At 40.6% G+C, this 118,108-nt stretch overlaps 1 long non-coding RNA gene across 2 annotated transcripts; it reads right to left on the reverse strand.

Annotated features, from left to right (window-relative positions):
• Positions 1-2,815: 2,815 nt before the first annotated feature.
• Positions 2,816-98,309, reverse strand: LOC133552409 (uncharacterized). Of its 2 annotated transcripts, none has more exons than XR_009806711.1 (3): positions 98,257-98,309; positions 20,126-20,203; positions 2,816-2,974 (listed from the first exon to the last, which is right to left on the reverse strand). It is a non-coding gene; the product is annotated as an uncharacterized LOC133552409 (long non-coding RNA). The 2 variants fall into 2 exon arrangements; XR_009806710.1 differs by lacking the exon at positions 98,257-98,309 and adding an exon at positions 49,394-49,500.
• Positions 98,310-118,108: the final 19,799 nt, after the last annotated feature.

Below are 118,108 nucleotides of genomic sequence, written 5' to 3' on the forward strand. Positions count from 1 at the left end.
AGCCGACCGGAATGAGAATCAGCACCTTCAAGTCCGAGTCCCTGGTTCTCGCCCGGAAAAGGGTGGAATGCCATTTCCGGGTTGGGGAGGACACCCTGCCCCAAGTGGAGGAGTTCAAGTACCTAGGAGTCTTGTTCACGAGTGAGAGAAGAGTGGATCGTGAGATCGACAGGCGGATCGGTGCGGCGTCTTCAGTAATGCGGACGTTGTACCGATCCGTTGTGGTGAAGAAGGAGCTGAGCCGGAAGTCGAAGCTCTCAATTTACCGGTCGATCTACGTTCCCATCCTCACCTATGGTCATGAGCTTTGGGTCATGACCGAAAGGATAAGATCACGGGTACAAGCGGCCGAAATGAGTTTCCTCCGCCGTGTGGCGGGGCTCTCCCTTAGAGATAGGGTGAGAAGCTCTGCCATCCGGGAGGAACTCAAAGTAAAGCCGCTGCTCCTTCACATCAAGAGGAGCCAGATGAGGTTGTTCGGGCATCATGTCAGGAACGCCTCCCTAGGGAGGTGTTTAGGGCACGTCCAACCGGTAGGAAGCCACGGGGAAGACCCAGGACACGTTGGGAAGAATATGTCTCCCGGCTGGCCTGGGAACGTCTCGGGATCCCCCGGGAAGAGTTAGACGAAGTGGCTGGGAAGAGGGAAGTCTGGGTTTCCCTGCTTAGGCTGTTGCCCCCGCAACCCGACCTAGGATAAGCGGATGAAGATGGATGGATGGATGGATTATTAATGTGCTTGTTACTACATTTTTTTTGTTCTGTCCAGCCACTCAGGGAAATCATATTGTTGATGTAAATGCCCACATTTCCTGTACTTTACAAAAGAGAAGTGTGGGATACTTCTCTTGTTGCTTTTTTTTTGTATTTGAGTTTATTAAATAGATGTATATTCATATTTGGCTCAACCAGACCAGAGAAGGAGGGCATATAAAGATGAAGACAAAGGGAGAAATTGCAGGGACAAAAGAGACGACAACAACAACAGAAAAACAAAAAAACAATGAGGACAGAACAATGTCAGCAAATATGATATGTACGAATATGATACAAGAAACACTAGTAAGATAGACGTGACAATGAACATTATTTAACTACAAATGTAGCAATAACAATAACAATATAAATAGCACTATTGACATTGAATAATAATAATTATGACCTCTGTTATCAACAATACATGTGTTTCAAATGCAACGATACATATATCTCATGATAACTTGATTTACAAAAGAAAGCAGATAAATGGAGGGGAAGAAAGAGAAGTGACTATATTAACCTTTTAGATTGTTATAGTAACAATAAATTCATCTTTATCAATGTGCAATCTTTTTACACAGTTTCCCTTAGGGGAGCTAAATCACTAGTGTCTCAAAGGGCTGCACAGACCACTACGACATCCTCGGTAGGCCCACATAAGGGCAAGGAAAACTCACACCCAGTGGGACGTCGGTGACAATGATGACTATGAGAACCTTGGAGAGGAGGAAAGCAATGGATGTCGAGCGGGTCTAACATGATACTGTGAAAGTTCAATCCATAATGGATCCAACACAGTCGCGAGAGTCCAGTCCAAAGCGGATCCAACACAGCAGCGAGAGTCCCGTTCACAGCGGAGCCAGCAGGAAACCATCCCAAGCGGAGGCGGATCAGCAGCGCAGAGATGTCCCCAGCCGATACACAGGCAAGCAGTACATGGCCACCGGATCGGACCGGACCCCCTCCACAAGGGAGAGTGGGATATAGAAGAAAAAGAAAAGAAACGGCAGATCAACTGGTCTAAAAAGGGAGTCTATTTAAAGGCTAGAGTATACAAATGAGTTTTAAGGTGAGACTTAAATGCTTCTACTGAGGTGGCATCTCGAACTGTTACCGGGAGGGCATTCCAGAGTACTGGAGCCCGAACGGAAAACGCTCTATACCCCGCAGACTTTTTTTGGGCTTTGGGAATCACTAATAAGCCGGAGTCCTTTGAACGCAGATTTCTTGCCGGGACATATGGTACAATACAATCGGCAAGATAGGATGGAGCTAGACCGTGTAGTATTTTATACGTAAGTAGTAAAACCTTAAAGTCACATCTTAAGTGCACAGGAAGCCAGTGCAGGTGAGCCAGGATAGGCGTAATGTGATCAAACTTTCCTGTTCTTGTCAAAAGTCTAGCGGGCATGTGGATGTATTTACTGTGAGTGTGTATTATATATGTGGGATGTACCTATGAATGTGGATAAGTACCAATGTGTGCCAGTATAAATGAATGTACATATGCATGTATGTATGTATGAATAACTGTGTGTATGCGAGTATAAATGGGTATTTGTATGTACAATATATTTGTCTCCCAGTATGTGCGGGAGCCAAAGTACAGCGGCAGGCCTTAGACCAGTGGTTCGATCTAGGGGTCGATCGAACCCTAGGGGTTCGATGAGTCGGTCTCAGGGGTTCGGCAGAGCCTGCGCCACTGAAGTCAAGACACACCCAACTCATCGTGCAAATAAAAACTTCTCCCCATCGGCATATTACGGATACGGCAACAGCAGAAATCACACTGATTTGCAGGTGTGTAATTTGTTGCGAGTTCATACACTGTGTTGTTTTTGTTCTTTGAACAATGTGATGTTAATGCACGGTTCATTTTGTGGACCAGTAAAAAAACATATAACTTTGTCTTAAATTTGAAAAAAACAAAGAACATTTTATTTTTCTAAAGAAGGGTTCGGTGAAAGCGTATATGAAACTGGTGGGGTTAAGAACCACTGCCTCAGACAGAGGTCAAGGCACGGAAGAAGCTGGGGACTGTCATCCCCCAAGCCAGCGAGAGACCACACCCCGTGCGGGCAGAAAGACGGAAAGGCTGCCCCGCTAGGGTCGTCCGCCACAGGACCGTCCAGCAAGTGGCCACGGGAGCCACCCACCCCACCTGCAAGGACCCTAACGATGGAGATGGAACACCCAGCAACTGCCCTGGTGGATCCTACCCCAGAGAAAAAGAGGATCAGAAAAAAAAAAAAAAGGAGATAACAGACACGCTGACATACAAGGTCACTACCCCAGCAGCCGGCCGCCTTGCAACACTGCAGAATACCAAGCAGTGCACCGAGATACCACGATAGACGCTGGGATGAGACCCAACCAATCCCGAAAGGGTCGTTGGGGCCCTATAAAGTATAATATATGTATTCTTATATACACATATACTTATAAAGTTCAAATACCACTGATAAGTCACACACACACTAGGTGTGGTGAAATTACTTTCTGCATTTGACCCATCCCCGTGTTCCACCCCTTGGGAGGCGAGGGGAGCAGTGAGCAGCAGCTGTGGCTACACTCGGGAAGCATTTTGATGATTTAACCACAAATCCCAACCCTAGATTCTGAGTGCCAAGCAGGGAGGTAATGGCTGCCATTTTTTATAGTCTTTGGTATGATTCGGTTTGAACTCAGGACATACCGATGTCTCGGCGAATCGGTATCGATCCGTTGTGGTGAAGAAGGAGCTGACCCGGAAGGCAAAGCTCTCAATTTACGGGTTGATCTACGTTCCCATCCTCACCTATGGTCATGAGCTTTGGGTTATGACCGAAAGGACGAAATGAGTTTCCTACACCGGGTGGCGGGTCTCTCCCTTAGAGATAGGGTGAGAAGCTCCGCCATCTGGGAGGAGCTCAAAGTAAAGCAGCTCTCGACCACTGAGCAGGATAAACACACACGTGCATACATACACATAGAGATATGTACATACAGTACCTACATTCATACATATGTATACCATGGAAAACATTCAAATTCCACAATAGATGTTTACTTAATATAAACCTAGAACCAACTGGCTGCGAGGCAGACGTGCTAACCCCTTGCTGCCAAATTCTCATTTCCTAGGATTATAATATGATTTTGAGAAACCCACATTTTTTAATTGATTGCAGTTTAACGAAATAAGAACGATGACTTCCACAGCACCAAACGACCTGGAGGACAAGTAGAAATGATGGGGGCATAAATCTTTCCCCTGCGAAGAACACTGTCTTTCAAAATATTCAAACATGTCCGGGAGCTAGGTGTGTCCTTGCCAAAGCCCACAAGACAAGAGATGCTTTCATTACTACACACATAGTCAGAAGAAACATTCATGGAGACAAATGCTTAACTGGATCAGAAAATATACGTTGGAATATGAAGGTACAACGTTTACAAGAAGGATGGGGAAAATTATGAAGACAGAAGAGTGACGATCTTAACGGAGATTAGGTTAAAGTCAAAGTTAAAGTACCAATGATTGTCACACACACACTAGATGTGGTGAAATGTGTCCTCTAGTGACCCATCCCCTTGATCACTCCCTGGGAAGTGAGGGGAGCAGTGGGCAGAAGGGGTGTCGCTCTTGCCCACTGCCCAGTGCCCACCCAGACCGGTAAGTCGTGAGTTCAGACCTCGGCCGAGTCATACCAAAGACTATAAAAATGGCAGCCATTACCTCCATGAGAATCAGCACCAAGTCCAAGTCCATGATTCTCGCCCGGAAAAGGGTGGAGTGCCATCTCCGGGTTGGAGAGGAGACCCTGCCCCAAGTGGAGGAGTTCAAGTACCTCGGAATCATTTATGGTGATTTAACCCCCAATTCCAACCCTTGATGCTGAGTGCCAAGCAGGGGGGTAATGGGTCCCATTTTTTATAGTCTTTGGTATGACTCGGCCGGGGTTTGAACTCCCAACCTTCCGATCCCAGGGAGGACACTCTAACCACTAGGCAATAACATGGCTGGTTTTTGGAGTTCATGCAAAAATATGTTCTTATTATTCCTATTCAATTCAAAAGGGGTCATAACGCCCTTTTTTTGCCCTTCGGCACAGTTCTTGTGTATAGTCGTGCCTTGTTTATTGAGATTACTTGGCACCGGACAATTTCCAAGAAGTAGGATCATTATTGCCTGCTCAGTAGCCTAGTGGTTAGAGTATCCGCCCTAAGACCAGTAAGTCGTGAGTTCAGACCCCGGCCGACTCATATCAAAGACTATAAAAATGGCACCCATTACCTCCATGAGAATCAGCACCTCCAAGTCCGAGTCCATGGTTCTCGCCTGGAAAAGGGTGGAGTGCCATCTCCGGGTTGGAGAGAAGACCCTGCCCCAAGTGGAGGACTTCAAGTACCTCGGAATCATTTATGGTGATTAAAACCCCAATTCCAACCCTTGATGCTGAGTGCCAAACAGAGAGGCAATGGGTCCCATTTTTTATAGTCTTTAGTATGACTCGGCCGGGGTTTGAACTCCCAACCTTCCGATCCCAGGGCAGACACTCTAACCACTAGGCAATAACATGGCTGGTTTTTGGAGTTCATGCAAAAATATGCTTTTATTATTCCTATTCAATTCAAAAGGGGTCATAACTCCCTTTTTTTGCCCTTCGGCACAGTTTTTGTGTATAGTCGTGCCTTGTTTATTGAGATTACTTGGCACCAGACAATTTCCAAGAAGTAGGATCATTATTGCCTGCTCAGTAGCCTAGTGGTTAGAGTATCCGCCCTAAGACCAGTAAGTCGTGAGTTCAGACCCCGGCCGACTCATATCAAAGACTATAAAAATGGCACCCATTACCTCCATGAGAATCAGCACCTCCAAGTCCGAGTCCATGGTTCTCGCCTGGAAAAGGGTGGAGTGCCATCTCCGGGTTGGGGAGGAGACCCTGCCCCACGTGGAGGACTTCAAGTACCTCGGAATCATTTATGGTTATTTAACCCCCAATTCCAACCGTTGATGCCTAGTGCCAAGCAGGGAGGTAATGGGTCCCATTTTTTATAGTCTTTGGTATGACTCGGCCGGGGTTTGAACTCCCAACCTTCCGATCCCAGGGAGGACACTCTAACCACTAGGCAATAACATGGCTGGTTTTTGGAGTTCATGCAAAAATATGTTCTTATTATTCCTATTCAATTCAAAAGGGGTCATAACTCCCTTTTTTTGCCCTTCGGCACAGTTCTTGTGTATAGTCGTGCCTTGTTTATTGAGATTACTTGGCACCAGACAATTTCCAAGAAGTAGGATCATTATTGCCTGCTCAGTAGCCTAATGGTTAGAGTGTCCGCCCTAAGACCAGTAAGTCGTGAGTTCAGACTCCGGCCGAGTCATACCAAAGACAATAAAAATGGCACCCATTACCTACATGAAAATCAGCACCTCCAAGTCCGAGTCCACGGTTCTCGCCCGGAAAAGTTTGGAGTGCCATCTCCGGGTTGGAGAGAAAACCCTGCCGCAAGTGGAGGACTTCAAGTACCTCGGAATCATTTATGATGATTTAACCCCCAATTCCAACCCTTGATGCTGAGTGCCAAGCAGGGAGGCAATGGGTCCCATTTTTTATAGTCTTTGGTATGACTCAGCCGGGGTTTGAACTCCCAACCTTCCGATCCCAGGGCGGACACTCTAACCACTAGGCAATAACATGGCTGTTTTTTGGAGTTCATGCAAAAATATGTTCTTATTATTCCTATTCAATTCAAAAGGGGTCATAACTCCCTTTTTTTGCCCTTCGGTACAGTTCTTGTGTATAGTCGTGCCTTGTTTATTAAGATTACTTGGCACCAGACAATTTCCAAGAAGTAGGATCATTATTGCCTGCTCAATAGCCTAATGGTTAGAGTGTCCGCCCTAAGACCGGTAAGTCGTGAATTCAGACCCCGGCCGACTCATATCAAAGACTATAAAAATGGCACCCATTACCTCCATGAGAATCAGCACCTCCAAGTCCGAGTCCATGGTTCTCGCCTGGAAAAGGGTGGAGTGCCATCTCCGGGTTGGGGAGGAGACCCTGCCGCAAGTGGAGGACTTCAAGTACCTCGGAATCATTTATGGTGATTAAAACCCCAATTCCAACCCTTGATGCTGAGTGCCAAACAGAGAGGCAATGGGTCCCATTTTTTATAGTCTTTAGTATGACTCGGCCGGGGTTTGAACTCCCAACCTTCCGATCCCAGGGCAGACACTCTAACCACTAGGCAATTACATGGCTGGTTTTTGGAGTTCATGCAAAAATATGCTTTTATTAATCCTATTCAATTCAAAAGGGGTCATAACTCCCTTTTTTTGCCCTTCGGCACAGTTTTTGTGTATAGTCGTGCCTTGTTTATTGAGATTACTTGGCACCAGACAATTTCCAAGAAGTAAAATCATTATTGCCTGCTCAGTAGCCTAGTGGTTAGAGTGTCCGCCCTAAGGCCGGTAAGTCGTGAGTTCAGACCCCGGCCAACTCATATCAAAGACTATAAAAATGGCACCCATTACCTACATGAGAATCAGCACCTCCAAGTTCGAGTCCTTGGTTCTCGCCCGGAAAAGGGTGGGGTGCCATCTCCGGGTTGGAGAGAAGACCCTGCCGCAAATGGAGGACTTCAAGTACCTCGGAATCATTTATGGTGATTTAACCCCCAATTCCAACCCTTGATGCTGAGTGCCAAGCAGGGAGGTAATGGGTCCCATTTTTTATAGTCTTTGGTATGACTCGGCCGGGGTTTGAACTCCCAACCTTCCGATCCCAGGGCGGACACTCTAACCACTAGGCAATAACATGGCTGGTTTTTGGAGTTCATGCAAAAATATGTTGTTATTAATCCTATTCAATTCAAAAGGGGTCATAACTCCCTTTTTTTGCCCTTCGGCACAGTTCTTGTGTATAGTCGTGCCTTGTTTATTGAGATTACTTGGCACCAGACAATTTCCTGGAAGTAGGATCATTATTGCCTGCTCAGTAGCCTAGTGGTTGGAGTATCCGCCCTAAGACCAGTAAGTCGTGAGTTCAGACCCCGGCCGACTCGTATCAAAGACTATAAAAATGGCACCCATTACCTCCATGAAAATCAGCACCTCCAAGTCCGAGTCCACGGTTCTCGCCCGGAAAAGGGTGGAGTGCCATCTCCGGGTTGGAGAGAAGACCCTGCCGCAAGTGGAGGAGTTCAAGTAGCTCGGAATCCATTTATCGTGATTTAACCCCCAATTCCAACCCTTGATGCTCAGTGCCAAGCAGGGAGGCAATGGGTCCCATTTTTATAGTCTTTGGTATGACTCAGCCGGGGTTTGAACTCCCAACCTACCGATCCCAGGGCGGACACTCTAACCACTAGGCAATAACATGGCTAGTTGTTTGAGTTCATGCAAAAATATGTTCTTATTAATCTTATTCAATTCAAAAGGGGTCATAACTCCCTTTTTTTGCCCTTCGGCACAGTTCTTGTGTATAGTCGTGCCTTGTTTATTGAGAGTACTTGGCACCGGACAATTTTCAAGAAGTAGGATCATTATTGCCTTCTCAGTAGCTAAGTGGTTAGAGTGTCCAACCTAAGACCGGTAAGTCTCGAGTTCAGACTCCGGCCGAGTCATACCAAAGACTATAAAAATGACACCCATTACCTCCATGAGAATCAGCACCTCCAAGTCCGAGTCCATGGTTCTCGCCCGGAAAAGGGTGGAGTGCCATCTCCGGGTTGGAGAGAAGACCCTGCCCCAAGTGGAGGACTTCAAGTACCTCGGAATCATTTATGGTGATTTAACCCCCAATTCCAACCCTTGATGCTGAGTGCCAAGCAGGGAGGTAATGGGTCCCATTTTTTATAGTCTTTGGTCTGACTCTGCCGGGGTTTGAACTCCCAACCTTCCGATCCCAGGGCGGACACTCTAACCACTAGGCAATAACATGGCTAGTTGTTCGAGTTCATGCAAAAATATGTTCTTATTAATCTTATTCAATTCAAAAGGGGTCATAACTCCCTTATTTTGCCCTTCGGCACAGTTCTTGTGTATAGTCGTGCCTTATTTATTGAGAGTACTTGGCACCGGACAATTTCCAAGAAGTAGGATCATTATTGCCTTCTCAGTAGCTAAGTGGTTAGAGTGTCTGCCCTAAGGCCGGTAAGTCGTGAGTTCAGACCACGGCCGAGTCATACCAAAAACTATAAAAATGGCACCCATTACCTCCTTTAGAATCAGCACCTCCAAGTCCGAGTCCATGGTTCTCGCCCGGAAAAGGGTGGAGGGCCATCTCCGGGTTGGGGAGGAGACCCTGCCCCAAGTGGAGGAGTTCAAGTACCTACGAGTCTTGTTCACGAGTGAGGGAAGAGTGGATCGTGAGATCGACAGGCGGATCGGTGCGGCGTCTTCAGTAATGCGGACACTGTATCGATCCGTTGTGGTGAAGAAGGAGCTGAGCCGGAAGGCAAAGCTCTCAATTTACAGGTTGATTTACGTTCCCATCCTCACCTATGGTCATGAGCTTTGGGTCATGACCGAAAGGACAAAATGAGTTTCCTACACCGGGTGGCGGGTCTCTCCCTTAGAGATAGGGTGAGAAGCTCTGCCATCTGGGAGGAACTCAAAATAAAGCTGCTGCTCCTCCACTTCGAGAGGAGCCAGATGAGGTGGTTCAGGCATCTGGTCAGGATGCCACCCCAACGCTTCCCCAGGGATGTGTTTAGGACACGTCCAGCTGGTAGGAGGCCACGGGGAAGACCCAGGACACGTTGGGAAAATTATGTCTCCCGGCTGGCCTGGGAACGTATCGGGATCCCCCGGGAAGAGCTAGACGAAGTGGCTGGGGAGAGGAAAGTCTGGGCTTCCCTGCTTAGGCTGCTGCCCCCGCGACCCAACCTTGGATAAGCGGAAGAAGTTGGATGAATGGATGGATGGATGGATACCTCCCTGCTTGGCACTCAGCATCAAGGCTTGCAATTGAAAATTTCAATCACCAAAAATGATACCTGGGTGGAGCCACCGCTTCTGCTCACAGCTCCCCTCACCTTCCCGGTGATGGGTCAAATGCAGAGAATAATTTTGACACCCCTCATGTGTGCGTGACAATCATTGGCACTTTAACTTTTAACTTTATTAATACATCAACTATCAATCAATCAATCAATCAATGTTTATTTATATAGCCCCAAATCACAAATGTCTCAAAGGACTGCACAAATCATTATGACTACAACATCCTCGGAAGAACCCACAAAAGGGCAAGGAAAACTCACACCCAGTGGGCAGGGAGAATTCACATCCAGTGGGACGCCAGTGACAATGCTGACTATGAGAAACCTTGGAGAGGACCTCAGATGTGGGCAACCCCCCCCCTCTAGGGGACCGAAAGCAATAGATGTCGAGCGGGTCTAACATGATACTGTGAAAGTTCAATCCATAGTGGCTCCAACACAGCCGCCAGAGTTCAGTTCAAGCAGATCCAAGACAGCAGCGAGAGTCCCGTCCACAGGAGACCATCTCAAGCGGAGGCGGATCAGCAGCGTAGAGATGTCCCCAACGGATACAGGCGAGCGGTCCATCCTGGGTCTCGACTCGGGACAGCCGGTACTTCATCCATGGTCATCGGACCGGACCCCCTCCACAAGGGAGAAAGAAAAGAAGCGGCAGATCAACTGGTCTAAAAAGGAGGTCTATTTAAAGGCTAGAGTATACAGATGAGTTTTAAGGTGAGACTTATATGCTTCTACTGAGGTGGTATCTCGAACTGTTACCGGGAGGGCATTCCAGAGTACTGGAGCCCGAACGGAAAACGCTCTATAGCCCGCAGACTTTTTTGGGGCTCTAGGAATCACTAATAAGCCGGAGTCTTTTGAACGCAGATTTCTTGCCAGGACATATGGTACAATACAAACGGCAAGATAGGATGGAGCTAGACCGTGTAGTATTTTATACGTAATTAGTAAAACCTTAAAGTCACATCTTAAGTGCACAGGAAGCCAGTGCTGGTGAGCCAGTACAGGCGTAATGTGATCAAACTACATGTATGTAGTTGATGTATTAACATACTTACTTGTGATATTCTAATAACGTATAACACGATTTGAGTCCTGTAAACATGAAATAACACCCATGTAGTCACTGTTTTAGCCAATATAGTAGTCCAGAGCAGTGGTTCTCAACCTTTTTTCAGTGATGTAGCCCCTGTGAACATTTTTTTTAAATTCAAGTACCCCCTAATCAGAGCAAAGCATTTTTGGTTGAAAAAAAAGATAAAGAAGTAAAATACAGCACTATGTCATCAGTTTCTGATTCATTAAATTGTATAACTATAACTATAAATATTGCTCATTTGTAGTGGTCTTTCTTGAACTATTTGGAAAAAAAAAGATATAGAAATAACTAAAAACTTGTGGAAAAATAAACAAGTGATTCAATTATAAATAAATATTTCTACACATAGAAGTAACTATCAACCTATTATTATTTTCTATTTTTTTTGTAGACCATCAACTTAAAGTGCCCTCTTTGGGGATTGTAATAGAGATCCATCTGGATTCATCAACTTAATTCTAAACATTTCTTCACAAAAAAAAATAAATCTTTAACATCAATATTTATGGAATATGTCCACAAAATCTAGCTGTCAACACTGAATATTGCATTGTTGCATTTCTTTTCACAGTTTATGAACTTACATTCATATTTTGATGAAGTATTATACAATAAATATATGTATAAAGGATTTTTTAAATGTTCCTATTTTTAGAATATTTTAAAAAAAATCTCACATACCCCTTGGCATACCTTCAAGTACCCCCAGGGGTGCTCGTACCCCCGTTTGAGAACCACTGGTCCAGAGGATCTTCTAAGTGTCATTACTATGACCATCGTTCGGCCATACTTGCCAACCTTGAGACCTCCGAATTCGGGACATGGGGAGATGGGTTGTTTGGTGGTAGCGGGGGTGGTAGCATCCCGGAAGAATTATTGCTGCAAGGGGTTTTGGGCATTTGTTCTGTTGTGTTTATGTTGTGCTACGGTGCGGGTGTTTTGTCATTCTTGTTTGGTGTGGGTTCACAGTGTGGTGCATATTTGTAACAGTCTTAAAGGCGATCCCAACGTGGAAATACTTCAACTAGAACTGGACTTCTAAGTGCCGAAGCTATGCCGGTTTGCAAAAAAATATGTGAACTCGACAATCGCAGAATTCGGTTTTGTTAGCATTACGCGTCTGCATTGTCATTCCTCATCGCTGGAGCCCAAGCTGTGTTATTGATGTCGAAGATGAAATTGCATCAAAAGAGTTCATCTCCACTCTGGTAGGACAGCAGTTGGTATTTTGTAGCTGTCATGTTAGCGTCCAATGCCATGTCCCGCTCTTGTATTTTGATATCGCTCACATAACATGTCTCACTGATGCGGGGATGTGTGATTGATGAAGCAGCCTTTGAAGCTGAAGTCCATCAAAAAGATGTGCCGTCAAAAGTCAGTCATCCCTGTTTTTGCGGAGAGGATACAGCAGCACCGAGATTAGTTGCTTGTGTCGTTTTAGAAGAAAAATAATGTTTACATATATTAGCCCCACTGGACTAAAAAAACGCCGATATATACTGGAAGGAGAGATTATGTAAATATATATTTACCTACCGTAATTGTCTCCAAACGGTGCCTGTCACACGGCATTAAAACGGCTGATTAAACAAAACAGAAGTCATTGTCATGGACTCACTGGCTGTTCTGTTTGAGTTTACTTTGAAGCTTGGTTTTGTCCTTAGCTTTGCTATGCTTTTGTGCACATCTTAGCTGCACGGGCCCTACTTTTTTTGGGGGTATATTTACTACCATTTTACCTGCAAGATGTCTCCTGCTAACCGCTGCATTCTGGGATCAAAACCACTATCGCCATACTTGCCAACCTTGAGACTTCCGAATTCAGGAGATGGGGAGGGGGGTTGTTTGGTGGAAGCAGGGGTGTATATTGTAGCATCCCGGAAGAGTTAGTGCTGCAAGGGGTTCTGAGTATTTGTTCTGTTGTGTTTATGTTGTGCTACGGTGCGGGTGTTTTGTCATTCTTGTTTGGTGTGGGTTCACAGTGTGGTGCATATTTGTAACAGTCTGAAAGTGGTTCATACGGCCTCCCTCAGTTTGACCTGTATGGCTGTTGACCAAGTGTAACCGGTTATCTTTTCCTCTGCGTTATGTGGATTTTATGGAACACGACCAAAACCATGGGTTGCTGCTCAAATGCACTTTACTGATAATACACAGAACAAAATTGTCGTCAATAACATTTTGCCATCGTCGAGCCCCTCTCCCGTTATCGTGGACAAAAGGGCGGAGTTACGTACAACAGTGAAATAAAAACATACCATTCTGTCTCCCTTTAATGATTGTCTGCTCTTGAATAGGGCTGAGCTTTAAAATCTTAATTTCCCCTCTGGGATTTATTGCCATGATCCGTTGTGCGGATCATGTTTTTGTTATTTTCTGTTAGTTTTGGACTAACAGAAACATGGTTTTTGGCGCTTCTTGCCCCCCTTTGTTTACTTTGTTGTAGCTAGGAGCACTGAGTATACACACCAGACTCAAGCCACCTGCTGCCGTCTCTAATCACACCCTCTTTAATTAGTATCCCTCTTGCCATTCTTTCACGGTTCAATGTCCGCTCTACACAACCATTTCAGTTCATGGTATTAGCTGCATGCTAAAAAAAATGTTCTTGTGTTTCTATGCTGTAAGAGTTAAAGGGGAACATTATCACAATTTCAGAAGGGTTAAAACCAATAAAAATCAGTTCCCAGTGGCTTATTTTATTTTTCAAAGTTTTTTTCAAAATTTTACCCATCAAGGAATATCCCGAAAAAAGGTTTTAAAGTGCCTGATTTTTCGCTATCTGTACATCCACCCATCCATTTTCCTGTGACGTCACAAAGTGATTCCAATACAAACAAACATGGCGGATAGAACAGCAAGATATAGCGACATTAGCTCGGATTCAGACTCTGATTTCAGCGGCTTAAGCGATTCAACAGATTACGCATGTATTGAAACGGATGGTCGGAGTGTGGAGGCAGATAGCGAAAACGAAATTGAAGAAGAAACTGAAGTTTTTGAGCGAATAGCTATTAAAGCTATTCGGCGATCGCCTTCTAACCAACGATTGCATCTTTTGACCACTAGAGCAACTTAAATCCGTCGATTGGTAAGTGTTTGTTTGGCATTAAATGTGGGTGGAGGGAAAGGCTGGATGCAAATATAGCTACAAACGTACATACAGCTAGCCTAAATAGCATGTTAGCATCGATTAGCTGGCAGTCATTCCATGACCAAATATGTCTGATTAGCACATAAGTCAATAACATCAACAAAACTCACCTTTGTGATTTCGTTGACTTTATCGTTGAAAATGCATCTGCTTTGAGTGTCGCAGGATATCCACCCATCTCTGTGCCATGTGTGTCTTAGCATCGCCGGTAAAATGTGCAGAACAAACGAGGGACTTTCGCATCTTTTGACATTGGAGCAACTTAAATCCGTCGATTGGTAAGTGTTTGTTTGGCATTAAATGTGGGTGGAGGGAAAGGCTGGATGCAAATATAGCTACAAATGTACATACAGCTTGCCTAAATAGCATGTTAGCACCGATTAGCATGCTGTTGTAGCATCGCTATCGTCTGTAAAATGTGCAGAACAAACGAGGGACTTTCGCATCTTTTGACACTGGTGCAACTTGAATCCGTCGATTTGTATCTGTTTGTTTGGCATTAAATGTGGGTGGAGGGAAAGGCTGGATGCAAATATAGCTACAAATGAGGCATAACGATGCAATATGTACATACAGCTAGTTTAAATAGCATGTAAGTCAACTTGAATCCGTCCCTGATCGTGTTGTTACACCCTCCGACAACACACCGACGAGGCATGATGTCTCCAAAGTACGGAAAACAGTCGAAAAAACGGTAAATAACAGAGCTGATTTGACTTGGTGTGTAATGTGTTTGAGAAAATGGCGGATTGCTTCCCATTGTAACGTCACGGGTGAAAGGTCATGGCACCGACAGCGAACAATCGAAAGGCGTTTAAATCGCCAAGTTCACCCTTTTAGAGTTCGGAAATCCGTTAAAACGTCTGGCAGAGTCTCCTGTCAGAGAGAGTTTCAATTCACACCTCCGGGAAAACTTTGAACATGTCATGAGGGAGGTGCGGGACATTGAGTCCGAGTGGACCATGTTCCGAACCTCTATTGTCGAGGCGGCTGATTGGAGCTGCGGCCGCAAGGTTGTTGGTGCCTGTCGTGGCGGTAATCCCAGAACCCGTTGGTGGACACCAGCAGTGAGGGATGCCGTCAAGCTGAAGAAGGAGTCCTATCGGGTTCTTTTGGCTCATAGGACTCCGGAGGCAGTGGACGGGTACCGACGGGCCAAGCGGTGAGCAGCTTTAGCGGTTGCGGAGGCAAAAACTCGGACATGGGAAGAGTTCGGGGAAGCCATGGAAAACGACTTCCGGACGGCTTCAAAGCCATTCTGGACCACCATACGCCGCCTCAGGAAGGGGAAGCAGTGCACTATCAACACCGTGTATGGTGCGGATGGTGTTCTGCTGACTTCGACTGCGGATGTTGTGGATAGGTGGAAGGAATACTTCGAAGACCTCCTCGATCCCACCAACACATCTTCCTTTGAGGAAGCGGTGCCTGGGGAATCTGTGTTGGACTCTCCTATTTCTGGGGCTGAGGTCGCTGAGGTAGTTAAAAAGCTCCTCGGCGCCAAGGCCCCGGGGGTGGATGAGATCCGCCCGGAGTTCCTTAAGGCTCTGGATGCTGTGGGGCTGTCTTTGTATGACAAGACTCTGCAGCATCGCGTAGACATCGGAGGCGGTACCTCTGGATTGGTGGCGGGGCTCTCCCTTAGAGATAGGGTGAGAAGCTCTGCCATCCGGCAGGAGCTCAACGTAAAGCCGCTGCTCCTCCACATTGAGAGAAGCCAGATGAGGTGGTTCGGGCATCTGGTCAGGATGCCACCCGAACGCCTCCCTAGGGAGGTGTTTAGGGCACGTCCAGCTGGTAGGAGGCCACGGGGAAGACCCAGGACACGTTGGGAAGACTATGTCTCCCGGCTGGCCTGGGAACGCATCGGGATCCCCCGGGAAGAGCTAGACGAAGTGGCTGGAGGGAGGGAAGTCTGGGCTTCCCTGCTTAGGCTGCTGCCCCCGCGACCCGACCTCGGATAAGCGGAAGATGATGGATGGATGGATGGAAATCCGTTAAAAATACATGGTCTTTTTTCTGCAACATCAAGGTATATATTGACGCTTACATAGGTCTGGTGATAATGTTCCCCTTTAAATTTTCGCCTTAGGCTATGTGTGTGTAGTCCATTGTGTCTTGCTTATGGATTTAAATACTAATTTTACCTCCCTGCTGTCATCTTTGGAATCCCAAACGTAACAATGTATGCAGACTATTTATCTATGCTACATATATCACTCATGCTATACCAACATGTCTGATGACAACCTCGTAAGTCCAGTTTTTTTACGACTTTGGTGTTTTGATGTCAATAGGTATTGAAAGTCATTAAGTACGTTCACACGTGTGGAGACACTTATACAAAATACGATGATGGGAGACAAGATTTATATTTCTGGTGCTAAAGCCGTCTAATAGCCGTTGTTTGTGTGTTTTTACGAGACTTTGTTGTAAAACTGTTTTATGTGGCAGCTGATGTGACATGCATGATTGTCATCAGACCACGACAATATTTTTGCTGTTGTTCAGCGATGTTGTTATCTGCCCGTGATTGTCATTCAGCATTGTCTGCACACTTTATGGAGGAGGACGTTACAGGTGCTGCATAATAATCAATGCCTTTCAAGCGAGGCTAAAGTGTGAAAAACCCTCTAATGTATAATCTATAAAATCCAACTGCATTGATGATTAAGCACCGCTTAATCATTTTATTTATTTTTTTAAACAATGACTGCATTACTTTTTTTTAATTCATCAAAGTTCCATTCATTTAGTTTGAATTGAAGGTACTATTATTGCACTCATTATGTGTTAGAAACGAGAACAAAAGCAGGTTTCGAGTTGATTGGTGTCACATTGAGTTGGTGACGAAGCCCAAGATGCAGAGAAGGCGGCAGGCATTGTGCGGTAAAACATGACTGAATTTAACACTAGTGAAGTGAAGTATATTTATATAGCGCTTTTCTCTAGTGACCCAAAGCGCTTTACATAGTGAAACCCAATATCTAAGTTACATTTAAACCAGTGTGGGTGGCACTGGGAGCAGGTGGGTAAAGTGTCTTGCCCAAGGACACAACGGCAGTGACTAGGATGGTGGACGCGGGAATCGAACCTGCAACCCTCAAGTTGCTGGCACAGCCGCTCTACCAACCGAGCTATGCCGCCCCACTAAAACACTAAAACAAGAACAAACAAAGGGGTACAAACAAAAGGCGCGCAGAAGGCAGAGAACAAACTTGGCTATGAACAAAAACTAGCACAAAGGCTAACTGTGGACTAGGAACAAAAACACTTACTGTGACACGAAGGAACTATGACATGAGTCGAGTGAACAGAAGTAGACACAGCCACAACGATAAGTATTAATGAATGAATGAATGAATGAATGGTTTATTTTGAGCCATGCAAACAAAACAAGAGAATGAAATAAAATACAAAAGAAATATATAGATACATTATTTTTACACCTACATTGAAAACATTACATGTGACTAATATTTTGTAGATGTCAAGATTGGCTCAAAAGGGAGTGGGAAGAAGTAAACTTATTAGGTCCCACCCCTATACATATACAATATATATATACAATATATAATACAATAATATATATAATATAATTCAATTCAGTGGTTGCTGCTATATATTGTCTATATAAAATACATTTAAATTCACACACACTTACATATATACATGTACACACACATATATACACACACACACATATACAATTTATATATATATATATATATATATATATATATATATATATATATATATATATATATATATATATATATATATATATATATACACACACACATGCATATACCCAAAATACACACATATCCATCACACACACACACACACACACACACACAGACACACACACATATATAAATACTATATATATAATAGTATATATAATATACACTTTTGTCTAAACATTATTAACAGTTTATGGTGCCTATGGGAACAAGCTTTCATTTTGACTGTGATATTAGTGGTTAATAGTGGATCTGTGGCTGTGGAGCTATTGCCCCTGATCAATTAATGACATTGACAGGTAGTGGTGAAAATAATCCAGCACTGACTGAAGGGGAAGGCAGCTTTAAATAGTACCTGGCTGATTGACACCAGGTGTGGCCAGGTGCCAATCAGCCACAGTTGGGGAGACACAGCACTCAAGGAGACAAACAGGAAACGGACAAAATAAGAGCGCTGACAGAAAACAAAGACAAATGCAGATGTACAACTAAAACATGGCCAAACTGTCAGGGACAAGTCAGACAATTGGGAGCCAAAAAGAGCAAAGCTCCTATAATGAGTTCTTTTAAACGTGTCAGTCACATTTTTTTTTCAATGTAAAACGTGACTGACTGAACTACACTGAACACAAACACACACCATGACATAGGAACATGTTTAGATTAATATGGGGCAGCACGGTGGAAGTGCGTCTGCCTCACAATACGAAGGTCCTGAGTAGTCCTGGGTTCAATCCCGGGCTCGGGATCTTTCTGTGTAGAGTTTGCATGTTCTCCCCGTGACTGTTGTCTGTCTATCTGTTTTGGCCCTGTGATGAGTGGGCGACTTGTCCAAGGTGTACACCGCCTTCCGCCCAATTGTAGCTGAGATAGGCACCAGCGACCCCGTATGGAATAAACGCTAGGAAATTGATGGATGGATAGATTAATATGACAACAGGATCTTGTTAATAATAACCTCCACTTTGAGACTTGTTTTTTAAAGTTATAGATTTGAGTCAGGGCTTCACGGTGGCAGAGGGGTTGGTGCGTCTGCCTCACAATACGAAGTTCCTGCAGTCCTGGGTTCAAATACAGGCTCGGGATCTTTCTGTGTGGAGTTTGCATGTTCTCCCCGTGAATGCGTGGGTTCCCTCCGGGTACTCCGGCTTCCTCCCACCTCCAAAGACATGCACCTGGGGATAGGTTGATTGGCAACACTAATTTGGCCCTAGTGTGTGAATGTGAGTGTGAATGTTGTCTGTCTATCTGTGTTGGCCCTGCGATGAGGTGGCGACTTGTCCAGGGTGTACACTGCCTTCCGCCCGATTGTAGCTAAGATAGGCGCCAGCGCCCCCCCGCGACCCCGAAAGGGAATAAGCGGTAGAAAATGGATGGATGGATAGATTTGAGTCAAAAATGTTTATCGTGCTAATCACACACCTCACCCTCTTTTTGGTCTATGGTACAGGAAGATGTTATTTTATAGCATCTGTTACCTCATCGACATGAAGTACTTAAATTAGATTATTTAGCACTGGATCAATCAATTAATATTTATTCAACACTCACAATGTTTTTTTTTCTTCTAAAAAGTTACTGAATCATATCAACTCACTGAATCGTATTGTTTTTAAAAAATAATATCGTCCCTGAATCGTATCTGCAACCACAAATTCTGAATCGTTGTTAGAATGAATCGTCACACCCTTACGGATGATATTACCCGACATCTTTGACTATCAAGCCATTATCAGAACAATCTGCATTTTGCGTTATTAATGGGCTAAACGTGTGTCTTATCACGAAAGTGTTGCCCTTCTCTTCTGAATGCAAGTTTTCCCACAGCAGTAATTGATATCCGGTCAGGGATACGCCAACACACCTTTTTAATATTGCCATTAAAAGCGTGTTTACGTCCATTTTGTGTTGAGCTTGTTATGATCCACGGCCCGGATCATATCATATTCTGATTTTGTTCCGTTATTGTATTATAGTCTGCTGATGTTTGCCTTAGTTCCTTGTTTAGTCTGTTCCCATAGTAACGTATTATTTTCACCTGCCGCGGTTTCCAGACTCCCACCTGTTTTTGTTAATCACTGCCTGTATTTAAGCCTGCCTTCTTTGTTCATTCTTTCTCGCTTGCTAATTCGTGTTACACGCAACAAGTGACGACTACGATTCCATGTTTGTTCCTACTAGCTTCCACGCTAAGCCTTTTGTTCAACTAGCTCCTATGCTAGTAGTTTTGTTTTACCTTTTGTGCCTCGTGCAATTTTTTTCTGTTATTTCTTTAGCTCCTATGCTAGCGCTTTTGGTTCCTTTCTAGGTTCCTTGCTAGTTCTGTTTGTTTTGACTAAGTCTGTTTTTATTTGTAAATAAATCATTATTTGTTACCTCCACGCTGTGTCCATTGCCCGACTGCTTCCTCGAAAGAACGCCTCCACATCACCATGCCAGCCAGTCGTTACAGAGCTGTTTAAAAAACATATTGTTGATTTAACACCTTGTTAAAGTAAAGTGTTTGTCCAGTCATTGTTTTAAAAAAATACAAAACAATCTTGCACCTAGTAATGGTAAAAAATTCAACCCGTTTGCGGTTATTGCTATTAATTTTGAGCCAGCTATAAACAATGCGATTAATCAGCACATACATACAAATGTATATAGATGCATACGTACATACATACACACACACACACACACACACACACACACACACACATATATATATATATATATATATATACACATGTATATATATATTTATGTATATAAATAAATATATATGTATATATACATATATATATATATATATATAATATATACATATATATAGTTATATATATGTATAGTTATATATATATATATATATACACATATACATATATACATATATATATACATATTATATATATATGTATATATATACATATATACATATATATATATACATATATATATATATATGTATATATATACATATATACATATATATATACATATTATATTATATGTATATATATATATATATATGTATATATATATATGTATATATCTACATATATATATACATGTATATATATGTATATATATACATATACATATATATATACATATATATATATATGTATATATGTATATATATACATATATATATATAATATGTATATATATATATGTATATGTATATATGTATATGTATATATATATATATAACTATACATAACTATACATATATATATATATATATATATATACATATATATATACATATATATATATATATATATATATATATATATTTTTTTTTTTTTTTTTTTTTTTCACAACCACTAATTATGATGGATACAAAGTGCTTGGAGGCCCCAGGATATAGTTTGGCATTCAGGCTGTCACTCAAGCTGTATTGCACACACGTACACACAAGGAAAGGTGCACGGACACAAAATCAGTCCAAGAGAAGCGACTAACAATTTGCAATCACGTTGTTGTTATGGTAAACAATACATTATATGATAGCTAGTGTTAGTAGCTGAACTTTGCCAAATCACTATCATTAACTGACAACAAACAAAAATAAAATGTGTGTGTTACATGGGGCGTAGAGCTCAGAGATGGACAATTAGATGCTTACAACACCTTGGAAAGCTGGCAGCTGAGTGATGATTGCAAACAGCCCCTTTGATGCAAATTTTATGGACTATATCTAAATTGTGAGAAAAAATTAAATAATAATAAATTTAAAAAAAATAAAAAAATAAAAAAATGTATATATATATTGAAACTATTCATCATTATAAACATAAACAATATATTTATAAATTCACTCATTTATATATTAAATATTGTTTAATGAATCAAATAATATTTAATTGTCATTTTAATGAGACAATAGCTACTCAAAACAAACGCACGTTAACTCAGATGATGATGTATTCAACCAACAGTTGAGTCAACAACAAAAAAAATTAACGAAAATGTTGACGGAAAAATTAAGTCCAGTCATGTGTAATTCTGTCTTGTATTATTATTATTTTTTTTTTTTATTATTATTATTATTATCATTTATTTATTCATTCATAAAATAAATAAATAAATAAAAAGTATTTAAATAATAATAATAATAATGATAATATTATTATTAATAATAATAATAATATGTATCTCTGGTGTGACTAGTTTGGAATGAGTTAAGTTCCCAATCTCAGTGCATTAAGTCCATTGAGATTTGAGAAACCCTTCTAAAATTGATATAAAAAATAACATACATTTACTGGTGTATGAAGTGTTAATAATTCTGTTTGCAAGCAGCGTGGAAGGATTCTACAAACTTTAAATGCATAAAACATCCACATTAATCATTAAATAAATAACATCCCCACTAAGCGGAAATTCACTCAGCACCGGTGGGTCTGGAACCTAACCCTGCGATAATGGAGGTAAAGCCAAAAAGCCAATCAGAACTTTTTAACAGCAAACAGAAGAAATCAGAAGCGTTTATATTTGAGATTGGCAAGTTTTCTTTTTCTCGGTAAGCATTCATGGCATTAAAACAAGTTCCACGTTGTAACATGTGTCATTTCACTCTTGACGCCATCAGCAGGCGTCATGACATTGACACAACTATAAGTTGGCCAAAGCTAATTTTACTTTATTTTTTATTTCTTTTATTTACTTGTTCACACAATATAAAAAATCCAAAAGGGATTTTTTTTTAAATACATAAAGACAAGAAATGGGTAACAAGAAATATCTAATATCAATCAATCAATCAATGTTTACTTATATTAGTTATACATGCTATAGTTTTAAAGGGGAACATTATCACCAGACCTATGTAAGCGTCAATATATACCTTGATGGTGCAGAAAAAAGACCATATATTTTTTTAACCGCTTTCCGAACTCTAAATGGGTGAATTTTGGCGAATTAAACGCCTTTCTATTATTTGCTTTCGGAGCATTGACGTCACAATGTGGAGTGTGCTTCAATGCTAACATGCTATTTAGGCTAGCTGTATTTACATTTATAGCTATATTTGCATCCGGCCTTTCCCTCCACCCACATTTAATGCCAAACAAACACTTACCAATCGACGGATTTAAGTTGCTCCAGTGTCAAAAGATGCGAAAGTCCCTTGTTTGGTCTGCACATTTTACCGCCGATGCTAAGACAGACATGGCACAGAAATGTGTGGCTATCCTGCGACACTCAAAGCAGATGCATTTCCAACGATAAAGTCAACGAAATCACAAAGGTGAGTTTTGTTGATGTTATTGACTTAAGTGCTAATTTGGTCGCGGCATGACTGCCAGCTAAACCAAAAAGTTCTATTTTGGTTTCATCTGACCACATGACATTCTCCCAATCCTCTGCTGTGTCATCCATGTATCCATTTTGGTATAAACTCAACTCGTCGTGTTTGGAGGAAGAAGAATACTGAGTTGCATCCCGAGAACACCATACCTACTGTGAAACATGGGGGTGGAAACATCATGCTTTGGGGCTGTTTTTCTGCTAAGGGGACAGGACGATTGATGCGTGTTGAGGAGAGAATGAATGGGGCCATGTATTGTGAGATTTTGAGCCAAGAGCTCCTTCCATCAGTGAGAGCTTTGAATGGTTGACCAAATACTTATTTTCCACCATAATTTACAGATAAATTCTTTAAAATTCCTACAATGTGAATTCCTGTATTTTTTTTTCACATTCTGTCTCTCACAGTTGAAGTGTACCTATAATGAAAATTACAAACCTCTGTCATCATTTTAAGTGGGAGAACTTGCACAATCGGTGGCCGACTTAATACTGGTTTGCCCCACTGTATTTCACAATCAAGCGAAATGCAGCAAAAATGCAACAAAACAGGGGATGGGTCAAATACAGAGGACACATTTCACCACACCTAGTCTGTGTGTGACAATCATTGGTACTTTTAACACACTAGGGCCAATTTAGTGTTGCCAATGAACCTATCCCCAGGTGCACTTTAAAACATGAGACTTGTTTTTATTGGACACGTAGGACTACTACGCTACTGTAAAATATGGTGCTACTCGGAGACCTGAGTTTTTGTTCTGAGGTCGTACTTGGTGGAAACAAAGTTTGACAACCACTGCAATGAATGATATATTTAAATATAATATAAGTGACTGTACAGCAAAACCATGGCAAAAAGGATTACTAGCACATGGTTCCTGTTAAAGATGAGGACTTCATTCAAACCCTGCATATAAGCCAAGTAACAGACTGCGTGCCCAACAAGCGTGTTTCCTAGTCACGCCTCATGTCGGTGTTGTTTGTGCAGACATGTCCTGTACTCTCGTCCTAGACACAATTCCCTCGCAGAGACAAGGAAGCTGATCTTATCTCCACTTTTAAAGATCTGCTCTGCTGTGCGCCGTACAGACCATTGATTGATTGATTGAAACTTTTTATTAGTAGATTGCACAGTACAGTACATATTCCGTACAAATGACCACTAAATGGTAACACCCGAATAAGTTTTTCAACTTGTTTAAGTCGGGGTCCACGTTGATGTCTTGGTTTAACTCTTATCTTACTGATAGGATGCAGTGTGTCTCCCATAACAATGTGACCTCGGACTACGTTAAGGTAACGTGTGGAGTTCCCCAGGGTTCGGTCCTTGGCCCTGCACTCTTCAGCATCTACAAATTGCCGCTAGGTGACATCATACGCAAACACGGTGTTAGCTTTCACTGTTATGCTGATGACACCCAACTCTACATGCCCCTAAAGCTGACCAACATGCCGGATTGTGGTCAGCTGGAGGCGCGTCTTAATGAAATTAAACAATGGATGTCCGCTAACTTTTTGCAACTCAACGCCAAAAAAACGGAAATGCTGATTATCGGTCCTGCTAGACACCGAACTCTATTTAATAATACAACTCTAACATCTGACAACCAAACAATTAAACAAGGCGACACGGTAAAGAATCTGGGTATTATCTTTGACCCAACTCTCTCCTTTGAGTCACACATTAAAAGCGTTACTAAAACGGCCTTCTTTCATCTCCGCAATATCGCTAAAATTCGCTCCATTCTGTCCACTAAAGACGCTGAGATCATTATCCATGCGTTTGTTACGTCTCGTCTCGATTACTGTAACGTATTATTTTCGGGTCTCCCCATGTCTAGCATTAAAAGATTACAGTTGGTACAAAATGCGGCTGCTAGACTTTTGACAAGAACAAGAAAGTTTGATCACATTACGCCTGTACTGGCTCACCTGCACTGGTTTCCTGTGCACTTAAGATGTGACTTTAAGGTTTTACTACTTACGTATAAAATACTACACGGTCTAGCTCCATCCTATCTTGCCGATTGTATTGTATCATATGTCCCGCCTCCGCTTGGGATGGTTTCCTGCTGGCTCCGCTGTGAACGGGACTCTCGCTGCTGTGTTGGATCCGCTTTGGACTGGACTCTCGCGACTGTGTTGGATCCATTATGGATTGAACTTTCACAGTATCATGTTAGACCCGCTCGACATCCATTGCTTTCCTCCTCTCCAAGGTTCTCATAGTCATCATTGTCACCGACGTCCCACTGGGTGTGAGTTTTCCTTGCCCTTATGTGGGCCTACCGAGGATGTCGTGGTGGATTGTGCAGCCCTTTGAGACACTAGTGATTTAGGGCTATATAAGTAAACATTGATTGATTGAAGGTAAAACAATTAGAAGCTGCTGTAGCATCATAAAGCAACAGTGGCACATGATTTGCACATGACCTCAATGCACTTTGTCTAAAATTAATTAACACCGTGCTTCATCAAATAAACATGGTAATGTGGGTGGAAACCAGTGAGATTGAATATTGATCAGGTGTCTCTAGACCAGGGGTGGGCATTACGTCGATTGTGATCGACTTGTCGATCTCGGAGGGTGTGTCAGTCGATTGATCTCAAGCCAGGCATTAAAAAATAGACATAAAAATGAGCAATCATCAATCATACCAAGACTTCACTTTCGTCAGTTGTTTGGCATTCTCGGCACCCGAGGATCTTGTGAGATGACGCTGGCTGCTGCGAGCTCATATTTAAGAAAAAAATCACTAACAGGGCGGACGCAGAGAAACACATTTTATTTCTAGAGACTCCGTACCTACTGTCAAAACTCTAAAGACCGCCTGCACAGTTCCTGTCTTCACCATAAAAGACCTGTTTCATCCTGCCTGTGCTAACAGAATAAGAGTCTCAGAAAGCTAGCGTGCACAAGCTAGAAAGCTACGGAGTTTGATGCCAATGTATTTCTCCCCCGCCCTCAGCGACCGCTTTCTCACTTGCTTGCCCACCCGCACAGTCACTGACGTCACTCACCTGCTGCCAGACATTAAAGGGCCACACACATATGCTACTCTCATAACAAAGTGTTTAAAAATGAGTATGCAAGTTGGACAAATGAGATGCCAAATCCAACCACTTTCATGTGGTATTGGACAGAAAGGAGGACTTTTTTTTTCTTCCATTTGAAAACGCGGACGTTATCAGCACCACTGTCTAATTCCAATCAATGCAAGTCATCAGAATCAAATACACCAACTTATATTCTTGTCTTCATGAAAGAAAGGAATCTATGTGTGTTAAACATGCTTGTATTATCATTAAACACCATTAACTTGTTAACAAAAATGTCTCTTTCATAAATAAATAAATATAAATTATAAATAGGAATGAGGTAGATCTCCTCGACTTGGTCAATTGAAAAGTAGCTCGCCTGCAGAAAAAGTCTGAGCGCCCCTGCTCTAGACAATCCTGGGGTGCCTACACTAAGTATCGCGAGCTCGCGTGAGCGACGCCGCCGCAATCTGATTCAGGTGACGTATCTCCTTGCAGAGTATAAAAGGGGAGAAGGAGGAAAGATCAGGAAGGAGTTGGAGAGCCGGCAAGAGCGATCAAAGAGCACCAGAGAGCGAGCCATAGAAGAGGACGACGACGACGGCGGCTGAAATAGCGGACCGGAGAGCAAGAGACGGAGAGCGAGACACGGCGGAGCGAGCAGTGGGAGCGACGACAGCGAAAATAGATATGCCTTTATTAAAAAATAAAAGATCCAAACCTGCTCTAAAGCATGTCCTTCCTGGGTGGTCCAGTGAACCCGAGCGACGACGGCTCAAGACGGCCACAAAAAATAACTAAAAACTTGTTGAAAAATGAACAAGTGATTCAATTATAAATAAAGATTTCTACACATAGAAGTAATCATCAACTTAAAGTGCCCTCTTTGGGGATTGTAATAAAGATCCATCTGGATTCATGAACTTAATTCTAAACATTTCTTCACAATAAAAGAAATCTTTAACATCAATATTTATGGAACATGGCCACAAAAAATCCAGCTGTCAACAGTGAATATTGCATTGTTGCATTTCTATTCACAGTTTATGAACTTACAATTATATTTTGTTGAATGATTATTCAATAAATATATTTATAAAGAATTTTTTAATTGTTGCTATTTTCAGAATTTAAAAAAAATCTCACATACCCCTTGGCATACCTTCAAGTACCCACAGGGGTACACATACCCCCATTTGAGAACCACTGTTCTAAGCAAGAAAGACTTAATTTAGAGTTATTTGGACACTAGGGGAATATCAATCGATCAGTCAATCAAAGTTTACTTATATAGCCCTAAATCACAAGTGTCTCAAAGGGCTGCACAAGCCACATCGACATCGTCGGCTCAGATCTCAACATATAAGTCAATCAATCGTCAATCAATGTTTACTTATACAGCCCTAAATCACGGGTGTCTCAAAGGACTACACAACCCATGAGGGTTGATTGATTGAAATATTTCAAACCTGCACAGTACAACTAAACACAGTTTTTTTTATATTTATTTTGGTAGAGATATTAATGCAAGGCTTGAAAAGGGGTTGGATGAAGCAGATGCTTATATTAGCCCAACCCCTCTCACTCATTCCACATTTAACATAACAATATAATACAAGAACAATACTCTATAAACAATAACAAGAAAAACTCCTGTACACTAACAATACTATGAGACAAGACAAGACACACACACACACACACACACACACACACACACACACACACACACACACACACGGGCCCAAACACTCTCTGACCATACACCTCTCTCCCAGCTCTCTGTACTGAGGGCATCAATCTCTTTCCTCCTCGTACTTCTTCAGTACTTCTTTTTTAAACAGTTTTTTTAATTGAATCATGCTAGAACACGTTTTTAACTCGTCCCCTAAGTTGTTCCACAAATTGACTCCACACACTGAAATGCACATTGATTTTAAAGTTGTTCTAAATTCAGGCAAATATAATTTGTTGTTTCCTCTTAAATTGTAACTATGGTGATCATCTCTATCATGGAATAAATTCTGTATTTTGGATGGTAGAGAGTTTTGCGATGCCCTAAACATAATTTGAGCAGTTTTAAAGTTAATAAGATTGTTCAGTTTAAGTTGCTTTAAGTCCATAAATAGTGGATTTGAATGATGTCTGTAGTGAACATTGGACACGATCCTGATTGCCTTTTTCTGCAGAGTGACTAAAGGCTGTAGGTGTGATTTATAACAATTTACCCAGACTTCAACACAATAGTTTAAATATGACATAATAAATGATAAAAACAAGGGTTAGGGTTAGTAATAAGCAATAATTCTGAGGTTATTGAGAGAAGACTCTTAGTTAATGGCTTATTGGTTGTATAATAAGGCCATGCCGAATAAGGCATTAATAAGTACTTAACAATGACTGATTACTCAGTGGTCTTGTGGTAAGAGTGTCCGCCCTGAGATCGGTAGGTTTTGAGTTCAAACCCCAGCTGAGTCATACCAAAGACTATAAAAATGGGACCCATTGCCTCCCTGCTTGGCACTCAGCATCAAGGGTTGGAATTGGGGGTTAAATCACCTAAATGATTTCCAGGCGCGGCCACCGCTGCTGCTCTCTGCTCCCCTCACCTTCCAGGGGGCGAACAAGGGGATGGGTCAAATGCAGAGGACACATTTTAACACACCTATTGTGTGTGTGTGTGACAATCATTGGTACTTAACTTAACTTTAACTAATTAAGAGCTAATGTGTTTTTAATGTGCATGTTAATAAGCAACTAATTAATGGTGAATATGTTCCCCATAAGGCTTCACGGTGGCAGAGGGGTTAGTGCGTCTGCCTCACAATACGAAGGTCCTGAGTAGTCAGGGTTCAATCCCGGGCTCGGGATCTTTCCTGTGAATGCGTGGGTTCCCTCCGGGTACTCCGGCTTCCTCCCACCTCCAAAAACATGCACCTGGGGATAGGTTGATTGGCAACACTAAATTGGCCCTAGTGTGTGAATGTGAGTGTGAATGTTGTCTATCTGTGTTGGCCCTGCGATGAGGTGGCGACTTGTCCAGAGTGTACCCCGCCTTCCGCCCGATTGTAGCTGAGATAGGCACCAGAGCCCCCCGCGACACCAAAAGGGAATAAGCTGTAGAAAATAGATGGATGATTGTAGTCAGAAAAGTTTTAAGATCAATACATGTCAAGAGTTAGTTAAAAGGAGCTGAGCTTTTGTTTTACCTGCTGAGTGCATCTTTTTGGGGGGATTTGACACAAATTTAATTGCACTTTGTCAGCAGTAGTAAAACAAGGCTTTACGAAAACCGAACATGTGAGAAGCATGTTGATGAGGCAGAGCCTGATCATCTTTTCCCACCTCGTGCAGGGCATGCACTCTAATGCAAGGTGGCGTTGCTCAGCAATACCCAAAATGAATCTTTACATTGGTTTTGACATAACATTCGAGGGGGGAGGAAATATATTCATGCGCACTGTGAGACACATGATTGTTTTTCGTTCCAAGGTGGACTCCTGCTGAGGGTGTATTGTGCAAACAAAAAGCATTTTTTTTCTTCTTCCGTTTCTTCTATTTAACAGAGCGGACCTGAGCACGATTCCCTCTTCTGAACCCTGCTGGCTTTGCGTGCAATGTCCCTGACTTTGTGGATTACATCCAGTCTTATTTCTAGTTTTATGGATTTGTATTTTTTTAAATGTGTGTGTGAGTGTGTGTGTGTGTGTGTGTGTGTGTGTGTGTGTGTGTGTGTGTGTGTGTGTGTGTGTGTGTGTGTGTGTGTGTGCGTGTGTGTGTGTGAAATGTCAGGTGAGCGAGTATTATAGCAAATATGAAGCGTTCAGGCACAAAAAATGAAAACCGCTATTGCCACGGATTTGAGCTGTGAGTACCACTAAATAGTTTGCACCAGTAGTTATCTAACTTCTTTTTTTACTACCAAGTACCACCTTAGCTCTCTTTGTACCAATCAATCAATCAATCAATCAATCAATCAATCAATCAATCAATCAATCAATCAATCAATCAAAGTTTACTTATATAGTCCTTAATCACAAGTGTCTCAAAGGTCTGCACAGGCTATAACGACATCCTCGGCTCAGATCCCACATCAGGGCAAGAAAAAAAAATCCACCCAATGGGATACAATGAGAAACCTTGGAGGGGACCGCAGATGTGGGTACCGCAGATGTGGGTGCAATGGATGTCAAGTGGATATAGTCAATAATATGAGAGTCCAGTCTATAGTGGGTCCAGCAGGGGATGATTCTGAGTGGAAACAAGTCAGCAGTGCGGAAAAGTCCCCAACTGATGCACAGATGAGTGGTCCACCCCCAGGCCCGACTTTGAACAGCTAGCGTTTCATCTGTGGTGTTTTATATTCCACATTCAAGTATTACTCGACAAACCGTGTGTAGTGTTACAATGCTCAAAAATATTTAAATATACTTCTTAAATAAAACTTTTGCATTGTTTTTCATGGATATTTAGGCCTACTGTGCTACTGTATTCAAATGTTGGTCATTATTGTGGAACTTGGAAAGCCAAGTGTTTTCTGAGGTGGTATTTGGCGGAAAAAAAACTTTGAGGACCATTTCTCAATGGGCTTATTTCGTAAGGAGCCGGTTTAGCCGCATGATTGGACCCTAATGCAGAGACTCAAGTAAAGGTCAATACAAAAAGGGAGCACGCAGGTGCATATTTACCAACTCTCCCGATTTTACCGGGAGATTCTCGAATTTCAGTGTCTCTCCCGAAAAATCTCCCGATTTTCACCCGGACAACAATATTGGGGACGTGCCTTAAAGCACTGCTCCCAGTGCCACCCACACTGGTTTGAATGTAACTTAGATATTGGGTTTCACTATGTAAAGCGCTTTGAGTCACTAGAGAAAAAGCGCTATATAAATATAATTCACTTCACTTCACTTACTTGCCAACTCTCCCGATTTTCCAACCATTCTCCCGAATTTCTCCAGATTCCCAACCGGAAAACAATATTGGGGGCATGCCTAAAAGGCACTGCCTTTAGCTTTGTCTACAATATGTTGTCACGTCCGCTTTTCCTCCATACAAACAGCGTGCCGGCCAAGTCACATGATATATGCGACTTATACACACACTTAAGTGAATGCCAGCATACTTGCTCAACAGCCATACAGGTCACACTGGGGGTGGCCGTATAAACAACTTTAAACGCTGTTACAAATATGCGCCACACTGTGAACCCACACCAAAAAAGAATGACGAACACATTTCGGGAGAAAGTCCGCACCGTAACACAACATAAACACAACAGAACAAATACCGGAACCCCTTGCAGCACTAACTCTTCCGGGACGCTACAATACACACCCCCGCTGGCACAAAACCCCCCTTCTCCTATCTCCCGAATTCGGAGGTCTCAGGGTTGGCAAGTATGCGCAGGTGCGAAAATACCCAAAAACTCTTAATTCCAAAAGATTAACAAAAAGCGAAGACAACAAAAAGTTGCTTCGAACAAATACGTTTGAGAAAAAAACTGTGTGAAATAAGAATAAAACTCAACCAAATGGGACACAATAAGAAACCTTGGAGGGGACCGCAGTGCAATGGTTAATAATGTGAGAGTCCAGTCTATAGTGGCGCCAGCAAGGGATCATCACAGAGGAGTGGTCCACCCCGGGTCCCGACTTTGAACAGCTAGCACAGGAGAGAGGGGCAGAGCAGAAGAGAAAAGAGACGGCAGATCAACTGGTCTAAAAGAGGAGTCTATTTAAAGGCTAGTGTATACAAATTAGTTTTAATATGGGACTTAAATGCTTCAATGCACCAGAATAATGACCAACATTATAATACTATAGCGTACTATGCCTATGTATTCATTAAAAATAAGCCAGCAGTTTTAATTAAACTGTAAGCCGCGGATAAATATCGGTACAAAAGATTTTGCAACCATTTATATAGCTAGCTTAAAGGCTTACTGAAATGATATTTTCTTATTTAAACGGGGATAGCAGGTCCATTCTATGTGTCATACTTGATCATTTTGCGATATCGACATATGTTTGCTGAAAGTATTTAGTAGAGAACATCGATGATAAAGTTTGCAACTTTTGGTCGCTGATAAAAAAGCCTTGCCTGTACGGGAAGTAGCAGACGATGTGCGCGTGACGTCACCGGTGTGAGGGTTCCTCACATCCTCACATTGTTTATAATCATAACCACCAGCAGCAAAAGCGATTCGGACCGAGAAAGCGACGATTTCGTCATTAATTTGAGCGAGGATGAAAGATTTGTGGATGAGGAAAGTTAGAGTGAAGCACTAGAAATGTCAAAATCAATGTAAAAATTCATTTTGGGTATTGCTGAGCAACGCCACCTTGCATTTGAGTGCATGCCCTGCACGAGGTGGGAAAAGATGATCAGGCTCTGCCTCATCAACATGCTTCTCACATGTTCGGTTTTCGTAAAGCCTTGTTTTACTACTGCTGACAAAGTGCAATTAAATGTGTGTCAAATCCCCCCAAAAAGATGCACTCAGCAGGTAAAAAAAAAACTCAGCTCCTTTTAACTAACTCTTGACATGTATTGATCTTAAAACTTTTCTGAATACAATCATCCATCCATTTTCTACAGCTTATTCCCTTTTGGGGTCGTGGGGGGCGCTGGCGCCTATCTCAGCTAAAATCGGGCGGAAGGCGGGGTACACCGTGGACAAGTCACCACCTCATCACAGGGCCAACACAGATAGACAGACAACATTCACACACTAGGGCCTATTTAGTGTTGCCAATCAACCTATCCCCAGGTGCATGTCTTTGGCGGTGGGAGGAAGCCGGAGTACCCGGAGGGAACCCACGCATTCACAGGAAAGATCCCGAGCCCGGGATTGAACCCTGACTACTCAGGACCTTCGTATGGTGACGCAGACTCACTAACCCCTCTGCCACCCTGAAGCCTTATGGGGAACATATTCACCATTAATTAGTTGCTTATTAACATGCGAATTAAAAACACATCAGCTCTTAATTAGTTAAAGTTAAGTTAAGTACCAATGATTGTCACACACACACACAATAGGTGTGTTAAAATGTGTCCTCTGCATTTGACCCATCCCCTTGTTCGCCCCCTGGAAGGTGAGGGGAGCAGAGAGCAGCAGCGGTGGCCGCGCCTGGAAATCATTTAGGTGATTTAACCCCCAATTCCAACCCTTGATGCTGAGTGCCAAGCAGGGAGGTAATGGGTCCCATTTTTATAGTCTTTGGTATGACTCAGCTGGGGTTTGAACTCACAACCTACCGATCTCAGGGCGGACACTCTAACCACAAGACCACTGAGTAATCAGTCATTGTTAAGTACTTATTAATGCCTTATTGGGCATGGCGTTATTATATAACCAATAAGCCATTAACTAAGAGTATTCTCTCAATAACCTCAGAATTATTGCTTATTACTAACCCTAACCCTTGTTTCTATCATTTATTATGTCATATTTAAACTATTGTGTTGAAGTCTGGGGAAATTGTTATAAATCACATCTACAGCCTTTAGTCACTCTGCAGAAAAAGGCAATCAGGATCGTGTCCAATGTTCACTACAGACATCATTCAAATCCACTATTTATGGACTTAAAGCAACTTAAACTGAACAATGTTATTAACTTTAAAACTGCTCAAATTATGTTTAGGGCATCGCAAAAATCTCTACCATCCAAAATACAGAACCTATTCCATGATAGAGATGATCACCATAGTTGCAGTTTAAGAGGAAACAACAAATCATATTTGCCTAAATTTAGAACAACTTTAAAATCAATGTGCATTTCAGTGTGTGGAGTCAATTTGTGGAACAACTTAGGGGACGAGTTAAAAACGTGTTCTAGCATGATTCAATTTAGAAAAACTGTTTAAAAAAGAAGTACTGAAGAAGTACGAGGAGGAAAGAGATTGATGCCCTCAGTACAGAGGGATGGGAGAGAGGTGTATGGTCAGAGAGTGTTTGGGCCCGTGTGTGTGTGTGTGTGTGTGTGTGTGTGTGTCTTGTCTTGTCTCATAGTATTGTTAGTGTACAGGAGTTTTTCTTGTTATTGTTTATAGAGTATTGTTCATGTATTATATTGTTTATGTTAAATGTGGAATGAGTGAGAGGGGTTGGGCTAATATAAGCATCTGCTTCATCCAACCCCTTTTCAAGCCTTGCATTAATATCTCTGCCCAAATAAATATTAAAAAAACTGTGTTTAGTTGTACTGTGCAGGTTTGAAATATTTCAATCAATCAACCCTTATGGGTTGTGCAGCCCTTTGAGACACCCGTGATTTAGGGCTATATAAGTAAACTTTGATTGACTGATCGATTGATATTCCCCTAATGTCCAAATAACTCTAAATTAAGTCTTCATTGCTTAGAACAGTGGATCTCAATTGGGGGTATGCGTACCCCTGGGGGTACTTGAAGGTATGACAAGGGGTACGTGAGATTTTTTTTAATTCTAAAAATAGCAACAATTCAAAAATTCTTTATAAATATATTTATTGAATAATCATTCAACAAAATATGAATGTAAGTTCATGAACTGTGAATAGAAATGCCACAATGCAATATTCAGTGTTGACAGCTGGATATTTTGTGGCCATGTTCCATAAATATTGATGTTGAAGATTTATTTTTTTGTGAAGAAATGTTTAGAATTAAGTTCATGAATCCAGATGGATCTCTATTACAATCCCCAAAAAGGTCACTTTAAGTTGATGATTACTTCTATGTGTAGAAATCTTTATTTATAATTTAATCACTTTTTTTATTTTTCAACAACTAATAAAAATGAATAAAATATTCTTCGGTGGTTGGGGACCACTCTTATATTGTGCATTTTCTTATGTTTGAGGCATTCAAAACACTCGAATGCGCTGGTGATGCGATCCACAGTCTTGAGCACATTTACCTCCCTTGTCAGCTGTATTTGCTAGTGTTAATTTACAAGTTAAAATGCATTAAAAAAAATGTGTTATTGTGCCACATAAGGATTGCAAAAAATTGGCAGAATTCTAAAAAAAAGTGCAGTTCCCATTTAACATGACAACAGCAGCCGTTATGACACAGCCAGCCAGTAGCAGCAGCAGCAACAACAACAACAACAACAACAACAACACAGCACTTTCCTCATTATGCACCAAATACAGTTACAGCGAACAAGGTTGCCTTCACGAACCCCCGGAATTATGAGCATCATTATTACACATATCACTCTTTAGACAGTTTCTATGTTGTGTATTGCTGTAGTAATTGTGGCATTTTGCTGTGGATTATAATACTTATTTTTGAATGTATTGCTTGTTTATTTTTTTTTATTAGAAGTATTTTAAATACTTGCCCGTTCACCTACAATTTCAGTAATATTTTTGTTTGTGTTCTTTTGTTTTGTTTTGTTTTTGCAAAAATGTGCATGTTTTTTTCATTTTTAGTTACCATTTTTTGCACCGATGAAGCACCGGCACCGTTTTTGAAATACCAAATTAAAGGCCTACTGAAATGAGATTTTCTTATTCAAACGGGGAAAGCAGGTCCATTCTTTGTGTCATACTTGATCATTTCGTGATATTGCCATATTTTTGCTGAAAGGATTTAGTAGAGAACATCGACGATAAAGTTTGCAACTTTTGGTGCTGATATAAAAGCCTCGCCTTTACCGGAAGTAGCAGACGATGACGTCACAAGGGTGAGGGCTCCTCACGTCCTCACATTGTTTTTAATGGGATTAAAGGCCTACTGAAACCCACTACTACCAACCACGCAGTCTGATAGTTTATATATCAATGATGAAATATTAACATTGCAACACATGCCAATACGGACGGTTTAGTTTACTAAATTGCAATTTTAAATTTCCTGCGGAGTTTCTTCTTGAAAATGTTGCGGAATGATGACGCGTGCGCGTGATGTCACGGACTGTAAGGAAAGATTAGCGCAGCACCATTTGTGGCTAAAAGTCGTCTCCTTTCATCGCGCAATTAAACAGTATTCTGGACATCTGTGTTGCTGAATCTTTTGCAATTTGTTCAATTACTAATGGAGAAGTCAAAGTAGAAAGATGGAGGTGGGAAGCTTTAGCCTTTAGCCACACAAACACACGGTGATTCCTTGTTTAAAATTCCTGGAGGCGAAGCTTTACTATGGATCAGAGCGGTCAAGCGAACATGGATCCCGATCACTTGTCAACCGGCAGGTTTTGGTGAGAAAATTGTGTTAAAAAGTCGCCTCTTACCGGAGATCTGTGGAGTTTGCGCCATCCTTGTATCTGCCGTGAATTCCCTCAGAGACTGGCCTCAAGACGCCCGTGGACACGCCCCTCCGACTATCAGGTACTATTTAATCTCACTAAAACACTAGCAACCCAATAGAAAGATAAGGGATTTCCAATAATTATTATAGTAAATGTGTCTAAAAACATCTGAATCCGTCCCAATGCAATCGCCTTTATTTTTGTATTTTTTTTAATTTTTGTAGTCCTTCGCTATCAATATCATCATCCACAAATCTTTCATCCTCGCTCAAATTAATGGGGAAATTTTCGTTTTCTCGGTCCGAATAGCTCTTGCTGCTGGAGGCTCCCATTAAAAACAATGTGAGGACGTGAGGAGCCCTCACCCTTGTGATGTCATCGTCTGCGACTTCCGGTACAGGCAAGGCTTTTTTATCAGCACCAAAAGTTGCGTACTTTATCGTCGATGTTCTCTACTAAATCCTTTTAGCAAAAATATGGCAATATCGCAAAATGATCAAGTATGACACATAGAATAGACCTGCTATCCCCGTTTGAATAAGAAAATCTCATTTCAGTAGGCCTTTAATAAAAAAGGTCACATGTCAATGTTAGTGTTGGTCTCACGGCCCAAAATGTTTTTTTTTTCAATTGCATACGTCAGCTTCAACAAGCAGGCTCCTGCAAAAATGGGCCCTGATGAAGAATACTTCACTCTCTTCATAGCTAAAGAGCTGATAACGAGGGTTAACGAGGGTGGAGGCCAGTGTAGGAAAAAAGAGGTGATAAAGAGGAAGAGGATTGAGTGCTTCAATCCATCAATGGGAGGATTTCTTGTCAAAAGGATTTGTGGCTAATTAGAATGATTATAATAATGTGGAAATATTCAAATCTAAGGCCGTTCCTCCTTTTCAAGGTTTTAACCTCCGTACCATTTTTTAGCTATTGAAAAAAGCTTGAAGTTGAGGTCACATTCGGAGACATTACTCTTTACAAGGGATTAGATTTACCAAAACACACATGAATGTGTCCGAAACAACACAGATAGCATTTGGGCAGGCTGGAAGGTCGATGCTGCAGCTGCATTTTTGTGTCCGCTTAATTAAAGAGTTACAATGTGCCACATGGTTTATTACGTGTATATGAAGGATTCAGACGCAAAAACAGGTGAATCCATTTTCCTTGTTTTGACTACCGTTAGCCACTACTTTATTCAAACGCTTTGAATCTTGCGGCTCATGAAATCGTGCTGCTAATTTGGGGATTTTTTTTTTTTTTTGCTAACGGCTATAATTTTTTTGTATTTAACAAATAGATTTCATAGAACTCTGACAAAAACACTGGATAGGTGGTGTTTTGTTTGAGGTACGGCGCCATTTTTTGGACGACTTGCTGGGGGTTGAGACTGTACTTCCTGTTTCGTGCCAGAAGTATATTCATCCATAGCGTTTCTGCTAAAAAATAATTTTTCATTCATCATTCCAAGCAATGCCTGTAAGTTTTATGATATAACTAAAACAATTCATACTTACTAAATCTTCCCATGTGTTATGTTTGTAGGTGTTTTCTTTTTAAAACATTTTTTTATTGAGGGCGGCATAGCTCGGTTGGTAGAGTGGCCGTGTCAGCAACTTGAGGGTTGCAGGTTCGATTCTCGCTTCCGCCATCCTAGTCACTGCCGTTGTGTCCTTGGGCAAGACACTTTAACCACCTGCTCCCAGTGCCACCCACACTGTTTTATATGTAACTTAGATATTGGGTTTCACTATGTAAAACGCTTTGAGTCACTCGAGAAAAGCGCTATATAAATATAATTCACTTCACTTCACTTATTGACGTCCAGCATCAGACATTTCTATCCATTACACCAGGGGCGCTCACACTTTTTCTGCAGGCGAGCTACTTTTCAATTGACCAAGTCGAGGAGATCTACCTCATTCCTATTTATAATTTATATTTATTTATTTATGAAAGAGACATTTTTGTTAACAAGTTAATGGTGTTTAATGATAATACAAGCATGTTTAACACACATAGATGTCTTCCTTTCACAAAGACAAGAATATAAGTTGGTGTATTTGATTCTGCTGACTTGCATTGATTGGAATCAGACAGTGGTGCTGATAACGTCCGCGTTTTCAAATGGAGGAAAAAAAAAAAGTCCTCCTTTCTGTCCAATACCACATGAAAGTGGTTGGATTTGGCATCTCATTTGTCCAACTTGCATACTCGTTTTTAAACACTTTGTTATGAGAGTAGCATATGTGTGTGGCCCTTTAATGTCTGGCAGCAGGTGAGTGACGTCAGTGAGTGTGCGGGTGGGCAAGCAAGTGAGAAAGCGGTCGCTGAGGGCGGGGGAGAAATACATTGGCATCAAACTCCGTAGCTTGCTAGCTTGTGCACGCTAGCTTTCTGAGACTCTTATTTTGTTAGCACAGGCAGGATGAAACAGGTCTTTTATGGTGAAGACAGGAACTGTGCAGTCGGTCTTTAGAGTTTTGACAGTAGGTACGGAGTCTCTAGAAATAAAATGTGTTTCTCTGCGTCCGCCCTGTTAGTGATTTTTTTCTTAAATATGAGCTCGCAGCAGCCAGCGTCATCTCACAAGATCCTCGGGTGCCGAGAATGTCAAACAACTGACGAAAGTGAAGTCTTGGTATGATTGATGATTGCTCATTTTTATGTCTATTTTTTAATGCCTGGCTTGAGATCGACTGACACACCCCCCGAGATCGACCAGTCGATCGGGATCGACGTAATGCCCATCCCTGCATTACATCATATTTGCATACATCAAACATCTACTGTCTGCCCTATATGTCAACATATTTTTTTTGTTGATATCTCAACAATGCCAACCCTCACATACAAAAATAGAAAAACAGCAAAGAAACAAAAATGATTAAAAACAAATGAATAATAATATTAACAAATAAATACATGAAAAACATAAAATAATAATAACAATAATGGTAATATATATATTTTTTCCCATGTATTTATTTACTATCTGTTTACATTCTTTTTTTTATTATTATTATTATTTTACTAGTGTTCTCATGCATAATTGTATGTTCTATAGTAATGTAATCAAGCTAGGATCCTTCGCATTAGCGAATGTGCTAACACATTTAAAAGGGTCTGTGTTAGTATCATTAACTGACAATGTCATTCTTTTTGTATTGTTTCAGTTTCATGAATTCACCAAAACGCCACCGGGGACTTATTGAAATTGTTCAGCTGATTGGAGAGCGAGCCTCTGCAGATAGTTGGTCCATGATGATGACTTCTGTTTTATTTGATCATCCGTTTTACTGCCACGTAACATACATTGTTTGTAGATAGATAGATAGATAGATAGTACTTTATTTATTCCTTCAAGAGAATTCCTGCAGGTGGCTATGATTATAATCAATGTGAGGATGTGAGGAACCCTCACACCGGTGACGTCACGCGCACATCGTCTGCTACTTCCGGTAAAGGCAAAGCTTTTTTATTAGCGGCCAAAAGTTGCGAACTTTATCGTGGATGTTCTCTACTAAATCTTTTCAGCAAAATATGGCAACATCGCGAAATGATCAAGTATGACACATAGAATGGACCTGCTATCCCCGTTTAAATAAGAAAATCTCATTTCAGTAGGCCTTCAAGGTAGCTATATAAATGCTTGCAAAATCTTTTGTACCGATATTTACCCGCGGCTTACAGTTTGGTGAGGCTAACATATGTAAAAACATTTTTTTCTCCTAAAATTTAGTGATTGCAGCTTTATACCAGCACATTTTAAAAAATACGTTAAATCAATCCCTAGGGATGTGTTTAGGGCACGTCCAGCTGGTAGGAGGCCACGGGGAAGACCCAGGACACGTTGGAAAGACTATGTCTCCCGGCTGGCCTGGGAACGCCTCGGGATCCCCCGGGAAGAGCTAGACGAAGTGGCTGGAGATGGGGAAGTCTGGGCTTCCCTGCTTAGGCTGCTGCCCCCGCGACCCGACCTCGGATAAGCGGAGGATGATGGATGGATGGATGGACTAGAAACATTTTTTTTTTAAAAGGAGACGGCAGTGGGAGCGATTCAGATGTTATTAGACACATTTACTAGGATAATTCAGGAAAATATCTTATCTGCTTAAAGGCTTAATGGCTAGAGTATACAAATTGGTTTTAAGATGGGACTTAAATACTTCTATGCCCCAGCATAATGACTAACATTTAATACTATAGCGTACTATGCATAAGTATTCATTAAAAATAAGACAGCAGTTTTAATTAACAATTTGTGGCCACTGTAACATTGCACCCAGTTTGAAAAGTAACACTGTGTTTGAACATAAGAAAATAAAACACTGTTCTTTTAATGAAGCGATTCTTTGGGGTAACACTAAATGAAGCCTGCTTACCATCACTGGTTTACGCCATTCTCTACCAGGAGCTAAACTCAGACAAATCCATCAGGACCAATCACTGCATCAGAATTGGATGATGTCATTCAACATCAGTGACCATGTTTGCTCACTTTGTGTCTGTTTTGCTGTGATCGTCTCTAAATTAAAGCGTCGATAATAAGTAACTTTGGTGAAATCATCACTATTCTCTCAAGTGATAAACTGAATCGTGTGTTTACTCTACTGTTGTTGTCTTGTGATTCAGCTGTCAATGCAAACGTCGATAAAAAAAAAGAAAAAAAAAAGGGTGTTTGTTTGACCTGACAGTGATGGAATAAGCATTCCTCTGACAAAACTGATCTTTTTTCACAATGTTCAAGGCCAGCATATACTATTAGTTTGTTATTGCGAAAAGAAAAAAAAAAAAAAGAAGAAAACTTTGTTTAAAGTTTTGTTTTTTTACAAAAATTGTAATGAAAAGCTTCACAAAAAAACATTGATTTACCGTATTTTTTTAAAATGTGCTGGTATAAAGCTGCAATCACTAAATTTTAGGAGAAAAAAATGTTTTTACATATGTTAGCCTCACCAAACTGTAAGCCGCGGGTAAATATCGGTACAAAAGATGTTGCAAGCATTTATATAGCTACCTTAAAGGCCTACTGAAATGAGATTTTCTTATACTTCATCATTTCGCGATGTTGCCATATTTTTGCTGAAAGGATTTAGTAGAGAACATCCACGATAAAGTTCGCAACTTTTGGCCGCTAATAAAAAAGCTTTGCCTTTACCGGAAGTCGCAGACGATGTGCGCGTGACGTCACCGGTGTGAGGGTTCCTCACATCCTCACATTGATTATAATCATAGCCACCTGCAGGAATTCTCTTGAAGGAATAAATAAAGTACTATCTATCTATCCATCTATCTATCTACAAACAATGTATGTTACGTGGCAGTAAAACGGAGGATCAAATAAAACAGAAGTCATCGTCATGGACCAACTATCTGCAGAGGCTCGCTCTTCAATCAGCTGAACAATTTCAATAAGTCCCTGGTGACGTTTTGGTGAATTCATGAAACTGAAATAATACAAAAAGAATGACATTGTCAGTTAATGATTCTAACACAGACCATTTTAAATGTGTTAGCATATTCGCTAATGCTAAGGATCCTAGCTTGATTACATTACTATAGAACATACAATTATGCATGAAAACCCTCCTACAATAATAATAATAATAAAAAATAAAATGATATAAACAGATAGTAAATAAATACATGGGAAAAAACTATATATTATAATTATTGTTATTATTATTATTTTATGTTTTTCATGTGTTTATTTGTTAATATAATTATTAATTTGTTTTTAATTATTTTTGTTTCTTTGCTGTTTTTCAATTTTTGAAGGTGAGGAGTTGGCATCGTTGAGATATCAACAAAAAAATATGTTGACATTTAGGTCAAACAATAGATGTTTGATGTATACAAATACGATGTAATGTATAGGAATGTCTGATGCTGGACGTCAATAAAAAAAAAATTAAATAAAGAAAACACTCCTACAAACATAACACATGGGACAATTTAGTAAGTATGAATTGTTTCAGTTATATCATAAAACTTACAGGCATTGCTTGGAGTGATGAATGAAAAATTATTTTTTAGCAGAAACGCTATGGATGAATATAGATAGATAGATAGATAGATAGATAGATAGATAGATAGATAGATAGATAGATAGATAGATAGATAGATAGATAGATAGATAGATAGTACTTTATTGATTCCTTCAGGAGAGTTCCTTCAGGAAAATTAAAATTCCAGCAGCAGAGTACAGAGATGAGATCAATTTAAAGAAAAAAGTAAAAAGTAAATAATGGGGGTTTAAAAGGAAACAAAATAGAGAAAATATTACAAAAAGAATAAAAACAATGGGAATATACTTCCGGCACGAAACAGGAAGTACACTCTCAACCCCCAGCAAGTCGTCCAAAAAATGGCGCCATACCTCAAACAAAACACCACTTATCCAGTGTTTTTGTCGGAGTTCTTTGAAATCTATTTGTTAAATACAAAAAAATTATAGCCGTTAGCAAAAAAAAAAAATCTCCAAATTAGCAGCACAATTTCATGAGCCGCAAGGTTCAAAGCGTTTGAATAAAGTAGTGGCTAACGGTAGTCAAAACAAGGAAAATGGATTCACCTGTTTTTGCGTCTGAATCCTTCATATACACGTAATAAACCATGTGGCACATTGTAACTCTTTAATTAAGCGGACACAAAAATGCAGCTGCAGCATCGACCTTCCAGCCTGCCCAAATGCTATCTGTGTTGTTTCGGACACATTGTTTTCATTTCGGGGTCCAGTACTCTGGAATGCCCTCCCGTTAACAGTTTGAGATGCCACCTCAGTAGAAGCATTTAAGTCTCACCTTAAAACTCATTTGTATACTCTAGCCTTTAAATAGACTCCCTTTTTAGACCAGTTGATCTGCCGTTTCTTTTCTTTTTCTTCTATGTCCCACTCTCCCTTGTGGAGGGGGTCCGGTCCGATCCGGTGGCCATGTACTGCTTGCCTGTGTATCGGCTGGGGACATCTCTGCGCTGCTGATCCGCCTCCGCTTGGGATGGTTTCCTGCTGGCTCCGCTGTGAACGGGACTCTCGCTGCTGTGTTGGATCCGCTTTGGACTGGACTCTCGCGACTGTGTTGGATCCATTGTGGATTGAACTTTCACAGTATCATGTTAGACCCGCTCGACATCCATTGCTTTCCTCCTCTCCAAGGTTCTCATAGTCATCATTGTCACCGATGTCCCACTGGGTGTGAGTTTTCCTTGCCCTTATGTGGGCCTACCGAGGATGTCGTGGTGGTTTGTGCAGCCCTTTGAGACACTAGTGATTTAGGGCTATATAAGTAAACATTGATTGATTGATTGATTGATTGATGTGTGTTTTGGTAAATCTAATCCCTTGTAAAGAGTAATGTCTCCGAATGTGACCTCAACTTCAAGCTTTTTTCAATAGCTAAAAAATGGTACGGAGGTTAAAACCTTGAAAAGGAGGAACGACCTTAGATTTGAATATTTTTACATTATTATAATCATTCTAATTAGCCACAAATCCTTTTGACAAAAAATCCTCCCATTGATGGATTGAAGCACTCAATCCTCTTCCTCTTTATCACCTCTTTTTTCCTACACTGGCCTCCACCCTCGTTAACACTCGTTATCAGCTCTTTAGCTATGAAGAGAGTGAAGTATTCTTCATCAGGGCCCATTTTTGCAGGAGCCTGCATGTTGAAGCTGACGTATGCAATTGAAAAAAAAACATTTTGGGCCGTGAGACCAACACTGGAACATTGACATGTGACCTTTTTTATTAAAGGCCTACTGAAATGAGATTTTCTTATTTAAACAGGGATAGCAGGTCTATTCTATGTGTCATACTTGATCATTTTGCGATATTGCCATATTTTTGCTGAAAGGATTTAGTAGAGAACATCGACGATAAAGTTCGCAACTTTTGGTGCTGATAAAAAAAGCCTTGTCTGTACCGGAAGTCGCAGACGATGACGTCACAAGGGTGAGGGCTCCTCACGTCCTCACATTGTTTATAATGGGAGCCTCCAGCAGCAAGAGCTATTCGCACCGAGAAAACGACAATTTCCCCATTAATTTGAGCGAGGATGAAAGATTTGTGGATGATGATATTGATATCGAAGGACTAGAAAAAAAAGGCGATTGCATTGAAATTCTATTTGAACAGACATTTAAAATACTTCTAATCAAAAAATAAACAAGCAATACATTCAAAAATAAGTATTATAATCCACAGCAAAATGCCACAATTACTACAGCAATACACAACATAGAAACGGTCATAATTCCGGGGGTTCGTGAAGGCAACCTTGTTCACTGTAACTGTATTTGGTGCATAATGAGGAAAGTGCTGTGTTGTTGTTGTTGCTGCTGCTGCTACTGGCTGGCTGTGTCATAACGGCTGCTGTTGTCATGTTAAATGGGAACTGCACTTTTTTTTAGAATTCTGCCAATTTTTTGCAATCCTTATGCGACACAATAACACATTTTTCTCGTTTTAATGCATTTTAACTTTTAAATTAACACTAGCAAATACAGCTGACAAGGGAGGTAAACGTGCTCAAGACTGTGGATCGCATCACCAGCACATTCGAGTGTTTTGAACGCCTCAAACATAAGAAAATGCACAATATAAGAGTGGTCCCCAACCACCGAAGAATATTTTATTCATTTTTATTAAAAAAAAAAAATGTTTTTTTTTTTTTTAAATTTAATCAACATAAAAAACACAACATACACTTACAATTAGTGCACCAACCACAACAACCTCCCATTTGCATGACAAAGAAAAAAAAAAAAATAAGGCGATTGCATTGAAATTCTATTTGAACAGACAAGTATTTAAAATACCTCTACTAAAAAAATGAACAAGCAGTACATTCAAAAATAAGTATTATAACCCACAGCAAAATGCCACAATTACTACAGCAGTACACAACATAGAAACTGTCTAAAGAGTGATATGTGTAATAATGATGCTCATAATTCCGGGGGTTCGTGAAGGCAACCTTGTTCACTGTAACTGTATTTGGTGCATAATGAGGAAAGTGCTGTGTTGTTGTTGTTGTTGTTGTTGTTGTTGTTGCTGCTGCTACTGGCTGGCTGTGTCATAACGGCTGCTTTTGTCATGTTAAATGGGACCTGCACTTTTTGTTTAGAATTCTGCCAATTTTTTGCAATCCTTATGTGACACGATAACACATTTTTTTAATGCATTTTAACTTGTAAATTAACACTAGCAAATACAGCTGACAAGGGAGGTAAATGTTGTGCTTAAGACTGCGCTGGTGATGCGATCCACATTCGAGTGTTTGGAATGCCTCAAACATAAGAAAATGCACAATAGAACAGTGGTCCCCAACTAAGACTAGATAACAAAGAACCAGTTAATGAAGAGGATAGTAATGGCACAGAAATGACAATGGTCTGCTCTTCATTGTCATTGCACAAGTACAACAACATTTCATTTCACCCTTGCATCATCATCAGCAGATTGGCCGGCCATCAAACTGCAGCCCACGGAGCTTCCGCCGGTCAAGGAGGGGATGAAGGAAAGGAGGACTGGAGCTCCATATAGGCATCCTTTTCCCATCGTCACATCCAATTGGTGTATATGCTGTAAGTAGGAGGAGCCTACACACAAGTCCCAAAGCCCCTCGTCCCATTAAGGAGGCAAAAAAATTATACGGACAGGAGGCAAGCCCCCTAAACCCAGGACCTTGTAGGCGTCCTGACTCCTGAGGCAGGCAGAATCCTTCATCAAAACAAAAGTCCTGACCAAACAAATATCACAACCAAAAACAACACAACAGGCCTTGCCCTCTGGCGGGGGACTCCCAAATATACACAAAGAAAAAAATAATACAAAAATGGCCAAACAAGGTCCATCCATTCATCCATCATCTTCCGCTTATCCGAGGTCGGGTCGCGGGGGCAGCAGCCTAAGCAGGGAAGCCCAGACTTCCCTCTCTCCAGCCACATCGTCTAGCTCTTCCCGGGGGATCCCGAGGCGTTCCCAGGCCAGCCGGGAGACATAGTCTTCCCAACGTGTCCTGGGTCTTCCCCGTGGCTTCCTACCAGCTGGACGTGCCCTAAACACCTCCCTAGGGAGGCGTTCGGGTGGCATCCTGACCAGATGCCCGAACTACCTCATCTGGCTCCTCTCGATGTGGAGGAGCAGCGGCTTTACTTTGAGTTCCTCCCGGATGGCAGAGCTTCTCACCCTATCTCTAATTGGAGAGCCCCGCCACACGCCGGAGGAAACTCATTTCGGCCGCTTGTACCCGTGATCTTATCCTTTCGGTCATGACCCAAAGCTCATGACCATAGGTGAGGATGGGAACGTAGATCGACCGGTAAATTGAGAGCTTTGCCTTCCGGCTCAGCTCCTTCTTCACCGCAACGGATTGATACAACGTCCGCATTACTGAAGACGGCGCACCGATCCGCCTGTCGATCTCACGATCCACTCTTCCCCCACTCGTGAACAAGACTCCTAGGTACTTGAACTCCTCCACTTGGGGCAGGGTCTCCTCCCCAACCCGGAGATGGCACTCTACCCTTTTCTGGGCGAGAACCATGGACTCGGACTTGGAGGTGCTGATTCTCATTCCGGTCGCTTCACACTCGGCTGCGAACCGATCCAGTGAGAGCTGAAGATCCCGGCCAGATTAAGCCATCAGGACTACATCATCTGCAAAAAGCAGAGACCTAATCCCCTGGCCACCAAACCGGATCCCCTCAACGCCTTGGCTGCGCCTAGAAATTCTGTCCATAAAAGTTATGAACAGAATCGGTGACAAAGGACAGCCTCGGCCAAACAAGGTGATCAAAACAATCACGGCAGTCACCATTGCTTAATGAACGTAATTAGTACCCATACACATGCCAAAACCCCTCAACAAAGCTGCAAATATCCTAACGACCGGAATAAATACCGTCCCGGCAGAGGAAGCACCAAACACCGTCCCGGTCCCACAAAAGCCACACCACTCCCATCCGTGCGTCCGAACATGTCTATCCTCCCCTACTTCAGTCCACAAAAACTCCAGGATGTTCCCGAATAAATGCAAACCGGGCGAACAGTCGCTTCACCCCAGCTCACCCCACATAAGTCAACACCCGCCAAAGGGATTCCGTCACACCCCGACTCTGCGGAGTCCACACCAACAACCCAGCGCAAAAAACTGCATAGACCTCATGCTCAACGGGAACACCGCATCCTAGCTCCGCAGACAGCAATGTGTCCTCACAAGTCCAGACCGAGGAACGACCCCTCCCAACCAAGTAAGATGCCAAGACATCTTGCCCACATGTCAACACCCAAGCCAGCCGGCCCCCACAATTCTATCAGCATGCGACCACCAACTTTGGCCCCCCAATCACTCCAATTCAACAAAGCAACACCAACTGCCAGTAGCTCCACAGCAACCACTACAACATATCTGCAGCACAAACGCCCGCAGTCGCCGAAATCGATGCAAACGGGCAACCGACCCCCCAATCCGTAACAACGGCCACACACGGCGACTCCCAAGGCCGGCAAACCCACCGACCACAACACCATCGATTTCCCGGCCAATTGACCCTTCAAACATCGTCCAGGCCCACCAAACACTACAACGCCCCACCGACAACACCCAGTGCCACACCCCCTCACAGGGCATACAGCAGGTAGTCCCATTGAAGAGGAAGGAAACCACCCGCAACCCAGCAAGCAACAAACACCCGAGCCAGTCAACCAACTCGCCCGACGTCCACTCCACCTAGTCGTCTAATTATTATATTTGAAAGTAAAATCTAATTTCAGGAGGCATGGACAGGCAACAAATTATATGTTTTCCAAATTTTGAAGGTAGTTTAGATGAATATTTGAAATGTTATTTAAATATGCGATTAGATCAATAAGCAGGATACTGTTGCGATCCGCTGCTCGGATCTTCACATAATGTTGCTTTGTTCCATTTTTATCACCTCCAAGTCCGAGTCCATGGTTCTCCCCCGGAAAAGGGTGGAATGCCATCTCCGGGTTGGGGAGGAGACCCTGCCCCAAGTGGAGGAGTTCAAGTACCTAGGAGTCTTGTTCACGAGTGGGGGAAGAGTGGATCGTGAGATCGACAGGCGGATCGGTGCGGCGTCTTCAGTAATGCGGACGTTGTATCGATCCGTTATGGTGAAGAAGGAGCTGAGCCGGAAGGCAAAGCTCTCAATTTACCGGTCGATCTACGTTCCCATCCTCACCTATGGTCATGAGCTTTGGGTCATGACCGAAAGGATAAGATCACGGGTACAAGCGGCCGAAATGAGTTTCCTCCGCCGTGTGGCGGGGCTCTCCCTTAGAGATAGGGTGAGAAGCTCTGCCATCCGGGAGGAACTCAAAGTAAAGCCGCTGCTCCTCCACATCGAGAGGAGCCAGATGAGGTTGTTCGGGCATCTGGTCAGGATGCCACCCGAACGCCTCCCGAGGGAGGTGTTTAGGGCACGTCCAACCGGTAGGAGGCCACGGGGAAGACCCAGGACACGTTGGGAAGACTATGTCTCCCGGCTGGCCTGGGAACGCCTCGGGATTCCCCGGGAAGAGCTGGACGAAGTGGCTGGGGAGAGGGAAGTCTGGGTTTCCCTGCTTAGGCTGTTTCCCCCGAGACCTGACCTCGGATAAGCGGAAGAAGATGGATGGAGGTTCCATTTTTATACCACTTTCGGTCGTTTGACCTCCTTATTTCCTGTTTAGTCTGTCACCATGGTTTCGTATTGTTTCCACCTGCTACTCTCGGTTCCCGCACACCTGTTTTAATAATCACCTCCCTTATTTAAGCTCGCCCCTTTTGTTAGTTCTGGCTGGGATCCTAATTTTCCTTCGCGCAACAAGTGACGACTGCCTTGTATGAATATTCTCGCTAGTTTACACGCTACGCCTTTGTTTATTCTTAGCTCTCATGCTAAATGTTTTGTTTTCCCTTTTCGTGCCTAGTATTTGTGTTCCGCTTACTATTCCTAGCCTTCATGCTAGCGCCATTTGTTTGCCTTTCTGCTTAGCACCAATATTTTTGTTCCTAGTCCTTTTATTACTTTAATAAATATTTGACATCTTACCTCACGCTGTGTTCTTGTCCGACGCATCCCTGGAAGAACATATCCGGCATCGTTATGCCACACAGTCCTCACAGATACATTTGGTTTCCTGATAATGCAACTTGCACAGAACAAGTGGAGCTGTCTTGTACATTCTAGGAGGACATTGTGGGAAGAACCTAACTTAATTCAAACTAGAATGACAAAATCAAATCCACTTTCAAATTCAATAACATTCTTGTGGTTGTAATTACTTAGCACTCTGAACCAATGTTGCCCATTCGGACATTCCTATTAAATGTATTTCACTTAAGACTCATCTTGTGACCCTATTTTTTGACTCTCAGGACATCAATTAAGAAGCGTGGCATCATTTCAAATGGGTGTCTTCAAAACCCATCAAATTAATTTTGAATACTACAGGCCATCAAAATATTGTACATCATGTAGGGCAGTGGTCCCCAACCACCGGGCCGTGGCCTGATTGGTACCGGGCCCCAAAATATTTTTTTATTAATTTTTATTTAAAAAAATAAATAAAAAAATAAATAAATACTTTTTTTTTTTTTATTATTAAATCAACATTAAAAAACACAATATAAACTTACAATTAGTGCACCAACCACAAAAACCTCCCTTTTTCATGACAAAGAAAAAAAAAAAAAAAAAAAGGATTTTTACTGGCTCACAATCAAACACGTTTATGGTAAAATACTGAACAGATGTTTATTGCGATAAGGTAAACATCTGTCCAGTATTTCTACGTAAAAGTGTTTGATTGTGATGCATTAAAAACCACAAGATGCAACAGGTCCATCAGACCCACAAACGCTGGCTGAGTAACAACAATATGAACATTACACAAGGGTTAAAGTGGCCTGCCAGGTCATTCCAATTGTTCCGCCACAGCATGATTCAACGTGAGCCACCACGTAAATTAATGTGGTCCGCCACACAATTGAATCAATCAAACAAAATGTATTCATATAGCCCTTAATCACAATTGCCTCCAAGGGCTTCACAGACCACGAAGACATCCTGGGATCCGAACCCACATTCCAGCAAGTTCATTTTTATTTATTTATTTTTTTTTTTTCTTAGTCATGAAAAAGGGACGTTTTTGTCATGAAAAAGGGAGGTTTTGTGGTTGGTGCACTAATTGTAGGTGTATATTGTGTTTTTTATGTTGATTTAATAAAAAAAAATATATATATACATATATATATATATGTCTTGATTGGATTATCCAGAGAATAGTGCTCGATACCGTGGTAGAGCGCAATATGTAGGTGTGGGAAAAAGTAGTTTTGTAATTTGTCCCACACCTACATATATAGATATATATATATTTTTTTCTTTGTCATGAAAAAGGGAGGTTTTTGTACTAATTGTAAGTATATATTGTGTTTTTATGTTGATTTAATAATAATAAAAAATAAAAATGTATATATATTTATTTATTTTTTTAATAAAAATTAACAAAAAATTCTTCTGCGGCCCGGTACCCGGTGGTTGGGGACCTCTGCCCTAGAGGGGGGGAGGGTTGCCCACATATGCGTTCCTCTCCAAGGTTTCTCATAGTCATCATTGTCACCGACGTCCCACTGGGTGTGAGTTTTTCCTTGCCCTTATGTGGGCCCTACCGAGGATGTCGTTGTGGTTTGTGTTTTGGTTTGTGCAGCCCTTTGAGACACTAGTCATTTAAGGCTATATAAATAATCATTGATTGATTGTTTGATTGACATTTGTGAGTGTAATGATAAATGATCAAATAAAATGGAAACATAAGGTGGCAAGAAATATTTCTATGAGGAATAAGGTAAATCTTCTGGACCAAAAAAAGTCACTCCATATTGACTAATGTTACCATGATAAATGATAAATGATAAATGGGTTGTACTCGTATAGCGCTTTTCTACCTTCAAGGTACTCAGTTATTGTGCGGAAATTGCTTGAAATTTTACTGACGTCAGATCTGGATCACGTCCCTGACATTAAATATGCGTCGTGGTCTCAATGGGTAATCATCTCCATTTAGCCATTTTTCAAAGAAAAATGCTCTATGCAAGTGCAAGATGTTACCTAATAACGACAAGAAAAGCATGCAGCTCCCACTCCAGTCCAAAGCGGCAGAATGGAAGAATGATTTGCAAACTCATTGATCACCGAGTGAATACGGTTTGACGTGGTCCACCACATCATTTAAGTTGACCCGCCAAGTCATTGTAAATAATGTAAATAATTCAATGTACATACTATGATGATTAACTTGTGTGATGACTGTATTATGTTGATAGTATATATTTGTACCATGAATTGATTAACGTGGACCCCGACTTAAACAAGTTGAAAAACTTATTCGGGTGTTACCATTTAGTGGTCAATTGTACGGAATATGTACTGTACTGTGCAAACTACTAATAAAAGCAATCAATCAATCAATCAATTGCAGGGATCTGTCCGAAAATGTAAGAAAGCAATTATAAAAATAAAAAAAATCGACATTGTCTGCAAAAAGCTCCTCTTTTTATTCTGCCAGGCATCTTCAAAGGTTGAGAAAATAATTTGTTTTTTGCTTAGTTTAAAGGCGTACTGAAATGAGATGTTCTTATTTAAACGGGGATAGCAGGTCCATTCTATTTGTCATACTTCATCATTTCGCGATATTGCCATATTTTTGCTGAAAGGATTTAGTAGAGAACATCCATGATAAAGTTCGCAACTTTCGCTGCTAAGAGAAAAGCCCTCCTTCTACCGGAAGTCGCAGACGATGACGTCACATGTTTGATGACTCCTCACATATTCACATTCTTTATAATGGGAGCCTCCAACAAAAAGTGCTATTTGGACCGAGAAAACGACAATTTCCCCATTAATTTGAGCGAGGATGAAAGATTCGTGTTTGAGGATATTGATAGCGACGGACTAGAAAAAAAAACAAAAAGTAAAAAAAAAAAAAACGCGATTGGGACTGATTCCGCCCTGCGATGAGGTGGCGACTTGTCCAGGGTGTACCCCGCCTTCCGCCCGATTGTAGCTGAGATAGGCGCCAGCGCCCCCCGCGACCCCGAAAGGGAATAAGCGGTAGAAAATGGATGGATGGATGGATGGGACTGATTCCGATGTTTTTAGACACATTTACTAGGATAATTCCGGGAAATCCCTTATCTTTCTATTGTGTTGCTAGTGTTTTAGTGAGTTTAATAGTACCTGATAGTCGGAGGGGTGTATCCACGGGTGTCTTGACACGCAGTGTCTCAAGGGAGTCGACACCAGCTATGGACGACACAAGGTCAGCTTTTCTCCGGTAAGAAGCGACTTTTTAACCACAATTTTCTCACCGAAACCTGTTGGTTGACATTCCGTCTTGATTCATGTATTCATCCATAGTAACATGTCACCTCCAGGAATTTTAATTTTAAACAAGGAATGTGTTTGTGTGGCTAAAGGCTAAAGCTTCCCAACTCCGTCTTTCTACTGTGACTGCTCTAATAATTGAAAAAATTGCAAAAGATTCAGCAACACAGATCTCCAAAATACTGTGTAATTATGCCGTTTAAGCAGACGACTTTTAGCTGTGTGTGTGTGCAGCGCTCTTACTTCCTAAAAACCCGTGACGTCATTACACGACATTTCGAAGACGAAAACTCCCGGGAAATAGGGACGGCGTGGCGCAGTGGGAGAGTGGCCGTGCGCAACCCGAGGGTCACTGGTTCAAATCCCACCTAGAACCAACCTCGTCACGTCCGTTGTGTCCTGAGCAAGACACTTCACCCTTGCTCCTGATGGGTGCTGGTTGGCGCCTTGCATGGCAGCTCCCTCCATCAGTGTGTGAATGTGTGTGTGAATGGGTAAATGTGGAAGTAGTGTCAAAGCGCTTTGAGTACCTTGAAGGTAGAAAAGCGCTATACAAGTACAACCCATTTATTTATCATTTAAATTTAAAATTGTAATTTAGTAAACTAAACCGGCCGTATTGGCATGTGTTGCAATGTTAATATTTCATCATTGATATATAAACTATCAGACTGTGTGGTCGGTAGTAGTGGGTTTCAGTAGGCCTTTCAAAAGAGTAGGAAAAAAAAAGTCCGCTTCCTTCAACAACAAGCATCCTAGACCTCACTCGTAGGGCTGGACGATATATCGAATATACTCGATATATCGCAGGTTTGTCTCCGTGCGATATAGAAAATGACTATTAAGGCTGCGAATATTTGGGTGTTCCACGATTCGATTCAATATAGTTTTTTTTGTTTGTTTTTCAATTCAATACGATTCTTAATTCAAAAACGATTTTTTATCCCGATTTAAAAGGATTCTCTATTCATTCAATACATAGGATTTCAGCAGGATCTACCCCAGTCTGCTGAGATGCTGGCAGAGAAGTAGATTTTTGTAAAAAGCTTTTATAATTGTAAAGGACAATGTTTTATCAACTGATTGCAATAATGTAAATTTGTTTTAACTATTAAACAAACCAAAAATATGACTTATTTTATCTTTGTGAAAACATTGGACACAGTGTGTTGTCAAGTTTATGAGATGTGATGAAAGTCTAAGCCACTGTGACACTATTGTTTCATTTTTTTAATTTTTATAAATGTCTATTGATAATGTCAATAAATGATAAATGGGTTGTACTTGTATAGCGCTTTTCTACCTTCAAGGTACGCAAAGCGCTTTGACACTACTTCCACATTTGCCCATTCACACACACATTCACACACTGATGGAGGGAACTGCCATGCAAGGCGCCAACCAGCACCCATCAGGAGCAAGGGTGAAGTGTTTTGCGTGACAAGGTTGGTACTAGGTGGGATTTGAACCAGGGGCCCTCGGGTTGCGCACGGCCACTCTCCCCCTGCGCCACGCCGTCCCTAATGAGGGATTTTTAATCACTGCTATGCTGAAATGATAACTAATATTGATACTGTTGTTGATAATATTCATTTTGGTTTCACTACTTTTGGTTTGTTCTGTGTTGTGTTTGTGTCTTCTCTCAATTGCTCTGTTTATTGCAGTTCTGAGTGTTGCTGGGTCAGGTTTGGTTTTGGAATTGGATTGCATTTTTATGGTATTGCTGTGTATTGTTTTGTTGGATTGATAAATAAAAAAAATAAAATAATAAAAATAAAAAATAAAAATGTTTAAAAATGAGAATCGATTCTGAATCGCACAACGTGAGAATCGCGATTCAAATTCGAATCAATTCTTTCCCACACCCCTAATGACTATATCGTGATATTCCAGTATACATTCTCACGCAGTTGCTTTTTGCTGCAAGCATCACACTACAGGCTTTTCTCACTCTTGGTTGTTTCTCCTTCTCACAGAGACTTAAACAAGCGCACCTTCTTACATACGTCACATACGTATACGCCCTCGCGGAGCAGAGAAGTAGCAACATGGGTAACGTTAGCAGTGATGCTAGTGGTGTGGTGCGAGTGGTAACACGAGAGGAAAAAAAGGTAATCTGGTAACAAATGAAGGAAGAATAATTTATTCCCTAGAAAAACAAATTGGGGTTCATCGTGTGGCGGCGGTTTGGCTTCAAGCGGGAATATGTCGAACAGACAACCGGAATTTGTCAAGTGTGGGGCAAAAGCGTTGCTACAAAAAGTAGCATTACTGCTAATATGTAGCATCATTTGAAAAGTCTCGCCTGTGCATCGGTTGGGGACATCTCTGCGCTGCTGACTTGTCTCTGCTCGGGATGATCTCCTGCTGGCCCCACCATGGACTGGACTCTCACTGTTATGTTAGATCCACTATGGACTGGACTTTCACAATATTATGTTAGACCCACTTGACATCTATTGCTTCCGGTCTCCCCGAGAGAGGGGATGGGGTAATACACATCTGCGGTCCTCTCCAAGGTTTTTCATAGACAGCCCACTGGGTTGTGAGTTTTTCCTTGCCCTTATTAGGGCTCTGAACCTGTCACCACCTGCTGCCATCTGGTGGTTAGTAAGCTCAGTTTCCCTTGTTGGTGCAGCAGACCTGTCTCTTATCAATCAATCAATCAATGTTTATTTATATAGCCCCAAATCACAAATGTCTCAAAGGACTGCCCAAATCATTACGACTACGACATCCTCGGAAGAACCCACAAAAGGGCAAGGAAAACTCACACCCAGTGGGCAGGGAGAATTCACATCCAGTGGGACGCCAGTGACAATGCTGACTATGAGAAACCTTGGAGAGGACCTCAGATGTGGGCAACCCCCCCCCCCCCCCTCTAGGGGACCGAAAGCAATGGATGTCGAGCGGGTCTAACATGATACTGTGAAAGTTCAATCCATAGTGGCTCCAACACAGCCGCGAGAGTTCAGTTCAAGCGGATCCAAGACAGCAGCGAGAGTCCCGTCCACAGGAGACCATCTCAAGCGGAGGCGGATCAGCAGCGTAGAGATGTCCCCAACCGATACAGGCGAGCGGTCCATCCTGGGTCCCGACGAGCGGTCCATCCTGGGTCTCGACTCTGGACAGCCAGTACTTCATCCATGGTCATCGGACCGGACCCCCTCCACAAGGGAGGGGGGGACATAGGAGAAAGAAAAGAAGCGGCAGATCAACTGGTCTAAAAAGGAGGTCCATTTAAAGGCTAGAGTATACAGATGAGTTTTAAGGTGAGACTTAAATGCTTACAGTTGGTCTTCCTCAGAGTTCCTGTGTTTCCTGTGGGCGGAGCTGCAAGACGTGCACAGCTGTATCTAATTTCACCAGCACTATTTTAGCAGCACCTGGCCAGCTGGATGGCACTCGGCTATTCCACTCCTTGACTGTGTTTGGATGAAGACTCCAAGACTCCTTGTATTTTTGCGCCATACCTGCTTGACTATTCCCTGTGCAATCCAGCCTGGTATGTACCTCGTAGTTTGCACGTCTTGCAACTTCGACCCTAGTTTTACTTAGTTTGTAGTTTAGCTTTAGTCCTTTTTATCACGGTGCCTTTTGGTGTTCTCCTTTTTCGCAACATCGCTTTTTGTTACATTGTTGTATTTACTTTCCTTTTTGTGAAGTAAAGGACAATTTACTCTCAATTCCATCAGCATCCTTGGGTTCCTCTGTTCCACTGCTAATTAAACTGTGACAGAACCGAGCATGTCGTTGTGGCTTGTGCAGCCCTTTGAGACACTTGAGATTTAGGACTACATAAATAAACATTGATTAATTGACCCCAGCATACGATGGCGTGGAACACCGCAGAGACCACCACAGTGTTTATGTTTATTTTACTTGTTATTCATAGCTTTATGTAGAAGTGGCTGGTTGCATCAGCTCTGCTCTTTAATGTCTTTGATGTTTTCTTCTTACACACGTGTAAGAGGGATATGTGCTATGGCTATGAGTTGTTTTTTCCCTTGGCCTCAGTCTGTATCTCACATTTTTTGTAAGGGGCGCCGGAAGTTGGCAGACCTGTCAGCGGTCCTGTTCTGTCTCACTGTAATGTTTGTCTGCTCTTGAATTGGATTGTGCTGAACATTTTAATTTTCCCTAATGAAGTATTTCTGATTCTCTGATCCTGATTCTTCCATACCAATTTGAACAACATGTTTTGACCGTGTCCTCCACAAAGATAATTGTATGGACTCAACAAAGACAAACCGGCCACACAACGTAGATGACAGTCACAACTAAGTCATTAAAATTGTGACCAATGAATCAAGTCAAACTGTAGCAAGAAATAAGTGTCTGCTGACGTTTAAACATGTCTTTTTTTCAACCAAAAATGAGTGACTTTTGTTAGCTTTTTGGCATATGGAATGTCAAGATTGTGCACAGCGCTTCACTTTTTCCTCATTTTGTTATTTTACAAAATATAATAAATGAATGGTTGTCCTCAAAATTCTACACATAATATACAAATATAATAAAACTAAAAACATAAATCACACGTACAAAAGGTATTCACAGCTTTTGCTCAATACTTTGTTGATGCAAAGTTGGCAGAAATTACAACCTCAAGTCTTTTTGAATATGATGCCACAAGCTTGGGACGGACGCCTATCTTTGGACACTTTTGCCTGTTTCTGTTTGCAGCACCTCTCAAGATCCGTCAAGTTTTGTCAACACCTGCAGTCAAACTTTGATCGACGAACCCCCAGATGCAGAAAAGGCGGCAGGCCTTTTGCAGGTACTGTAAACATGATTTAATTAGACCCTAAACAAGAACAAACAAAAAGGGTACTAACAAAAAGCGCGCACGAGGCGGATAACAAACTAAAAGAGCTAGCATGGGAGCTGGAAGATAACGAGCCTAGCGTGGAAGCTAGCAGGAGAACAAGAACAAACAAAAGGGTACAAACAAAAAGCGTGCAGGAGGCGGATAACGAGCTAAAAGAGATAGCACGGGAGCTTGCAGGAAACAGAAGTCGTTACTTGTAGTATAAAAACAAAACGGAAGCAGGGAACATAAGACAGTAAGCTACAAACAGCTACCGAAATATAGCTTACCGCTACGCTGCAAAGACAAGACACGACAGGAGCGACAGGTAGCAATGACAATAATCCAGCACTGACTGGAAGACAAACCAGGTAAAAATAAGAGCGGGCTGATTGACACCAGGTTTTGCCAGGTGCCAATCAGCCGCAGCTGAGGGGAAACAGCGCCCAGGGAGAAACACAGGAAACAGACAATATAAGAGCGCTGACAGGAAATACTACACAAACAGAGGAAACAAAGACAAATGCAGAGGAAAAAAACTAAAACATAGCCAAACTGTCAAGGACAATCCGGACAATATACACATATAGTGTATCACATTTAACACTAAGCTGTGTTGTCTAGTCATCTTGTTTTCTTTCACTTCTTTGTCTCATTTGCAAATACTTTACTGTACTGTATTATATTATATCCAAGACATGGAATTAGTGTAAAGATTACAAAGTGTTGCCTTTGTCAGGGAGTAGTCTTTGCCATTAAGTTTAATGCACCAGCCTTTTCTTTCAAGTAATAAAAAGTGTTTGTACTGAAAGTATTGTACTTATTTTATTGTATGGTATTACACACCAGCTGTTGACTGTAACATGTATCTTGGTTGTAATTTCCATTGCCAAATTTGGAAGTAAAATCACTAATGCTGATCTTCAGAATGTCTGCAGCAATTCCACAATCTAAATTAGCATCGAGCTAGCCTATTATGACATTTATCTAGAGCAGGGGTGCCCATTACGTCGATCGCGAGCTACTAGTCGACCGCGGGGGGTGTGTCAGTCGAACTCCAGCCAGGCTTTTAAAAAAATAGACCTAAAAATTAGTGATCATCAATCCTCACCAAGACGTCACTTAAATGCCATTCACGGTACCGGAGGGTCTTGTGAGATGACGCTGGCTGCTGCAAGATCATTATTATGAAAATATGACCGAGAGGGAGGTGAGAAACACTTTTTATTTCAACAGACTCTCGCGCCGTCCCTTCCGTCAAAACTCTAAAGGCTGACTGCACATTTCCTATCTTCACAATAAAAGCCCTGCTTCATGCTGCCTGCGCTAACTAAATACAGAGTCTCGGAAAACTGGCGTGCACAAGCGATCCCTCAGAAAGCTGGCGTGCACATCACTTGTGCACGCCAGCTTTCCGAGACTCTTATTTTGTTAGCGCAGGCAGCATGAAGCAGGGCTTTTATTGTGAAGATAGGAAATGTGCAGTCGGCCTTTAGAGTTTTGACGGAAGGGACGGCGCGAAAGTCTGTTGAAATAAAAAGTGTTTCTCGCCTTCCTCTCTGTCATTTTTTCATAATAATGAACTGGCAGCAGCCAGCGTCATCTCACAAGACCCTCGGGTGCCGTGAATGTCAATCAAGCAAGCTACGGAATTTGCCGGCAACGTTTTTCTTGTAAAGTGTATGGAAGCTGGATGAATTAGATGCCAAAAACCAACCACTTTCATGTGGTATTGTACAGAAAGGACAACTTTTTTTCTCCTCCATTTGAAAATGTGGGCGTTATCATCATTACTGTCTGATTCCAATCAATGCAAGTCATCAGAATCAGGTAATACACCAACTTACATTCTTGTCTTTGTGAAAGAAAGACATCTATATGTGTTACACATGCTTGTATTATCATTAAACACATTGAACTTGTTTACAAAAATGTCTCTTTCATAAATAAATAAATATAAATGATATATATAAATGAGGTAGATCCCCTCGAGTTGGTCAATTGAAAAGTAGCTCGCCTGCAGAAAAAAGTGTGGGCACCCCTGATCTAGAGGCAGTACAGCTAAGTCTGCTCTGAATGCTGCTTGACTGCTTGTTTCCTGGCCAAATGCTTGAACTGGTGTCCGAGTCTGCAACCGTACCTGACGTCCCGTGAAACAATTTTTTTTAAATATGGCGTTGTTTGATTTTACCTGAATCTAAACCTGCTAGTACTGAACTTGGTACTGATACCTCCACACATTTGGCTATTTTTTATTTATTTTTTTTGCACATTTGCTGTGTTGCTGCTGGTCTTGCTGCCTTTTCTTGTGGTTTTGACTTCATATTGGCAAATCTATTACTTAGTTATAGTACATTTTTGAAGTATTCAAAACTAATGTCCTGTTTAACTTTCATGTCACAAATATTGCAATCAATAAACTGCTTCCTTTTTTTAAAGGTACTAGTTTGCATACGGACAGCATTTCAAAAGTACTGATTTTCCACCAGTTTCAGATATGCGGTTGAGAGCCTCATCGGTGGAAAATCTCCTGCCACATCAAGCTGGTTGGTACATGAAGTGTGTCATTGTTTTTTACAGCCTCGTGTTCAGCTGTTTTTAAAGTACCATTAGCTGATCCCTCCATTGATCAAATGATCAATATCCTGGCAATGTGATCATTACCTGTTCATTAACACCATCAGGGCATTTAAAAAGCTTTTAGAGTTTAATTTGTCTGCAAGGGAAGACAAAAAGACTGATTTCTACCCTTCTTAAAACGCAGACAAGGAAAAGTACCGTCCACATGAGGACCGGTGAACAAGTTAGGACCCAAATCATGGTCCCAATATGGAAAACCATTGCATCTAATAGAGCAGTGGTTCTCAAATGGGGGTACGCGTGCCCCTGGGGGTACTTGAAGGTATACCAAGGGGTACCTCAGATTTTTTTTAAATATTCTAAAAATAGCAAAAATTCAAAAATCCTTTATAAATATAATTATTAAATAAAACTTCAACAAAATATGAATGTAAGTTCATAAACCGTGAGAAAAGAAATGCAACAATGCAATATTCAGTGTTGACAGCTAGATTTTTTGTGGACATGTTCCATAAATATTGACGTTAAAGATTTATTTTTTTGAGAAGAAATGTTTAGAATTAAGTTCATGAATCCAGATGGATCTCTATTACAATCCCCAAAGAGGGCACTTTAAGTTGATGATTACTTCTATGTGTAGAAATCTTTATTTATAATTAAATCACTTGTTTATTTTTCAACAAGTTTTTAGTTATTTTTATATATTTTTTTCCAAATAGTTCAAGAAAGACCACTACAAATGGGCAATATTTTGCACTGTTATACAATTTAATAAATCAGAAACTGACAACATAGTGCTGTATTTTTCTTCTTTATCTCTTTTTTTCAACCAAAACTGCTTTGCTCTGATTAAGGGGTACTTGAATTAAAAAACTACATCACTGAAAAAAGGTTGAGAACCACTGTAATAGAGAAAGTATCACTTGCATCCCTGGTTGTGAAATCTATCAGAATTAGGGTGGTCCCAAAAAGGAGCGTTTTTGACTGTGTGTCGGTTTTAAAAGTGATCCCCCTCTGGTCAACATATGAAATAACAAGTGTTTGCAAAAATTAGAATGTATCCCCCTCTGGCCAACAAATGGAATAACAAGTTTGTATAAAAAATTGAAATGCGGCCCCTTTGGCCAAAAATCATAAAATAAATAAAATAAAAATGTATATAGAGACATACTGTAATAACTTGAAGTAAATAATGAAGATTAAAAACAAATTACAAACAAAAAACAAAAAAAAAAGAAAGAACTAAAAGCAGTCTTTTTCTCACATTGTCGAATTTTTCCTTTTAGAAACAATTTATCAAATTCTTTCTTTTTCTAAAATATTGCAATATTTTCTCATAAAATTATTACTTTCTTATGTAACATTATTACATTTTAATGCAAAATGGTGACATTTTTCCCTTTTAAATCCTGACTTTCAACACAATATCGCCAATTTTTTTGTTGTTCTTGTAAAATAGTGACATTTCCTGAGGAAAATTATCACTTTCGTCTTTATTTTGCCAAGTAAAATTCCGATAAATATTATAACATGGCCAAAATGTTGAAGTTTTCTTATAAAATTGTGACCTTTGTTGAGTTAAATTACGACTCTTTTCATAAAACTGCCAATATTTTAAGTTTTCTTGTAAAACTGGGACTGTTAGAGTAAAATTCCCACTTTTGTCATTATATTGAAAAAATTCCAACTAATTTCTCACAACAAACTTTTTTATATTGGAATAGTATGTATATATTATTAATGTTGTAAATGCAAATCTTTATGTCTAAAAGTGGTCCTAAAGAGTTAGGCATTTTTCGGGGGTCTCAAAAAGGTAATAGATACAAGAATGTTTGTGTGAAATATGTTTGTTTGTTTGTTAGTGTGTGTGTGTGTGTGTGTGTGTGTGTGTGTGTGTGTGTGTGTGTGTGTGTGTGTGATTGATTGAAACTTTTATTAGTAGATTGCACAGTTCATTACATATTCCGTACAATTGACTACTAAATGGTAACGCCCAAATAAGTTTTTCAACTTGTTTAAAGGGGAACATTATCACAATTTCAAAAGGGTTAAAAACAATACAAATCAGTTCCCAGTGGCTTGTTGTAGTTTTTGAATATTTTTTTCAAAATTTTACCGTTCCAGGAATATCCCTAAATAAAGCTTTAAAGTGCCTTATTTTCGCTATCTTCGAAACCACTGTCCATTTCCCTGTGACGTCATACAGGGCTGCCAATACAAACAACATGGCGGTTACCACAGCAAGATATAGCGACATTAGCTCGGATTCAGACTCGGATTTCAGCGGCTTAAGCGATTCAACAGATTACGCATGTATTGAAACAGATGGTCGGAGTATGGAGGCAGATAGCGAAAACGAAATTGAAGAAGAAATTGAAGCTATTGAGCGAATAGCTATTGACGTTATTCGGCCATAGCGTGGGTGTACCTATTGAAGTGGCCCATAGCATGGCTGCCTTATTAGCATCGCCGGTAAAATGTGCGGACCAAAAAGATCAGGACTTTCGCATCTTGTGACACTGGAGCAACTTAAATCCGTCGATTGGTAAGTGTTTGCTTCGCATTAAATGTGGGTATCTAGTTTCAAATGTACATACAGCTAGCGTAAATCGCATGTTAGCATCAATTAGCGTAGCATGTTAGCATCGATTAGCTGGCAGTCATGCCGTGACCAAATATGTCTGATTAGCACATAAGTCAACAACATCAACACAACTCACCTTTGTCATTTCGTTGACTTAATCGTTGCAAATGCATCTGCAGGTTATCCATACATCTCTGTGCCATGTCTGTCTTAGCATCGCCAGTCAAATATGAAAACACTCTGGTACATTCAATGGGGGTCTGGCGGCAGATTTCTTGCCAGTGGTGCAACTTGAATCCCTCCCTGTTAGTGTTGTTACACCCTCCGACAACACACCGACGAGGCATGATGTCTCCAAGGTTCCAAGAAATAAAATGAATATGGCGGGTGTGTTACCTCGGTGACGTCACGTTCTGACATCATCGCTAAAAGACCGATAAACAGAAAGGCGTTTAATTTGCCAAAATTCACCCATTTAGAGTTCGGAAATCGGTTAAAAAAATACATGGTCTTTTTTCTGCAACATCAAGGTATATATTGACGCTTGCATAGGTTTGGTGATAATGTTCCCCTTTAAGTCGGGGTCCACGTTAATCAGTTCATGGTGTGTGTGAGAGAGACAAAGTTGTACATCTTTGCCTATAAATTACCTGGAAATGTGGACATTCACTGGCTTGTATCACCGGCAGTGATGCTTTTCCTCATTCCTGGTGTACTGAGATGAAACATCATCATCATCATCATCATCATCGGGCCCTCGACTACACGCAGCCAAAATTCGTGGTTCGCCATGGCAACGGGGAGGACCTGTTTCACGAGCCCTGCATCCCTAGGCAGTACATCTGGGGAAGTGAGGCCTCTGTAGCAGACAGGGCCGCCAGGTTTCCACAGCAGCAACGGTGGAATGATTTCCCCAGCGACACGATAGCAGTGCCTGGCCAACTAGGGTCTCCGCTTAGCGACCTTCTGAGATAATGGCACGATATCTCCATATATACGCTCTAAGGAAGTTGGTGTAAGCTCCGTCCAGGCACTTCAATCAATCATCAATCAATGTTTACTTATATAGCCCTAAATCACTAGTGTCTCAAAGGGCTGCACAAACCACTACGACATCCTCGGTAGGCCCACATAAGGGCAAGGAAAACTCACACCCAGTGGGACGTCGGTGACAATGATGACTATGAGAAACCTTGGAGAGGAGGAAAGCAATGGATGTCGAGCGGGTCTAACATGATACTGTGAAAGTTCAATCCATAATGGATCCAACACAGTCGCGAGAGTCCAGTCCAAAGCGGATCCAACGCAGCAGCGAGAGTCCCGTTCACAGCGGAGCCAGCAGGAAACCATCCCAAGCGGAGGCGGATCAGCAGCGCAGAGATGTCCCCAGCCGATACACAGGCAAGCAGTACATGGCCACCGGATCGGACCGGACCCCCTCCACAAAGGAGAGTGGGACATAGAAGAAAAAGAAAAGAAACGGCAGATCAACTGGTCTAAAAAAGGAGTCTATTTAAAGGCTAGAGTATACAAATGAGTTTTAAGGTGAGACTTAAATGCTTCTACTGAGGTGGCATCTCGAACTGTTACCGGGAGGGCATTCCAGAGTACTGGAGCCCGAAATGAAAAAGCTCTACAGCCCGCAGACTTTTTTTGGGCTTTGGGAATCACTAATAAGCCGGAGTCCTTTGAACGCAGATTTCTTGCCGGGACATACGGTACAATACAATCGGCAAGATAGGATGGAGCTAGACCGTGTAGTATTTTATACGCAAGTAGTAAAACCTTAAAGTCACATCTTAAGTGCACAGGAAGCCAGTGCAGGTGAGCCAGTACAGGCGTAATGTGATCAAACTTTCTTGTTCTTGTCAAAAGTCTAGCAGCCGCATTTTGTACCAACTGTAATCTTTTAATGCTAGACATGTGGAGACCCGAAAATAATACGTTACAGTAGTCGAGGCGAGACGTAACAAATGCATGGATAATGATCTCAGCGTCTTTAGTGGACAGAATGGAGCAAATTTTAGCGATATTACGGAGATGAAAGAAGGCCGTTTTAGTAACGCTTTTAATGTGTGACTCAAAGGAGAGAGTTGGGTCGAAGATAACACCCAGATTCTTTACCGTGTCGCCTTGTTTAATTGTTTGGTTGTCAAATGTTAGAGTTGTATTATTAAATAGAGGTCGGTGTCTAGCAGGACCGATAATCAGCATTTCCGTTTTTTTGGCGTTGAGTTGCAAAAAGTTAGCGGACATCAATAGTTTAATTTCATTAAGACACGCCTCCAGCTGACTACAATCCGGCGTGTTGGTCAGCTTTAGGGGCATGTAGAGTTGGGTGTAATCAGCATAACAGCACAACAACACTTCTGTTGTTGTGTGGCGAAAGTCCGCGTTTCCGTGCCACAGAGGAAAATAGGCTCTATCAGCGTTCTAAAGATGTACATTCTCTGACATAAATAAGTTAACTTTACCTGTAATTAAACAGAAAAGTTGGTCTGTACTTGGGAGTAAATGACCTAATTTCATAAGGACTTCTGAGGAAAAAATATGCAGCCTGACTGATACCCAATATCCCTCAATAAAGGTTAATGCCTTTAATTTCATTTAATGGAATATCTCTCAGAGGGCGGCGTTAAATGAGAAGGCAGACGACCAGCTGAGGCGATTCATCATCGAGAAATGTGACGCGTCAATTTTGCAGTTATTAATACTGTGAAGCAGCCCAAAAAAGTGCACAAAAAGGGTTTGCTTTGTGGAAACATGTTTAGTCCTAATTTGTTGCATGCTTCCTTTGAGGAATTTACACTATGTCTTAGGGTTTTGATTGATTGATTGAAACTTTTATTAGCAGATTTCACAGTTCAGTACATATTCCGTACAATTGACCACTAAATGGTAACACCTGAATACGTTTTTCAACTTGTTTAAGTTGATCAATTCATGGTAGGGTTCTCAAACTTGAACTAATTCCATCCACTCCTCTGACAGGGAAACACCGTATTTCTCGGACTATAAGTCGAGAAAAGACTGCTTTTAGTTCTTAAAAGCAGTCCTTTTCTCACATTGTTTCCACTTTTTCCTTTTAGGAACAATTCATCAAATTATTTCTTTTTCTGAAATATTGCAATATTTTCTCATAAAATTATTACTTTTTTTATGTAAAATCATTACTTTTTATTGTAAAATGGTGACATTTTTCCTATTAAACTCTGACTTTTAACACAATATCGCCAATTTTTTTGTTGTTCTTGTTAAATAGTGACATTTCTTGGGTAAAATTATCACTTTTGTCATATTTTTGCCAAGTAGAATTCCGATAAGTATCATAACATGGCCAAAATGTTTTTCGGCAGCCCAAAAAAGTGCACAAGAAGTGTTTGCATTGTGGAAACATGTTTAGTCCTAATTTGTTGCATGCTTCCTTTGAGGAATTTACACTATGTCTTAGGGTTTTGATTGATTGATTGAAACTTTTATTAGTTCAAGTTCGAGAACCCTACCATGAATTGATCAACGTGGACCCCGACTTAAACAAGTTGAAAAACTTATTCGGGTGTTACCATTTAGTGGTCAATTGTATGGAATATGTACTGTACTGTGCAATCTATTAATCAAAGTTTCAATCAATCAATCAGAAGCTTTGTCTTGTTATATTCTTATTTTACTGTTATATTGTTATTCCCATTGTTTTTATTCTTTTTGTAATATTTCTCTATTTTGTTTCCTTTTAAACCCCCATTATTTACTTTTTCCTTTTTTTTTTTTAAATTGATCTCAACTCTGTACACTGCTGCTGGAATTTTAATTTTCCTGAAGGAACTCTCCTGAAGGAATCAATAAAGTACTATCTATCTATCTATCTATCTATCTAATTCCATCCACTCCTCTGACAGGGAAATACCGTATTTCTCGGACTATAAGTCGAGAAAAGACTGCATTTAGTTCTTAAAAGCAGTCTTTTTCTCACATATTATTTAGCTCATTCACGTAAGAGACTAGACGTATAAGATTTCATGGGATTTGGGCAATTAGGAGTGACAGATTGTTTGATAAACTTATAGCATGTTCTATATGTTATAGTTATTTAAATGACTCTTATAATATGTTACGTTAACATACCAGGCACCTTCTCAGTTGGTTATTTATGTGTCATATAAGTTACATTTATTCAGCCTGTTGTTCACTATTCTTTATTTATTTTAAATTGTCTTTCAAATGTCTATTCTTGGTGTTGGGTTTTATCAAATAAATCTCCCCCAAAAATGCGACTTATACTCCAGTGCGACTTATATATGTTTTTTTCCTTCTTTATTATGCATTTTCAGGAGGTGCGACTTATACTACGAAAAATACGGTAGTTAATAGTGCATTCAGTGCACCTGCAATGTCATCCTTTAAATTGCACAATTCATTAAGTGTCCCAGTTAAAGCTCAGCTTTTGTCAAGGACTGTGACGGTAAATATTGGGATAGAATGGCTGCCATGGAATTAGCGGGGCAGTGGTTGTGCTTCAAATACAGAACCGAGTCGGTTGGAATCCTCTTCCTCCGTTATCTTAGCCCCGCGGCAAATTCCTGCCTTGAGTTTTCTCCTCGGGCTGTAATCTTTTCTGCGTTAAAGGAATTGCAGTCACGCTTCTTCTCATAAAATTGCGGCCACCGACTCAATTAGACCATCAACCCATCAGGGGCATTAGGTCCGCAACAAATAAGTCCCAGACATCACTTGCTGATGCTGTCTATGAGAGAACTAGTACTACAGCACACTAAGATTTTCAGGCAAAAATATCTAAGTCACACAAAACTTCAGAATTTGATTCTGTGTGATATTGTGTACCCGATATGCATTCAGTACAGAAGAAAGCCCAGGTTCTCATAGACTGCCTTGGTTAGATTAGATTAGATTAGATAGTACTTTACTTATTCCGTCAGGATAGTTCCTTCAGGAAAATTGAAATTTTCAGCACAATCCCATTCAAGATTAGACAAACATTAAAGGGAGACAGAACAGGATCGCTGACGGGTCTGCCGGCTTCCAGCGCCCCTTACCAAAAAAAGATGAGATACAGGTAAACAAGAGGGGGGGGGGTGGGAGAAAAAAATAGAAGTTTAAAATAAAATTAAAAAAACAGTCTTAGCCTGGGCCCTCTTCAGGGCCCAGGACTGGTTTTTTGGTTGTCGTACGACCAAAAACCTAACCCAGGGGTTGCGTGGCTCAGATGGTTAGCTCATCCATCAGTCACCAGTGTGTGGATGTGTGTGTGAATGGGTGAATACGACGTGTAATATAAAGAGCTGTGGGCATTGTGCAGGCATTGTAAAGCGCTATATAAATAGAGACCATTACCAGGGTATTTCAATCAATTAATCAATCAATCAATGTTTATTTATACAGCCCTACATCCCAAGTGTCTCAAAGGGCTGCACAAGCCACGACGACATCCGCGGTACAGAGCCCAAATTAGGGCAAGGAAAAACTCACACCAGTGGGACGTCGGTGTGAACGAAAGGACGGCATATGTGGCCTTGGCAAAGTCCTGACTTGAACCTGCGGACAATGCTGAAGAAACAAGTCCATGTCAGAAAACTAACAAATTTAGCTGAACTGCACCAATTTTGTCAAGAGGAGTGGTCAAAAATTCAACCAGAAGGTTGTGGATGGCTACCAAAAGCGCCTTATTGCAGTGAAACTTGCCAAGGGACATGTAACCAAATATTAACATTACTGTACGTATACTTTTGACCCAGCAGATTTAGTCACATTTTCAGTAGACCCATAATGAATTCATAAAAACAACCAAACTTCATGAATGTTTTTGTGACCAACAAGTATGTGCTCCAATCACTCTATCACAAAAAAAATAAGAGTTGTAGAAATGTTTAGAAAATCAAGACAGCCATGACATTATGTTCTTTACAACTGTATGTAAATTTTTGATCACGATTGTATATATATATATATATATATATATATACACATATATATATATACAGTGGGGAAAAAAGTATTTAGTCAGCCACCGATTGTGCAAGTTCTCCTACTTAAAAGGATTTCAGAGATCTGTAATTTTCATCATAGGTACACTTCAACTGTGAGAGACAGAATGTGGAAGAAAAAATCCAGGAATTCACATTGTAGGAATTTTAAATAATTTATTCGTAAATTATGGTGGAAAATAAGTATTTGGTCAACCATTCATAGCTCTCATTGATGGAAAGAGGTTTTGGCTCAAAATCTCACGATACATGGCCCCATTCATTCTTTCCTTAACACGGATCAATCGTCCTGTCCCCTTAGCAGAAAAACAGCCCCAAAGCATGATGTTTCCACCCCCATGCTTCACAGTAGGTATGGTGTTCTTGGGATGCAACTCAGTATTCTTCTTCCTCCAAACACGACGAGTTGAGTTTACACCAAAAAGCTCTATTTTGGTTTCATCTGACCACATGACATTCTCCCAATCCTCTGCTGTATCATCCATGTATCCATTTGGGTATAAACTCAACTCGTCGTGTTTGGAGGAAGAAGAATACTGAGTTGCATCCCAAGAACACCACACCTACTGTGAAGCATGGGGGTGGAAACATCATGCTTTGGGGCTGTTTTTCTGCTAAGGGGACATGACGATTGATCCGTGTTAAGGAAAGAATGAATGGGGCCATGTATCGTGAGATTTTGAGCCAAAACCTCCTTCCATCAGTTAGAGCTTTGAATGGTTGACCAAATACTTATTTTCCACCATAATTTACAAATAAATTCTTTAAAATTCCTACAATGTGAATTCCTGGATTCTTTTTCCACATTCTGTCTCTCACAGTTGAAGTGTACCTATGATGAAAATTACAGACCTCTGTCATCATTTCAAGTGGGAGAACTTGCACAATCGGTGGCTGACTAAATACTTTTTTGCCCCACAGTATATTTATATATATAACATTTTTATCCAAATGTTTGCGGTTAAAGTTACCTACGTACATTTTCCTGTCAACACAACTTGTTTGTGTGCAGCAACCTTAAAAAAATGAGGCCCCAGGACTGTTTTTTTTTCCTCTGTCTGTGTGTAATAGGTTAAAGACAAGCATTTAACATTTTAAGAATAATGTGATCTTCACATTCAGGCACATGGAAGACTCCAAAAGAATTCACGAAGAGAATGAGTACGTTCTGAAAATACATGCTCCTGTTTGGTCCTCTACGTCAAAGAGCTCCTTAAATGCAACACATGCACGCCAGAGAGCTGTCATGTGATATCTGTTTCCCTAAGTGCTCTGGCGTGGATGTTACGTCACCCGTCTGTGAATGGGCGCCTTTGACAGTCGGGCCGAGTCTGTTTGGATCAGTGAAATCATTTACTAACGACCTTAACTGCGGGCAAGAGCGAGTCTTCGTCCTCGTGGATGCCCTCAGGGACTTTCCTCACGTCTCTAGGTGCTAGCCTTCTTTGAAAACTGTCATCAAGTGGCGGCCAGAGAGCAGCTCGGGGAACAACACCGGACTTGTGCTCACTCCCAACCGCAGGAATGAAACCCTTATTCTGAGCCGATATCACGACTGGTTTTGTGTCATATGAGTTCTAGTTCCTTTCAAACGTAAACTTTAAAGGGGAACATTATCACCAGACCTATGTAAGCGTCAATATATACCTTGATGTTGCAGACAAAAGACCATATGTTTTTTTAACCGATTTCCGAACTCTAAAAGGGTGAATTTGGCGATTTAAACGCTTTTCAATTGTTCGCTGTCGGAGCGATGACTTTTCACCCGTGACGTTACAATGGGAAGCAATCCAACATTTTCTCAAACACAGTACACACACAAGTCAAATCAGCTCTGTTATTTTCCGTTTTTTCGACTGTTTTCCCTACCTTGGAGACATCATGCCTCGTCGGTGTGTTGTCGGAGGGTGTAACAACACAATCAGGGAGGGATTCAAGTTGTCTTACGTGGAGGGTGCATCGATTAGCACGGCATGCTAATCGATGCTAACATGGCAGAAATGGCAAGAATGTGTGGATATCCTGCGACACTCAAAGCAGATGCATTTCCAACGATAAAGTCAACGAAATCACAAAAGGTGAGTTGTGTTGATGTTATTGACTTTTGTGCTAATCCAGGGGTCGGGAACCATTTTTGCTGAGAGCCATGAAAGCCAAATATTTCAAAATGTATTTCTGTTAGAGCCATATATTTTTTTAACACTGAATACAACTAAATGCGTGCATTTTTAAGTACTTACAAGTATAATAAGTCTCTTATTCTTTTTAATAACATTGTTATTCTAAAATTAACCAATAATAAATATCATACTTCTTACCGTTAATGCGACATCTTGAACAGGTGTGATAAAAAAACGGATGGTTGGATTAAAATGAATGAGAATGTTTTATAATTTGAACTTTATTTTTAACACTGTGATTACCTCACACCCGTGACGTCACGCGCACATCGTCTGCTACTTCCAGTACAGGCAAGGCTTTTTTATTAGCGACCAAAAGTGGCGAACTTTATGGTCAATGTTCTCTACTAAATCCTTTCAGCAAAAATATGGCAATATTGTGAACTGATCAAGTATGACACATAGAATGGACCTGCTATCCCCGTTTAAATAAGATGCAGTCATCGAAGGAGCCGCATCAGGCTCTAGAGCCATAGGTTCCCTACCCCTGTGTTAATCAGACAGATTTGGTCAAGGCATGACTGCCAGCTAATTGATGCTAACATGCTATTTAGGCTAGCTGTATGTACATTTTTAGCTATATTTGCATCCAGCCTTTCCCGCCACCCACATTTAATGTCAAACAAACACTTACCAATCGACGGAATTAAGTTGCTCCAGCAGTCAAAAGATGCAATAGTTAGTTAGAAAGCGATCGCCGAATAGCTTCAATAGCTATTTGCTCAATAGCTTCAGTTTCTTCTTCAATTTCGTTTTCGCTATCTGCCTCCACAGTCCAACCATCCGTTTCAATACATGCTTAAGCCGCTGAAATCCGAGTCTGAATCGGAGCTAATGTCGCTATATCTTGCTGTTCTATCTGCCATGTTTGTTTGTATTGGCGTCACTATGTGACGTCACAGGAAAATGGACGGGTGGATTTACAGATAGCGATAATCAGGCACTTTAAAGCCTTTTTTCAGGATATTCCATGATGGGTAAAATTTTCAGAAAAACTTCAAAAAATAAAATAAGTCACTGGGAACTGATTTTTTATTGGTTTTAACCTTTCTGAAATTGTGGTAATGTTCCCCTTTAAAATGAAATACGGAGAACACATCAGTAGTTTGTAGTTGCTACTTTTGATGTACCACCCATTTCTAGTAAAGTATTGTCCCTCTCCGGGTTCTCCAACCGTATCCACGAATGCAATATTCTATCATCTCTTCTCTCTGTCTTTTCCCACTTAAACCATGCAAACCTCAAAAGGCCTTAGTGGCCACATGTGTCGACAGCACCTTTTAACTCTTATTTCCAAAATGGTGTACACTACTGAATTGGGGTCTTATGGCCGCTTATGTGGACATTTATACTGCCATCTGGCGGTGTCAGAAGAGTAAAACATACATTGGAATTTGGAATTTGGAAAGGTGTAAAAATACAAGTTTGCATGTCACTATACATGAAGTACACGTATGTGTACTTATGGACTAAGTCATATTAAAAGATGATTTTTAGGTTTTATTCTAATTCGAGTCCAATCAGCCCAAATAGCGAAGAGAAATGAAAAAAAGCATGTAAACAAACAGCTTGGGCCTCAAGAGGTTAAAGGGGTCACTTCCTCGTGGTCTGCATAACACATAATGATGTCTATTTGGTTAAAACAGTGCTTAGGTTATGTTTTACGGACCATCTTGAAGATACTTTCTGACCTTCTCTTGAGAATGCGCCATTTTGTGGGCGGTTTTATCTACTTTACAAACCATAAGCTGCTACTTTTGGTGGGCGGTCTCATTTATATATTCATATCTACTTTCGACAGCGTCTCCTCCCCGTCAGCTTTCTGGTAGCGGTGTAGCGTGCAAGGACGGTAGTGGAAGAAGTGTCAAAACAAGGATCTGACTGTTTTAATGACATTCAGACTACTTAAATCAATAACGAATGAATGATTTGTGGTGACTTGTCCAGGGTGTACACCGCTTTCCGCCCGAAACACAGCTGAGATAGGCTCGAGCAACCCCCGCGACCCTGAAAGGGACAAGCGGTAAAAAATGGATGGATGAATGAATGAATGAATGAAACATTTTTATTTCGGTCATATAATCAACCATCAACCATTTTGTGTGATCAGTTTAACAGTACAGGTTAATCGTACACATACAAACACACAATAAAGGAATAGGCTGAAGCCAAGGCTTATATTTGCCTATCGTATACCTTCACTGAAAATTAGATTGCCTGGAACATAATTTAAAAAAATCAATGGGATGAAAGTAATTGTTACTGTATTTTCAAAATTTCAATTATTTCACCTTTCAAGGTTTTCTTCAACCTTAACAAAGAACTACATGTCACTTTAACTTTCCTCATCCACAAATCTTTCATCCTCGCTCAAATTAATGGGGAACTCGTCGCTTTCCCGGTCTTAATCGCACTTGCTGCTGGTGGCTATGATTATAAACAATGTGAAGATGTGAGGAGCCCTCACACCTGTGAGGTCACGCGCACATCGTCTGCTACTTCCAGTACAGGCAAAACTTTTTTATTAGCGACCAAAAGTGGCGAACTTTATGGTCAATGTTCTCTACTAAATCCTTTCAGCAAAAATATGGCAATATCGCGAAATGATCAAGTATGACACATAGAATGGACCTGCTATCCCCGTTTGAATAAGACAATCTCATTTCAGTAGGCAATAGCTTCACAGAATGCCCATAATCTTACAATCAGGATGAACGCTATTCGATAGTCGCGGGAATGATAGCGGCTCCAATTGTCATCATTACTCTATGAAACAGGTTTAATTAGCTGTGTGAGTGGTAAAGGCGGACAACCTCTGATGTATTTCAGCGGGCGGTTGGCGGGCGGGTACGGTCCTGATAAAATGTTGGTTCGGGTGACGACTTTGGTGATGCGGATGCGGATGATATAATTGCCCATCCAAGCATCTCTAGCGCCTTATAACACGGTATGCCTAATGTACGGCATGATTCTGGTTGTGCTTATCAACCTCGAAGCTATTATATTTGGTACATGGTATAATGTGTGACCAGTAGATGGCAGTCACACATAAGAGATACACCAGTAGACAACACCAAAACTTTAAATGTTCCTTTGAGAATATAAAACATTACACACAGCACTCAAAATTGTTTTAAAATGTTTTTAGTACAACTTCGGTAAGCTATGAAGCCGCACCGCTTGATGGATAGTCGGCGCATTAAACACAGGAGTATTATTATGGTGCGTGTCTAAAGACCGCAAAATGGCACCTATTAGCAGAGGTTAGTTTCGAAATATTATGCAAAACCTTCTGGTACTTGCTGATTTGTATTTTGGATCTGCATAAGTACTGAAAATTTGCGCGCGTCCGCCATTGTAGTCCATTCAACGCTGTAGTCATAAGCTTCTTTTTCTCGATCTTCTTATGTGGCATTCATCTTCCACTGTTGCCATTTCTAGTATAAAGTAACGTAAAGTTCTTACTTGTATCTGTCAATAAACCCGCCATGAAAGTGCTAAAACATACCGGTGTAGTGAGTTTACATTATTCACCCAAGGAACCTTAGTTATTAGACAGTTCCAGTCGGAAGGTTTTTCACGGATGAGGACATACTGCTCCGTTATTTATTTAAGTAAAGTCTGAATGTCATTAAAACAGTTAGCTCCATCTTTTGACACTTCTTCCACTCCCGTCCTTGCACAAGAAAAATGAAGGAGAGACGACGCTGTCGAAGGTGAGTCACATAAATAAGACCGCCCGCAAAACGGCGCATCCTGACGAGACGCTCAGAGAGATGCATGAAAATGGTCTGTAATCTAACATAATCTATGCAACACCTTCACCAAATAACCACCATTACATGTTTTGTAGACCACAAGATAGTGGTTAGAATTCAAAAAAAGTTATATAATATGACCGCTTGAAAGGCCTACTGAAACCCACTACTACTGACCACGCAGTCTGATAGTTTATATATCAATGATGAAATATTAACATTGCAACACATGCCAATACGGCCGCTTTAGTTTACTAAATTACAATTTTAAATTTCCCGCGGAGTTTCCTGTTGAAAACAACGCAGAATGATGACGCGTGTTTGTGACTTTATTGGTTGGAGGGGACATTTTAGCCCAGCACCACTTACGGCTGAAAGTCATCTCTTTTCATCGCATAATTACACAGTAATTTGGACATCTGTGTTGCTGAATCTTTTGCAATTTGTTCAATTAATAATGGAGACTATAAAGAAGAATGCTGTTGGTGGAAAGCGGTAGATTGCAGCTGCCTTTAGCACCAAAACACAGCCGGTGTTTCTTTGTTTGTTGTGAAGCTTTAACACAGAGCCGTCAAGCGAACATGTTTCTCTACGTCAACCAGCGAGTTTTTGGATGGGAAAATTGTGATATTAAGTCGGCTCTTACCGGAGACTTCAGTGGATTATGCGACCTCATCCTGCAGCTCTAAAAGGCAGCTGTGATCTTGGCTCCTTGGCTTCTGTCAGAGACACTGGCGTTCACCGCAGCCATCCGACTTTCAGGTATGACTTTACAATCTCACTAAAACACTATTAAAACAATAAGGAGATAAGGGATCTTCCAGAATTATCCTAGTAAATATGAAACATCTGAAACGCTCACACTGCCGCCGCCTTTTTTTTTTTTTGAGCCTCACTCTAACTTTCCTCATCCACGAATCTTTCATCCTCGCTCAAATTAATGGGGAAATTGTCGCTTCTCGGTCCGAATTGCTCTTGCTGCTGGTGGCTCACATTAAAAAAAATGTGAGGGTGTGAGGAGCCCTCACACCGGTGACGTCACGCGCACATTGGCTTCTACTTCCGGTAAAGGCAAGGCTTTTTTATTAGCGACCAAAAGTTGCGAACTTTATTGTGGATGTTCTCTACTAAATCCTTTCAGCAAACATATGGCAATATCGTGAAATGATCAAGTATGACACATAAATGGACCTGCTATCCCCGTTTAAATAAGAAAATCTAATTTCAGTAGGCCTTTAATGCGTCTTGTAATCCGGTACGCCTTTTGTATGAAAAAAGACCTGAAAAGACCGGCTCATACGCAGTGCGCCTTTTAATCCGCTGCGCCCTATGGTCCGAAAAATACGGTAATGGAATATTTTTGGTGATTAATCAATAGGGTTCACAAATTAAATTTAAAAGCTTTAATGTAAAAAAAAAAAAAAAAAAAAATAGGTTTTAAAAATCAGATGTTTGCTGTAAATTGGAGTGGGGTACTTAAGAGTGGAATTGCAAATTCCATCCATCCATACATTTCTACTGCTTATTCCCTTCGGGATTGCAGGGGGCACTCGAGCCTATCTCAGCTACATTTGGGCGGAAGGCGGTGTACACCCTGGACAAGTCGCCACCTCATCGCAGGGAATTGTAAATTGAGCCAAAAATAGATGGAATTATGTTTAACAGTGAATCGAATCACCTCTAAGTGGTTGTAAATGAAAAAAAAAAAATGAAAAAACATGATTTCCAGGCGCTCTGCTTTGAATCACGGTCTTTGCTCAAGGGCACGAGCCATGGACGGTCACATGTTGTGGAGCCTGTGAGCAATCATACATGACCTATTGCTTTTTGTCTCCACCCCAGGGGCGCTTTAAATACGACCGCTTTGAAATTGAACGCTTTTGTCGGCAGTGCACTGACATCTTTGGAACAGCAGAAACGCAAACATTTAAAAATGTGCCTCAAGTGTATTTTTGGGTAAAATCCTGGCATGATTAATAATTCTGTCATTTGAGGTGCGGGGACCTTTTTACTTGATCGATCTTAAATGTAACCCTGTGCTGACCAGAAATACCACGAATAGAATGATTCAGCACCCTTCTACATTCCCTTCTTTAAATTGTACCCTAAACTATTGGTGTGCGGATCATTACTGTAATATTGATGCTGCCGATGTTTTTGTGTATATATATATATATATATATATATATATATATATATATATATATATATATATATATATATATATATATATATATATATATATATATATATATATATATATATATATATATATATATATATATATATATATATACATACATATATATATACAGATACATATGTACATATACATATGTGTACATATATATATATGTATATATATACATACATACATGTTTATTTACATATAAACATATGTATGTATGTATGTATGTATTTATATATATATATATATATATATATATATATAGGGTTGTGGGGGAAAATCGATTCGAATACTAATCGAATTGAATACATTGTGAGATTCAAAATCAATTCTCATTTTTTTTAAATCTAAGTTTTAATTTTTTATTTTTAGGTATATATTTTTTTATCAATCCAACAAACTACTACACAGCAATAAATGATAAATAAATAAATGATAAATGGGTTGTACTTGTATAGCGCTTTTCTACCTTCAAGGTACTCAAAGCGCTTTGACACTACTTCCACATTTACCCATTCACACACTGAAGGAGGGAGCTGCCATGCAAGGCGCCAACCAGCACCCATCAGGAGCAAGGGTGAAGTGTCTTGCTCAGGACACAACAGACGTGACGAGGTTGGTACTAGGTGGGATATGAACCAGGGACCCTCGGGTTGCGCACGGCCAATCTCCCACTGTGCCACGCCGCCCATATACCATAACAATGCAATCCGATTCCAAAACCAAACCTAAGCCAGCAACACTCAGTACTGCAATAAACAGAGCAATTGAGAGAAGACACAAACACGACACAGAACAAACCAAAAGTGGTGAAACAAAAATGATTATTATCAAAAACAGTATCAATATTAGTTATAATTTCAGCATAGCAGTGATTAAAAATCCCCCATTTACATTATTATTAGACATTTATAAACATTTTTAAAAAAGAACAATAATGACAGCGTGGCTCAGTGGTAGAGTGGCCGTGTTCAAACCGAGGATCCCTAGTTCAATCCCCACCTAGTACCAACTTCATCATGTCCGTTGTGTCCTGAGCAAGACACATCACCCTTGCTCCTGATGGGTGCTGGTTAGCGCCTTGCATGGCAGCTCCCTCCATCAGTGTGTGAATGGGTAAATGTGGAAGTAGTGTCAAAGTGCTTTGAGTACCTTGAAGGTAGAAAAGTGCTATACAAGTACAACCCATTTATCATGTATTTATTATTTAGTGTCACAGTGGCTTAGACTTGCATCGCATCTCATAAGCTTGACAACACACTGTGTCCAATGTTTTCACCAAGATAAAATAAGTCATATTTTTGTTTTGTTTATTAGTTAAAACAAATTTACATTATTGCAATCAGTTGATAAAACACTGTCCTTTATAATTATAAAAGCTTTTTAAAAAAAATTGTACTACTCTGCTAGCATATCAGCAGACTGGGGTAGATCCTGCTGAAATCGTATGTATTGAATGAATACAGAATGGTTTTGAATCGAAAAATTATCGTTTTTGAATTGAGAATCGCATTGAATCGAAAAAAATCGATATATTATCGAATCAGGACCCCAAGAATCAATACTGAATCGAATCGTGGGACACCCAAAGATTTGCAGCCCTAATATATATATATATATATATATATATATGTCTTGATTGGATTATCCAGAGAATAGTGCTCGATACCGTGGTAGAGCGCAATATGTAGGTGTGGGAAAAAAATCACAAGACTACTTCATCTCTACAGAACTGTTTCATGAGGGGTTCCCTCAATCATCAGAAAATCTCCTGATGATTGAGGGAACCCCTCATGAAACAGTTCTGTAGAGATGAAGTAGTCTTGTAATTTTTTTCCCACACCTATATATACATATATATATATATACATATATATATATATATACATATATATACATATATATATATACATATATATATATACATATATATACATATATATATATACATATATATATACATATATATATATACATATATATACATATATATATATACATATATATATATACATATATATACATATATATATATACATATATATACATATATATATATACATATATATATATATATATATATATATATGTATATATACATATATATACATATATATATATACATATATATATACATATATATATATATATATATATATATATATATATATATATATATATATATATTCATTAGGAGTGTGTGGAAAAAATCGATACGAATCGAATCGTTTTCGTTGTGTGATTCAGAATCCGTTCTCGAGAATCGAATCGAACCAAAAAAAAAAAAAAAACGATATATTATCGAATCGTGACCCCAAAAATCGATATTGAATCGAATCGTGGGACACCCAAAGATTCACAGCCCTTATATATACATACATATATACATATTATATATATATATATACATACATATATATATATACATATACATACATACATACATATATATACACATACATACATATATATACACATACATACTGTACATACATATATATATACATATATACATATATATATATATATATATATATATATATATATATATATATATATATATATATATATATATATATATATATATATATATATATATATATATATATATATATATATATATATATATATATATATATATATATATTCATATAGCTATCCCCGAAAAATTGTTGCCAGCTACATGGCATGGTATAATATCAATGTTAATGTAACTGTAACCCAATAAGGGTCCATTACTATTAACTATTAGTATTAAGCTACATGTAGCTTGTTACTGCCCATAAGTGCATATGGCAAGTTGTCCTGTTACACGGTAGCACTCTTGCTACCATCTGACCTTGCTCTACCACCACGAGCAGCGACGCTAATACCACGCCTGGCCCCACCATCAGCAGCATCTATCATGCCATCCAGGCTGGCACCACCACTGGCCTTGATGTTGCCATGTGGCCTCGCACCACCAGTAGCAAGTTCACCACCTGCAGCATCCTTGCTACCACCCGCACTAACAGCCCCAGTGGCACCGATACTACCAGCCGAACTTGTGGCAACTTGATTCTCAGCCAAGTCTTCATTTGTTCAGCTCCAGGCCTCAGGCAGTCGACAAATTAACTGAAAGGTGTAAAAGGACAAACTGCACACTTCAGACTGCAAAATCAGCATGTGCAGGAATTAAAAACAAAAGCAGTATTTTTTTTTCCCCCAATCATGATAAAAAAATATGGGATATTAAAGTACCAGTAGAATAAAACAAGTGGACTTTATATGCTTAGTTGTGTTTCATTGTATCCATTAAACCATAAACAATTGTATTTACACTCTGCAAAGTATGTGAAAACACAGTTTAAACATCACAATATGCCACAAAGTAAGTCAGCCATTTGGAATATTCCGCTGATGTCCCTGGAGTTACACTTCTGCACTCTGACCATATTATTAGATCAGTCATACTGGAAATACGCAAACATTAGAGAGAGCTGTGTACAATTTAAATAGTCATGAAAATTAAAAAAACGCATTGAATGAGGAGAAGGAGTCTCCAAACTTATGTGTATGGACATCCTGTAAGTCGTCATCCCAGTGAGAGCAGACATTGTACAGTAAGCCAGTGGTTCTCAAATGGAGGTACGTGTATCCCTGGGGGTACTTAAAAGGTATGCCAAGGGGTATGTGAGATTTTTTTAAAATATTCTAAAAATAGCAACAATTCAAAAATCCTTTATAAATATACTTATTGAATAATACTTCAACAAAATATGAATGCAAGTTCATAAACTGTGAAAAGAAATGCAACAATGCAATATTCAGGGTTGACAGCTAGATTTTTCGTGGAGATGTTCCATAAATATTGATCAATCAATCAATCAATGTTTACTTATATAGCCCTAAATCACTAGTGTCCCAAAGGGCTGCACAAACCACTACGACATCCTCGGTAGGCCCACATAAGGGCAAGGAAAACTCACACCCAGTGGGACATCGGTGACAATGATGACTATGAGAACCTTGGAGAGGAGGAAAGCAATGGATGTCGAGCGGGTCTAACATGATACTGTGAAAGTTCAATCCATAATGGATCCAACACAGTCGCGAGAGTCCAGTCCAAAGCGGATCCAACACAGCAGCGAGAGTCCCGTTCACAGCGGAGCCAGCAGGAAACCATCCCAAGCGGAGGCGGATCAATTGATGTTAAATATTTCTTTTTTTGTGAATAAATGTTTAGAATTAAGTTCAATAATCCATATGGATGTCTATTACAATCCCCAAAGAGGGCACTTTAAGTTGATGATTACTTCTATGTGTAGAAATCTTTATTTATAATTGAATCACGTGTTTATTTTTCAACAAGTTTTTAGTTGTTTTTATATCTATTTTTTCCAAATAGTTCAAGAAAGACCACTACTAATGAGAAATATTTTGCACTGTTATACAATTTAATAAATCAGAAAGTGATGACATAGTGTTGTATTTTACTTCTTTATCTCTTTTTTTCAACCAAAAATGTTTTGCTCTGATTAGGGGGTACTTGAATTTAAAAAAAAAATTCACAGGGGGTACATCACTGAAAAAAGGTTGAGAACCACTGCAGTAAGCTATCGTTTTATTATAATTTCATTAGCATGCAGCAAACACGCTCAACGACATGCAGCAAAAACACAAAAACAACACGTACGGCAGCGTTTATTGCACACTTTCATCGATTTTGACGACGCTGATTTTGGAACACGAACTGAAGCTAAACGCCAGTTGCGAAGCTCCCAAGTCAGTTAGCCGGTGGCTAGGCTAGCAGCTGATTGGTAGCGTCTCCTAGCAGCAGCATGCCGCCGAAAAAGGTAATGTCAGCTGAAGAGGAAGGCGAACTTGAAAACACCATAGAGTTTTCGGCCGAAGAGATTTCTGCGGTCAAACAGCACTGGGACTGTGGGAAGAAGTGAAGGTTCTCAGAATCCAGAATGCCAAGAAGGACCGGTGTCTGGTGGAGCTGGACAACAGAGTGGCGGACCTGGACTAATACTCAGGATTGTGACTGGGGTCCGCATTAAATCCCGATCAGACACCCGGGCGGAGGACAGATCCACAGAGAAACCTGCTCAGTGGCCTTATGGTGAGAGTGTTCGTCCTGAGATCAGGTCATACCAAAGACTATAAAAATGGAAACCCACTACCTAACTGCTTGGCACTTAGCATCAAGGGTTGGAATTGGGGGTTAAATTACCATAAATGATTCCCAAGCGCGGCTACCGCTGCTGCTCACTGCTCCTCTCTCCTCCCAGGCGGTAAACAAGTGAATGGGTCGAATGCAGAGGACACATTTGACCACAGCTAGTGTGTGTGTGACAATCATTGGTACTTTAACTTTAATGTTTAACTTTAAACAGGCAGCTGCCTTCCTCCACTCAAGTTTGGATTGAAGCGGAGTTGAACAACATAGAGACTCGCCACCCTGTGCCCCGTAAAAGTGACAGAAATACATCAGCCAATCTCATGAGATTTATAAACAGAAATACAAGTCGGCACTGTTGAAGCAGGGAAGAAACAAATGTACTCGTTAACGAGCACCTCACAAAACACAACTCCGACATCGCAAGAAAAATGTGCATTCTGAAAATAGCGAGGGGAAAATTCAGAGCACATGGACAAAGAATTGTTCAGCTCCTTCAGGAGCACAAAGGAGCTCCTTCAGCAACATGAAGAATCTGGACAGGTACCAGTGAAGCATCATGAACCAGATTGTAATTCCACAGACGATAATGACATATCTCATACACCTTCACCCGGATACCATGACGACACAACGGATTAAGATCAAACAGTTCAACATGACTGGCATTATTGGAACCGATATAAGTAATTCACTGGATCGGTTCGCAGCCGAGTGTGAAGCGACCGGAATGAGAATCAGCACCTCCAAGTCCGAGTCCATGGTTCTCGCCCGGAAAAGGGTGGAGTGCCATCTCCGTGTTGGGGAGGAGACCCTGCCCCAAGTGGAGGAGTTCAAGTACCTAGGAGTCTTGTTCACGAGTGGGGGAAGAGTGGATCGTGAGATCGACAGAGGGATCGGTGCGGCGTCTTCAGTAATGCGGACGTTGTATCGATCCGTTGTGGTGAAGAAGGAGCTGAGCCGGAAGGCAAAGCTCTCAATTTACCGGTCGATCTACGTTCCCATCCTCACCTATGGTCATGAGCTTTGGGGTCATGACCGAAAGGATAAGATCACGGGTACAAGCGGCCGAAATGAGTTTCCTCCGCCGGGTGGTGGGGCTCTCCCTTAGAGATAGGGTGAGAAGCTCTGCCATCCGGGAGGAGCTCAACGTAAAGCCGCTGCTCCTCCACATCGAGAGGAGCCAGATGAAGTGGTTCGGGCATCTGGTCAGGACGCCACCCGAACGCCTCCCTAGGGATGTGTTTAGGGCACGTCCAGCTGGTAGGAGGCCACGGGGAAGACCCAGGACACGTTGGGAAGACTATGTCTCCCGGCTGGCCTGGGAACGCCTCGGGATCCCCCGGGAAGAGCTAGACGAAGTGGCTGGAGATAGGGAAGTCTGGGCTTCCCTGCTTAGGCTGCTGCCCCCGCGACCCGACCTCGGATAAGCGGAAGATGATGGATGGATGGATGGATGGATGGATAAGTAATCACTAATGCTACAGAAGATAAACAATATCAATATTCATCGATCTTAAGAAAGCCTATGACACAATCAATCATGACATATTTATCAATAAAACCGGAAAAGTATGGCATCAGAAGGGTTGGTTTTGCATTGGGTTGAGAGTTATTTAAAGGACCGCAGTCAATTTGTGAAGTGTCAGCTCATCGTAAGTCTGGGCGATATATCGAATATACTCGATATATCTCTATATTGTCTCTGTGCGATATACAAAAATGACTATATCGTGGGTATTCGAGTAAACGTTCTCATGTAGTTGCTTTTAGCCAGAGGTGGGTAGAGTAGCCAGAAATTGTACTCAAGTAAGAGTACTGTTACTTAAGAGATGTATTACTCAAGTAAAAGTAAAGAGTAATCACCCAAATATTTACTTGAGTAAAAGTAAAAAGTATGTTGTGAAAAAACTACTCAAGTACTGAGTAACTGATGAGTAACCTGTTTGTTTAATAATTACGGCAACAAATAATGCACAAAAACATAAAAATAGCAATGAGCAAATTCATAGCCAGGAATATCTCTTAAGCAACTAAAACAATAACATATATTAAATAATAATACATTAAAATAAAAAAATTAAGGCAAATTGAGCCACAACTACTTAACAGCACCATAGGCTCAATGGGCATTCATCGATTGATTGATTGATTGAAACTTTTATTAGTAGATTGCACAGTACAGTACATATTCCGTACAATTGACCACTAAATGGTAACACCCCATAGGGTTTTTCAACGTTAATCAATTACTTAATAAATGACCAAGTCGAGGTGACCTACCTCATATATACATACATACACATATCATATATATATATATATATACATATAGTATATAATTTACAGTTATTTATTTTGCCGTTTTTGTTGACATGTTAAGGTGTTTTAATGAATATACATGCATGTTTAACATATAGATCCCTATCTTTCATGAAGACAAGAATATAAGTTGGTGTATTACCTGATTCTGATGACTTGCATTGATTGGAATCACACAGTATAGTCCTGATAATGTCCACATTTTCAAAAGAAGGAGAAAAAAAGTTCCTCTTTTCTCTCTAATACCACATGAAAGTCGTTGGTTTTTGGCATCTTATCTGTCCAGATTCCATATTCGTTTTTATACACTTTACAAGAAATACATTGGCGGCAAACTCCGTAGCTAGCTTGTTTGCGCTGGCTTTTGGAGACTCTTATTTTGTTAGCGCAGGCGCGATGAGCGGCACTTTTATTGTGAAGACAGGAACTGTGCGATCAGTCTTTAGGCTTTTGACGGGAAGTACGGTTGAAATAAAAAGTGTCTTTTTTTCCTTTACACTTTTGATTGATTGATTGAAACTTTTATTAGTAGATTGCACAGTACAGTACATATTCCGTACAATTAACCACTAAATGGTGACACCCCAAAAAGTTTTTCAACTTTTTAAAGCCGGATTCGACGTGTGACGGTCACGTGACCGCCTGGTTTTGTTTGATTGGTCCAACATCACCAGTGACTGCATTTGATTGGTGAAACGCAGGCATGCGTAGTTCCTACTTTGAATGCGTGTCTGACAAAATCAAAACAAACAAAGCGTGCATTAACAGATCGATAAAAAAAAAAGTATCGAGTAACGAGCTGATTGTAGATAAATGGAGCGGAGTAAAAGTAGCGTTTCTTCTCTATAAATATACTCAAGTAAAAGTAAAAGTATGTTGCATAAAAACTACTCTTAGAAGTACAATTTATCCCAAAAGTTACTGAAGTAGATGTAACGGAGTAAATGTAGCGCGTTACTACCCACCTCTGCTTTTAGCTGCGGGCATTACACTACATACAGGCTTTTGTCACTCTTTCTTGTCTCTCCTTCTCACGGAGACATAAAACAAGCGCACCTTCATACATACGTAAGAAGAGGTAGCGGAACGGGTAACGTTAGGAGTGGTGCTAGTGGAGCGGTGCGAGTGGTAATAGGAGAGAAAGAAGGTGCGAATCTGGAAACAAATGGAGGAAGAAGAATTAATTCCCAAGAAAAACAGCACAGGGTCCATCGTCTGGCGGTGGTTTGGCTTCAAGCGGGAAGGTGTTGAACAGACAACCATAATATGTCAAGTATACGGCAAAAGTGTTGCTCCAAAAAATAGCGGCACTACTAATTTGCAGCATCATTTGAAAAGTCGCCCGCTAGAGAATAAAGAGTGCTTGCTAGAGAATAAAGAGTGCTTGAAACCCCGCATGTCAACATCTCGGCCGGTGCCACACCCAACAAAATGCGCTGACTCAATTCCATTTCCAGATCAACACTGTATGAAAAAAAATAGTCAACAACAGAAGGAGATAACGTCCGCAGGAACCTACCACATAGCGAAGGACATAAACTATTTGATTTCCTATTATGCAGCTAAATTTTCTTTGACAGTTATTGAAATATCTCGTGTGACATCATTCACAAAAGTGCACTTTATTTGTTATTAACCATTGTAGTGGCGTTGTGTACAAAAAGTAATTTAGTGTTCTTTTTATATCTCATCTTAGTGACATCATGCACAAAAGTGCACTAATAGCTTGTTTTAAAATGTCTCAGACATTTTAAATGACATGAATGTTTGTGCCACTGCTTAATAACTGTTTAATAAATACACTTTTGGTCAATTGACTTAGTTGTGATTTCCCTCTCTGCATGAAAGTTTAAGAGTAGCATATATTAATGCAGTATGAAGAAGAATGTTTTAATGTAGACCAGGGGTCTGGAACCTTTTTGGCTGAGAGAGCCAAGAAGCGAAATATTTTAAAATGTATTTACGTAAGAGCCATATGATATATTTTTAACACTGAACACAACTAAAAGTGTGCATTTTTACGTAAGACCAACATTTCTGGAGTATAATAGGTCTCTTATTCTTTGTAATAACGTTGTTATTTTGGAGCTTACTTAGAGAGGGGGCGTGGCCTGCGGGTCTGCAGCGAAGCGGCGTGTTGCCAGGACCGGCCTCGAAATCAGCAACAGGTGCATAAATGGCCCACCTGAGCCTTGTTATCTAATCACCTGTCGCTCTGTTTATAAGCAGCAGCCAGGAGGAGAGACGGGGTTGGGGCTGGGGCCAGAGTGCGAGCGAGAGCGAAAGAGAAAAAGACAATTGCTGGAAAGCAACTGAGAGACTTATTGAAAAATAGAACAATATTGTAACCCTGAAACAGGCTCTCATGTCGGTGCTTGGGGGTCTGAAGAACCCCCAGTAGGGCTAGCTCTACACTAACCAATAATGAATAAATTATTTCTTACCCTTAAGGCAACTTCTTGAACAAGTGCGGTAAAAAAAAAAGGATGGATGGATTCAAATGCACGAGCATTTTTATATTTTTAACGTTATTTTTAACACTGTGATTACAAGTGGAATTATTCATTACTTATTGTGTTAAGCAGTGTCTGCTCAGATTTATCCGAGAGCCAGATGCAGTCATCAAAAGAGCCACATCTGGCTCGCGAGCCATAGGTTCCCTACCCCTGATGTAGACACATAGAATCATCATATTGTGAATTGTGAATTGTATTTATATAGCGCTTTTCTCTAGTGAATCAAAGCGCTTTACATAGTGAAACCCAATATCTAAGTTACATTTTAAACCAGTGTGGGTGGCACTGGGAGCAGGTGGGTAAAGTGTCTTGCCCAAGGACACAACGGCAGCGACTAGGATGGCAGATGCGGGAATCGAGCCTGCAACCCTCAAGTTGCTGGCACGGCCACTCTACCAACCGAGCTATGCCACCCCTGCGGAAATTCTAGACGTATGGTAATTATTTTGCGAAACGAGTTTGACCCGGCGTTAATCCTGAGCCGGCGGTAATGCGCTAATTATTTTGCGAAACGAGTTTGACCCGGCAGTAATTCTAGGCAGGCAATTTAAGGAAATACGGTATGTTACGTTAACATACCAGGCACCTTCTCAGTTGGTTATTTATGCGTCATATAACGTACACTTATTCAGCCTGTTGTTCACTATTCTTTATTTATTTTAAATTGCCTTTCAAATGTCTATTCTTGGTGTTGGATTTTATCAAATACATTACCCCAAAAAATGCGACTTATACTCCAGTGTGACTTATATGTTTTTTTCCTTCTTTATTAAGCATTTTCGGCAGGTGCGACTTATACTCCGGAGCGACTTAAACTCAGAAAAATACAGTACTCAAGCCGTGTTGGCTTATACCTGTCAACATCTAAATTTTTAAAAATGTCCATACTGGTGTGATTATATGCATCAAGTGTTCATTCAAGGCTATAAGGCAAAATATCGAGATATTTATCGTGAATCGTGACATGGCCCAAAAATATCGAGCTACTAATAAAAAGCATATCGCCCAGCCTTAGCTCATCGTGTTTGGACATTGCCCGTGGCGTCCCCCAGGGGTCAGTGTTGGGTCCCAAACTCTTTATTCTATATATAAATTACATGTAACGTCTCTAATGTATTGAAAATGGTCCTGTTTTGCAGACGACACAAACATGTTTTGCACAGGGAATAATTTACCAGAGATTCCGGGGTGTAGAGACAAACTTTAATATTGATGTTTTATATAATCTTCCCACATGTGCTACTTCTTTATATGAAGCTTTACAAAATGTTATGAAACATCTTAACTCTGATTAAAAAAAAAACGTATGGTATGGTGACTTTCATATCAACTGATCAGATAAGACCAAGACGCAAAAATGGAGAAATAGCATGTCAACATTTTATTTCCAGCAAATGAAGGGCCCACCAGAATTACTCGAGCCACACGAACAATGACTGACATATTTTCTAATAAACCAGTCAGAATGACAAAAAACATAATTTATTGAATGGATTGTCGGACCGCAACATGAAACTTGCCGTCAGGAATCTGTCAAAATGGTGCCTGCAATATGTTGATAAAATAACACAGACAAAATAAAGATGATCATCCCCAAGTAAAAAAAAAAAATGAATTAAATGGATAGGTGCTGTAAAATCATGAATAATTGTATTGCAAACTTAGTACAAAAATAGATCAAAAAGATAAAATATAAACAAAGGACGGCTACCTTGCCATGGCTTGCAAATGAAATACTCACGCTGATGAAGAAAATAGATATGGCTTTAAATAAATCATCAACCCAAAAAACATAACGCTGATTGACTAATCTATAAAGACTTAAAGTCCTACCGAAATTAGATTTTCTTATTTAAACGGGGATAGCAGGTCCATTCTATGTGTCATACTTGATCATTTCGCGATATTGCCATATTCTTGCGGAAAGGATTTAGTAGAGAACATCGACGAAAAAGTTCGCAACTTTTGGTCGCTAATAAAAAAGCCTTGCCTGTACCGGAAGTAGCAGACAATGTGCGCGTGACGTCACCGGTTGTAGGGCTCCTCATATCCTCACATTGTTTATAATGTGAGCCACCAGCAGCAAGTGCAATTTGGACCGAGAAAGCGACAAGTTCCCCATTAATTTGGGCGAGGATGAAAGATTCGTGGATGAGGAAAGTTAGAGTGAAGCACTAAAAAATTAAGAAAAAGGAAAAAAATAAGAAAAGGCGACGGCAGTGTGAGCGATTCCGATGATATAAGACACATTTATTAGGATAATTTTGGAAAATTCCATATTTCCTTATAGTTTTTAATAGTGTTTTAGTGAGATTATAAAGTCATACCTAAAAGTCGGAGGGCTGCGGGGAACGCCAGTGTCTCTCAGAGAAGCCAATGGAGGAGCCAAGATCACAGCTGCCTTTTTTACAGCTACAGGAGGAGGTCGCATAATCCACTCAAGTCTCCGGTAAGAGCCGACTTAATATCACAATTTTCCTATCCAAAAACTTGCTGGTTGGCGTAGAGAAACAGGTTCGCTTGACCGCTCTGTGTTAAAGCTTCCCAATAAACAAACACCGGCTGTGTTTCGGTGCTAAAGGCAGCTGCAATCCACCGCTTTCCACCAACAGCATTCTTATTTATAGTCTCCATTATTAATTAAACAAATTGCAAAAGATTCAGCAACACAGATGTTCAAATTACTGTGCAATTATGCGATGAAAAGAGACTACTTTTGGCCGTAAGTGGTGCTGGGATAATATGTCTCCTCCAACCAATAAAGTCACAAACACGCGTCATCATTCTGCGTTGTTTTCAACAGGAAACTCCGTGGGAAATTTAAAATTGTCATTTAGTAAACTAAACCGGGCCGTATTGGCATGTGTTGCAATGTTAATATTTCATCATTGATATATAAACTATCAGACTGCGTGGTCGGTAGTAGTGGGTTTCAGTAGGCCTTTAATTTGTATTATATTTATCCATGACAGCATTTTTGTTGTAAATTGTGAGGTGTGTGTGTGTTAAAATCATGGTTGTTTTTACAAATGATGACGGATGTGAACAAGAGCATGTATTGTCTTTGTGTGATGATGTCAATGAGATGTGGTTGTACAGTGGGGCAAAAAAGTATTTAGTCAGCCACCGATTGTGCAAGTTCTCCCACTTAAAATGATGACAGAGGTCTGTAATTTTCATCATAGGTACACTTCAACTGTGAGAGACAGAATGTGAAAAAAAAAATCCAGGAATTCACATTCTAGGAATTTTAAAGAATTTATTTGTAAATGATGGTGGAAAATAAGTATTTGGTCAACCATTCAAAGCTCTCACTGATGGAAGGAGGTTTTGGCTCAAAATCTCACGATAAATGGCCCCATTCATTCTTTCCTTAACACGGATCAATCGTCCTGTCCCCTTAGCAGAAAAACAGCCCCAAAACATGATGTTTCCACCCCCATGCTTCACAGTAGGTGTGGTGTTCTTGGGATGCAACTCAGTATTTTTCTTCCTCCAAACACGACGAGTTGAGTTTATACCAAAAAGGATACATGGATGATACAGCAGAGGATTGGGAGAATGTCATGTGGTCAGATGAAACCAAAATATAACTTTTTGGTTCAAACTCAACTCGTCGTGTTTGGAGGAAGAAGAATACTGAGTTGCATCCCAAGAACACCAGACCTACTGTGAAGCATGGGGGTGGAAACATCATGCTTTGGGGCTGTTTTTCTGCTAAGGGGACAGGACGATTGATCCGTGTTAAGGAAAGAATGAATGGGGCCATGTATCGTGAGATTTTGAGCCAAAACCTCCTTCCATCAGTGAGAACTTTGAATGGTTGACCAAATACTTATTTTCCACCATAATTTACAAATAAATTCTTTAAAATTCCTACAATGTGAATTCCTGGATTTTTTTTTTCCCACATTCTGTCTCTCACAGTTGAAGTGTACCTATGATGAAAATTACAGACCTCTGTCATCATTTTAAGTGGGAGAACTTGCACAATCGGTGGCTGACTAAATACTTTTTTGCCCCACTGTATTCTCAATCAATCAATCAATCAATGTTTATTTATATAGCCCCAAATCACAAATGTCTCAAAGGACGGCACAAATCATTACGACTACAACATCCTCGGAAGAACCCACAAAAGGGCAAGGAAAACTCACACCCAGTGGGCAGGGAGAATTCACATCCAGTGGGACGCCAGTGACAATGCTGACTATGAGAAACCTTGGAGAGGACCTCAGATGTGAGCAATATATTATATTAAGTATACTATATTAAGTATGTGTCCATGAAAGGGCATTTTATGACTTTTCTTAATTTGATTACGTGATATGGTATGATTTTATTGTAATAATTTTATTGCATGATTTTTGTATCCCTTTTAAATTAGGCAGCCAGGGACTGCAGATGGCAATGAGCTTTAAGCTGGTACAGAACATGTCTGTCTTTGAGTTTAATGTTTCTGTGCATTGTCCTTTCAAATAAAGACTAAACTATCTAGAACCAATAGCAAATGCATAGGGCAACACTTCTTCCCTGTGGAAATACTTAAACAACATAACCAACAAATAATCAAGGAACTGAAAATAAATCATATGAATATCTCAGATGATGGCACAGGAATTTATTTCATAACTCATACAGTCAGTAAAAGAATGAACACATCATTTTCACTCCGCTGCCATGATTAAAGACATATTACGCATGAAATGATCAGATCCTTTTTGTATTAGGGAGGCCAATGAAGCACAAGTAGCAGATGTTCTTGAGAAAGTGACTAACTCTCCAGCAAAAGACAGTTAGAACTTGGATAGCTGCCTCATTAAACATTATAGTGCTATATTAATAAAATTCATCAGATTCATTTTTGTATTCAGGCCGATAAATTCCCGAACATCTGGAAAAAAAAAGCCATAATTACCCCAATATTCAAAGTATGATGACCTGAGGATTTTTTAAATAATCGCCCTGTTTCTATTTTGCCCGTTTTATTAAAGGTAAAGGAGAAGAATGTAGCAGCTCAGTTGATTATCTTGATCAACATCTTAGTCCAGAACAATTTAGTTTTAGACCCAGTGGTGAGCGGTCAGGGCCAGCAAGGCCTTCTGTGCTGGCCTAACACAACCATAAATTATGACCATGTGAATTAGTGAAGTGAATTATATTTATATAGCGCTTTTTCTCTAGTGACTTAAAGTGCTGTACGAAGTGAAACCCAATATCTAAGTTACATTTAAACCAGTGTGGGTGGCACTGGGAGCAGGTGGGCGAAGTGTCTTGCCAAAGGACACGACGGCAGTGACTAGGATGGCGGAGGCGGGGATCGAACCTGGAACCCTCAAGTTGCTGGCATGGCCACTCTACCAACCGAGCTAAACCGCCCCGTGATCATAATCATAAATCATAAACCATAATCCATCCATCCACTCATTTTCTACTGCTTATTCCCTTCAGGGTCGCTAGAGCCTATCTCAGCTACAATCGGGCGGAAGGCGGCGTACACCCTGGACAAGTCGCCACCTCAATTATGACCATAATTAAAGATAAAGTAATTTTTAATTTACTTTCCCTAAATATCTAAAAGTATTCATATTCTCTTCAAGTCATATCATGGTTCTTCCAGTGCTGTTGTTTTTAGTTTATAGAGATTCAATCCAATCAGAATTCAGCTAGTTTGTGTTGCCATGCTGTACCAAATCTGCCCGAGACCTTCAGAATCAACAATGCGGTGTCCGTGAATGGACACAAACATTTGATTGACAGTTGCGATAGCCAATTAGATCACGAGTTGTTGTCAGTAAGGCCTTCTCGCTGTCCTAAGGCAGCAATTTAGTGATGTTATGAGCTAGGTAACATAAAAACTCCATTACCCAGCATGCCACAGCAGTGTAGAGCATTGCGAAGTAACCCCGTTTAGGTTGTTGAATGTACACATACCGACAGCTGGATGTTATTGATGAGCACGCTGTGGAGTAAACTTTAAGAACTCAGCCAACACGCCTCTTCTGCATTTTTTATGATTAGACAAGACAATACATATATATTTTCAAGGCCATTTTCAAGAAGGATATTTAAAGAGGAACTACTTCTTGTGAGACGATGTCGGCACACCCCAGAAGCTAGCTCAGCTGTCCCGGCAATGACACGTGAGTTCAGATATTTTATTTCTTTATTTTTACACGTTTAATATGTTTTTTGCAATTTTGATTTTAACAGAAAGTACCACACAAGATATGTTTTAAAGGACTGCTGAAACCCACTACTACCGACCACGCAGTCTGATAGTTTATATATCAATGATGAAATATTAACATTGCAACACATGCCAATACAGCCGGTTTAGTTTACTAAATTACAATTTTAAATTTCCCGCGGACTTTCTTGTTGAAAACGTCGCCGAATGATGATGCGTTGGAGGGGACAAATTAGCGCAGCACCACTAGCGGCTAAAAGTAGTCTCTTCTCATCGCGCAATTACACATTATTGTGGACATCTGTGTTGCTGAATCTTTTGCAATTTGTTCAATTAATAATGGAGAAGTCAAAGTAGAAGGATGGAGGTTGGAAGCTTTAGCCTTTAGCCACACAAACACACTGTGTTTCCTTGTTTAAAATTCCCGGAGGTGAAGCTTTACTATAGATCAGAGTGGTCAAGCGAACATGGATCCCGACCGCTTGACAAACGGCAGGTTTCGGTGAGAAAATTGTGGTAAAAAGTCACCTCTTACCGGAGATAAGCGGAACTTCTGTCGTGCTGCTGCTGCCGTGACTACAGTAATTCCCTCAGAGACTGGCGTCAAGACACCTGTGGACTGTTGAGACGCATTTTTTGTGTCGTCTCACCCGGGCCTGGAGCAAGAACACAATTCGAGGAGGCAGAAGTTGAGTCAAGTAGAAGTATTTTATTGAACGCAGTCTGCAGAGAGCGGAGATCGTATAGTAAGTACACTTCAACAGTAGTACCAGTAAAACCCAAAGCGATCTGTCTGAGAGTTTGTTGTACGGCAGCTTATATACACTGTGCCAGTAGTTATCTGATTGGTCAGTCTACTGACTGACGTCAGTTGCTATGTGTCTCGTGTCTAGGAACTACTCTTAGTTTCCTGTTAAGTTGGTTGTTGCTCAAGCATCTGTTTCCTGTATGTGCAGTGTTTGCTTGGTTTCCTGTTATGTTCGTTATTGCTCAAACATCTGTTTCCTGTAGGTGCAGTGTTTGGCACACTGAGCCAAATTGAGGTCAGGACATTTCCTGTATGTTTGGTACACTCTGAACTCTCAGACATGAGGCTTTGTACACTCATTAGGACACACCCCTCCGACTATCAGGTACTATTTACTGTAACTCACTAAAACACTAGCAACACAATGGAAAGATAAGGGATTTCCCAGAATTATCCTAGTAAATGTGTGTAAAAACATCTGAATTGCTCACAATGCAATTGCCATTTTTTTTTTTTTTTTTTCTAGTCCTTCGCTATCAATATCCTCAGCCACGAATCTTTCATCCTCAATCAAATTAATGGGGAAATTGTTGTTTTCTCAGTCCGAAAAGCTCTTTTTGTTGGAGGCTCCCATTATAAACAATGTGAGGACGTGAGGAGCCCTCACCCTTGTGACGTCATCGTCTGCTACAAGGCTTTTTTTTTACCGACCAAAATTTGCAAACTTTATCGTGGATGTTCTCTACTAAATCCTATCAGCACAAATATGGCAATATCGCGAAATGATCAAGTATGACACATAGAATGGACCTGCTATCCACGTTTAAATAATAAAATCTCATTTCAGTAGGCCTTTAATTTCTGATGTGGGTTCATTGATTTTTAAATGCGTCAGAAAATAGCTTCTTTTGTACAATACCGTAGTGTGTAAATGTGTTTATGTATAGTATTCCTTTCAGCAATGGTCATGTGGGGACATAAATGATGATTTTTTTGAGACGTAATCATTGAAGTCGGACATAACTGAAGGCCTGGGTTGGAAACGCACGTCTCGCCACCATTTAGACCGAAGTATTCTGTAGAGACACAGAAGCAAACTCCTATCTCATTGAAAACCTGAAGTGCTTTATGAATAGGGGCTATGTTGTGGGGAGGGTTTCTTGACGCCATTAAAGCTCTTCACACAGTCAACCACAATTGATGAATGAATGATGTCCGGATTCACCACAATATTATCCCATGTAAGTTGTCTACTTTTAATATTTGGAAACAGGCGTTTGTTTGTTTTGGGTTTCATCTCCATGGCAGAGAACAGCGTGTCAAGATTACTGCAGTAAAGTTATGTTTTTTAAAATCATGATATGGGAATACCCCAAGGGTCAATACTTGATCCACGTACAACACTTAAGACATTTAGCGTATCAGTATGTGGAATTACATTATGTAATGGAATAAGCAAAGGAATCAAACAATTTACTGTTATGATCCACTTTAAGAGGCTGTTCAAACTGGACGTGTTTACGAAGTACAAACCCCGTTTCCATATGAGTTGGGAAATTGTGTTAGATGTAAATATAAACGAAATACAATGATTTGCAAATCCTTTTCAACCCATATTCAGTTGAATATGCTACAAAGACAACATATTTGATGTTCAAACTGATAAACATTTTTTTGTTGTTGCAAATAATCATTAATTTTACAATTTGATGCCAGCAACACGTGACAAAGAAGTTGGGAAAGGTGGCAATAAATACAGATAAAGTTGAGAAATGCTCATCAAACACTTATTTGGAACATCCCACAGGTGTGCAAGCTAAATGGGAACAGGTGGGTGCCCTGATTGGGTATAAAAGCAGCATCCATGAAATGCCAAAGGATGGGGCAAAGGTCACCAATTTGTAAGCAAATTGTCAAACAGTTTTAGAATAACATTTCTTAACGAGCTATTGCAAGGAATTTAGGGATTTTACCATCTACGCTCTGTAAAATCATCAAAAGGTTCAGAGAATCTGAACTAATCACTGCACGTAAGCGATGATATTACGGGCTTTTGATCCCTCGGGGGGTACTGCATCAAAACAGACATCAGTGTGTAAAGAATATCAACACATGGAATATTTCATAAAACCACTGTCAGTAACTACAATTGGTCGCCACATCTGTAAGAGCAAGTTAAAACTCTGCTATGCAAAGCAAAAATCAATTTATCAACAACACCCAGGAACGCCACTGGCTTCGCTGGGCCCGAGCTCATCTAAGATGGACTGATGCAAAGTGGAAAGGTGTTCTGTGATTTGAAAAGTCCACATTTCAAATTATATTTGGAAACTCTGGACGTGGTGTCCTCCAGAACATAGAGGAAAATAACCATCCGGATTGTTATAGGAGCAAAGTTCAAAAGCCAGAATCTGTGATGGTATAGGGGTGTATTAGGGCCCAAGGCATGGGTAACTTACACATCTGTGAAGGCACCATTAATGCTGAAAGGTATATACAGGTTTTGGAGCAACATATGTTGTCATTGAAGCAACGTTATCATGGACGCCCCTGCTTATTTCAGCAAAACAATGCCAAGCCACGTGTTAAAACAGCGTGGTTTCATAGTTAAAGTGTTTAGTTTTTTCCGTACTGGCCCTCTGAATAGGGGTCGTCACTCAGCATAAAAGGAATTACTCGCTGTGCACTTTTTGCTTGTTTTATTTGGTACTATTGCAGCAACAGTTGCAGTAGCAATAGCAGTAGCGGCATTAGTAGCAATAGCAGCAGTAGCAATAGCAACAGTAGCAATAGCAGCATTAGTAGCAATAGCAGCAGTAGCAATAGCAGCAGTAGCAGCATTAGTAGCAATAGCAGCAGTAGCAATAGCAGCAGTAGCAATAGTAGCAATGGCAGCATTAGTAGCAATAGCAGCAGTAGCATTGATTGATTGATTGATTGATTGATTGATACTTTTATTAGTAGATTGCACAGTACAGTACATATTCCGTAAAATTGACCACTAAATGGTAACACCCGAATAAGTTTTTCAACTTGTTTAAGTCGGGGTCCACGTTAATCAATTCATGGCAATAGTAGCAATAGCAGCATTAGTAGCAATAGCAGCAGTAGCAATAGCAGCATTAGTAGCAATAGCAGCATTAGTAGCAATAGCAGCAGTAGCAATAGCAGCAGTAGCAATAGCAGCAGTAGCAATAGCAGCAGCAGTAGCAATAGCAGCAGTAGCAATAGTAGCAATAGCAGCAATAGCAGTAGTAGCAATAGCAGCAGTAGCAATAGTAGCAATAGCAGCAATAGCAGTAGTAGCAATAGCAGCAGTACCAATAGCAGCATTAGTAGCAATAGCAGCATTAGTAGCAATAGCAGCAGTAGCAATAGCAGCAGTAGCAATAGCAGCAGTAGCAATAGCAGCATTAGTAGCAATAGCAGCAGTAGCAATAGCAGCAGTAGCAATAGTAGCAATAGCAGCAATAGCAGTAGTAGCAATAGCAGCAGTAGCAATAGCAGCAATAGCAGTAGTAGCAATAGCAGCAGTAGCAATAGTAGCAATAGCAGCAATAGCAGTAGTAGCAATAGCAGCAGTAGCAATAGCAGCAGTAGTAGCAATGGCAGCAGTAGCAATAGTAGCAATAGCAGCAATAGCAGTAGTAGCAATAGCAGCAGTAGCAATAGTAGCAGTAGCAATAGTAGCAGTAGCAGCAATAGCAGTAGTAGCAATAGCAGCAATAGCAGTAGTAGCAATAGCAGCAGTAGCAATAGCAGCAGTAGTAGCAATAGCAGCAGCAGGTAATAACCTAAAAGTAAACGTTAACACAACAAAACAATGTATCTATTTTTGAATCATTATAATGTAAATAATAGACATGAATTAATCAACTGAACCATATTGTTGTCAACCATGATAAGACATATTATCAATCACTGTGATTTTATCCTAACTTATTAATTTTAGCATTACATTTTATTACCAACATTAATTTATGTCATATAATGTTTTAAATGTGATCAGAATCATTTATAATGTCGCCATGATTCATGGACAAGCATACTAAAACAAAACATAAAACACAGGCGCTCTGTTTGAGCCACACATTACATATTTAAGCAGAACTACATTAGAGAACTACAAATCCCATCAGCCAAACCAGGAAGTAAAGTGCCGGTATTTTCGAACTCAAGCCAAGAATAAACCTACGATCACTCAAATTCAGCCGGACACACACAACGTGACAACACTCTAATACAACAGTTTTCAATCCGCACATTACTGTGGTTGTACCCTTTAACTTAATAATTTTGCTCATGTCGTTCAAAAGCTAAAACACTGCGTGTTTGCTCTGGCCGTCAAACAGTCAGCCAGCCGCACAACAAGCGCCGCGGACTTAGCGAACACACAACAAACAAAATAGAAAGGAAGCGAGCAAGCATGGATTTTAAACAATAATTCAGTTGATCTAACCAAGAAAAGCGGACATAAAATGATCTTACCAGTGGGTTATGCCGGTGACGAAGCACGCTGTATTTTACCAAACAAACAATGACACCATTTTTAAAAGCTACCTAAGTAGTCACCTGACTGTGGTAGCCACGCCCATTTTAAAATTCCCAAGCAAGCCCGCCATAAATACATTTACACATAACAAATACACATAGTAAATCCAACAAAAAGAGTGCGGGTACTTTCCTGGCCCGCCTGCAGTCCAGACCTGTCTTCCATCGAAAATGTGTGGCGCATTATGAAGTGTAAAATATGACAGCGGAGACCCCGGACTGTTGAACGACTGAAGCTCTACATAAAACAAAAATGGGAAAGAATTCCACTTTAAAAGCTTCAACAATTAGTTTCCTCAGTTCCCAAACATGTATTGAGTGTTGTTAAAAGAAAAGGTGATGTAACACAGTGGTGAACATGCCCTTTCCCAATTACTTTGGCACGTGTTGCAGCCATGAAATTCTTAAGTTAATTATTATTTGCAAAAAAAAAAAAAAGTTTAAGAGTTTGAAAATCAAATATCTGGTCTTTGTAGTGCATTCAATTGAATATGGGTTGAAAAGGATTTGCAAATTATTGTGTTTCGTTTATATTTATCCATCCATCCATCCATCCATCCATCTTCTTCCGCTTATCCGAGGTCGGGTCGCGGGGGCAGCAGCCTAAGCAGGGAAGCCCAGACTTCCCTCTCCCCAGCAACTTCGTCTAGCTCTTCCCGAGGGATCCCGAGGCGTTCCCAGGCCAGCCGGGAGACATAGTCTTCCCAACGTGTCCTGGGTCTTCCCCGTGGCCTCCTACCGGTTGGACGTGCCCTAAACACCTCCCTAGGGAGGCGTTCGGGTGGCATCCTGACCAGATGCCCGAACCACCTCATCTGGCTCCTCTCGATGTGGAGGAGCAGCGGCTTTACTTTGAGTTCCTCCCGGATGGCAGAGCTTCTCACCCTATCTCTAAGGGAGAGCCCCGCCACCCGGCGGAGGAAACTCATTTCGGCCGCTTGTACCCGTGATCTTATCCTTTCGGTCATGACCCAAAGCTCATGACCATAGGTGAGGATGGGAACGTAGATCGACCGGTAAATTAAGAGCTTTGCCTTCCGGCTCAGCTCCTTCTTCACCACAACGGATCGGTACAACGTCCGCATTACTGAAGACGCCGCACCAATCCGCCTGTCGATCTCACGATCCACTCTTCCCCCACTCGTGAACAAGACTCCTAGGTACTTGAACTCCTCCACTTGGGGCAGGGTCTCTTCCCCTACCCGGAGATTGCATTCCACCCTTTTCCGGGCGTTTATATTTACATCTATCACAATTTCCCGACTCATATGAAAACCGGGTTTGTATAAGAAATAATTTAAAAAAAAAAAAATATTGAACCTTATTAAAAATAAGATACAACCCTATCTGAATAATTGTTTTATTTCATTGAAGTTAGATGTTTTCCATGATTTTGTTTACATATGTCCTAGTTTCATTGAGGGCCACATTGCAGTTCTGTAACAGTGAATATATGTGAATTATAATACGTAATTTCCTCATTATCTTGTTACACAATTCCCTATGGATCTCCATGTTTTATACACAATTTGATGGAAAAAGTACTTGCTTTTGAAATCAGAAGTGAGGGGGACTAGCATACAAAAATGTTCAGAAAATAAGTTAATAAGACAGATGTGTAGGAACTCTTACCAACAACGGTCACAGAAAAAAAAGTTAAATTATGTTGATATATTTTGATTTTGTAGAAAATGCTAAACATACATACAGTTAAGGATAAAGCTTAGTGCCAGCTTTGTGTTATAGGTGAAAAATGTCACGCCCATGAGATCATGTTTCGTTTTTGTCATGTTTGGTTTTGTTTTTTTGGACAATCGGTTCCCATGTTTGCACTTCCTTGTTTGTTTTATCACCATAGGTACTCATTGATTTTCACCGTGCCCTCATGTCACGCCCCTGTCCTCAGCCCTCACACCTGTTTGTGATTATCACTGGTATTATTTAAACCTGTAGTTGCCAAGTGTTCAGCCTGGCAACTTCATATTCCTCATCTACCTTCATGCCATGCTAGTCTGTTTATTACGATGTCCATGCCACGTAAGTTTTTGTTATTCATGCCACAGTGCAAGTGTTTGTTTCATGTTTCATGTTAGACCCGCTCGACATCCATTGCTTTCCTCCTCTCTAAGGTTCTCATAGTCATCATTGTCACCGACGTCCCACTGGGTCATTATTGTCACCGATGTCCCACTGGGTGTGAGTTTTCCTTGCCCTTATGTGGGCCTACCGAGGATGTCGTGGTGGTCTGTGCAGCCCTTTGAGACACTAGTGATTTAGGGCTATATAAGTAAACATTGATTGATTGATGTTTATAGTTTGTAGCCTTTGTGCTAGTCTTTTGTTTTTTCGTCAGTCAAGTTTGTTCTCCGCCATTGTGCGCGCCATTTGTTTCCCCTTTTGTTAGTTATAGTGTTTGATAAATAAAAATGTACTTGCATTCTCGCCTGGCTCGTGCCAATTTTCCTTTGCGTCGAAGAAACAATCCTCGTCCGAGTCCTAGTCTTGACAGAAAAACAAAACCAAACATGACAAAAACGAAACATGATCTCATGGGCGTGACAACAATGTGTACTATTAATTATTACACAGGTAAATACAAACAATAAAAATGAATAAGAGCAAAAAGACAGGTCATGAAAAAAAGCTGACATTGTGATACTATTAACTAATAATCTACTTTCACGTAAAACACAAAGCTGACACTAAATTGTATCTTTAATAAAGTATTATTAATGTCCTTTTTTTGTGTGTTTTACAAAATCAAAAATCTTCCTGGCCCCTACATACTTTAAAATCTGCAATGAGGTGGCGACTTGTACAGGGTGTACGCCGCCTTCCGCCCGATTGTGACTGAGATAGGCTCCAGCGCCCCCCGCAACCCTGTAGGGAATAAGCGGTAGAAACCAGAGGTGGGCAGAGTAGCCAGAAATTGTACTCAAGTAAGAGTACTGTTACTTTAGAGATTTATTACTCAAGTAAAAGTAAGGAGTAGTCATCCAAATATTTACTTGAGTAAAAGTAAAAAGTATATTGTGAAAAAACTACACAAGTACTGAGTAACTGATGAGTAACCTGTTTGTTTAATGATTACGGCAACAAATAATGCACAAAAACATAAAAATAGCAGTGAGCAAATTCATAGCCAGGAATATCTCTTAAGCAACAAAAACAATAATATATGGGCTTCACGGTGGCAGAGGGGTTAGTGCGTCTGCCTCACAATACGAAGGTCCTGCAGTCCTGGGTTCAAATCCAGGCTCGGGATCTTTCTGTTTGGAGTTTGCATGTTCTCCCCGTGAATGCGTGGGATCCCTCCGGGTACTCCGGCTTCCTCCCACCTCCAAAGACATGCACCTGGGGATAGGTTGATTGGCAACACTAAATTGGCCCTAGTGTGTGAATGTGAGTGTGAATGTTGTCTGTCTATCTGTGTTGGCCCTGCGATGAGGTGGCGACTTGTCCAGGGTGTACCCTGCCTTCCGCCCGATTGTAGCTGAGATAGGCGCCAGCGCCCCCCGCGACCCCGAAAGGGAATAAGCGGTAGGAAATGGATGGATGGATGGATAATAATACATTAAAATAAAATAAAAATAAGGCAATTGAGCCACAATAACTTAACAGCACCATAGGCTCAGTAGGCATTCATCGATTGATTGATTGATTGATTAAAACTTGTATTAGTAGATTGTACAGTACAGTACATATTCCGTACAATTGGCCACTAAATGGTAACACCCCAGTAATTTTTTCAACGTTAATCAATTACTTAATAAATGACCAAGTCGAGGTGATCTACCTCATATATACATACACACACATATCATATATATATATATATATATGTATATATATATATATACATATATACATATATATACATATATATACAGTATATAATTCATAGTTATTTATTTTGCCGTTTTTGTTGACATGTTAAAGGTGTTTTAATGAATATACATGCATGTTCAACATATAGATTCCTATTTTTCATGAAGACAAGAATATAAGTTGGTGTATTACCTGATTCTGATGACTTGCATTGATTGGAATCAGACAGTATAGTGCTGATAATGTCCACATTTTCAAATGGAGGAGAAAAAAAGTTCCTCTTTTCCGTCTAATACCACATGAAAGTCGTTGGTTTTTGGCATCTTATTTGTCCAGATTCCATATTCGTTTTTATACACTTTACAAGAAATACATTGGCGGCAAACTCCGTAGCTAGCTTGTTTGCGCTGGCTTTCGGAGACTCTTATTTTGTTAGCGCAGGCGCGATGGAGCAACACTTTTATTGTGAAGACAGGAACTGTGCGATCAGTCTTTAGCCTTTTGACGGGAAGTACGGTTGAAATAAAAAGTGTCTTTTTTTCCTTTACACTTTTGATTGATTGATTGAAACTTTTATTAGTAGATTGCACAGTACAGTACATATTCTGCACAATTGACCACTAAATGGTAACACCCCAATAAGTTTTTCAACTTTTTTAGGTCGGATTCGACGTGTGACGGTCACGTGACCGCCTGGTTTTGTTTGATTGGTCCAACGTCACCAGTGACTGCATTTGATTGGTGAAACGCAGGCATGCGTAGTTCCTACTTTGAATGCGTGTCTGACAAAATCAAAACAAACAAAGCGTGCATTAACAGATTGATAAAAAAAAAAGTAGCGAGTAACGAGCTGATTGTAGATAAATGGAGCGGAGTAAAAGTAGCGTTTCTTCTCTATAAATATACTCAAGTAAAAGTAAAAGTATGTTGCATAAAAACTACTCTTAGAAGTACAATTTATCCCAAAAGTTACTCAAGTAGATGTAACGGAGTATATGTAGCGTGTTACTATCAATCAATCAATCAATGTTTACTTATATAGCCCTAAATCACTAGTGTCTCAAAGGGCTGCACAAACCACTACGACATCCTCGGTAGGCCCACATAAGGGCAAGGAAAACTCACACCCAGTGGGACGTCGGTGACAATGATGACTATGAGAACCTTGGAGAGGAGGAAAGCAATGGATGTCGAGCGGGTCTTACATGATACTGTGAAAGTTCAATCCATAATGGATCCAACACAGTCGCGAGAGTCCAGTCCAAAGGGGATCCAACACAGCAGCGAGAGTCCCGTTCACAGCGGAGCCAGCAGGAAACCATCCCAAGCGGAGGCGGATCAGCAGCGCAGAGATGTCCCCAGCCGATACACAGGCAAGCAGTACATGGCCACCGGATCGGACCGGACCCTCTCCACAAGGGAGAGTGGGACATAGAAGAAAAAGAAAAGAAACGGCCTCTGGTAGAAACTGGATGGATGGATGGATACCTTGACTTTTCAGTATGCAACCCTTAGTAGAAGACATTTGGACACACCTGAGTTGTATTCAATGTTTAGAGTTTTTTGCAGGACATTACACATTTTTGCTTTTTTTTTGTTTTGTTTACAATTTTACTATTATTGTTTTATCCAACAAAATGCTTATGGACACCCCAGTGTTTATATCATATAAACCACGTGAATAAGACCGCCCACAAAACGCTGCATCCTGAAGCGACTGTCAGAAAGCGGCTTGAAGATGATCTGTAAAACATAATCTATGCAACATTTTGACTAACGAACAACCATTAAATGTTATGTAGACCACAGGATAGTGTTTTACATTCAGAAAAAAATCTAAATATGACCCCTTTAATTTGCTTTATAATCCGGTGCGCCTTTTGTATGAAAAAAGACCTGAATAGACCTGCTCATCGGCAGTGTGATTTATAATCCGGTGCGCCCTAGGGTCCGGAAAATATGGTAAATGACCATTTTTACTTTAAAATGGTTTCAATCTGTTGACTTGTGTTACAGGAAAAATCCAGGTAACTAAATGTTTCGAACTTGAAATCAAGATAACCAGGATGTCCTGAGTAAGTCGGATGTTTTGATGGTGGAATAGTTGAAATTGTTTGGAAAATTAAATAGTCGAGAAAAAAAAAATATATTGAAACATTGGTACTGATCAGAGGCTTCACGGTGGCAGAGGGGTTAGTGCGTCTGCCTCACAATACGAAGGTCCTGCAGTCCTGGGTTCAAATCCAGGCTCGGGATCTTTCTGTGTGGAGTTTGCATGTTCTCCCCGTGAATGCGTGGGTTCCCTCCGGGTACTCCGGCTTCTTCCCACTTCCAAAGACATGCACCTGGGGATAGGTTGATTGGCAACACTAAATTGGCCCTAGTGTGTGAATGTGAGTGTGAATGTTGTCTGTCTATCTGTGTTGGCCCTGCGATGAGGTGGCGACTTGTCCAGGGTGTACCCCGCCTTCCGCCCGATTGTAGCTGAGATAGGCGCCAGCGCCCCCCGCGACCCCAAAAGGGAATAAGCGGTAGAAAATGGATGGATGGACCATTTCTACTTTAAAATGGTTTCAATCTGTTGACTTGTGTTACAGGAAAAATCCAGGTAACTAAATGTTTCGAACTTGAAATCGAGATAACCAGGATGTCCTGAGTAAGTTGGATGTTTTGATGGTGGAATAGTTGAAATTGTTTGGAAAATTAAATAGTCGAGAAAAAAATATATATATTGAAACATTGGTACTGTTGAGCGGAGTTTTTGGAACTTTGACAATTGTTAGTTTGAATGTCCGTGTGTTGGAGTTGGTGTGCTTGGAATCGGTTGAGAAAAAGACAATGAAAAAATTGGAAAATGGGATAAAAAAAATCCTGGAAAATATGAAATTCCTGAAAATGTGGACATTTAGGGAAATTAATTTAAAAAATTGTTGCATGTCTGTCATGGTTTGAATTGGATGAAAAATGTGGGAGGAAAACAGGCAGAATATTAATTCGAATACAATATGTGTGAATGCTGAAAAGTATTCACAGAAGACTGGATTGGCCGGAGGGAAGCAGGGAGAAAGCTCTCACAGACGGACCAGAAAAGAAAAAGGCCTAGAAGATAAATCATCACAATCTGGTTAACGGGTTTTCCTTACAAAGGAAATGGAGCGGCAGAGATATCATATTGTATCCATTAGACATTATTAAATGATGTGGTTTGGAATGATAGACGTGACACAGCTTACTGCTTTCTGAGTGTCTGTGCACATCGAGAAAAGACAAAACAGGCCGAGGAATATTTATTGAACAGAGAGATGATCTCCTCAAATCAAATGAAATGGAAGAAGCTGCTGTCCTTGCAGCTATAAAACTGCATGTTTTATGTTCACAGGTGCATCACCCAATCTATAAATTATCAAGCCCATCTTCATGCTTGGCTATCACCGACAGAGGACAGAAACTGCAACATTAAGGCAACAAGAGCATAAATACCAGCCTGATGGCTTGTTATTCCGCTGTCAGACACATTGTAAGCAACCTGATGGGCTCAGATGCTCTTTGCTTGGTGCCAAAGAGAACAAGAGCCTTTAATGGATTCATAAGACCACTTTTGTCCAATCCCAACTTCTTTAAAAGCGGCCGAGTTCAAACTGCCTGCCCACTTTTCTTTTTCCCCCGGCTTTCCACAATAGAAGAAGAATAATGGAAGCCTGGAAAGTGTCCGTCATCTTTTGCCTCCCTCTATTGGCTGATTTAAGACGTCATGTGACCAATTCAAGCATATTCCTATCAAAGTGTGATGTTAAAATGACACAAAAGAAGATACGCTCTCACATACTGTACATACACAAATACAGGACATACCTAAAAAATGAAAGTATGTACACCTACACGCACATTTACTGTACAAACATACATAAACACATACTGTACAATATACAGTGGGGCAAAAAAGTATTAAGTCAGCCACCGATTGTGAAAGTTCTCCCACTTAAAATGATGACAGAGGTCTGTAATTTTCATCATAGGTACACTTCAACTGTGAGAGACAGAATGTGAAAAAAAAATCCAGGAATTCACATTGTAGGAATTTTAAAGAATTTATTTGTAAATTATGGTGGAAAATAAGTATTTGGTCAACCGTTCAAAGCTCTCACTGATAGAAGGAGGCTCAAAATCTCACGATACATGGCCCCATTCATTCTTTCCTTGACACGGATCAATCGTCCTGTCCCCTTAGCAGAAAAACAGCCCCAAAGCATGATGTTTCCACCCCCATGCTTCACAGTAGGTGTGGTGTTCTTGGGATGCAACTCAGTATTCTTCTTCCTCCAAACACGACGAGTTGAGTTTATACCAAAAAGTTCTATTTTGGTTTCATCTGACCACATGACATTCTCCCAATCCTCTGCTGTATCATCCATGTGCTCTCTGGCAAACTTCAGACCGGCCTGGACATGCACTGGCTTAAGCAGGGGGACACGTCTGGCACTGCAGGATTTATTCCCTGTTACTGATGGTAACCTTTGTTACTTTGGTCATTCACCAGGTCCCCCCGTGTGATTCTGGGATTTTTGCTCACTGTTCTCATGATCGTTTTGACCCCACGGGATGAGATCTTGCATGGAGCCCCAGATCGAGGGAGATTATCAGTAGTCTTGTATGTCTTCCATTTTCTGATAATTGCTCCCACAGTTGATTTTTTTCACACCAAGCTGCTTGCCTATTGTAGATTCACTATTCCCAGTCTGGTGCAGGTCTACAATTATTTTCTTGGTGTCCTTCGACAGCTCTTTGGTCTTGGCCATAGTGGAGTTTGGAGTCTGACTGTTTGAGGCTGTGGACATGTGTCTTTTATACAGATAAGGAGTTCAAACAAGTGTCATTAATACAGGTAATGAGTGGAGGACAGAAGAGCTTCTTAAAGATTACAGGTCTGTGAGAGCCAAAGATCTTCCTTGTTTGAAGTGACCAAATACTTATTTTCCACCATAATTTACAAATAAATTCTTTAAAATTCCTACAATGTGAATTCCTGAATTGGGAGAACTTGCACAATCGGTGGCTGACTAAATACTTTTTTGCCCCTCTGTACATTCACTGTACAAACATACATATGGATAGATAGTACTTTATGTCAGAGTTATTTGTTGTCGAACCCCAAGATGCAGAGATGGAGGCAGGCATGGAGTGAGCAAACGTGATTTTAATATAAATACTAAGACAAAACCAAACAAAGGATTCAAACCAAAAGCGCGCACGTGGGCGGATAAAAAACAAAAGGCCTTTAGCATAGAAGCTAACAAGAAACAAAAATGAACTTTAGCATGGAAGCTAGAGGATCACAAACAGAAAAACTGGAAATAGCTATGGCTAACAAAAACAGCTTACCGCTACGACGACCAGGACAAGATGTAGCACGACAGGTAATAGCTGTAACAAAACGACAGGTAGCACAACAAGAGTGACATGAGACAACGACAATACAAATGACAATACAATAATCCAGCAACTGACACAAAACAAAGCAGGTACAAATAGGAGCCGGCTGATTGGCAACAGGTGTGGCCAGATGCCAATCAGCCGCAGCTGAAGGGGAACACAGCACTCAGGGAACAAGACAGAAAGCTGACAAAATAAGAGCACTAGACAGGAAATACTAAACACACTGAGAAGGAACACAGCACTCAGGGAACAAGACAGGAAGCTGACAAATTAAGAGCACTTGACAGGAACTAAAAGACAGGAAATACTAAACACAGAAAACAGACAAATGCAGAGGAAAAAACTAAAACATAGACAAACTGTCAGGTGCAAGTCTGACACTTTACACATACAAGTACATATGCATACATACACTCATGCATATAATCATGTTTAATCAAACATATACTAACGTTGTTGCCCTACGGGAAACTGGGAAAGACATGGCACACGGACAAAGCTTAACCTATCATTACAATAACAAACTACAAGGTTAAAAGTCTACTTCTCCTTCTTCCCCTCCATTTATCTGCTTTCTTTTGTAATTGAAGTTATAATTACATATATGTATTGTTGCATTTGAAACAATTGGATTGTTGATAACAGAGGTATATTTTTGTTATTATTTATTATCAATAGTGCTATTTTTATTGGTTTTTGTATTACTCCATTTGTAGTGTAATAATGTTAATTTTCACTTCTGTTTTATTAATATTTCTTTCACTAACTGCTTCTTTGCTATCACTTTTACCATCATATTATTACATATCCTATTTGCTGATGCTGTTTTGTTGTTGTTATTGTTGTATTTGTTGTTGCTTTGTTTGCTGTTGTTGTTGATGATGTCTCTGTCTTATCTCTTCTCTCTTGTCCCCGCAATTTCCCCCTCCGTCTTCGTTTTTCTGTCTTTCTATCCCCTCCTGCTCCGGCCGGGCTGCACCAAATAATACTATAAATACATTTAATAAAGTCAAAAACAAATAAGGCAACAAGAGAAGTATCCTACACTTCTTTTTTGTAAAGTAAATCTGTACAGCCGATATGGGCATCCACATCAACTATATCAATCAATCAATCAATCAATCAATGTTTACTTATATAGCCCTAAATCACTAGTGTCTCAAAGGGTTGCACAAACCACTACGACATCCTCGGTAGGCCCACATAAGGGCAAGGAAAACTCACACCCAGTGGGACATCGGTGACAATGATGACCCAGTGGGACGTCGGTGACAATGATGACTATGAGAACCTTGGAGAGGTGGAAAGCAATGGATGTCGAGCGGGTCTAACATGATACTGTGAAAGTTCAATCCATAATGGATCCAACACAGTCGCGAGAGTCCAGACAAAAGCGGATCCAACACAGCAGCGAGAGTCCCGTTCACAGCGGAGCCAGCAGGAAACCATCCCAAGCGGAGGCGGATCAGCAGCGCAGAGATGTCCCCAGCCGATACACAGGCAAGCAGTACATATGATTTGCCTGAGTAGCCGGAGAGGACAAAAAAATAAAAAATAAATAAATAAATAGGGTTGTCAAATGATTAAAACATTTAAGTTTGTCTAAAGTTAACTTAGAATTAATTGTGATTATATTCAGTTTGTACATAGTTAACGCAATATTAATCGTGATTAATCGCAGATAAATATAATCTTTCAACATTCATAAGTGGAGCCTCGACAGATCGTGTTCAAGTTTTAATACCATAACTGGAAAAATGAAATGTTTTTAAACATTTTGCTTTTTATACAGCTCAACAAAAAAGGGCATAAAAACATTTTAAAGATAATTATAAAAAAAATACCTGCAGCATGTTGTGTCTTTACAGATTTTGTATTTTGTTGAAAAACAGAATTTGTATTCCTACTGTAGAATCACTTGCATAAATTGGAGCAACACTATGTTTGGATACTAGATTTACACCTTAGTAACACAAAATGTGGATTGTCACAATCAAGCTTTGATTAATTGATTTAAACATTTTCTTTAGTAGATTGCACAGTTCAGTACATATTCCGTACAATTGACCACTAAATGGTAACACCCCAATAAGTTTTTCAACTTGTTTAAGTCGGGGTCCACGTTAATCGGGACCCCGTTAATGGGTATGGCGTGGCGAAGTTGGTAGAGTGACTGTGCCAGCAATCTGAGGTTTACTGGTTCAATCCCCACCTTCAGCCATCCTAGTCACTGCCGTTGTGTCCTTGAGCAAGACACTTCACCCTTGCTCCTGATGGGTCCTGGTTAGCGCCTTGCATGGCAGCTCCCGCCTTCAGTTTGTGTGAATGAGTGAATGTGGAAATACTGTCAAAGCGCTTTGGGTTTCTTAAAAAGGGGTAGAAAAGCGTTATACAAGTACAACCATTTTCCATTTTTTCCCATTTTTAGACACTTCACCCTTGCTCCTGATGGTTGCTGGTTGGCGCCTTGCATGGCAGCTCCCTCCATCAGTGTGTGAATGTGTGTGTGAATGGGTAAATGTGGAAGTAGTGTCAAAGCGCTTTGAGTACCTTGAAGGTAGAAAAGCGCTATACAAGTACAACCCATTTATTTATCATTTATAATGTGATATTTCTCCTTGAATAAATGATTTGGACAAGTTAAATATTGACATATCTGCATGAGAATGCCTTAACCTTCTGTATTTTATAACAAAATGTAATATTCAGTCTGTTTAACCTTCTGTAGTTGCGGACTGTCAATCAGAAAAGGTTATAAAAATATATTGTAGCTGTGGTAATATTGTGTAGTGAACTGTAATTACCCGATGTGGGCTGCAGGGGGTAGTAGCAGGCATGCCTGCAGTATTAAACCTGGTCTCCGTGGTAGCGAAGAAGAAGACGAGAAAGCGAAAGTATTCGAGGACTCGCCGTGTTTTGCGTTTGTCGCGCTTCTGCTTATTAAAAGTTAAAAAGTTAAAGTACCCATGATTGTCACACACACACTAGGTGTGGCGAAATTCAATCAATCAATCAATCAATGTTTATTTATATAGCCCCAAATCACAAATGTCTCAAAGGACTGCACAAATCATTACGACTACAACATCCTCGGAAGAACCCACAAAAGGGCAAGGAAAACTCACACCCAGTGGGCAGGGAGAATTCACATCCAGTGGGACGCCAGTGACAATGCTGACTATGAGAAACCTTGGAGAGGACCTCAGATGTGGGCAACCCCCCTCTAGGGGACCGAAAGCAATGGATGTCGAGCGGGTCTAACATGATACTGTGAAAGTTCAATCCATAGTGGCTCCAACACAGCCGCGAGAGTTCAGTTCAAAGCGGATCCAAGACAGCAGCGAGAGTCCCGTCCACAGGAGACCATCTCAAGCAGAGGCGGATCAGCAGCGTAGAGATGTCCCCAATCGATACAGGCGAGCGGTCCATCCTGGGTCCCGACGAGCGGTCCATCCTGGGTCTCGACTCTGGACAGCCAGTACTTCATCCATGGTCATCGGACCGGACCCCCTCCACAAGGGAGGGGGGGACATCGGAGAAAGAAAAGAAGCGGCAGATCAACTGGTCTAAAAAGGAGGTCTATTTAAAGGCTAGAGTATACAGATGAGTTTTAAGGTGAGACTTAAATGCTTCTACTGAGGCAGCATCTCGAACTGTTACCGGGAGGGCATTCCAGAGTACTGGAGCCCGAACGGAAAACGCTCTATAGCCCGCAGACTTTTTTTGGGCTCTAGGATTAATCTTTGCATTTGATCCATCACCCCTGATCACCCCCTGGGAGGTGAGGGGAGCAGTGAGCAGCAGCGGTGGCCGCGCCCGGGAATCATTTTTGGTGACTCAACCCCCAATTCCAAGCCTTGATGCTGAGTGCCAAGCAGGGAGGTAATTAAATTGGACAGTGCTATTTGTGAACATAGAAAAAGGCCTGACTTGTTCTACCGTCGTCATATTGCCGCCGCTATTAAAATACTTTTTTTTCAATCTTCCAAAAAGCATTTATTTAGTTAGAAATATCACGGAATAACATTACGAAACATCTTTGACAAAGCATAAGAAGACAATTTTTCATTGATTTGTTGCTTTAGACCGAATTGCACAAACTATTCTCCCTACTCCCCTCAGGTAAAAGACTAGGGTCCATCCAGACCCAGACTTCCCGCCACCTGAACAGTTTTTTGCCCTCGTCCATCACGCACATGAACAACAACAAAATCTGATAGCTCAATTACAGCTCTTTTTGTTACCGATTCTGTGTTTTATGTTGCACGATTGCACCAAGAAAAAATTCTGGTTTGTGAACCCGTTGTCAAACAATGGCAATAAAAACTATTCTGATTCTGATGTGAAGCGCAGCGCTAAAATTTAGAAGCCAGTGTGTGATGGGTATGAGAAAATACTATTTTGACGAAAGTCTCCGATTCAACTGCCATGAGGTGGCGACTTGTCCAGGGCAGTGGTTCTCAAATGGGGGTACTTGAAGGTATGCCAAGGGGTACGTGAGATTTTTTTTAAATATTCTAAAAATAGCAACAATTCCAAAATCCTTTATAAATATATTTATTGAATAATACTTCAACAAAATATGAATGTTAGTTCATAAGCTGAGAAAAGAAATGCAACAATGCAATATTTAGTGTTGACAGTTTGATTTTTTGTGGACATATTCCATAAATATTGATGTTAAAGATTCCTTTTTTTGTGAAGAAATGTTTAAAATTAAGTTTATGAATCCAGATGGCTCTCTATTACAATCCCCAAAGAGGGCGTTTTAAGTTGATGATTACTTCTATGTGTAGAAATCTTTAATTATAATTGAATCACTCGTTTATTTTTCAACAAGTTTTTAGTTATTTTTGGATCTTTTTTTCCGAATAGTTCAAGAAAGACCCCTACAACTGAGCAATATTTTGCACTGTTATACAATTTAATAAATCCGAAACTGATGACATAGTGCTGTATTTTACTTCTTTATTTCAACCAAAAATGCTTTGCTCTGATTAGAGGGTACTTGACGTAAAAAAAATGTTCACAGGGGGTACATCACTGAAAAAAGGTTGAGAACCACTGGTCCAGGGTGTATCCCGCCTTCCGCCCGAATGCAGCTGAGATAGGCTCCAGCGACCCCCCCCCCACAACTCCAAAAGGGACAAGCGGTAGAAAATGGTTGGATGGAAGGTCTCCGATTCAAGTCACTCTATACTTCCTATCTATCGTCTTTTTTCTGCTGAATTTTTTTGGGGATTGATTGATACTTTTATTTAGCAGAATCCACAGTACAGTACATATTCCGTACAATTGACCACTAAATGGTAACACCCGAATAAGTTTTTCAACTTGCTTAAATCGGGGTCCACGTTAATCAATTCATGGTGAGCTTTTGTTCCATGGTACTAAATCAGTTTGAATAACAATCTACATGTTATACATGTACTTAACTGTAATGTAAACACAGATGTGAAACATCAGCATTCTCTCCAATGATGTCATCTCACGGCGACTGAAGATACAATTGTCTTGTCCTTAGAACGACTCGTCACGGCTTTGGACCTGAGTCTTGTATAACGTCCGGCTCTCTTTATGCATTTATGCTTGCTATTTCCCCTGCTTGTGGTTCCACAGTAACTGGATGCCATTCCATATCATTACACTACGGGACGGGCTGAGGGTCAGAAAGGAGTCAAAGCCTATGCAAGTTGATCGCGCAGTAACAAAAATAACACAGGTACAATGTTACGGGTACTTATAGTCAACATGTTAATACCGCGCTAATTTTGTCAGCCCTAGTTAAAGGCCTACTGAAACCCACTACTACCGACCACGCAGTCTGATAGTTTATATATCAATGATGAAATATTAACATTGCAACACATGCCAATACGGCCTTTTTAGTTGACTAAATTGCAATTTTAAATTTCCCGCGGAAGTTCTTGTTGAAAACGTCGCGGAATGATGACGCGTGACGTCACGGACTGTCAGGAAATATTAGCGCAGCACCATTTGCGGCTAAAAGTCGTCTCTTTTCATCACATAATTACACAGTATTCTGGACATCTGTGTTGCTGAATCTTTTGCAATTTGTTCAATTAATAATGGAGACTATAAAGAACAATGCTGTTGGTGGAAAGCGGTGTATTGCAGCTGTCTTTAGCACCGAGACACAGCCGGTGTTTCTTTGTTTTTTAACACAGATCGGTCAAGCCAACATGTTTCTCTACGTCAACCAGCATGTTTTTGGATGGGAAAATTGAGATATATATATCTTACCGGAGACATCATTGGATTATTCGTCCTCCTGCAGTAGCTGTTTAAAAGGCAGCTGTGAGCCTGGCTCCTCGGCTTCTCTCTGAGACACTGCGTGTTCACCGCAGCCATCCGACCTCGAGGTATGTCTTTACAATCTCAATAAAACACTATTAAAACAATACGCAGATAAGGGATCTTCCAGAATTATCCTAGTAAATGTGTCTAAATACATCTGAAACGCTCACACTGCCGCCGCATTTTTTCTAGTCCTTTGCTATCAATATCATCATCCACGAATCGTTCATCCTCGCTCAAATAAACGGGGAAATTGTTTTCTCGGTCCGAATAGCTCTTGCTGCTGGAGGCTCCCATTAAAAACAATGTGAGGAGCCCTCACCCTTGTGACATCGTCTGCGACCACCGGTAAAGGCGAGGCTTTTTTATCAGCACCAAAAGTTGCGAACTTTATCGTCGATGTTCTCTACTAAATCCTTTCAGCAAAAATATGGCAATATCGTGAAACGATCAAGTATGACACATAGAATGGATCTGCTATCCCCGTTTAAATAGGAACATCTCATTTCAGTAGGCCTTTAAAATGCATCAAACGACAAAGATGAAGTTTTACTGAAGGATATCAGACTAAAACCAATCATTGTAGGCCCCGAACTGGGGCAGACTTATTCGGGGGGGGCTGAGAGGGCCATGAGCCGCACAGCTTGTGCCCGGAGGAGCTCAGACCAAGTAATCAGTTTTTTTTTCCTCATTTGATTTAGTAATAAAACAGGATGCCCCAGTCAGGATGAGTCATGGGTGCCAAAAACTTTACAAGACTGACTTAAATGATTTTTAGAAGGTGTAAAAAAAATTGAATAAAATGTGCTGTATGACTGGCTTTATTTTCACTCTCCCATCTCACTTAGCGACGTAAAATCTTCAACAGTCCACCAACGTCATCAGTCACTTGTCAGCTGAATACAGGCTGGGTGAGCATTTTAACTACGAAGTTAAAATGAGTAACAGCTCATATCAACAAAATGGAGTGGGAAAAACGCCAAGACAAGGAAAAAAAAAAAGAGACCAAGTGTAACAGAGTATGGTGTACTCTATCAGCTGGATTTGAGTGGGACCCGAACCCTGGTCGCCTGCATGAAGCAAACGCACTGACTACTGTACTAAAATCCTGGCCTATTTTGCCTGATAGGACAGGGTTTAAAGGGACTAGTCATGTTGTTCTGGTCATGAAAACCCTACAGTAAAATATTAGGAAATTCAGTACGATTAAGAATGGCCTAAAGTCTATTACGCGATATGCCTTGCAGCCTCCTGTGATAATAATATATACTGTATCAGTATATATTATTTCGTGGGGCGGCATAGCTCGGTTGGTAGAGTGGCCGTGCCAGCAACTTGAGGGTTGCAGGTTCGATTCCCGCTTGTGCCATCCTAGTTACTGCCGTTGTGTCCTTGGGCAAGACACTTTACCCACCTGCTCCCAGTGCCACCCACACTGGTTTAAATGTAACTTAGATATTGGGTGTCACTATGTAAAGCGCTTCGAGTCACTTGAGAAAAGCGCTATATAAATATAGTTCACTTCACTTCACGTATGTAAATACAAAAATACGATAATTACAATTATAGGACCACTTCAAAACGTTTTACAAAGGCTCATAATTTAATTGCTGACATATGCGGTAACAACGTTATTTACGATGATAATATTCTCTCAGAACTGTTTGAAGTCCCAACGACAATTACCCTCTGCATTTGATCCATCCCCTTGTTCCACCTCCTGGGCGAGGAGGGGAGCAGTGAGCAGCAGCAGTGGCCACACTCGGGAATCTTTTGGTGATTTAACCCCTAATCCCAACCCTTGATGGTGCGTGTCAAGCATGGAGGCAATGGGTCCTATTTTTATAGTCTTTGGTATGACTCGGCCGGGGTTTGAACTCACGACCTTCCAGTCTCAGGGCGGACGCTCTAACAACAAGGTGCCTGTACTTCCTAATGTACTGTTCTGCTTACTTTCTGTTTTAACATGTTTCTATCTACAATTCTGTAAAATGTACTGTGCGCTTATACATCTGTTGTTTGGATAATTTACATTAGTTTTGTCCAAGTAATTTAGGTATCGATCTAAAACCAAGAAGTTTCAGGAGTATTATTGATCAAATCAATGCTGACATTTGAAATGTTAGATATCACCAACTTATTGTATTTTTTTTTTTCCATCACAATTATAATCAAGACAAAAAACACAGGATGGCAGTGTTACTTCATCAATTAAACTTCCAAATTATTTCTTACTGTTATTTACCATGAATTGATTAACGTGGACCCCGACTTAAACAAGTTGAAAAACTTATTCGGGTGTTACCATTTAGTGGTCAATTGTACATAATATGTACTGAACTGTGCAATCTACTAATAAAAGTATCAATCAATCAAAAAATAAAGCTGGGAATTCAATCCTTTGGTTCTGTCCTTAAAGCCCTCCTGTATCCAAGGACTTTTTTTTACCTGATCTTGTAAACAATTACGAAAAGGAACAAAACATTTTTTTATATTAAAAAAAAAAAAAATCCATCTAACCACTGTAGTATCGATCAAAAGTGGACAATTTATTGTTTGCTGTCGATATTTGTATCAATCCACCCACCTGTTTATTTTCAAGAGCTGTAGCTCAACAGTTAACATATCCTCCTACAGTGTGTAGAGTAGCATGTTTAGTTATTTCTCGTCTTCCGGGGATGATATCTGTAAGAAAAGTAGTTTATTTGCCGCCATGAAGGCGAGGATTACTGATTTAGAAGTGACTTTCTATGCAATTAAATCAGGGAAAAATCTTGTATTATACGACAAGAAATGCAATATGTGCAAGATTTTTCAGCCTGCCGCTGGTTAGTTCCACCTTAATTTACTCCTTATCTGACTTGACAAGCACTGTAATTGCCAGTGTCCGAGCTTGCTTTAGTGTAGTGAGTCAAGTGTGACTCAAAGAGTGATCTATGTTTCCAGGAGAGTGATGGCGCCTTCCCGGTTGGGGTGAATGCCGTCCCTCCACAGCAAGTCCGATTTGCCACAGAAAGAGAGCCAATTATTAATAAATATTAGTCCCTGTTCTCTTCACTTGTTAAAAGAGACTAATCTGCTATACATCTCACCATTGCCTCTCGCAGGCAGGGGGCCAAAGACAAGTACTCGAAGCCAAGACATATTTCTAGCAAGATTACAAGTCCTAGCTATGTTCCTCTTTGTAATCTCTGACTGTCTCATCCTAGCGTCATTGGAGCCGACACTTACGACTATGTTCACGTAGCTACTGGTGCGATTAGCCTGTCGTATGTGTTTACTAGGCCTGTTGCAAGTCAGCTCCCTAAGATTAGCTTCAATGTCGGGTGCGCAGGCCCTGGGAATACACTTAATTATGTCTGGTTTACTAAGCTGGATGTTCTGGGTGCTGGAGTCCATTATGACTAAGGTGTGGTGTCCGTTAGACTTGGGTGTAGGACTGCCTAAAGGGCTAAATTTATTATGAGTCTCAACCAGTTTTTTGATTGATTGATATTTGTATTAGTAGATTGCACAGTTCAGTACATATTCCGTACAATTGACCACTAAATGGTAACACCCGAATAAGTTTTTCAACTTGTTTAAGTCGGGGTCCACGTTAATCAATTCATGGTAACTATGGCTTGTAGGCCTCTTAAGGCTGCTACAAACTGGGCTACTCAGCTCGCTACAGCTAATGCTTGGAAATTGTGTCCTTTTAAGTATGCCCACATTTGTATTCTAATTTTCTTTACACTTTTTACACGAATATACGTTCTATTCTTATATGTTTTGTGTATTGTTATCTGTATTATTAAAATGCTACACAGTTCTTTGGGTTAGGGAACATTTAAAACATATATATAGTGATTTTACTGTTAAAGCAAGGGGATATGGGACCACCTTAATGAAAATTTACAGTAAAAACAATTATGAATGCAATCATTTCCAAAAACAGCACAACAAAGCATTTTGCACAAAATACTGGAATAATTAACCTAGAGGCAACAAATGTTCGAAATAAACTAATACGATAACCGTTACCGTAGCTAACGTTGCTAGCGAGAAAAAATTGCATGTTATCACAAAATAACCTTTCATTGTGTCTCCTCACCTGTGAGCTAGCTGCAGAAAGAGGCTGAAGAACCTAAAATAGAGCTCTAAAAGAACTGGACGCCATCATTCATTGGAATTGGATAACATCAACTGCAAAATGATTGTCGCTTCTCTT

The sequence above is a fragment of the Nerophis ophidion genome, linkage group LG05, assembly GCF_033978795.1.
Source record: "Nerophis ophidion isolate RoL-2023_Sa linkage group LG05, RoL_Noph_v1.0, whole genome shotgun sequence".
NCBI lineage: Eukaryota > Metazoa > Chordata > Actinopteri > Syngnathiformes > Syngnathidae > Nerophis > Nerophis ophidion.